Genomic DNA, 127,721 nt, shown 5'->3' on the forward strand with positions numbered 1-127,721 from the left:
TCCCCCAAGTCTGAAATATGCTCCTCACTAAGCCAAGTCTATAACATCTTCTCATGACCCCTCTCAAAACGTGCCCCTCCTGACCACACCTTCATTTTCAATGTTCTTGAAAGAAACTCACCCTGTAGGATAGCATACCAGCTGCTCCATGAGGATTTATGGATGTTTTCCCTCTCCACAGGAGCAGAAGCATAATCAGTTTTTTTAAAATCTGTATCTCTTCATAATCTCCAATTCTGGTAGGTATTCAATAAATGCATGGAAAAAGCAAACTAATGGGGCTGTGGTTCTTTTCTACTTGACCTGACTGAAGTCACAACTGCACTTCCTATAGTACCCAGACTTATACACACAGAAATCTGTGAGCCGTGCAGGACTCGGTATACAGCTGCGTGCACTCTGTATGGCCATCATACCTTCATGCCAGCTGCGGACATGAAAACTCCACCTGCCAGCTGCACTTGGACAAGCCTAGCTCCCAAACAACAGCAACACAAGACTTAGCATCAGACCAGCCTGGCTTTGGATTCTGACACATTCAGAAAATAATGCATATCAGGTTTGAAGAGGACTTTTATCATTTTCTTGTAGCTGATAACAAACTGTGAGAGCCAGAAAGGATTTTTAAGATTATATTTCAGGCCCAAGTTCTCATTCGACAGCTGAGGACAAGCCCCAGGGAAGCTAGGTGACCTGGAGAAGGTCACAGCTATTGGCACAGCTGAGCACGGAAACTGCTCTCCTTATCTTCCAGTCCAACAATCCTTTCCAGCAATATGCTCTTCTTCTGCCTTTCTAGTGATGTTTATCTTAAGCTGCTATTTTAAAAAGCTCCCCTCTTACAGTTTTTAGTTTGCTAAAAAGCTTCTGCACAGCAAAGGAAACAACAGTGGAGACACAACCTACAAAATAGGAGAAAATATTTGCAAACCATACATTTGATAAGGGGTTAATCTCCACAATGCATAAGGAGCTCATACAAGTCAACAGTAAGAAAACAACTGGAGTGAAAAATGGGCAAAGGACCTAAAGAGACATTTCTCAAAAGAAGCTATACGAATGGCCAATAGGTATATAAAAAAAAAAAGGTCAACATCACTAATCATCAGGGAAAAACAAATGCCACCTCACACCTGTTACAAACGTTACTATCAAAACAAAAACAAATAAAATTTTTAAAAAGGCTACTTTCAAAAAAGCAAAAGATAACAAGTATTGACGAGGATATGGAGAAAAGGGAAATCTGGTTCGCTGTTGGTTGAAATGTAAATTAATACGGCTATTACTGAAACAGTATGGAGGTTTCTCAAAAAATTAAAAATAGAATTGCCATACAATCCAGCAATCCCACTACTAGGTACATACACAAAAGATATGAAATCAGTATGTCTAAGAGATATCTGCACTCCCATGTACATTGCAGCATTATTTACAATAACCAAGATATAGAATCAATGTAGGAGTCCATCAATGGATGAATGGATAAAGAAAATCTGGTACATATACACAATGGCATACTATTCAGAACTTAAAAAGAAGGAAATCCTATCATTTGCAACAAAATGGATGAACCTGGAGGACATTATGTTAAGTAAAACATGCCAAGCGCAGAAAGACATTTATATGTGAAATCTAAAAAAGATGAAGTCATAGAAGCAGAGAGTAGAATGGTGGTTATCAGAGCCTAGAGAAATAGGGGAGAAATTGGGGAGATGTTAGTCAAAGGATAGAAAATTTCAGTTAGGCAAACTAAGTTCAAGACATCTATTGTACATAGAACTTGGTGACTGTAGTTAACAATAATGTATGTGTACTGGAAAACTGCTAAGAAAGTAAGTAGATTTTAAGTGTTCTCACCACACACAAAAAAATTAAATGTGTGAGATAATGCATACTTTAATTAGCTTGATTTAGCCATTCCACAATGTGTACGTATATAAAAATATCATGTTGTATACCATAAATATATGTAATTGTTATTTGTCAATCTAAAAAACTAGATAAAAATAATAAGCTCTCCTTTTCAAAACATTAAAATGGTACAGGAAGAGAGCTGGGGGGCAAACATATAGTGTAGTAGAGGGAGATAACAGTAGATGGTTTTTAAGAGCTACACAAAGGAATTAAGCACTCGGAGGCAAAATATAAACACAGACACCTAAACACACCTGCAATTTCAGATGCATTATACTTTAATACAACAAGGTCATCTCCAAAACCATGCAGTTGTGTGAAGTGAGGCTCCTCCTGACTTTGGACAAGACTCGAGCTACTTTTGACCCATTTCCCCAAAAGCTTAAGTAGGGTATTATTTTTTTTAATGCTTTTTTTTTTTAAGTTTGTTCTTTTTTTTTTTTTCCCCTCTCCCAGAACCTGTGAATATATAAAGTTTGTCCTTTTCATGTGGAATATACCAATATTTATAAAGCAAATGTATTTCACAGGGCTTCCAAAACCCTGCAGTTTCAGGTTTAGCCTAACTTCTTAAAATTACATATAGAAATGTTAACTTTGCAAAAGATAGGAAATTTTCCTCAGGCTAGGGTCTCTGATGTGGATGGAGAGTTGTGGCACAGCAAAGTTGCTGGCTCAAGGACAGACAAGTTGCTTGACTGATATGTAAAATACAAGAGAGGTTGCTGTGGGGAAGGACGTTTGCTAAGATCAAGGTTTTGTTGGTGGATTGACTTAAAAACTTTTGCAAATTGCATTATGGAATGTCCCTTTGTTGTTTCACTGATGTTACCCGTCTCCCTTGTTAAATTATAATTGGCCATAACCACCTTTGTTCTTTTCCTGTAACTTCCTGGTCTGTAGAATAAATGCAGGGCAAGAACCCCAGTTCGTGGTTAATTTCCAAAGGAAGGAATGCCTCACTCTTGAGGGTTCTGGAAAATTAACTCCTTTGGGGTCTCTCACTGCTTGGAAGAAATGGGCTTTGAGTAATCTTTTTGTGGCTCTGTCACCCAGGGGAAGAAAGGTGACAAATCTGTGTGAAGCAAAGCAACATTTTCAGTCATCTGGAAAATCCACTTGTGAGCAATGGTACTCGCTTGATAATACTGGATAAACAATTTCTTAGAGGGGTTGACTGGAAGGCAGAGTTAGAGGTGGGGAAAAGGGTGGGGATGAGAGAGTCAATAAGAAAACCATTCCCATGGTTGACCTTCACCCTGCTGTCCTCCAGGATTTACACTTCCTTAATAATTACCCCCTTTCTTTATATTGTACTCACTAACCCCTTACCACTCATGCATGTACCCAGACACTCTCACACACACTTTTTCTGAAAAGATGAAGGGAGGATCACCCTGCCCCTGAGGGCTCAGCCCAAGGCCTGTCTCTCCCAGAAGGCCCTCCCATCTCCTCCTCCACTGAATTCCTGCAGCTGTTGTATAATGTGAACAACACACTTCAGAGCTTAATGTTCCACTCCTGTACTAGTCTAGATTTGCTATGCATGTGAGAAATTTCTCCTCAACAACATGACAAGTGTCTTGCAATCAAGAAACAGATCTCATACTTGTGGGTTTTTCTTTCCTAAAGACCATGCAGTTAATAACTCGAAGATAAACAGGGGGAAGATATCCTGAAAAGTGACAAATATACTATTTCTCCATTTCTTATTTCACCTAGACAGAATAACCTTGAATGCATTAATGGCACCTGTTAATAAATTTTTTTCCTATACTAAATATGTCTCTGATTGGATTTCTCCTGGAGTCCTTTTAGAGGTAGACTAGTCTTTCGTTCTGTTCCAAATCATCCAAGGAGAAAAACAAAGTATTGGAAATAGGAGGTGGAAGTTCCTGGCAATTTTCAGTAGGACTTTGAAGTTGAATGAAACATTAATAACTTGGGACCCTATTCATATTTCTTAGGATGCTTATTTGATCTCTCTCAATGTGAATGTTTTTGAACTTTGTTCAAGAGGCAATGCTTCATATGCTAAACTCAACACCCTGATGATAATGACCACTTAAATGTTTACTAAGAATTTTCATTTTCTTCCTAGTGTAGCCTACTCAGCACTCATTAAAAATGTGTCCCCAGGGCACTTCTACCTTGACAAAGATGCCTTCAGTTGCAAACAAGATTTAAGAGGTGGGAGATGGTATACTCATTGTACCCTTTCAAAGTTTACCACCAACAAAGTTCAGGCATTGATCTGAGAGACAGACCTGCTTTCTTATATATTCAAGTCTCCCTCTTCCCCTTTGTTTTTTGCGAAGATTGTTGACGTAGATTAGATTACCTGAATTCTTAAGGTATTAAAATCATGAAACCAAAGAGACTCTGAAAGCCAGGACTCTTGTTATGTAGTAGACTTAGAACTAAGGATATGACTGCTTAGTAAAGAAACTGAAGGTAAGTACTTGTTTATGCAATAAAAGAAAAAAGTTCTATTCACTGAGTTTTGAATCACGTGTTTTTAAAAGATTTGATATTACTGTAACCCTTATTTTTTTCCATCTCCCCAATATTTGCAGGCTGTGATACTTTGTTTCTTTTTTTAATCTGTTCAAATAAATTTCTCAGGAAAAAAAAATACTTATGGACCATTTTGAAGGTGTTTTTATTCGTTTTTTCCTACTTTTTAAAAAAGTAACGCTAGCTAATATTTATGGAATGTGTTCCAGGTGCCAGGCCCTGCACTGACAGAACTGGATGATCTCATCCAGTGCTCAGGTAACCTCGTGGAGAGGGACAAGCAAAGTCTGCAAGACCACAGGGCTCAGGCACAGGGGCCCGGGGAGGTGCCTCGCCACATTCTCCTCTTCACCACATGGCACCATCCTGTGGAAGTAAGTAGGTGGAGGCTTCATGAGAAGCTGCAGCAAGACACCCTATGTGTCCGTTGCATAGGGAACCCACAGCAAAACACGTACACAACAGACACATCTCTTCTGACAGCAGAGTCTGTCACCAGATGGAATGCTGGCACTTCTTGTCAAAAAAATATTTTATTCAAGTCTCTTGTAGCTTCACCTGCATAATGGAAATTTCTTGCCCTGATTTTGGGGGAGGGCAGGGACAGGGGGGAAGAACTGGGGGGTGTCCTGCAGACACTGCCACTAGGAGCAAAACAATTCAGTGATCACCTGAACTTGATACCAGATTTGTCAGGTCCTTTCTGACATTTTCAGGGACATGACTTTGTAATCTTGGTGGAACATTCAGCTGTCAACTGAATCCAGAGGGAGGCCAACCCCAAATGATGTGACAAACATGTCTGTATTTTAATTGTTCAGTCCTGTGAAGCAACAAGAAATATTATTTTCCCTCCTTACCAAAAGTCCCTTTTCAGAGTCTCCAAAGTGAGAAAGATGAATCACTTTGTTTTCCCTCAGCTATTCTCGATTCTCACACAGAAAGGTACAGTCAGGAGTCCTAGAAGTCCGGCCAAGAGCCCAAGCTAGGTCAGTAGGTAGGTAGATAGACAGACAGAAAGCATGTGTGTGTTTATATGTGTACGTGTGTGTGTGTGTGTGTGTGTGTGTGCGTGTGCGCGCGCGTTTTAACGGGGCCTCTTCTGCTTCCGTCTCAATTCCAGATACACCCAAGCCTAAGAAGTTTCAAAGCACAGGGAAAAACAAAACAGAGTTTTGCTGAAGAAGTAACATCAATGACAATATTTTTAAAAGTCATTTTTCATGTAATTTAAAATAAATTACATGCAAATAGGAAAAACCAAAGTGCCTAAAAGAATACACAATGACAGCTGGCCGGTGAGCTCAGTTGGTTAGAGTGTGGTGTTGTAACACCAAGGTCAAGGGTTCGGATCCCTGTACCGACCAGCCACAAAAAAAACCAAAAAAAAAACTAAAAGAATGCACGATTGAAAAGCGAATCTCTTTACCACATCAGATGCCTAGAGGCCTTCCCAGAAACAATCACCTTCTATATCCTTCTGGAAGTGTTCAGTTTATATATAGGCAAATCTGTCTCCTTATTTTACACAAGGAGAATTAATGTGCGAGATCTAAATGTACAAATTACACCCCACCTGATTACAAAAGGAAAACTCGGGAGGGGCTGGGGAAACCCTGATGTCTTGCTCCCAAGCTCTCTATAAGGCCATAGACAGGGGCAATGACTTCAGCAGAAGCACCAACCTGAAACCAAATGCTGGGAAATGGATATGGCTTCTGAACTCTGCCCAGTGAGAACTGGCTCAGGAAGTGGCCAAGGGCTGGAGGAATGGCCCCACTTCCTCAGAGCAAGAAGGGCTGGGGGTGGCAGGCCCTAAAGTAGCCCTCTAGGCCAACCCTGCTCCCAACTCCAAGTGCTGGGACTGAGTCCCCATACTGCCCACCTCAGAAACATCTACAACTTCCCATGTAGTAAAAGCAAGATAATGTTCTGACATACCAGCACTTAATGGTAAATTCCTCTTCTGAGTGACTGATCCAAAATATTTAGAGTTTAGAGAACTTCCCACCAAGAATGTGAACCCCATGACAGCAAGGGGATTTTGGCTTGTTCGACACAAACTCTGAAGCCTAGACCCAGGGCTGGTTTCTGTGGACACAGTGTCACTGCACAGAGCTGTCTTCAGAAGGACCCAGCACTTGCTTTAATGTTCTGCTATCATTGTCTTGAGATTCTCAATTATTTTTGAACAAGGATCTGCATTTTCATTTCGAACTGCGAGCCACAAATCACATAGCCAGTTCTGTCTGTCATAGAGTAGGTACCAACTGATTTGTCCAATAAACATATGAATGAATTCATGAAAGTTGCCTTAGAATATAGGTCAACAAATTACAACCTATGGGCCAAATCTGGCCCTCCATCTCTTGTTGAACATAAAGTTTTATTAAAACTCCATCCATCTGCACCTTGTCCATGGCTGTGTTCACTCTACAACAGAAGAGTTGAGTAATAGAGACAGAGACTGTAGAGTCTGCAAAGCCTAGAATATTTACTCCCTGTCCAGAGAAAGTTTGATATCCCCTGTCTTAGAAAACTGTCTCTCAAGTTTTTCTATACTAATAACTGTAACAACAGGAAAGGCAGGTAGCCTCATGAGACCTGAAGGGTCTTCAGCAGCTAGCCATAAGCAAGATATGTCTTAGGATTTTATCCTTAAAGTGTGTATGAATTTTTCATCTTGGACCCAAATATATTTGTGTTTTAATTCAAAAATATTTTCTTCCAAATCTAAACAATGTTCCAGGGATGAATCATGGTTATCTCTTGATGTCTTTTCTCTGCAAGAATGAGTATACAAAGGGTATGGGCACTCCAGTTTACAAACCATGGCTGTAGTTTCTCCTCTTCAATATACCCAGCGTGGAAGGAAGCCTCCTGCAGCATTTAAGTGTCCACTGAACTTCAACACACACCAATCATTTCTTACCAGCCCAGAAACTCTGCTAGAGAAGTTCCAACAAGAACATTAAAACATAGGACCTCTAATGCTCTTATGGTCAACTGAATGTACTTTAGGTCTATGCATCATTGCACTGAAAGACTAATACACGATCATATTATTTTTCCCCAGGCAGTTTTCAGAAACTATTTAGAGAAAGCTATTTTAGAACCCAGCTCTACCTGTTGGAAAGTTTTCAGACTTGGGACTTTGGCAGGGATTTTTCAAAGGCCAGCTTCCTTATACTGGTCAATGGCGCTCCATTTCTAACTTGAACAATTACAGTACTCACTTTCCACAGTTAACATTCTTAATTTACCCTGCTACGAGCAGCCACACAGTAAGTACATTTCTTTCTCTAGGCAGGGTGCTGGCTGGACAGTTCAGTGCACCACTGAGAGAATCTCAGGGCTGCTTTCCCCTAATATCTTGTGTATATTCTTTCACGCCACAGGATCTGGGGGCTTCATATGGCTTAACGGGAGTTTTCCTGGATAAATAGCTAGGATAGTTCAGGAAAAAAAAAACAAAAAAACCCCCCCAGAATTTATCAAGAAGAAGTGTCAGGGAGAGCAAGATATACCAGAAAGGCAGACTCTATAACAGTGGCAAGGACAGGCCCCAGGGAAGAAGTAAACCACAGTGAAGTCTTGAATCTCTGGAAGAACCTCTGGCTATAGTAGCAACAAAATAAACTGAAGGAACAACTCGTGGAGATATCAAGAAGTGCTTATGTCTGGGGACTATTAAAGGAGATGTGTGTGTGTGTGTGTGTGTGTGTGTGTGTGTGTGTGTGTGTGTGTGTGTGTGTGTGTGTGTGTGTGTGTGTGTGTGTGTGTGTGTGTGTGTGTGTGTGTCGGGGAGGAAGGAAGAGTAGTTTTATATCTGTTATGTCTTAGTCCATAATGAAACAATTCATGGGACCCCAAAGAACAGACATTGACAACACAATGCATCAAATACACAGTGTGCTGTTTCCTTTCAGCTGTTGTTAATAAAACATCATGCAAAAGTTGTAAGTAGTTCACAGAATTCTCCACAAAAAAAAATGAGTAATGGGAACTCAGAAGTAACAATCCTGGCTGGGGGTAAACACAAGTGTCAAAACACAAGTGTCACCTGTGGGAAGGGCCTTTTGTAGGTGAGCCCTCTTGGGACAACTGAACACCACGAAGGGTCATTTCTCTCCTGTGTTCCCAACCCCCTCTACCCCACACTAACTTCTGGCCAGCAGCCCAAACCAAGCCTCAGAGCAGGAAAGCACTCATTACTGCAATAGACCACTTTACCCTCAAACTGGAGTTTAAACTGTCAAAACAGCTACATACTTCTTACCATTCATTTAAGCCTCAGACAATAAAATTGATATATTTGGGGGAAGGGGGCGTGGCAGGATCTATAGGTTCATACTATGGTTTCTCTTTGCAACTTTCCTATTTCTGTGTAAGGCAGTGAGGTTACAATGAATACAGGAAACTTTTTTTTTAACCTGATTTAGGAGAAGGGTACACTCATGCTGTTTCATACTAATATGAATTCTGATAAGGAAATGGCCTCACAGTTCAGTTTGGTAAGTTCTCGCTCTCTAAAGTCACAATTTAAAATCATACAAAAACCTTCGATTTTTTCAGCATAAGTCTATCTCACTTTACACAAATAACATACATCATTCAAACTGGATTTGCAACACAGAAAGATGATTGTTCATATTTCCAAAGGAGTCACCATTTGGGTTTCTTTCAATGGGTGAATCCCCTATTTTTTTTCACAATGTGGTTTTAAAGGTCACTTCAACTTTTCAGAAGCACGTGGACTGAGTAAACCAAAGCCTGCTTGCATTTTTATTAAAGGTGTCCCCAAAGCCTTTCACGTGTGATCCTATAAATCCTCACAGTTATCTTCTTAAAGGAAAAATAAAGGAACAACAACAAAATCCTCCTTCATCCATCAACATTGTCAACCATTCAACAGTAAATTCTTCCCAGTAAGACTGTAAGCCCACTGGGCTCAGCGCCCATAGGATTCCTGGAGCACAATAACCCTAGAATTGTTTTCTCCAAGGTAGAGATTTCTAAAACAAAGGCCAGATGGAGAAGTACAAAGTCGATTCAAACAGTGGGATCCAGATAAAAACACAGCCCCAACATTCACGAGATAATAAAATCTCTATGCTAGAAACCAGCATCACTGGCACAACGGAATCAAGAGCCACTTTCTGTGGGTAGAGTACCAGGGGGCATGCTGTAATCATCTTAGAGTAGAGTGAGCGAGAGTCGGGAACAGTGCAAGGGGAAAGACAGGGAGTCACAAACTGGCCCTCGGTGAAGATCTTCAAGCTGCTGGGTGCTAGGGAGGGCGGCTTATTCTTTCCTAGCACATGACAGTAATAAAGAGTGAGAAGTGATGGTCACTGAGCACTTACAATGGGCAAAGCTGCTCCAAGCACTTTCACACACATTCACTCATGGTACCTGTCACAACTCTGTGACACTGATTATGAAACGTTTTGGACACCTTTACATTTTTAAAAATTGAGAATCCCAAGGGACTTTTTGTTTACATAGTTATATCCATTGATATTGACTGTACAGAAATTAAAATGAAAAATTACATTAATTCATTAAAAAATAATAATAAACCTATTGCACATGAACATAAATAACATTTTATAGCCAATAACAATATTTTCATTTCCCAAAGGAAAAATAAATTAGTGAAAAGAGCACCATTGTTTTACATTTTTGCAAATCTTCTTAATATCTGGCCTGACAGAAGACAGCTGGACTATCCTGTCTACTTCTGCATAGAACCTGTTGTGCTATCTCAGGTGATGTAGGCACAAGAAACCTTCACTGTAGACTTAGGAGAATGAGAGTGAAAAGGGCAAATTAATATCTCAGTGTTATTATGAAAACAGTCTGATCTTGTGACCACCAGAAAAGGTCTTGGGGACTCCTAAGGGTACCCAGGCCACACTTTGAGAAACCCTGCCATATGAGTTACGAGTAGTTATTGTCTCCACTTTAGGAATGATCAAACTAAAACAGAGAGAGGTCAAGGAATTGTCAGAGGACCCTGCTAGAATAGCTCACAGCAGGCAAAATGCAAAGAGCACAATACTTAACCTCACTTGGTTGTTGCAAGAATTGAGATCATGAATATGAAGTTGGAAATCATGCTTGGCTTATCACAAGTGCTCGATAACATTATTTCCCATTGGGAAAGACCTGGTGGAAAAGCTGGAGAAACTTCCCACATTTCTAGTTAACTTACTATTTCATGCCAGCAAGAAAAAATAAAACTCGGCAGCAAGTACTGCCCTTTTCTCACGGACCCTGCCCTAGCCCACCGGATGGAAGCAGCCTGACCCCTCAGAAACTCGGGCCTTGCTTACTGCACCCTCCATTAGGTAAACGACGTTGGTGGGCTGGGCACACCATCACCTTGTTCCTTGGGAAAGTCGAGCAAGCCAAGAGAGCTGCTCCATTATTTACAACACCCTCTTTGCATCATGCTGTATTTGCAAGGAACCTTCAACAAACAGAAAGGACCTCTAGTGCGTGCGGCCAAACCTCTCTTAGGCAGCAGCATCTGTTATCTTCCTGCCCAGGTGCTGCTCTCCCTGTCAAACAACTTTCTTAATCCACACCGTCCCCGCCTGCTCCTGGCTGCGGTGGGCCACTGAGCCCACAGATTGCAGGTCACTTCTCGGATTTGGGAAGTGTACTCACTTGAGGAAGTGGGACTGCTGGAGTTCAGACCACTACACTCTTCCAACGCTGCCTCTACACAGAAGCTCCTCCAAGAGCGAGAGGAGCAGCAGGAGCCTGAGCTACTGGTTCTACCCAAGTGCAGGCCTCAGCATCTCTCACCTGCAGCTCTGCAACTGGTCTCCCAGCTTCCTCCTTGACCCTCCCCACACACACATACACCCCAGCTCGCTCTCCACCAACAGCCAAAGGGATCTTTTAAGAGTACAGAACGGATGTCAGTCTTCTTGGTTAAAAACGCTCCCAAGATTTCCCCGCTCAGAACAAAACCCAAACTCCTCATTGTGACTTTTAAGAACCTGCCCCACCTGACCCCCGCCCACCTCTCCTGCTACAAGCAAGGATTTCTTCTCTCCCCTGGGCTGCCCCTGGTCCTCTGCCTGCTGCGCCCCTGCAGGACCTCCAGCGGCTCAAACGTCGCCTCCTTAAAGAGCCCATCGCCGAATCATCAGTTGCCTCTCCACCAGGTCGTGTTTGAGACTTCAGAGCACTCCCTACTCTCGGAAGTTATCTTTATTTTACTTGCATATTGCACGTCTCCCTCCGGCCGCCTCCTCCTAGACTGTAAGTTCCCGGAGAGCAGGGGTCCCCCCCCCCCCCCCCCGGTCCCCAGCGACAGCCCCAGCGCTTGGCACCGTGCCTGGCACAGAAGAAGCGCTCGGCAAACGGGGATGGAATGAATGAAGCCGCGGCTCCGGGTGGCCGCGGGAATCCCAGGCAGGCGTCCCTGGCGCCCCCGCAGCGTCCGGGGCGGCGGGACCACAAGGGGCGCGCAGTTCCCGGGTCCGAGAGCCCGGGCTGGGCTCGGCCCGCACCCGGCCCCGGCGCCGCAGGTGCCTCCAGGGAGCGCGCACGCCCTGGGCCGGCGCCACCGCGCGGCTCGCCCGCACTCACCATGGTGGCCGGGCCGCCGTCGCCCCTGCCTGCGAGCGGCGAGCGCGGGGGACGCGAGGGGGCCGGAGCCGAGCGCGGGAGCCGGCGCGGCTGACAGGTGAGGCGCCCGCCTCAGACCATAGCTGCTTCCCACAATGCCCTGGACCTGGAAGTTTGCAGACTCCTCCCCCTCCCTCCTCTCCCTCCTCCCCTTCCTCCTCCCCCCTCCCCCCGCCCCGCCCCGCCCCGCGCCGCGCCGCAGCAGGTGTGCGGACGCACCTGCACGCGTCTCTACCAGGTGGGCCCGAGCGGGCGGCTTTCCCACTGGGAACTCCTCGAGCTGGGAGCTCAGGGGGGGCCTTCCTTGCTGATTCTGCCGCGCAAATGTGTCCTTCATTCATTCGACAAACGTTGATCCCCCCTGGCAAAGATATTTCCCGATACACTTGCGTTAAGTGTAGGAAGCTGGCTTATCCTAAACGCTTGGGGAGAAAGCGGTTGGCAGAGCCGGAACTAGAAGCGATTTCTTACCCCCCTCCCAACCCCCTACTTCGTTTTTTACAATAAACTCTGCAATCCAAGGACATAGATTATTTTAAGCACGCCCCCTTTTAAGAGTTGTCTCCTTAAGACGTTGTGGTGTCAAGGCTGGGTTTTTCAGTTTCTCTCCTCTCCTTGATTTTTCTTAAGTCCAGAGTTTTTACAGGAGGTGTTAGGAGTCTCCAAACCCCCAAGTTGTAAGCAAAGTTTTGAATGCATATTTATGTTCTTTTAGAAAAGAGAGTTGATGGGTTTGACCAAATACATAAAAAGGTTAAGAACAGTGGCCTGGGCGGGCCCTGGAACCCCGGAACGGTGAAAAGTTCTTCCGAGGATCTGTTGAGTACCGTCAGCGGGATGTGGGCCAGCGGGGGTGACAGGGAAGTGAAGGTAGTTTCGTCCAGCCAGGCATGCATGCCACAAGTATTTATCAGCGTTTACTCAGTGCCAGGACCTACAGGAGGAGCCTTGAGATCCAGCTGGGGACAGACAGGTCGTCTTTCTGCTGGAGCTTATAGTCTTTTGTGGGACAGCATGTAACAAACAAGTGAATAAGTTATGACAAAGTAAATTGAATGCTAAGAAAGAGACGTGCGGGTTGCTGGCATAGGCACAGGGAAGCTACGTTAATTCAGCTGGGTGGCCAGAGAAGGCTGCCCCTAGGAGGTGACAGGAGTCCTGGACTGAGAAGCCAGTGCTCTGAAGTAAAAACAAAAAAACAAAAAACAGAGTTGTCGTTCTGGAAAGACCCAAAGAAAACCTCTGAAGCTGGAGTTGAGAGGAAGTCGGTGGTGAGCAGGAGCCAGAGGCAATAGTCTTTTCTACATTAAGGCATTACCTGCACTAAAAGCCTGCAACAGCCTCAAAGTTCGCAAAAATCCCGACTGCCTCCTTGACCTCAACGGTCAGCTGTACACACTGACAGTTGCACTAGCTGCTGGTGTTGTGGCATCTGCCAGGGGCATTGGAAGAGGATTATCTGACAACAGTTAGACCCCAGGCTATGGGGTGATTTTGACTCCCGAAAGAGGGGTACATTTAGGAGAGCTGCTTTCTAAACACTACATTCTCCCCCAGGTTGTGTTTCCCTATCTCAGGCCTTTTTTGTGTCTCTCCTTTCTGTCTGACTTCAAGGTAGGGCCCAGCTCCGGACACCCACCTTGCTGATCCTACGAAAAGCACCCAGAGACTTCTGCTTCAAGGATTTTAATCACTGGTGGGAAAGAGGTGTGTTTTAAAGGTAAAGAAATCCCAGTGTTCTTGCCATGACAGTTAAGTCAAAGATTGAAGCAGGAGAAAGTTTCCTTATCACGTGGTCCATGTGAGAGAGCATGTGATTAGAGAAGGAGGGGGTTCACTTAAAAACTGTTAGCACCCTTTGCCTTCCCTCCAACCTTGCTGAGATGGGCAGTGAACGCTGTCCTGGGCTTCTTGCCATCTAGTGTTCTTCCCTCCACATTCTCACACTACACCCAAAATCACCCAGAGAAAGGCCTGCAGTGGGCTGGACCTGCATCCATTATACAGAAGTGGGGGGGCCGGCCCGTGGCTCACTCGGGAGAGTGTGGTGCTGATAACACCAAGGCCCCGGGTTCGGATCCCATATAGGGATGGCCGGTTTGCTCACTGGCTGAGGCTGGTGCTGACAACACCAAGTCAAGGGTTAAGATCCCCTTACCGGTCATCTTTTAAAGAAAAAAAAAAAAATACAGAAGTGGGGTGTTGCTTTATAACCAATACTTGAAAATGTGGGAACGGCTTTGCATCGGGGTCTTGAGAAGAGGCTGGAGGAATGTGGAGGAGGAACCAGCTAGGAAAGAGCTGGTGAAGAAAGTTTGGAATGTTTTAGAGACTGGTTAAGTGGTGGTGGCAAGAATCCTATTAGAACCATGGACAGTCAAGACCATTCTAAGGAAGTCTCAGGTAAAAATGAAAAGGAGCTTATTGGGAACTGGGGCAAAGATCACCCTTGCTATGAGCTGGCAAGGAACTTGGCTGCATTCTGTTCATGCCCCAAAATTTTATGGAATGGAGAACCACAAGGTGCTGACTCAGGGTATTTGGTGGAAGAAATTTCTATACAACAAAACATTCAGGAAGCTGCATGGCTACTTGCAACAGCTTATGCTGAGTTGTGGTGGCAAAGGCATGACATAAAGCCAGAATTTATAATTAAAAGGAAAGCAGAGTGAGAGCATTTTTAGGAGAAAAATACAAGGGTGCAGCCCAGCAACCATTTGCTAAGGAGGTGAGTACAGAAGAAAGGGATTATGAAGAGAAGGGAAAAAAGACCTTGAAGGCATTTGAGAGGCGACATCTTCCATTACAGACCCCAGACCTATGGAGCTACCAAGGTGCAACGCCAACCTGAGAGAACTGAAGTGTGGTCTCAGACCGGGAAAACCAGGGAAGCAGAGCTGCCTGGGAGTTGGGGACCCAACCCCCACAGCAGAAGGCAGAAGACATGGAACATGGAGTCCAGGTACATAATTTAGCAGCTTTGAGATTTGATGCCTGCCCTGCTGGGTTTCGGACTTCTTTGGGACCTGTTACCCCTTTCCTTTGGTCTATTTCTCCCTTTTTGAAAGGGAATACATACCCTATGCTTGTCCCACCATTGTGTCTTAGAAGTAGATAACTTCTTCTGATTTCGTAGATGAAACTTTGGACTTTTCAAATTGAAACAAGTCAAGACTTTGGGGATGAAATGAATTTATTTGTATGTGAAAAAGACATGAATTTGGGGGGACATTAAGCCCCTAGACCTCCAAAACGCATGTCTTTTTCACATAAAATACATTGATTTCATCCCCAAAGTCTTGGCTTGTTTCACCTGAAAAAATCCAAAGTCCCATCTGTGAAATCAGAGGTGGCAAGGCCAGCACAGGCTCAGATAGCTCATAAGAGACAGAGATAAGCCTGGGATCAAAGAACTAGGACTCAAGCTGATTTCCCCTGAAGCCCTGCACCTGACAGACCACTGATCACACAACAGTGGGAGTTAAGCAATGTCTATTTGGACACCCATTTGTCTCAGAAGAATAACTTGCATTTATAAGTCTCGCTTTCCTGGTCCCATCTTTGATTCCTTTCAGACTCCTGACTCCACATCAGCTCTACCAGCGGTCAGGCCAACCCTGGGGAGGACCCAGAGGCCCGATAGCTCAAAATGCTCCACTGCAAAGAGGAGTTCCCTGGTCAGATCCTCAAGGGGGTTAAGACTCAAAATCTACTGTCACAAGCAGAAGCCGGGTGCACAGTGCGTTATGTGTTTCAGGTTAGGTTGTCGCAGAGTGAGTGCATGTGATTCTCTGTGCACATTTACTCACTATACAATGCCCTGGCATTTGGTCAACTCAATTTAGAAGTTTCACTTCTCAGATCATTAACAGAAGATACACAGAGGATGCAGTAAAGACCACCACTGAGTTCACAGCAGGGGAGAAGAGTGAATTAAAGGAAAATGGTGATAGTCCATGAACCAAAACCTTAACTTTCTAGAAATTGAGAGAGATCAAGCTATGAGTTTAAAAAAAATAAAAGGAGCAAAGGAGAGGCCAACTTCAAAGTGAGCTCATGCAACGCCTTCAGAGCAACACACATATTTAATTGAAACCTGGCCCTGCTGCTCTTCAGTGCTCTCCTATTAATGTCTTAAGTAATCACCATCTCCAGTAATCCCTTCTGCAGTGTTCAGGAATTCATCTTGCCATGGTAAAACTTTTTGTGTGAAGCCTTATGTTTTTTAGAAACTCCCTTTACTTTCCAAAACAGGGCATTTTTCTTCCAAATGGAAGAGCCCAACCCAATGTATATTTCTAAATAATAATTCCAGAAAATTTGCAGTTACAAAATAATATAGGTTCATTGTAGATTTGGAAAATACAGAAAAGTGTTATTTTAAAATTTCTTTCTTAATTCTACCATCAAGAAATAACCACTGTTATATTTGGTATATTTCCTTTCAGATTTGTATCCTATAGAGATAGAGGAGGAGAGAAAAACAGATTTAGTTTTTAAAATGAAAATTGGAATCCTACTGCTGTGGTTTAAATGTGTCTTCTCCAAACATAACGTTGAAACTTAATTCCCATTGTGGGAGTATTAAGAGCTGGGGCCTTTGGGGTATGATTAAGTCTGGAGGGCTCTGCCCTCATGAATGGATTAGTGCCTCATAAAAGAGCTGGAGGGAACTAGCTTAGCCCCTTTTTCGCCTTCCATCCCTTCCACCAAGTGATGACACAATATTTATCTCCTCTAGAGGACGCAGCAACAAGGCACCATCTTGGAAGCAAAGACTATGTCTTCACGAGATGTTGAACTTGCTGGGGCCTTGATCTTGAACTTCCAACTCCCAGACTATGAGAAATAAATTTCTGTTCTTTATAAATTACCCAATCTCATGTATTTTGTTATAGCAGCACAAATGGACCAAGACACCTACCATATGTACTGTTTTGCATCCTATTGTTTTTATTGTTTTTAGTAACATAATTTTTGAACAAATATTTATTGAACATCTACTAGTGCTAAGAACTGTGCTAGGCACTGGAAGTAGAACAGTGAAAGGAGGAGACATGGTCCCTCTCGAGGTGAGTGTACAGTGTTGTAGGAAAGACATACATTACACAAACAATACCATACACAAATGTATAATTATCACAAATGCTGTGAAAGGAAAGGATGCAAACATGTAATAAAGAAATTCCTGGCAGACATTTATTGTTTGCTTCTCCAGGATCCATTCCCCCTGCTTCCTATAATCCCCAGTTTTGGTTTGGTGACCCAACCATGAACTTTAGAGGTAGCACATAACCCAGTCCTGGCCAATCAGGATATAGCTTTCCCAAAACAATTCTTGGTTCTAAAATAGGCATATTCACAGAGTCAAGTAACCCAAACCAGTAAAACTAAATCCTGAGACATTTTTTGGAACCCTCTTGGAGAAGTATATCCACTCTTCTACTAGGTTTGAGTGCGGAAGAGGAAGCTGGAGCTCCTGCAGCCATTTTAGCACCATGAAGGATAAGCTTCTCTGGGGAGCCAACATCAAGGAAATCAGACCAAGAGGTGTAGAGATGAGCAAGTCCTGGTGCCACTTTTTGAGGCTTGGAACAAACCTGAAGCTAACCCTGGACTTTGCAGTTACCTGAACCAGTTGGGGTTGTCACTTGTGACCAAGATGATTTGGGACATAAACAAGTTGGGGAAGGTTTCCCTGATGAAGGGATGTATAAACTGAGACTTGAGGGATGCATAAGAGTTAAGCTGGCCTGGAGCAGGAGGAAAGTGTGGAGAACAATAGAAGCAGAGGAAATAGCACGTGCATGAGCAAGGGACCCAGAGCAGAAGTAGCCCCAGAATAATGGAGCAAGAAAGCCAGAGTCAAGGGAAGTGGTAGATCACAAGTCCCTGGAGGCCTCGTTAAGAATTCAGAATATGAGATCATGAAATGGGAGACCGTTTAAGGCTTACACAAGCAGAGAAGAGGCAAGACCAAGTTTCAGTGACATTTATTAATAATCCCATTTGCTATGTTGTGGAGAACAGAACTAGGGCACAGAAGAGAGGATGCGGGAGACTTGTTAAGAGGCCCAAAATATTTCTAATGAGAGCTGACACAGTGGCTCCAACCAGGATGGTTATAATGGATTTTTCATTTAAAATTATACAAGTATTGTGAGAATTTTCCAATATTACTTCTAGGTTTAAAAAAAAAAAAAGATACGTAAAAGACATGTATTAGTCCATTCTTGGGCTATTCATATTTTATTTTGTTATAATTGAATACATAATATAATTCCTAGAGTCTATGTTCTTATAACTAAATACAGAAATTGCTTCTAGTTGTTATTTTACAAATACTGCAACAAAAATTCTGCACATAAAATTTGTGTCCAAGCTTCTTTCCGGTTACACCAGGATAAATTCGTAAAATTGAAATTACTGGTTTAAAGAGTAAACCTCTTAAGGCCTCAATATCTATCTATCTACCTTTCTTTCTTTGTCAGGAAAGACCATAGCAGTTTACACTGATAAGAGAGTCCTTAATTCACCAGTTCTCACTAGTAATGAACAACCCATGTAACTCTTGAGTTAAGAATAAATTTCAACATAAAAAAGTTCCAGTTGAATTTAGCTGGAGAAAACTCTCAACAGTGCTGCTGGTCTCATTTTAAATTCCTGTCCACAAATTTAAATGGCCCTTAGGGCTGACAGGCAATCTCCCCATTTCCATAGTCAACTTTCTTCCCCCTCCTAAAGGGCAGCTTTCCACCTCCTCCCCTTTCCTCCCTCTCAGATTTTTACTGAGAAAATAGAAGCAATCAAAAGAGAACTTCCCCATCGTGAATACCCCAAATGTCCCAGCCTCCCCACATTCTCCCATTCCTCCCATTTGCTCGTTACTGCAGTGGATGGCCTGTCTGTGCTGACGCTGCTGGCCTGAGCAGGACTGAAGCCATGTTGGGACCTAAAACTGCATGGGCTGTAGGCACATTTTAAAAGGACAGTTTTTTGTTTTTTTTGTTTTTTCCTTGGCATGCAGTTCTTTGAGTTCCCTCTTTTCCCATGGTTAGTTGATGTTTTGGACCTTGGTTATGGGGCAAGATGACAGTATTTACGTGGATATAAAGTTGTTTTCCAGACAGCCTGAAGCTGCAAACTTGCAGATTCTGGGAAACCAAGGAAGACATCAATAAAGCTGTGCTGACTGCACCCTCCAGCAGGACCCTGAGATAAGCAAGGATGGGAGCAGAAACCAGACGGAGTCTTGGAGAGACCTTGCACCTGGCTCCTTGCATGGAGCCCCAGTGGCTCATGACCCCCTCCTTCCTGCTTTTCATTTCCCACGTTCTGTTCCTTCACCCCCTCTTTAAAAACCCCTCAGTAAATCTGAGTCTTGGAGATGGCTTTAGTCTGCCCTTTCTCTTTCAAGTTTACCAAAGAGATGGGTTAGCCTAACATCTCTCCTCAGGTCACTGATATTCCTGAGTAAAAGCTGACTTCCGTTTTCACCAACATTTGACTTTTGAGTGGTTTGTTTTTGAAAGGCGGCAGGCAGCCGGACCTTGTCCCTGGTAACAACCCTTCCACTTGCCACAAGGTCTACAGGATCATTCCCATGCAATGTTTAAAGACAGTGATATCCTCTATCTATTAAAAATAAAATAAAACTTCCTTGGCTTCTGCTCTGGTTTCATTATGTCCCCTCCAAAATCCAGGTGTTGCCAATGTGATAGTGTTAAGAGGTGCGGCCACTAAGATGTGAGTAGGCCATGAGGGCTGCTCCCTCCCCAGTGGGACTAGGTGCCCTTATAAAGGTGCTTGACAAGGGAGTTCATTCCTTTTTTGCCCTTCCACCTTCTGCCATGTGAAGATAGGACATTCGTCCCCTCAGGAAGACACAGTGTTCAAGGCACCCTCTTGGAAGCAGAGACCAACCCCTCAGCAGACAATGAACCTGCTGGCACCCTGATCTTGGACTTCCTGGCCTCCAGAACTGTGAAAAACACCCAGTCTGTGGTATTCTATTGTAGTAGCACAAAATAGACTAAGACAGCCTCATTTTCCCCTCTAGCAGCCACCCTACTTCTCTGCTTCCCTTTATAGTAATGTCTCAGATGGTTACCTGGGACGTCCATCTTTGTACGCTCTCCTCCCACACTCTTTTGAAGACACCCCCCACTAGGCTTCTGTCCCCACCACTCCACCAAGCTGCTTTTCCAAGATCAGCAATGAGCTCATATTGCCCAATCCAATGAGTACCACTCCATTTTCATCTCACTCCATCCCTCAGCAGCGTTTGACCAAATTGCTCCCAGCCCCCTCCAGGAAATACTGTTGATTTGGCCTCCAGGACACCCCTCCCTTGGCTCTCTCTCTACTTCCTTGTCATTGTCCTTTTGCCTTTGCTGAATCCCCCTCACCTTTCAAACCTCCACCCATTGCCATTCCCGGGCTCAGTCTTTGGAAGCTTTTGTTACACTCCCTAGTTTATCTGGAATAAGTTAGGATAGTGGGTGTTTTAGAAGCGCTAGCCTAGGTTGGGATCAATCTTTGAAGGGCACTTACACCAGTCAAATAACTTAGACCATGAGGATCTACTGAAGGGTTTTGAGTCAAGATAAAGATGGAGGACAGAGTACAGGCCAAGAGGTCTGTGTGTAGCTGGAGCAAAACTGTGCTTGAAGGAGATTAACTTGAGAAGGCATTTGGCTGCAGGACAGAGGACATAATGCCAGAAGGAATTGTGCAAACAAGTGGGTGCCCAATCGGGCAGGACTTTGAACGTATTTTTGAGATTTGAGAAGAAACTGGTAACGTGGCCAAGAAATTCAGAGTGTGTGTATGTGACTTAACTCATAGACATGCCTGTGCACACACATACACACACACGCATATCCCCAGTGGGAGCAAAAATTTCACAAAGATTCAGTTCCTTTAGGTTAGGATTTCTATTGTTTATTGAAATTAATCACCAGGGGAGGCAGTACATGAACTTTTGAATTGTTCCCATTTTTACGAGCATGTTTACAGTATGTTTTTCATGCAGTTGGGATTCATGGGAAGAGGGATATGAGCCCCAAAGCCAGAGCCATGATGGGAGCCAGACAGATCCTTGAGGAAGGTATAAACACTAGCAAGTCAGATGCCACAGGTTCAGAGTCACCTGGGGATGTTCTCTGTGGTGGAATCATTAAGAAGGTGTCTCTCTTCAGAAAGAGGCCTGGACTGCCAAGTCCTATTGGTCCATCCATAAATTAATCTTGTCCATGATTTCTAGAGACCATAAATTTGCTTAAAAAAAAAAAGCTACATACATATCACCAAGAGTGGTCTGCTCTACCATCTCTTTTTGACATCCTTAAGGATTTGTTGCAGGCATAACAGACACATGGGAATATGAAATTATTAAAGAATGAGGCAAATATCCCTACAGTTACCTTCATCTCTGCTTTAGAGGTCTGATGGTATCCTAATCCAGATGATCTATATGTTCTCATTAATACTATTCAAATGCTAGGTTGTCTTTAGAAAAGGAAAAGGGTGCCCAGTCAAAGGCAGAGAGGACATTTTTGTCTGTCAGCACCACGCTCAGCCAGTGAGCGAACCGGCCATCCGAGGACATTTTTGTCTGTGATGATGCAAAGCCCTTCCTATTCTTAACAATAATCTTTGGAATCTGCAAACAGACCTGACTTACTCAGCAACACCAAACATGATTTTTCAGGAAAGAAACAAGGTCCTTCTTTTAAAACAGAGCCCAGTCATAACAGTAATCTGGTTAAAGGCTAACTAAACTAAAGATAAGTGAACGAGGGAGGAGCAGATCCTAGGTTTCTCATCTCGTTTTTCTTGTTGAATACAAGGTACTTCAACAAAGCACTGATGATTATCACAGCTAAGCCAGACAGACACAAGAAGCGGCATGCAGATACACCTTAGATATTGGCTGGCAATTTTACAGCCACAATTAAGTATATGTCAGGGGAATGGGTGCTGAGTGAGATTTAGAGCCTGTGAAGCAATCAGAATGCGTTCACATGTGAGGACCGACCTTTGATTTGGTCCTACAGTCAGTGCTGTAGACTTGCCTTCCCCACTCCGGGTCCTGGTTGCAAAGGACCGGCATCATTTCTGACTGCTGCAATCCACTCTTGTCTGACTCTTTTACCATTTCCTCACTACCGACATCCATCCTACTTAGGGATTGTGAATGCTCAGACGGTCGCCACACTCCAGGAAGCTCTTGGGGCTGCTCGGCATATCCAGTGGTTACAGCTGCAAAAGTTGTAGGTGATGTTGATAAATTGCCCAAGACATAGAAGTGGTGCTTGGGGCCAGGTTTAGGGCTGTGTAGGAGGAGAGAGCTTCATATGGAAAAGGCCTTCAGTTGGTCTGTAGCTCGATGCCACAGTGGTATCACATATTGCCAGCCCCCTATCAAGCATACTGAACTCCTTGGTTGATATTTAAATTTTAACATCAACCAGAGAATCATTAGCCCTGGTGCTCCTGGTGAGTAATAGTCTTTGATTCTGTAGCTTTTAGATGAACTCTCTGTGTAATCCTGTGGCCATGTGTGCAGAATCACAGCATAGGGAGTAAAATGGGGAACAGTCAGTCATCTGGCCCTCAGGTGAGCTAGGACAGAAAATACATTTAGAGCTAATCCCTGCCCAGGGTAATGTGGCTCCATAGACCTGTGCTGAGCCCTGGGATTGTTTTACAGGAGGAGACGGGTGTCTGCAGGCAGATGCCCTATGTGCCTGTACAGCCTCTTCTCCTACCAGCCAGGTGACTGAGCAAGATACTGCACCTCATTGTGCCTCAGTATCTTCATTTGTAAAATGGAAATGATAATTCCTATCCCTCCTAAAGATGCTGGTAGGATTAGTCAGTACTCAGTAATTATAGCTGTTATTACTACTAGTAGTAAATTTTAATTAGTATTACCTTTTGAAAAAGCTGCCTTGCATACTCACTGATCAAAGGACCTTTTCCAAAGCACATTATAATATGCCTTCTTAAAAGCACGTTTAACAGCAGTGGCAAGAGCTGAGCAGGATGGCGTAGGATGTCCCGAGCAGTGCAAGCCACTCTCGCATTTCACATGAAACTCAGAAATCGGCAGAACAGTGATCTGCACATATGAGCAGGGTTCAGCCAGCCACACAATTTAAGATTCGGTAAATACTATGAATGCATGTTGGTGCTAGGTGGATCTGCAAAGATGGAGATTGTTACCTGAGAAATGTCAACCAGCTGTCACTCACACACAGAAATTTTGGTGAGAAAATACGTTCCCTTCTGTTTAAAGTGATCAGGTACTTTGCCTTCTAATTCCTGTCCTTTCGCTATTATGCCACCATAAGTATCTAGTTAAAGACTGGCTTTTTCTAGTCTGAGTCTAAAAACAGTGTTACTAGGTAGTAAAAACTGGCTGTTAGTCTTATATTTAAAACATTCTGCCCTTTGACCTAATGTTGGCAAAGATGGGCAAAGCAAGCAGTGCCAGGAATTCCTTCAGCAATGGAGCTTTTCTCTGCAGACTGACACCCCTTATCCATGTTCTGAAATCCCATTCTTTTCTTCCACATTGTTTCTTCTCTTGTCACACATTTTAGAAAGTACTGAGATTGTTCCATATATTCTGTGTAAGTTGTTGTCTCTCTTTTATAGATGAGGAAGCTGAGACACAGAATGTTAAACAACTTAAGTCCTCTCACTAGTGAAATGCAGACTGCACTGGGTTTACATTTTGCTTCAAGAACCACTGTCTTTCTACAACTATTATCTTGCAGCCTCCAGCCTGAGTTTTATCCAGACATCGAGTTTCCTTTGTGCCGTCTTCTTCAGTCCCAGCTCCTTTGGCTGTTCATATTCGAACCAAATCTTTCCATGTGTGTGGGCAAGATTCTGAAGAGGGTCCCCTGCCATGCACACAAGGTTCACACTTCTTCCTCCAGCCTGAGGCATTGAGTTGCCCCCTGCACACAGGCCAGGGTCACACTGACTAGAAGACAGAAGAATGGCCATGGGACAAGTCCTGCTGAGGCTTGGGGGAGCCATGAGAACTAGGAACCTCTCATTAGAGCCACTGGACCTCAAGGTTTGGTGTGCACAGAACCAGTGAGGGGACATGCTAAAGCCACACATGCCCAGCCCTACCTACCCAGAGAAATGCCAATTCAGGAGATCTACTCAAAGGCAAGCTTTGGTTTTAGTCCTGCCTCACCATTTATTACCTGTTCGACCTTGCACTATTGACCTAACCACTTTGTGCCTCAGTTTCCCCATCTGTAAATGGAGATGATATTAGTACCTAATTCATAGCTGTGAGAATCAACCTCATTATTAATACCTGAAAAGTGTTTAGCACGGTGCCTGTTAGTAAGCACTTAATGAAAGTTGACTGTTCTTGCTGATGTGCTTTGTGAACCACTGTCCGAGGCAAAGACAAAGATCTCTCTCATTCCACACACACACACACACACACACACACACCCAACTCCTTTCTCTTTGAATCCTTTTCAAATGATGTCACCTATCCCAAGCCTTAGCAGCAGGGTATTTGCTTACCCAAGCCTCCCTACACAAAACAGGAAATCATTTTTCTTGGGAGGTGGTTACTGGGAGTGGCCCACATTTTTCATTCCTCCCATTCAGCAATGATTGAACATTTGCCCAGTTTTCTCATATTGAACTTACTCTTCCAGTCAAAATGAGAGTCTGAATAGTAGCTCAAAGTTTGATTTCTGGTAAAATGAAGCTCTCAGAGCAGTGAATAAACACTTTCTATCCCTGTTCTGGGCTTTAAAGACTAGATTCAGTCTTTAAAGTTATGAGAGTTAGGAGCAAGGCTTTCCAGGAAGACCAGGTCATTTTAGGCCAAGACATGGCAGTGGAGACCTCCTGTGTTCATTTTGAGTAATAGCTACCAGTAAGAACCTTTTTTTCTCTCTGATCTACAGAAAATTAAAGGCATTACTTGGGAAAATGTTCTTTATGCACCAGGGCCATTCATTCATTCATTCTATGAATACATTTGGTTGACGCCTTCCCAAATGGAATTTAAGAAAGAGAGTCTTCTCACCAGGCTTCTGTGTTATCATCTGTAAAATCAGTAAGTTTTGGATCATGTGCAGTTCAAGAGCCCTTCTAATCCTAAAGTCCCAGGAATCTGTGATGAGAATTGGAGATCTGGGTTCTAGTCTTGCCTTCACCTTACCTTTTACTTGGGTAGTCAAGTCACTGACCCTCACCAGCCCTCAGTCTTCAAATAGAAGAAGTAGGGGACTAGATTAAGAGTTCTTCTGGGAACTTTTGCAGCTACTTAAAATGTGAAACTTTCAAAATTTCTGCCCAACTTCACAGGCTTGAGGAAGTTACTGCCCCGGCTTGTTGAAGTCCACAGCACTGCCCAAGCTTGGCTCAGGCTGAGATCGCTCCATTACACTGTGGTCTCTGTCCCCTAAAGAAAAGGCTTAATTACAAAGGCCAGTCATGAACCAGAGAAGAAAGATTCACACATGAAACCATGGGTGTAACTTGGGCTTTCCAGACACCACCCCGTCGGGGCAGGGTTGGAACCGGGTCTGGGATCTGCTCCATACTACCCTTGTCTTGACAAGGATACCCAGACTCCACCAGCAGCCAGAGATAGGGCCTCTGAGACTTACTGATGCTTAAATTTCTATCTTCTGGCCCAGACTGGGACTTAAAAATAGCTAAAATTTCCTGGGCATTATATATGTAACAGGTACTATTCAAAACACTTTGTACATATTAATGCATTCATTCTTCACTACCACAGCAGTCTCTGGAGGTAATTATTGTCCCCACCACACAAACAAGGACATCAGAGGACAGAGGTTAAGGAATTGGCCTGAGAGCACACTGCAGTCCAGACAGTCAGCTCCACAGCCCGTGTTCTTAGAGCCCTCCAACCCCCGCTGCTTGAGAGTGCATTCTCAAAGAATCCACATTGAGTTCATCAAAGTAGAACTCCCTTCAAGACCCCACTGAGGAATGTTGCTCAGCTCCGGATTCTCCCAGAGCCTTCCCTTCCTTTCTGGGCCCTGAGGGGTTCTCAGCCCCATAGCCCTATGCCCTGCCCTCGGAGGGTTTCTCCCCTGCTGGGCAGACATGGCCACCCTTGGCCACCCTTGGACAGGAGGCCTCAATCACACCCTCAGCCCTGCTCTTGCAGTTTTTATAGGTTCCCTCTGTCAAGAAACTTGGTAACAAGCACACCAGGAGCAGAATCAGAGAACACTTGGCTGGTACCGTCAAGGACTGGCCTCTTGTAAAAGTACCTCATGTTCTTTTCAGGCCATGAACCAGGAACTGAGGATGGGATCATGCCACACAGCTCCACTCTCCATGGCAGAGCCAGCTCTGCCTCCCAGGGCTCTGCCCACATAGCACTCTCCTCTTCTCCCTCTCTTTCCCCAGGATCAAGCTACAATTCACCTCTATCATTTCTAATTGAAAGGAGGGAGAAGAAAGGAACAAATATGTATTATCTACTACGGATACTAAGCTAGCTACTTTACGTGCCTTAATCTTTACATACATGCTATTATTGTACACATTTTACAGGTAGTGAAACCAGTGAATGCCCACAGTGTTTGCATAACTTGCAAGCGTGAAAATAGCTGGTGAGTAGCAACACTGGAATTCAAACGCAGAAAAGTCAGGGGCCAAAGTCCAAGCTCTTTCTACCTACGCTGTCTTGAAGGAGTTCATTAGCACCTTCTGCTGGCCTCCTCTGGAATCCCTGTTGGGGCAGATAGTTATGAGAATGTGCTTTGGAAGCAGAAACACCAGAATTTGAGGATGATTTTTCACCTGTAAAATGGGAATAAAAATAATCCCGACCTTGGGGGATCCTTAAAAGGATTAAACACAATAACCCAGGTAAAAAAAAAATGTAGCACTGTGATTGCAAGAGAATAACAATGCATATTAGCAATCCTTCTCCTCCTCTTCTTCCTCCAATTTTACCTGCGTCTCTGGACTCCCGCAATCGCTCACCGGGCCTCACACAGCCGCCACAGCGATGCCAGGCCACTTGGAAGACCGGGTGGCAGCAGCGACAGCAGCAGGGTGGTGAAGAAAGGTATGTCACTCTGCACTCAGCCAGGCTTGGCCTCAAATGAACATAATCCAAGTCACAGGCCGACAGCAAATATTTTTTGAAGAGATTCGTTCAGTTCTGATTCAGATTTTTCAATGAACTGCCTAAAATCAAATACAGAAATTGCACAAATGCAAAAAGGAAGCCACAAACAGAAGAAGACAGCACTGAACACACTGCATGCCAGAGCAGCGGGCTGGCTCCTCTCCTGCTGAACTGTAAGCGCTGGATTAACACACAAAACACTATGAAATATATATTCTGTGCCTTTTTCTTTTCTTTTTTTCATACAACAAGCTATTCTAGAGGGCAGACATATTTAAATTTCATTTTATAAAAACATGATAAATTGAAAAGAAACATTCTTTGAAGATTTTTAAGATTACATTTAGCAGGACTCAATGTGGGGAAAGTTACAAACTAAAGATAAAGGGAGGAAATTGCATTTACCTATGAATTTCTGAAAAATTTTTTAGAATGCAGTTTCTTGTGCACAATAACTTTCTACTCATAGTCTTTGATCTGTGTGGCTTTCATAAAGTGGTCTGTGTGCGTGTGCATGTGCACGTGCCCGTACGTGTGTGTGTGTGTGTGTGTGTGTGTGTGTGTAAAGAGTGGAGAGTCTTCTAGTTGAATATAATGAAGAAATCATTTTCCTTTACTTCCTCTTGAAAATTTTCCTAAAATTTCAAAAAAGGGCTTTTTCTTTTTTTCTAAAAAAATAAATAAATAAGGCTTAAATCCACAAGAATGAAAAGGAAGGGAGAGCTGATGACAACACAGAACGGGGATGCTGAAAGGCAGCGGACCAGAGAAGCTGAAACCTCAGCCTGCAGTGGGGGAAGACAGAGCGACTCCATCTGTACCACAGAACCCTGAAAGGTTCGGGGAACTACAGGTGCAGGTATCTATGAAGGTTGGGGACAGGGGAGACTAACTACAGTAGGGTTGATTGGGGGTTTAGATGAGAAGCAATTGCCCCCTGACCCCAAGCCCAATCTTCTCCCTGCCTCAGGAGCCTGAAAATGGGGAGTCGGTGAAATTCTACATCCTGAAAGGTGAGACACCACCCTGCCCACTCCCTTCCCCAACTCAGCACCCAGAAATCTGGGTCTTAACCCCCCTGAAAGAGATTGGCAACCCCAGAGTAGAGACCCACAGATCATGACTGCTGGGGGTTCCCCAGGGAAGCAGTCTGGCTGGGTCTTTCCAGAGAGACCCAGAGGCTGACAAGCCCCACCTGTGCCCTTAAGGCAGTGACACTGGCTTCTCAGTGCTTCGTTCTTAATTATGTACAGACAGCAGAGGGTCCCCAGACACTCCTAGAAAGCTTCTACCATGAGTGAGAGACTGGAACAAACAGGAATAAACAGGGGAGGGGGACTAAAGAGAGGTAAAGATAACACAGTGAGAAACGGTCATCCAAATCTGCAGAAAAATAACGGAAGATTTTGCATTCATTAAATTGGAACAGTTCCTATACCCACCAGCCTCCAAATCTCTAAATAAATTAATTAATTAAATATAATAAACTGGAACAGGATGGCATCTTAAAAATTCAGAAAACAGCATAGAGCTCTTGGAAATTTACATCTAAAAGTCCAAATGAAATATTCAATAGAAAAGTTGTAAGATAAAATTGTGGAAATCATCCAGAAAACAGAACCAAGGACAAAGAGATGGAAAATGAGAGAGAAAAGATAGGAAAGCTAAAGGAGTAGTCCAAGATATCCTACATCCAAACAACAGAAGTTCCAGAAAGAACAGAGAACATGTCAAGGAGGAAATTATGAAAAAAATAATGTAGGAAAAATACCCCAGAATTGAAAGACACGAGTTGTCAGGTTATAGGGGCCTGCTGAGTATGCCTAATGAGGAAAAGAAGAGCCACATTAAGTCATTTCATTTGGAAATTTCAGAATATTGAGGATAAAGAAAAGATCTTAAAAACTTTAAGAGAATAAAACAACTTAATCTACCAGAAAAAAAAAAGGGAATCAGAATGGATTAAGTTTCTTATCACAACATGAGAACCTAGAAGACAATGTGGAAATCCCTTCAGCGTTTTGAAAAAGAAATTTCCATTTTAAAGTGATATACTCAACCAAACCATCACTCAAATACTAGGGAAGAATAAAGACATTTTCAGATGTTCTAAGAATAACAGATGCTACCCTTTGCCTCCTCAAAACTCATATCACTCCTCTCTTTCTGCTAATAGGACCCCAGTTTTCTGTTCACGTGGTGGGTGAAGATCCCTCAATTTCAGGGAAGGCAGGTGCCCCCAGCCTTGCTGCAGCTGGGACTGGGTTTGTAACCCAATTCAGGCCAATGAGTTGTGAGCAGAAAGCTATTTGGGCAATTCTAGGAATGCATCTTTTCTTTGGGGGGTAAAAAATAAGGTAGAGATGTATGAAGAGAAAGCTTTTGGTATCTGTGGCTTTTCCTCCATGTTAGAATGCTAGAATATCAAAGCGGGGGGGGAGGGGGCTGAAAGAAAGAAAGAAACTACATTTGGACTGGTCTGTTAGTAGCGAGGTTGGTTAGAGCATGGCATGTGGCACCAGTAATACCAAGGCCCAGGGTTTGATCCCTGTACTGGCCATCTGCCAAAAAAAAAAAAAAAAAAGAATGTCAGAATGTCATGTAAGGATATGATAGGTCTCCTGCAACCGTGAGCTGACAAGCCAGAGGACAAAAGACCCAAGACGTTGAAGATGGCAAAGGACAAGGACAGAGAGCCTGGGTCCGTCATCACCCTGTTGAACAGGTGAACTGCCCACCGCAGGGCTCCAGGCACTGTGAAAAGAGATGCATCTCTATTTAAGTTGCTGTTAGTCAGGGATTCTGTAATACGCAATGGGGAATATTCCTAACTGACAAAAAACTAAAAAACACTAGCCTCCCATGCATTTTCTTAAAAAGCTCAGAAAAGGTGTTCTTCCAAAATGAGGAAGGAAATGAAAAAGAACGAAAGAAAGAAATATGATTCAGGAAACAGACAAGCCAACCTAAGTGAGACCACAGGCAGCTGATCTCAGCGTCCTCTGCACTTAGGACAGTCACTACTTCCTCTTCAATCACGTTGTCTCTTTAACCAAAAGGCCTCTAGGGCACAGCAAAAAAGTTTCAACCTCTTCCCTCCAAATATTTATTCTCCTCTAGAACCATAAGGACCCCACCTCAACAGCTGGTCTTTCTACCACTTCATTGGGTCCCTCTTGAATAGCTCTTGCAACTACTGACACAACCCCAGGGCTTCTACACCCATCAGTCTAACTAGTCCTTCACTAATCATCCTCACGTCCCATTCAGTGCTCCCTGCTCAACCCCTTCTTAGTAAACCCTGTATTTTGCTCAAAAGACCCTGGCATTTTCATTAAAGTCCAGATTATCAATAGTCACTGGATGCCAAAGTATCAGCAACCGTTCTCTGATTCATTCATTCTTTTAGAGTGTAATGCAATGTCCAGGAGGACAGGGATTCATCTTGTTTTGTTCACTGCTACTCGTATATCTCTAGAGTTTTGCTTAAACCAGTGCCAACATCTAGAAATGTGAAGAGGAATAAATGAATGAAAAAATGAACAAATATTTACTCTCTTTGATGTTCTGTCTTCAGTGCCCTATCTTTTAATTTGACTGTGTTGAAACCACCAATTGGCTCTAAGTAATAATGAATTTTCCTTTACTTCACCAGAGATGCTTAGAAGAATATATTGACACTTTTTTTTTTCATTGAATTAACTCTAATAAGGTCCCTGGTGCCAGAAAGAAAGGAAAAAAAAGTAACCAGGCTTCAAGATTTACTCAAAACATGCACACTTACTTTTACCTCTCTTTCAATATTTGATTTCTAGACACCAAGTGCAAACACTGAGATACACTCTGTAATGCTATTTTACTCTATGAGATGTGACTGCCCCCTGGATCCTGCTGAGACTTGGTTTTGAGACTTAGGCAAAAAGTGTACATAAATCCAGCACTATGCACTTAATTAGAAGCCTCCACTGCATTCATTAGGATGCAGACAAATAGTTTAAATAGGGAGATTAAAGAGCAATTGAAATGATTATAGGAACACAAACAACTTCGCAACTAGGGAAAATTTTCCCAAATGTTCAATTGCATTTTCAACACAATTAGGTAATTGTATACTATCCCCAGTTAAAACATTCTAACACATAAAACATTTTTTAAAAAATTACCTTTGTCTACTGCCTTTTGGAAATCTGAAATTTAAAAAATACTTCAAAGTTTCTCCTTACCCTCTACCTAATATGTTACTAAAGCTTTAAATGGTTTAAATTCACACAAGTGTAAACTGCTTAATATTTCTAAACAATATTTAAATTTTTTTCTAGAAAATTTTAAGGAGCTATGTGAAAGATATATATCTCATTTTCAGATACCAGGCACAAATTTAACTTCATTGCATAATCAGGACTTTTAATTTTTTATCATAATATGACAATTTAAAATAGCATTGTGTTGGGCTGAGCCCGTGGCGCACTCGGGAGAGTGCGGTGCTGGGAGTGCAGCGACGCTCCCACCCCGGGTTCAGATCCTATATAGGAATGGCTGGTGCACTCACTGGCTGAGTACTGGTCACGAAAAAGATTTAAAAAATAAATAAATAAAATAGCATTGTGTTATGTACATTTCTTAATTTTCATTTGTACATTTTCACAAGTAGTGGTTGAAATGTGGCAGAAAAAAATCTTTGAAAAATTCATTACCACTCTGCCACTGATGTCCAGGTTTTCTGAAGACCAACAGGTTTTCCTGCGGTGAGGGGAACACAAAAGCACTCAGCACTCAATAAAAGAATTCAGTCAGAAAGCAAGGTATAAGTATTAATAGATAAAAAAAAAAAAACCCTTCATATACACAAACAATTACCAGTTAGAGAATATAATAGCAGAGAACCCTCATTTACTTATCAACAAAGATGACAAAAAAAAAAAAAAAAAACACTTGCGAATAAATTAAACTCAAAATGTACAAAACTTTATTTGAGGAAAATCAAAGTATTCCTGAAAGATTTCTTTTTGTTCAAAGTAGATTTGAGCAAAAGGAAACAAATTCTTTGTTTTGAATAGAATTGCTCAGCATTTTAAAGATGTTATTCCTCCCTATGTTAGCTTACAAATTTAATGTAATTCCAATAAAAATACCAAGACATTTGTATATGGAGCAAGACGAATAGAAACGAAGTTCATATGGAAAAACAAATATGCAAGAACAGTCTCGGGAAACATTTAAGAAGAGCTGCAATATAGCATCAGCCTTTCTAGACATTAAAACATACTATAAATAGTGTTTATAACTAAAGCAGTGTAGCACTATTGCAGGAGTAGATAGATTCATGTAACATAAATATATAAAATCATATCTAGCATATGAAGTCTAGAAATAGACCCAAGTACATTTGGAACTTTTTTTTTTTTAAAAGATGACCGGTAAGGGGATCTCAACCCTTGGCTTGTCGTTGTCAGCACCACGCTCAGCCAGTGAGCAAACCGGCCATCCCTATATAGGATCCGAACCTGTGGCCTAGGTGTTATCAGCACCGCACTCTCCCGAGTGAGCCACGGGCTGGCCCTCATTTGGAACTTTATAACAAAGGTGACATCTCAAATTACTGAGACAAAGATGGGCTATTTAATAAATGGTGCCGGGACACTGATTTACCATTTGGAAAAAGATAAAATTAGATCCATTTCTCATACCACATCTGAGAATAAACCCCACATGAATCAGGGATCTAAATGTAAAAGAAAAAGAAAAAAAGAAACCATACAAGTACTAAAACAAAACACATAAAACTCTCTTTAATTTGTGCATAAGGAAGGTTTTTCTAACAAGAGCCAAAATTAAGAAAAGATTGATAAATTTGACTTCATAGAAATAAAAAAGATTCACAGCAGGCAGGAAAAAAATACCATGAGACAAAGTCAAAAGACAAAGGACAGACTGTAAAACCATATTTGCAACATATGTCACCAATAAAGGGCTATATCCATAATCTAGAAAGAATTCCTCATAACTGAGGGGGAAAGGATCAAAACACCTTATTGAAAATTGGGCAAAAGGCATAAACAATCAAATTCTCTCTCTCTCACACACACACACACTTTAAATGGGCCTTAAACATAAGAAAAGGTTTTTCAACTTCATTCATAATACAAGAAATGCAAACTAAAACTACAGAGATACCATTTCTCACCTTTTTGGCTAACAAAATTAAAAAGTGTAACAACATACTCTGTTGGCAGGTTGTGGGGAACAGGCTCTCTCATGCATTGTTGGTGGAATGCAAACCAGTTCAACCCTTATACAGGGTAATTTAGCAACATCTAACAAAACTATATATGTGTTTATCTTTTGACACAGCAATTCCATTTCTAAAAACATCCATGAAGATATACCGCCAATGGTACAAGAATATACATGCACAAAACTAATCACTGCAGCATTACTGGTAATTGCAAAATCCTGGAAACCACTTATGAACCCATGCATAGGAGGTGGTTAAGTAAAATACAGTACAGTCACACTATGTATGCAGCAGTACAAATTAATGAGAAGGACCTCTCTGAACTGATGTGGAGTGGTTTCCAGAATGTACTATTAAATAAAAAAAGCAAAGTACAAAAGAGTATCTACAGTATGCTTCCTTTGTGTAAGAAAAGAGAGGAAACAAGAAAATGCATGTGTATCTGCTAACTGTGCAAAAACGGCATAAACCAGGCACTATGAGATCATTTACCTACAGAGGATAGGTAGAACGGGAGTGGATAGGACAGAGGGAATAGTGTTGGAGGAATGTCACTTCTCTTGTATAGCTCTTGGTATCGTTTTAGCATTCAGATTCAGGATAATGTTTCACATTTGTATTAGATAGGATTCTCTAGAGAAACAAAACCAATAAAATGTGTGTGTCTGTATGTATATGTGTGTGTATATATGTATATAAATATGTGTGTGTATATTCGAGGGGACTTCAAAAAGTTCATGGAAAATGGAATTAAAAGGTAAAATGTTAAAAAATATATAAACTTAATTTCTCAACATAACCTCCTTTAAGTTCAAGACACTTTCATAAGAGATGTTACTGGCCATTTAGTCCATTCCTAAAGATCTGAGGGTCCTAGGAATTTAACCATGTCAATGTTAATCTTTTTTTATATTTTATTTTACATTATAATGTTTGTCTATTTTACATTATTAGCTAAAGAAAAATAGGTGCCCTTTAAAAAATTTTTTAAGATTAGGAAACAAAAAGAAGTCAGAAGGAGCCAAATCAGAACTATAAGGTGGATGCGAAGCGATTTCCCATTAAAACTCTCACAAAATTACCCTTGTTTCGTGAGGAGCACTGTGGTGGTGGAGAAGGGCTCTCTGATGAAAATTTCCCAGGTGTTTTTCTGCTAAAGCTTTGGCTTTCTCAAAACACTCTCCTAATAAGCAGATGGTATCATACTTTGGCCTTCTGGAAAGTCAGCAAGCAAAATGCCTTGAGCATCCCAAAAAACTGCTGCCATGAACTTTTCTCTTGACCAGTCTGCTTTTGCTTTAACTGGACCACTTCCACCTTTAGTAGCCATTGCTTTGATTATGCTTTGTTTTCAAGATCACACTGGTAAAGCCATGTTTCATCTCCTGTTACAGATCTTCAAAGAAATGCTTCAAGATCTTGATCCTACTTGTTTAAATTTCCATTAAAAACTCTGCTCTTGCCTGCAGCTGATCTGAGTGCAAGTGTTGGCATCCATTGAGCAGAAACTTTGCTCTACTGTAATTTCTCAGTCAGAATTGTGTAAGCTGCACAGTTGAGATATCTATGGTGTTGACTATTGCTTCTGCCATTAATCATCAATCCTCTTCAATTAGGTCATAAACAAGGTTAACTTTTTCCTTGCAAATTGATAAGGATGGTCTTCTGCTGCGGGCTTCCTCTTCAACTTCATCTCATCCCTTCTTAAAATGAGTTATCCATTTGTAAACTGTCAATTTATCTGGGGCATTGTCCACATAAACTCTTTGTAAAGCATCAGTGACTTCATCATTCTTCCACCCAAGCTTCACCATAAATTCGATGTTTGTTCTTGCTTCAATTTTAGCAGCATTCATTTGCTCTTATAGGGCCTCTTTTCAAACTGATATTTTATCCTTCTTAGTGCCTCAAACTAGATCTTGTTCAGACATGTTATAACAAGTTAATACGAGTTTATTTTGGTGCAAAAAAAAAAAAAATGAAATCCATGCATGGTTCTTTCATAATATGACTCATCATATATATCAATCTCTATTTCTCTCTCTCACCAGAGAGAGATCTACTTTAAGATATTAACTCCTGCAATTACAGAGGCTGGCAAGTCCAAAATCTGCAGGATGGGGCCAACAGGCTAGAGACAGAGGGAAGAGCTGAGGTTGCAGTTCTGTCCCCTGGCAGAAGTCCTTCATGCTTGGGGAGCTCAGTCTTTGTTTTATTATGGCTTTGAACTGATTGGATGAGGCCTACCCATGTTATGGAAGGCAATCTGCTTTATTCAAAGTCCACTGATTTAAATGTTATTCTTATCCAAAAAAAAAATCTTCACAAAAACATTCAGAGTAATGTTTGACCAAATATCTGGGCACTGTGGCTCAGCCAAATTGACACATAAAATTAACTATTACAACATTCTTCAAAAAGGAAAGAATCAAAATTAAGGAATGTGGGGTGGGAGAGGGGTTGGGAGGAGAACTAATCTAAGCAACTTTGAATAGTTTTTGAACTATATTCCTTCAGGTTATGAATAAAGAACTCATATATTGAATTCTAATCAAGAAACAACTTCTTCCCCTCTCCTCTTCTACTCCTTCTTCCTTCTCTTTCCCCTCTTCCTCCTCTTCTTGGAGGTATGGGTTAGAAATTCTGAAACTACTTTCTGTATATTCTACGGTTCAACCAACAAGTAAATCTATTATGAATAATGGGAGAGATGTTTCTCACTGTTGCAGAAGAGAGTTAGGAATCTGGAAAGGGTGGATGATAGAGTAAACCCTGTGGTATTGGATCGAAATTGGAGTTATCAATAAGAATGCAAGATAGAGGTATAGAAATAGACATCAGTGTGTGTAGGTATAGTGTGCGTGTGTGTGTGTGTGCGCCCATATATGTATGCACAGACATACCTCTATTTCCTAAGCTCTCTCCACTGAGAAGGCCTAGAAGCAGAGACACCACGGAAGCAGTGAGCACACCTAGCACCCAGATCTGATTTCTAAATACCAGGAAAGGAACCAGAGATTTTTGAAGAAATGGCAGGTATCAGGGCTGATGCAGGGAAAGGACAAGAGAAGCCTAGAATGTCATACTGTGCCAGAAAGTAAGGAAGTGCTCAAAAAGATAACTTGTCAAGAGGACACAGGAGCCAACTTGAAGGGGCTCCCACTAGCAAAATCTGCAATAATTTGAGCAATAAAATAATGATAGTACAGGATTATCACCTATTGGATAAAATAAAAATTCATGAGTCTATATGGGTTTATTTATTTATAAGCAAATAAGCAAACAGCAAGCACACAGGGGAGAAGGAAAAGCTCTTACAGAAGAAGGCAGCTAATAAATAAAGAAGGAATGCTGGAATTAGAAAATCACCAAGCCAGCTTGGTGAGTACCAAGAAAATCATAAAGCAAGAATCATCAATGGATGCTAAAACTGGTGGGTGAAAATCGGAAGAGTAATAGGGTATTTATAGAGTCTCAAAGTATTACATGTGGTAAAATATTAACATTTGGAGGATCTGGGAGGGTCCACAAGAATTTTTTTTTACTATTCTTGTAACTTTTTTTAAGTCTGAGATGAGGGTTCTTCTTAAAAGTTAAGAAACAAAGACCACAGTGGTGTGTTGGACTTGAAGAGGGAGAGAACATATCTAGGGTTGCAGAGACGGGTGGGGGGAGTGGGAGAGGGGAGGGGAAGGGAGGTCAGAGTTAATTGGGTGGGGGACATGGGGAATAATCACAATTTGTGGTAATGGGCACACTGCCAGTATTGATCTGGCCATCACATCTTGGGCACAAGTGGTGATGGTCAGCTTTGCACCCCATGAATATTCATAACCAATAAAAAAATTAAAATGTAAAAAAAAGTAAAGAAAAAAAGCAGTTGACAGCATTCTCAATTAGAGATTATAATTGAGTCCCACAAAAATCCAATAGCCTCATGCATGTCCCAGATAATTGGAATTTCTAAAAAAGCTATTAAAATATTGACAAATACATGAAAAACATTTGTCTTAATGAACTTATTTCTGTAATAGATTTTCTATTTTGAAAAAAGATATCCAAATTATTTTACAGACATAGGAACACTGAAATAGTTTTCACCTGGGGTGAAGAATCACTGTCAAATCATTACAAACTGGAATATTGGTTGTTTTTTTCCTCTAATATTCAATTAGCAATATTGTACCAAACTATATAGGGTTTTTTATTGCGGGGGAGAAAAAGTCAGAAGTCAGCTTTTATATCATGGGAGAGAAGTGGTGGTTTTATTTAGTTTTTAATTTATCTGAAATAAAAATTGAAATTTTAAATATTTTAAAGTTGCATTTATGAATAAAATAATGTCATAATAGTTTCAAACCTTGAAGCTAAATTAGAAATCTAATTAAAACCAACATATATCATTCATACTGATAACTATTGAGCCATGTGAATGTATTACAAAACCCAAATATAAACTAAAAATGGAAAAAATGTACCAAACATACTCTGTAGAAGTAATTAATTATTCAAAATCTGCCTTTTAAATTTAAAAAAAAAAACGGGGAGGGGGGGCAGTTCAGGGATCCAAACCCTTGGCCTTGTGTTATCAGCACCACACTCTAACCACGGAGCTAACCAGCCAGCCCTCAATTTTCATTCTAATGAGAATAGATTCTGCCCTAACTCAGTCTTTTTCAGAGTCTGTTAGAAACCTTGACCTTAACTAATCTTTGCCTAACTAATATAACAAAGAAACTGAAGGAATTTAATAATGACAATGTTTATATTTTATGAGAACTTGAAAATGGAGGATGGTGTTGGTATTGAATAATCTAAACTTTGCTTCTCTGAGTAATATAAAGCCTGTCCATTTCTACACAGAAGAGGTATTTATTTTAGCATACTAAGGCTTGGTAAGCTGAATTTTGAATCTGCATAATGTACACAAACTGAGCACATGTGCTATGTGCCGGGCACTATTCTCAGCACTTTCATATGGATTAACCAATTTGGCCCTAACAACCTCCCAATGATGTAGGCAACATCATAACCTTCTCTTTAAAGATAAGGAAACAAAGGCTCAGAGAGGTGAAGTAACTAACCAAGCTCACACGGCTAGTTAGTGGGAGAGCTGGGATTAAGCCCAGGCATGTTGGCATCAGGCCTGCCCTCCTAACCCCTATACCACACTGCCCCTACTTCCCAAAACAAAGTCAAGGGTTCTTCTAAAAGAGTATCTTGTTTCTGTAACAACAAAAACTAAAATTTTTAATTTATCAACTGCATTTTTCATCAGTCCCGAGAGGTTATTCTTTGATACAAACTATGTGATTTTCTGCTAGCAGTGAGACTTAAAATGTGAAATACTGTGATCTGTTTAACACTTCTGCATGGTGTTCCAGAATTCACCAATATTTATCTATAACTCCTCCAGAAAAGTATAATAAATAAAAGGTTTATATTTAAATTTGGGGAACTTGAGTTGAAAAGAGAAGACAGTAGGCAATTTTTAGATATTCAAAAGGCCAGTGAAGGGAGAATTATTTTTACCAAGTTATTTTCTTATCTAACCAATTATTATTACTGAAAGCAGAATAAAATGGGCTTCCATTTCAGCAGGAAAGCGGGGCTGCTGTATTAAGGATGACTTGTAACCTCTGCAGTCTCTGTGAATCATGTAGACAGGTGGTTTTGTGAAGTCCATATAGAAACACGGGATGGATTAGAGTGTTTGGGCATTTCTTTAAACCAGATTAAAACTTGGAATTAGAAGCAATAATTATTAGAAATGGAAGACCTCCAGGGACAAAACTATTTGCCCAAAGTCTTCTGAGCTCTACTCCATCTCTCTGTTTTGGATGAATGTTTCTTTAAGTGGCTCATTCATGTGACAGCAATTCCCTGAGCACCGGCCATGTGCCAGGCATGGTTCCAAATACTATGACTTCTGGGGGCCTCAGGCCACTTTGCCTTCCTGGTCCTTTCCTTCAACAAAAAATATTAAAATTACATTTTATGATTGTGTTGGTATAAAGACAAATAAATTCAGGCTGGATCCATTATTATGTGTTTATTCTTAGTATATTTGTTTTTTCTGCTGCTTTTAAAAGAAATTAAAATTAAGACACTTTTGTGGACCCCGAAAAGTGTTATGGGCACTAGGCACTGTGTGCCCTATGCCAACTGGATACACAAAGACCCTGCTTGTGACAGAGAGTTTATACTTTCACGATGCTTACAGTTTATTAGTAGAGATAAATATTAATACTGACATTAGTAAATAAAAGGATAGCTTCAGATTGTGATAAATACTGTCAACCTAAATAACAAACAGAGAGAGGCTCTCTAAAAGAGAATGATATTTATTTAGGAATAGTGCATTGCAATGGGAATACATGTGCCATAGTAAACTATGTGCGTATGCAGGGAGGTAAAGAAAGACAAAGCATTTTAAAGAAAAGATGTGGATTACATAATTGTTTGGGGATTATTATCCTTGGCTACAAGGATCAATAACAGAGGTAATGTCAGTCTGAGACTGGACAAGCAGTTGCTGGGCAGATGTCATTGCAGAAGTATTTTTTAATTAAGGTTGCAATGGCCTCTGTGCAAGGTTGTGGCTTTGCAGAATCCTCTGTGATGATTTTTTTTATCGGGGATAAGTGCATAAGAGCCCCCACCTTCATGACCTTTCCCCGGCTCTATCTGTCAGGGGTTTTAACATGAGCAACTCCATTTTGATTCCGAAAACTTTCAAAATACTAAGCAGATCAGGGTAATGTGGCTCAGGGTTGGGACTAGGGTGAGGCCAGTGAAGTTCCTAGGGTGGAATGTTTTAGGAGACAAGGCTATGCAATATCGACCCTGCCCTTGCAGGAGCCTAAGAGTAAGAGCCTCCTTAAATTCTGCATCATTTGATAAAACCAGAGAATGATCGAAGGTGAACAAGATTCCATTTAAGTTATAATTGAAACTAAGAAGCCAAGATTGAAAAGCCTTCAGGCATTCTGAAGCAGTTGCAGTTTCTCATGCGGCCCATATACCAAATAGTGTGCTACTGGCTTTCATGATAACCATATCAGTGGACACCCTTCACCTTTCTAAAACTGTATACTTGGAAAGGCTATTCCACACTGGGATAATAAAATGTCTGCAGCCCTCTCTTCTCAATCAACAACATGGGCATCTAACCAAGTATTCCAGAATAGCCTCCCTGCCCCACATCCCCAGGGCTGAAGATGCCAGCAGGCATAGGCATTTATGTGGCAGTAACTAAGCTGTCAGCATTTCAACATTTCACCAATATCTTCCTTCTATTAAATATCTCCAGGTAATAGAAGTCTCCAAGATATAAAAACGTAGTTTATCTGTCATTCCTAATTAAAAGATCTTCTGGTACCATAGTAAACCCAAATGTCAGAAATGGTTCAGAAGTCAGTACAGCAAAAATACAGAGAAACTAAAGGTCACTCACATAGCAATACTTGGAAACTACAGATATTTAAACACTTATATTTAGAAATTATGTATCTACAATTAGAAAATTATAGTTAGCACCAAAAGCAACCTGGGTTCAACAGACTTTAGCAGCAACATGTTTAAGCTACACCAGATAATAAACAATAAAAAGAGAGACCATTCAAATAGAATTAATAGGGTAAATGAAACAAGTGGATGGTAGTTATCAAGATACTGATGTTATCTATTGACACAGGAGAGGGAAAATTTAGAAGGCAGTGACATCACTTAATCAATAACTAATTTTGTCCTGTATAGAGAGTAGTAAAGTAACATGTTATGAGAAAGAAGCAAATAATAAGAATGCCAGCTTATAAGCTTCCAGTCAAGAAAGAATGTTTCTACAATTCTGCAGCAGAAAGAATAAACACGCGTTAGAGCCAACAAGGGCTGCAACTGAATTCTCTCTCTCCACTTAGCAGGTTGGGCAAGTTCCTCAGCTTTACTGAACTTTAGTTTCCTTGTCTGTAAAACAGGGGTCCATCCTCATTCACAGATCTGTGAAATAAAGAAAAAAATGCATATGCAATATAGGCTTGGTATATGGTCAGTTCTAATATGCTGGGTTCTTTTTCTAGTACAAAATTAGATGAGGAACATCCAAAACATTTATTTTTCGGTGCAACAACTAATCATCATCATAATTCTGAGCTATATGGCAACTCTGCCCTTCCAGTTGCTCAGTCCAAAACTTGGAGTCTTCTTTGATTCAGTGATTTCTCCTGCACTTCACATCCAGGGCATCAGGCAACCATGCTAGTTCTTCCATCAAAGTATGTCCAGAACCCGACTCCCCATCACACCCACCACCACTACCCTTGGCACCCCCATCATCTCTCGCCTGGGTTACTCCACAGCCTCTTCAGTATCTTCTCCACATGTGCATTTGCCCCTAGAGACAGCAGTCAGGGGCCTTACTCATATGCAAACCACATCATGTCACTCCTCTACTCAAAGCTTTCTGATGGCTCTCACCTCACTCTTAGGAAAAGCCAACATCCTTGCAATGGTCTACCAGGCCCCACTGAGCTCGCACCTGCTCTGCTAAACACTCCCCTCCACAGGAGCTGCTCGCGTCTCCTTGCTCTTCCTGACACATCAAGCTCACCGCAGTCTTGGAACCCTTGTTCTAGATATTATCTCTGCCCGACACCTCTTTTCTTGATTTCAACTTAGCTATCTCCCTCAACTCCCCCAAATTCTTTGTATATGTATCACCCTGACCACTCAATTTAATTTGGCAAGTTGCCCTCCTGCCATCACCACCTTCATTCTCTATCTCCAGTAACCCACTTTTTTTCCTACACAGTATATATCACCTTCTGGCCTACTGTGTAATTTATCTATTTATTAGGTTTATTGTTTATTATCTATCACCCTCTTGTAAACGCCACAAGAGTAAGGATTTTTGTTTTGCCCATTGATGGTTTTTTCCCCCATGAATTTGGACTAGTACCTGTACATGGTAGGCACTCAATATTTTTTCAATGAATGAATGGTGCTGTGCCAACAAAAGCACAGTATAGAGTATAATACACATTGTATATAATATACTGTACAGTTAAGTTTCAGTGCATGTATTTGGCAAACTGAAAGTTTAGTTAACACAGAACTTTCCATGCCCTTATCATGTGCATAATTTTCACTATATAATGAACAAAAAACACTGAATATTCACTACCCTTAAATATAGCCAATATAGAAATCTGAATATGCTTAGTCCAGACTGGGTTAGTTCCAAACTGAATTCAATGTGGCCAAAAGAAAAACCTTAAAATTTTGTAGTTGGGGTAGGGGAATGGATTTGGTGGGCAGGAACATGGGAAAACTCTGAATAAAAATTTAAAGAGGATCATAACCTGTTAGCTACAGGCTTCTAGAGTGCCCTTAGGAAAAAATAACTCATTTCTGAAGAAGCACCTCACCTGCACTATATTTCCTTGTGCCAACATCACTTCCTTTGTTTGGGATACTGCTTTGCACTCTGGCCCCAGCTGAGGAATTAGAGACCAGTGGCCCATGGCTCAGGTCACTACTGTTGTGTAACAAATCACTCCAAAACTCAGCAGTTTAAAACAACCATTTTATTTTGTTCACAATTTTGTGGGTCAGGAACTCAAGAACTCACTTGGGCAGTCCTTGTCCGGGGCTTCTCATGCCTTTGCAGCCATTTGGCTGGATCTGCAACCACTTGAAAGCTCAACTGGGCTGGATGCCCAAAATGGTGCCCTCACATGGCTGGCGGTTGATGCTGGCAGCTGGGAACTCAGCTCAACTGTCGACCAGAACACCTGGTGGTGCTTACTTCCAGCACAGAACCAGGTGTAACCACATGGCATTTTCTGATCTAGCCTCAGATAATGCAGTCACTTCACTTCTGCCATATTCTATTACTGAGTCATTACGGTTGGCCCAGATTCAAGGGGATGAAACACAGATCCCACCACTCTACAGGGGGAAGGTTTAAAAATTTGCAGAAATATTTTAAAACCCCACACCACACACACAAACAGGAAGCTGCAAAGTGGAGTCATTAAAAGTCTCATGATGATCAGACACCCAGAACTAGAGTTTGACAGTTTAGAAAGACAAGAAACCCCTCATCATGTCCTTCATGTAGCTATCCTTCACAATCTCTCCACCACTTTCCTCTAACTGCTCTTTTCAGCCTTTGGAAATTGAAATAATAGCTCAACAGGTCAGATGGGATGGGTACAAATAATTGTGGTGGAGAACAGCCTTTCAAAAATGTTTCACCACAGGCTCACCAATGTTTCTCCTAAGAAAATGCACATAGCTTCATTTTTATTTACGCACATAGCACCTGAATTGTACACATGTGAGCATCATGATTTATTAAGTATGTGCCCGACGCTGTGCTCATTCTTTTGCATGCACAAAGTCCCTGTCCTCATAGAAGTGAGAGGGAGGCTGACAAGGAGAGCTGTCTGAGTAGGTAGAAGTTAGCAAGGAGATGTTGGGGAAATAATGAGGGACCATACAGTACTCGAACTTCTAGTGTGAATAGGATGGGAGCTGTGAGGGTTCTGTGTAGAGGAATGGCATGATCTGAGTCATGTTTTAACAACTGTGTTGAGAACAGAGCTGATGGGGCAGGAGCAGAAACAGGGAGACTGGTTAGAGGTCTGGTGGAATAATCCAGATGATGGTGGGCCAGACCACAGTAACAGCAGCTGAATGGTGAGAAGTGGCCCTTATCGGGCTGTCTTTTGAAGGCCAATAGGCTAGTGCTGAGGTTTCTGTCTGCAAGCTTGCTCGTGTTTTCAGTACACACTTGCAACTTGGGATTCATTGATAAATTAACAGCAGATATGACTCCTGCAGCAAAAGAGATTAGATGTCATATCTGACAATAAACTACAAGAACTATGAAAGTGCATGAATAACTTAGAATTAAAGTCCCAAATCCCTCGAGAACCCAGAAATGAGCCAATTTCTGCTTGACCATATGCTCTTCCCCTCTCCCTTTCTTTCTCTAATACTATGTTAATTCAACCAGATGACCCTACACATACAAGTTGCTCTTTAGTTAGTTTCTCAAACACTAACAGCTCAAGGAATATGTAGAACTATCTAGATATTCAACTGAATGTGGCATTTTTTAAAGAATGGAAAGAAACATACCTAGTTTTGCTCTCCAATCTAGTTTTAAATAAATGAATGGAACATATAAAAGATTTAGAAAATCAAAGGGCTAAAGACTTCAAGGACTTGAGGCACTTGGGGCCAAAAGCCTGGCACTCTACTTACGTTCTCCCCACTTCTCTCTCTCCGACTTCCCCTCCAGCTCTCATTGCCTCTGCACTGATTCTACGCTCTTCATTTCTTCCCACCTTCAGTGGGAGGTGGTGAGGCGGTGGGACAGGATGGGCAGGCGTTGTGGCCAAGACACTTATGCTCTGGCAATGTGAATGCCAGAGAAGGGTGTTGCTAGCCCACCAGTTTCTTGTCATTTTGAGGACAAATCCAGGTCCCACTTGGCTTGAAGTGACATTTTCAGAGTTTTCTTTCTGTCACTTGGGGTGTCTATGCCTCTCATATTTTCCTAATAAACTTAATTTTTTCTTTTTAAAGTTGAGCTCAATCCTTTTCCTTTTTCTGGAGGATTGAGCAGGTCTTGTATGATGGGCACTGAAGGTACAAACACAAAAACCCGTCCCTGTCTTCTAGAGGCTTCCAGGTGAGAGCAAGAGCACGTTACAGGCCATTACCACACGTAGGTCAAGTCTCATAACATGAAGTAAGGCATGAGGTAGTTCTAGAAGAATGATTTAAATAAGCTTGCAATTCTTCAAAAATAATGTTCCTTTCTGAGTTAAGGTATTTTAAATTCAACAAATATTGTAATCACGCAAATCTTGATATCACAGAATTAACTGAAAAAATCTACAGCTATTAAAATATTTGGTTGTTTACAATTATTTTGTCAAAACTTAATATCACATTTATTTAATAAGGGAATAATACCTGGAATTCTGAAATTCTAAAGTCATGTGACTGTTTTGTGACTTTATTAGTTGGGTTTGACTTCCATGGTAGAGTCTGCAAGCTATTGGCTATTTTCAAATATTCTAGGAACAAAAAATAATAACTCGTCATGAGGGCAGATATAAGTAAAAGTCGCTTAAAAGTGTCATGGGTTTATAGCCATATTCTGGAAGACTGATTCCCAAGTTCTTTCAACTTCATTAACTTGATTTTGGGACACCCCTATATTCTTTGTTGTGCATTAATGTTAGTATACTTCACATAAAAATAAAATTTACTTTCTAGAAGAAATTTTGTAACAGTTTCAAAATCATTTAAAAATAAAAGAGTATCAGGGAAGTGAATGATTGGTTTGTAATAAACTTGACATTATAACTGTCATCACAGAAGCCCCGATCAGTGCCATCACTGATTCTAGAAGAAAAAAATAAATGGTGAGTAGAATTCTAATGAGCCTCTTGACTCCAGGGGGGAAATATGATAAATATGCTGATGTGCAAAGCCACACTGCCCCAGAATGTCAACTGAGGATCCAAAATTTCTTCAAACATGAAGGAGCCAAAAAGGGTACTAGAAAAATGAGCATGGGCTTTGAGGTCGGACAGACCTCAGAATCTTCAGTTTTCCACTTAGGAAACTGACATAATTTTCATTGTAAACTAATTGCAATTCCATAAATTAAGACAATAAGATATACCTTTATATTGCCTAATCAAAGCAACAAATTCAAATGTTGGTGATAGTGTGAGGATATTAGCAATAAGAATAAAAACGTTAGATCAAGGGTTCGGATCCCTGTACAGGCCAGCCGCCAAAAGAAAAAAGAATAAAAAACTTACAAAATGCATATTCTTTGGCCTAGCAATTCCTACTTCTAGCAATTAGAAAAGTGGGCAAAACTGAACATATAAGCATGCTGAGCTTAGTATGTTTAAACATTTAATGTCTTAATTAAAATCAGAAATAATCTAAACATACAATCTAATTTCATTATGGGATTGGTAAAATAAATAATGGTTTAGCCACATAACAGAACAATGGAATCCTGCTGTACAGGCTAGATTATGGTGCAGTTAAAACACACACACTCCTACCTCAGTGGACTGAAACAATGAAGATTTATTTCTCACTCATGCAAAGCCCACTGCAGGTCCAGGGCAGCTGTGTGCCAGGGGATGGCTTGCGTCAGACTTCTCTATAATACACGCTTCCGTGACTGCCGTGCAAGAAACTATCGTGGTAGAGCCTCTCGCCCACAGGGAAGCTTCTGCCACATTTTATTTACTAAAGCAAGTCACAAGGCCTTACCTCACCTTGAAGGGATAGAAATGTGCCCATCCTAGCATGTGCCCAGATGATGGCACACAGTTTATGTCTACTGCAACCATGCAGCAATTAAAAATACTAGCATGGAGCTCTATCTTTTGATCTGGGCAAACTATCATAATGTATCAGGTGAGGGAAAAAAAGTATGGTCCCATTAAAAATATATAAGTGTGTGTGGCATATGTGTAGAGGCTTTCCAAAAAACTTTGGAAAGATACACAGAGCATAAGTTTAATGATTTTTTTCTCTGGGTGGTAGGATTAGAGGATTTTTATAAAATCTTGTTTTATACTTTTTCACAGTATCTTTTTATTTTTGTTTTTATAATAATAAAAATATTATTTTGATGATGAGAGAAAAGAACGCTATATCTGTTTTGAAAAACACAATAAATCACCATTCTGGTTTCTAAATCAATCTCTTACTGGTTTAGCTGAAGAATGAATTCTCTTGAGTCTGAACCATCATGTGTTTACTCACAAAACTGAGCAGCTGAGGTGGAGAAGCAGAACTCAGATCACGGTGTCTCAGCGTCGCTGTGTGCGGCCAGAGAGCTGAGCCACCCTGAGCTACGCAGACTGATGATTCAAGCAGACTGTCCCAAACGTCAGTAGAGGGAGCAATACCCACCTTCCTTACATACAACACTCATGACATGCTAGCACATTAAGGCAGCAGAAATGGAGAAGACATGTGCTTTCAAGTCAGACATCAGATAGACAGAATCTTCCTGGTTTCTCATCTGTAAAATGGGGAAAATAACATCTTGCAGAAGTGTTGCCAGGATTGAATATGACAATGTAGGTAAAGCACCCAGTACCCCAGGTGCTAAATAAATGGTCACTACTGTTCTTGCCCAACGTCCAGATCAAACATAACAAAAGCTAAATTAAACCATATAGTAACCAGCAAGGAATATTTTATTGTATGCATATTCTCCAAAAAACACAAAAACAGAACCCACAAATAGGAGCAAAGAACAACATTTTCTAGCCTCTCTGGGATACACAGTGTACCATATCTTATAGAAACACAGCTAGTATGAGAACAAAATGTACTAATTAACATTACCCTTTGCTTCCCCTGTCAAAAAAAGCTATAGAGAAAAACACTTTAAATTGTATTCTAATATAAATCTGTTGCACAATTAAATTTCAACTTACTCAAAGAGTTACTGTAAACTGCAGAAAATAGAGTAGGCATTCAATAACCTGCTCACAATTAACAATTAAGCAATAGACACTTGAATAAATATAGCATGTATTACTTATTTGTTAAACCTCACATTTATAATGAACAGATGGTTTATCACTAATAGTAACTGGTTTCTTACATTTTAAGAGATACCAGATCCAATAATGGAAGTGGAAAGTACTTCAATGAAAACTGATTCTAATTATTTATATATTTATTTGCTTTCCCTCCCCCCGAAAATTTTAGATTTTAGAAAATATCTCCTTGGGTCTCAGCTACTGTGGTATTTATTACATATCTGGGTCAGTTTCAACAGTGTAAAAATGTAGATATTAACAAACTGAATTTTTTAGGGGAGAACAAAGTGACACATTCTAGAGCAATATTTTTTGCTCATATCCTCTAGGTAGCAGGACAGAACTAGGACATAGTAAACAGAGATTTACAATATAATGAATAGTTTGTTTCTACCTAATGCTATGGGGTATTGCTATCACTTGGACTAATAAAGGGCAATTTAAAAACATGTTTATAACGAAGAATTGCCATTTCCTTATCACATACATACTAGATCTAAATATAAGGATCTTTTCTAATATTCTGTACTTCTTAATCACTATTTGTACAAATTAGATTGAGTATTTAGGAGTGGAAAGACCAGTAAACTGTTACTTGAAGAACTATTATAAATGACGCGCTTTAAGAGAAACGCAGTCAAGATAAGGCAATAACTATAAGCCTATTTGTATCTTCCTTCTGTGCCTAGTCAGCAAAAATTGAGAAAATAATTTCTGCCCACTTCTATAAAAAAATACTATCCCATTGACTACCTAGCGTATAATACAGACAAGACTAGCATGTATGTTTTCAAAAAGAAAATGATAGACTCAGGTGGAGAGCAAACTATACTGAAATATTCTCTTTTCCTTTTCTAAGATACCTCACTCCAAATCTTCCTTAAATACAAATTTCCTCCTCGATTTATATTTACTAAACCCCTTAGGAGGCACTATAACAACTTCTGCCCTCTATGGAACACAGGATTTTTCATCCAGAGTTTTAAAATAAAGTTTGAAAGGTACGGAGTATTCTCAGCAAGTATTCTCTCAGCAAGACTTAATAAAATCCCCAGGATAGCACCTTTACATGGGCTGAACCATTAACTAAACTAAAGTTAATATATGAAGCTTTTAACGTTGTGGTTTAAAAGTTATCATCACTCAATTCTTCTTCCAAACTAAATTAGTAATATACATTTTGCAAAGGGTCTGGGGAAAGTTTTTAAAAGAAACATCCTTACCAGGTGATACAACACAAAAAATTATAAGGAGCAACAAAATCCTTCAGACTTATTTCTGAAGACAAACTTTTAATGCAGATCATTCCAGAGCATGATGTTCCTGACCTCCTTTTCCTTTCCTTATTATTTGTGTCACACAACCACTAACACGTCTTAGTTTAACTGCCTGGCTTAAACTTTTTAGTCCTGCTAAGACATAGTCCTAACATAGATTTAGTCCCTTAGTTTTATCATACAGGATGACCATGTAATCTTGATATGATCCTAACACAGTGGTGCAGTACTGTTTTTTCTTTTAATCAATATCCATTTGTAAGGCTAACAAAGACACTGTTTCTACCTATTCTTACATTGTCCTTTTAAAAAGTAGACCCTTCTCCACTCAATTCCACAGCTCTTAAGTAATAGACATGTGTACTATTGTCCAAAAAACACACATAAATATTTGAATATTACAAAATAGGTTCCCCGTTCCCCATCTCTTCTTCATCCTCGTACTCAGGGGCCAAAGGCTTTAAAAATGCCATTATGGGGCTGGCCGGTTAGCTCAGTTGGTTAGAGGGCGGTGTTGGTAACACCAAGGTCAAGGGTTCGGATCCCTGTACCAGCCAGTCACCAAAAAAAAAGAAAAGAAAAATGCCAAAACAACGAATTTTGCTAGTTGTTAGGAAAGCAATTTATAAGCTGGGAATCACTGTGCAAGACCTGATTGACGATCACAGCTCCAGGTCACCAATTTCTTTCTATGAAATATGAATAATACTAGTTACAACTAAAAGTCAACACAGTTTAAAAGCTTTGGAGCACTTTTCTGAGGAGTGTATTAAATTTCCACACTATTGCAGGGGTTCATTTTGGAACTACAAATAGAATGTGTCCATTAGGAGGACTGAGCTGTTCCATGGAACAGACTTATCATTTCCCATCACGATCACGCTGGTAGCTGGATCTTCCATTAGTCATTACTAACTGCAGTGAGAGAAAGTCAGGCGGTCCGTGCAACTCCCATGTTAACAGCACCATAAAAAAGTTTTGTCCTCAGAGCACATTTGGGGGAAAGGGAAGACTGTGGGCTGCCTTGGTTATTATAGAAATTTCACGACTGACTTAAAAACAGCTGCAAAGGTCCACCAACAGCACACTGGCTGGGAAGAGAGACAGTGAAGCAAGCCAAACACTAAATGCAGATGACACACGACCTGAAGAGAGCAGGCGTCTTTAAGATGCTCATCAATAACTAAGTGCAGGGAATGTTCACATACCGCCAACGCTAAAGGAGAGATCTCTGGTTTCTTCAGTTCCTAGTGCCACCCCTCAAGAAAGAGAGGACAAGTCCTCCTTCCTCCCAAATCCTGCTCCAATGACAGAGAGCACAGGAGCCCTCAGAAAGCCCGCTCATCTGAGTGGAAGTGTGTTTGTACTTGGGACAGCTTTAAGAAAGTTCTAGGCATTAACATTTTTGTTCAATTTCTTCCCCTCTACAACTGTCATTTGCTAGATTACTCTTTCCTTCCACATTAGCTCGCTGTTCGTGAGGAAGTTTCACTGAAGTAATTCCGTTCCTCAGGAAACCACTATAGACCAACCTTTTCCCTATTCATCCCCATAGGGAAGTTCCACTAGTACCCCAAAATACACCTCTCCACTTTTTTCTTTTTAAAAATGTTGACTTGTTTTTAAGTGGCTACTGTCCATTCACGGGACAGTGACTGTGGCTCTACATGGGAAGGACTTCATTTGGTGGAGGTTGCTGCTCGTAAGGTGCAGACGTCGCCCAGCTCCCGGATCAATGTGGAGAAAACCCAGTTGCCAGACTGCAGCCCACCACAGGTGTCATGTCCCATATCTACAAGGGAAAGAAGAGACATGGAAAGGGCAGCACTGATCGCGTGGTCAACACAGACAAACAGACTGCTGTCAAACTCAAAGGGGTGTCAAAGTAAAAAATTCTCTATTCTTTCCCTACAAAACCTCCTGAGGATTTATAGAGATAAAACAACGTAGTTCACTAAAAAGTGAAAAAAGCTTATAAGTAGTATGTCAACACCTGATAATTACATAAGAATAATGTTTTACTATACATTTAATCTTTTTTTTAGAAAGCCACTGGGAATATAAATATTTCATAGTTTCACAACTCGAGGTACTAAGTATAAAACACTTACTTTCAATTCCTGCGTTACTGGCCCAAGAATTTAGTTAAAAAAAAAAAAGTGTGATTATTCAGTAGCCACAAACTTTTAAAACGGTAACTGAATTGGAAATGTCTCAAGCCCATTCATGGCATATGGATGGAGCAATCTAAACTGAGATGCTAAGTGAGACAATTAAGCCAGGTTACCTTTACAACACGATCGGTCCCACAGGTCACCATCAGTCCCCTAGCAATGTCCATAGACATGTGGGAAATGTTATGTTTTCCTTCATGAAAGGTTGCTAGAGAAGTCCGACTAACAAAGAGAAAAGAGATCATTTAATACTTGCCTGATTGCACCAAGAGATAAGGAATAAACATTTTTTTTTAGCAACATAAAAAAAGTAAATACAATAATAGTGTTAAAATTTGCCCCTAAAAATGTGGCTACAGTTTTGAAAACTAGTGTTATAATTAAAAGATGACAGAAAGCATGATAAATTGCAAGACTGTTTTTATAAAAGTTTCTTAAAACTCCCAAAGCTGTTGATTTTTATTCTTTTACTGGAAGCTGATACATCCCTAGACATAAAAACAAGAACTTTTTATATAGAAGAGGAGTTGCACAGGGTGACATCATACGGTGGGGGAAAGCATTCACAGCGAGGTTGCAGGATCCCGGAAATCTCTCTGCCGTCCACGGAGCAGCACTCTTTTACAGCGCTGGCTCTGACTCTGCTCTGAAGCCCAGCACCCCAACCCCCCATTCACTAGTCCATTTACCAACACCAGTGGTGACACACTAGCTTCCCAATTTGGGTTTCTGCCAAGTTCTGCCAGTCTGCTACTCAAAGGGAAGGAAAAATGGTGGTTCTGTGCTTATGGATCTGCCTGAGTCAGGGCGGAAGGGGCCATATAGACAGATGAATGTCACGCATAAGTAGTTAAGAACAGACCACTAATTCAGATTTTCATAGAAGCAAGAACATTGTTCTCTGGATTTTCCGCAGTAATTAAATTGGCATACATATGTGAGCAAGGGTTGGGGACTAGATGTTTCTGTAGAGCCAGCTCCACCACTGCCATCCATGTGCCTTGTCCCTGCCAGCACTCTACGGGGTGTGGGGGCTCAGGAATGTCCACTCAGTTGCTGGACTGATCTTGGCATTCCTCACCGGGTTCAGGAGAAATCTGTCCCAGCCAGAGGGGCAGCCTGAGATAACTAGTAGTAGTCTTAAGTCATAAAGCTAGAAGAGAATCTCTCTTTGGAAGTGGTTTATGAAATTCAGAAGAGATAAACACACAGGTAGAAATACGTCCATCTCATTTCTCAGGCTCTTCACATTTCAGATACTATCAAATGTAATAAGATACAATAAGACAAAGATATGCAAACACTCACTCTTCGTCTTTGATGGAGTCATAACAGGAATCACAAACCCGGACCTGGAACTCGAAGCCCATGACCGGGTAACTCGAGCGCTTGCTGCTGCACCTCCCACAGACAGCCTGCCCGCACTTCCTGCAGTGATGCTGCCAGAGTGGCCGGGAGGAGGAAAACAGGGTTTTAGCCTTTGCTTTAATGCACAAGGTTTCCCTTAAAGTAGGGGAACAGGAGTGGGGAAGATTTGCCTTGAATTATAATCACCCCAATTCAATGTATCAATTAACACTCAAAAGATAGATCATTTCCATACTAGTTGAGGATTTCCAAACAACCTTGCTTTATTGGTCAAATACTGCTTTCTATTCATTCATATTATCTGTCTACACATTAACAAACAACATTATTAAAACCAAGTTCAAGTTCATTTAGGAGACTAATCACTGGTGACTTCACAAAGAAAAAATCTATTCCTACACTACAGAAAAGTTTTAAAATAAGTTTTAAATACAATGTGCCCTCATTAAGAAAGTGATATCCATAATCATATGTTCTACTATTTCTTTTAATCTTTCAAACTGTGATTCTGGAAATAAGTCCCAAGAACATTCTAAAATAGTACAATTATTATTATTGATTTTAACATATTCTTTTACCACTAAAAGTTTAGTGACCAGTACCTCTTCTCTCTCTTCTATTAGTTGTTAACACATTAAGAGTAAAATTCATTTCTTTGTGTTTCCTTCAGAAGTTGGAATACTTGACCCACAGATGACAACACACTAGTTACCGCCAGACATACACTGTGAGAACTCGGCTGATGATAGAATGCAGGTGCTGTTTCAGAGCATTAGAATGTTATCAGTGCTAAATAACTCCTGCATTGTCTACCAGTCTCAAATTAGACTTTACTGTAGAGTAGCTATGTGAGCAAAATCAAAGAAAGTTTATTAATACATACAAACTTTGGGCTAATCCCTCATAGAAGTGCAACCAGTAATAAAAGGAATAAAATTAGTATTCTCTTTTACTTACCTGCACAAATTCATATTCACCCTGAGCGAGTGGCTACCTTCAAGGCTGCTGCAGAAATATATTTTCTTTTGCAGAACTTTAGTTTTACATGAATACCTGATGCTAAGAGCATCTTTGAAATCTATAGGCTATTTGCTATATGTTTCTTTAAAAAATAAAAATGGTACTCGAAACATGCTTAATAAAAATGTTCCAGGTATACTTACAATGGAACAATTTAGAACAATTTAAAATTTTTAGGGTCATAGTAATCCAGTGAGGACTAAATTGTTACATTTTATCTGTCTGTGACACATAAGGCATATAATTGTATGCCCTAAATATATATTCTAATTTTGTGCTTGGCTAGCATGAAACACTGACTTAAATAAGTATCAGTCCTAAGCTGAAAGATCTTTTATCCATGTAAAAACAGGCGGTCAGGATTTTCTAGCATCCCTGCTTTCCAATGCAGGACAAGCAATGGAATAGTCAGGTAAGAGTCTCACTTGCCTTAGGAAAGGTCTTGCTCTCTGTTAGTCACACGACAACAGTGATATTAAAAAAAATGTAGGAATTAACAGCATTTGCAGGAATAACGTGTGATTCAAAAAAAATGACAGACTAATCATACAAATAATGAAATACTCTATCAACCCAGTGATGAGCTGATGTTGGCTGCTCACCTGTCTCAATCCCAGTGTCTTTGTGTCCCACATCTGTTTTATATTCCAGAAGAAAGGCTGCTCACATTTCTGACAAGAATCACTTTCTAACCACTGTGGAGCCTGAGGGAGCAGAAAGTCAGAGCCAGTGTCAGTGCATCTGCATGTTCACACTGATGTTTCAGAGGTTAACTCACCAGTTCTAGACCTTTCTGGGGTTAGCCTTTCTTTTTAATTATGAAATATATTCTATCTGGTTGCCACATTCAATATTACGTTTAATGTGTTTTGAGTAATTGCTACAATTTTAGCAATGTTTACAGGATTGTTCAATTTTGTAATCTATAGGTAAGAGAATGCAATTCAATTTTTATAGTGAACTCTTAAGGGTTGTCTTTATATATTTCCTTCTTATTTTCTTTCTTTTTACATGTCTGGCTGGTACAGGTATTGAACCCTGGGCCTTGGTGTTGTCAGAACCAAGCCCTCACAACTGAGCTAACCAGCCAGTTGTATATATCTTTTTTATGCCAAAGTTGTTTGAAGTCTACATCCACTTGAGTAAAAACCCATTTTGTGTACAATCTGGTAAGAAGGCTTGCAGGTTCACAGGTGACCATTAGGAGAGATCTGATGAAATCCGATCACCTAGTTGTTCTGGGTGGGCATCGTGCCAGACCTGTCTGCCCCCTCCCTCCTGTGAGCCATCCTGCAGCTTGCACTGAGGAGCAAGCTCTGGCACTGTCAATCTTTGTGACCATTTCTACCCCCCCACCAACCAGTGGGTTACCTGTTGGTCTTATTCATCTCTATATGGCCACAGCCAGTCACAAAGTAGGTTCTCAATGCATTTTTGTTGAAGCAGAGGAGTCAAAGTCTCAAAATTTCTTTATGAAGAACTTAGAAAATATTTCTCTAAACAAAAATTACAAACTGTACTCGATTCCAAGACAAACCTGTTAAAAGCTTGTTTAACCTCAATTACTTAATGCTATATAGGTACAATAAAAATTTATATCTTCTATAAACTAATCCAAAGATTATGTCCCTGTACCAACCACCTGCCAATAAAAAAAAAAAAGATTATAGAGTAATAAATAATTTTTTCTTAATCCTGAAAGTTAACACTCAAGAAAAATATGTCTGATAAGAGGAAACAATGATGGAAGAATCGCAGAATTTCCCAATTACACTGACCCTTAGAAAATATGCAATGAAGATGGGGAGTTTTATGGAGACTGTAGAGGGAGTTTTGGTTGTTTAGAGGATGGGTGCCCCTAGTTCTTTGTTTTGTTTCCTATTGCATCAAACTTTTGCCCTTCCTATTTCGTATTTTGGATATGTCACTGGAAATATTTCTATACCTGACAGCAAGTAGAAAGATCTTTCTTTTCTATGGGGAAGGTAGGGGTGGGAAGGGAAGACACTCACAAATAGATTCAAGTGGGCTGAGACAGAAGAGAGGTTTCTTAAATAACCGGGGAAATGCTGAAAATGAGAAGAAAGAGTGAGAAAGAGATGTGTGCCTATGTGAGGAATATTACTATCTTAATGTAGAATTACTTTGTCTCTGTGATCAATAGAAGACAGATGGCGGTAGAGGCTGGTGATGTTTGGGAGTACTGCGTGGGAACCCCGTCCCTAAGGAAGACATAGCGGGCGGCGTGAGGATATTCAACTGCAGGGGAAAGGAAAGGAGGCAAGGAGGTAAGGAGGTATGGCTTCCTATATACCTTATGTTTGGGACACGCCCCAAGTGTAACTCCTGCAAAATCAAAGTCACGGGGAGCAAAAACCAGCACAAAGATGTATTCATTACGGCCACCTTCAAACAACTCTAGTAAGAGCTAATGCATTTAGGGAGGACACAATGAAAGCTTTAATGGAAATAGAATAATAATGAAAGTCTGTTCCACTTTCCACTTTCCACACTTAACAGCAGGGAACTCAGTGTTCAATTTATACCAAAATGTGAAATATAAAAAGTACTCTGATTTGCAGACTTGCCAATTATTCCTCAATGCTGCAGAAACTTTATTTTCTTTTGCACACAATTAAGATGCTAAATTTTCTATTTTCCTTGACCACTCTATGTCCATTATGTTTTACTTTATAACAAAAATCTTAACAAAAGTCTGGAATTCAGAAGTCTGGCCCTCAATAAAACCAGAAGGGAAATTAAACATTTCCTAATTTGATTTAAAAAAAAAAAAAAACAGAAAAGAAATCCCTGAATGAAAGGCCTGCATTTTCTTCCCCATAGTCTCTCATAAATGACATTATTGGCCTGTTTTGACCCACAAGTTTTAAAAATCTGTTTCCTCGTTCACAACAGATTAGAATCTGAACTGGAAGGGACTAAGGTAGTAGAATTAGAGACAAGAACATAGTTTTAGGAAAAACTTTGTTAGTCTTTCATGAAAGAGGAAAGAAACTAAAATATAGATAGAAAATTATATTACCATGCAACATACAATGATTCATGGTCAGAATGGTGAAACTGTATCATCAAGAAATGAGTACATTATATCAAAAAATTTAGACATTTGGATCAAAATGGTTTTTATAAGGGGTAGGCATTTGAAGAATTATATTTCAATTACCTAGAACACTCCCTTAACATCAAAAGCCTTTCTCCCCAGCAATGTCAATTAAGCAATACATAAATGGATTACCTAACATTTTAATATGTTTTCAAGTTACTCAATTTCAAACAGATAAGTGGTATTTATTTATCTATTTTTTGCGGCCGGCTGGTACGGGTACAGATAAGTCATCTCTAAATTCTCAACTCCTTCCTATAGTCACAGCAAGAGGTTATAACAGCCCAGACTCAGGATTGGATCTCTTGCGTGCACATCCTGGCTCTGCCACCTCCTAGCCCTGTGTCTTCAGGCACATTACTTGACTTCTCTGTGCCTAGGCTTCCTGTCAGTAAAATGGGATAACAGCAGTATACACCTCATAAAGCTGTGAGGTTTAAATGAGTTAATATTTGGAAAGTGTTTTGAACAGTGCCTGGTATACAGTAAGCGCCACATTAAGTACAGGCAGTGTGTCACGTGTGCTTTATTTCACTTAATTTTCATCATAGCCCTAAGACATATAAAGCCACGTTACTCCTATTTTACAGGCAAAGAAACGGGGGCTCAGAGACTGAGCAACCGCCCACGGTCAGTCAGCAGATGGAGATCCTGGAGACCCGGAAGCCCAGCCCGTGTCCCTCTGTCCACTACGCTCTGTCCAGCCTCGGTAAATGGACCCTATTCACTTCAACACAAAGGAGTCTCCAAACACAGTTCTGGGGTACGACACCAATCGAACTCAGCTCTTGCCTCAGGGAGCATAATTCTGTCTAAGGGTTTAGGAAAGAGTATTATTTTGCTGAGCTGCAGGGCAGAGGGGCACAAGGGAAGGAAAAATATGCTTAAAATAATTTCAGATAACAAACTAAAGTCAGTCAGAAATAAACAGGCTTTTTAGAACATATTTTAATATAAGAAATGCCCATAACTTTATTTCTTTTAATACTCAGAATTCAAATGAGCCATCCTGCTATATGCTCATTATCTAAGGAGAAAAAGTTTTGTTTTGTGCTGAGAAAAGCAAATGAGAATATTAATCAAGTATCATGATGGTTTCACTCTCTTTTCTACACCTTGTTCCGTCTGCCTAATCTGAACAAAGATGATATGACTAGAACAATTCCACTGCACTACAACCACTAACTGCTGCATTTACCTGCATTACAACGAACACGTAAAATATTACACAAGTATATTTTGGAATCTACAAGTTTAAAATAAGGTTCTCTTTTCAAGAGGATTCATTCTAATTACTGTTACTTATTCATTTACATTTTGTGACTACTAAAAAGGAGCCCCTCTACTTATGATTTGACAGGAAGACAGATTTGCTTCTAACCTGATATACAGTGGTGGTTGACAGCCACAATGGGTTGGAAATGCTCCAGTCAGTATTCATGGATGACTTAGAAAGAAATTCCAGGCAAGCATTGTGTACCTAGAGAATCTGGGATCAATCCTCTATGCCCTTGCCTAAGGAAGTCCTATAAATTGTACAAAACCCAAACTCAGGGTCAGAACCTTACAGATCACAGCCTGCTTATCTTTGTACTACATTTACTCAGCTAGCTTAAAAAAAAAAACTACTAAACATAATGCATCCTTTGGACACAATTTTCTTTCCACAGATGACTAAAAAGGAAGTGGGCTGCCCACTCAGGAAGCACCTTGACCGACATTGACTGTTTTTCTTTCCCTGGATGTACAAATACACTCCACCATGATGCAACCCTGAAAGTGGGAATCCTGCTCTCATTTACTAAGTGCTTTTTCTAAAAGAATTTGCAAAGGATAATAACAGTAGGTTGAAATTCAAGTTGTTACACCCTTAGGAGAGCCACCACTCCCACTGGGCCCCAGCAATCTCCTTCCCTCATTACTCAGGGAGCATATTGTCTCTCCCAGTTTGCTGCTTTTTCAAAATAAGACTGAAAAACAACCAGCCAAAAGCCCATGAAACAGAACAGTGGACTACCCAGATGTTCTTGGTATATATGACTAGTAGCTGATAAACACAAAACACAGTTCAAATAAATCTTTACAAAGGAAGTAGTATACATTCTATAATATTGACCCAATGTTATAAACGTTTAATAACAAGTTACTCTAAGCCTTACTAAAAGATTTTTAGAAAATTGAAAAGGAGAAATGAACCAGCAGACATGTCATCAGACTTTCCTCTATTTGATTTGTCTTACATGGTTACTAAAAAACCTAGCAATCAGTAGATCTCTGTATTGTGGACCGCATTTTATTATTTACAGGCATATCTATTTCCTTCACTAGATTGCAAGCCTCTTACAGGCAAGAATCTTTGTGTATAGAACATGGTAGCCATAAAGTCTGGAAATGAGTGATGTCACTATTTTTTTTAAATAGGTTAAACCCCCTTGATTTCTTTTTCTGGAGTATGCTAAAAAATTGAAGACTTATTCAGTGAGAATCAGACTCACAAATTATCAGAGGCAAGACAAAGCAGACACACACACAGAGGTTGATGGGAATTCTGCATTAAAGCATGGTGTCCATTGCAATGGCGCATAGTACATTTAACCATAGGTCACTATAAAAGACAGCACACTGAACAGATCGTGTGACATCAAGCAACACAGTATGTACTGCAATGCAATATCATAAACCATTTATTATGCACATTCATCTCTTTCCAGACTGAATGGCTTCCCTGTGGGTGCTCAACAAATGTTTCTGAAGTTAAACTATAAATCATTAACATCCCTCATACTCTAAGATCTTCTCAGAAATCAACTCTTTTGCTATTGACATCACAGGTTGTATACCACTTAGAAAAGACAAATGATGCCAGTGCTGGCAGGATGAGATTGAAAATCCTGCCTGGAAATCATGTGATTATATCTATAAAAAGCCTTAAGAGCCGGCCCGTGGCTTACTTGGGAGAATGTGGTGCCAATAACACCAAGGCCATGGGTTTGGATCCCTGTATAGGGATGGCCGGTTGGCTCACTTGGGAGAGTGTGGTGCTGACAACACCAAGTCAAGGGTTAAGATCCTCTTACCGGTCATCTTTTTTAAAAAAAAAAAAAAAGAATATACATATCCTTAGGCCCAGAAGATCTATTTTCAGAAATCTAAAATAAATAATTGAGCAATCAAGAATATTCACTGCAGCATTACTAAAAATAGAAAAATAAGGGTCATGGGTTCGGATCCCCATTCTGCCCAGCCGCCAAAAAAAAAGAAAGAAAGAAAAATAAGAGAAATTGTTTAGACAGAGTGTCTGTATAAAGAACTGAGAACTGGAAGAGACCTTAGAAGTCATCTCATTCAACAATTTCACTCTATGGAAGAGAAAATGGACACTCAGAAAAATTAGGGCACTTATCTAAACAAGGTCTCACAACTAGTTAGTGGCCCAAAGAAGTGAGAAATCAGGTCACCTGAAAAGAACACTATCTCGACATGAACTCACTGGAATAGAACTCAGTGGAAAATAAAAGCAGAGAAATAAAACATATTTTCCTGGAAAAACGTCAAGCACTGAGTTATGTCCCTGATGGGAATCAGTGGTGCACCTCTCAGGGTTTCCACACAGGCATGCTCTGGGACCACAATGGCACTCCACGGGGCCTCTGGGCAATCCAAATATCTGGGTATGCAGGAAGACTGCCTGTCTCAAAGTGTCCTTCAGTGTATGTCTCAAGGCCGAGAATCAGCCTAAATGCTGTCTGTATATATTGCTGCTCTTTGGTGGAAACTCTCAAATGAGTAGAGGATGCAGTGCAAAATATCATGCAGGACTTCATCACACAATGATCCGCAGGCAGAATTGTGAGGAGCTGGGACTGTCCACAGCTCGGCTGGCATTCATGGCCCACAGGATGGGAAACGCAGAAGACAATTTCTTGGGGACCTCCCCTTATCAGCCTTGATATGCTCTTGTCTCTTACCTCTTCTCTGCTAACATCCATGTTCCACACTGCAATTCCACCATCCGAGGAACAGGAGACGAGCTGCCTCGTGAGCTGCAAGTAACACAGCGACTGCACCCTGTCACTGCAAATGGCACAGACAACAGTCACTTGTCTCAGTGCAGAAAAACATATGAGAAATTGTCTTCATTTAGACTCAAATCTCTCCCCTCATTAGAATTAGCAAGTGGCAGTTTACACTGACTATTTGGTATGGTAATATGGGTTCTAGTATAAACTCTACTTGGCATTATATAACTTATTATAACAAATCATAGTGTCTATAAAGTAAATACTACTACTTTCAAATCAATCATTAGGAATTACACGTCAGAGATGAGGTGAGGACTATGGTTTTCTGGATTAATCACCATCATTTCTCTTTCAGATGCAACAAGATTTAGCTACTTGTGCAGAAACAAAGAAGAATAAAGGAAGTGTCACTCCCTCACTGGAACACAAGTCACACGAACAAGTAGTGAAGCACCACGGAGGTCACTAGAAGCATACACACACGCATGCGCACATGCACACGCACATGCATACACACGCACACACACAGATGGGGTGAAGAAATCTACCTCTTTCCTGCATGCTTGTCAGACTACTCCTCTGGATGCCTAAGGAAACAATCTCCTGGCCTGTTGACTTTTACAGAACATTGGCTGATTATCAACTTGACTGTAATTACAGTACACAGACTAACCAATAACAAGGAAGACAGGAAAAGGGGATGAAGCGGGGGTTCCTTTTCCTTTCAAGACCAGAAGGCAAGAGCCTATTACAATGTCATCGCTTAGGCAAATAAGACTGAGTCAAAACATACATTAGTTTTTAATGAAATACCTTTTAGAATTTAAAAAAACAAGTTAGGCTCCCAGTTTAAAAATCTCAGAGTATCGCATGACACGCAACTTTCCGTGGTCAAAGTCCTCACCTGCAGTTCCCAACCCACACCTGCCTTAAGTGCATGTCTCAATGGGGCGACTCTTGGGGAGAGAAAAGCAATAAGTGCTCTGAGGACTAAAAAGGAAGAAAACCCTGCCGAACACCAGACACTCAGGACTGACAGAAAACGGTTACACATGAACTGAACCCTATCAAACTGCTCTCTGAAAAGATAAGATTTGGAGAAAGTAGTATCAGAATACTAATGTTTTGCCCTGGGTCTCCGCAAACTCAGACTCTTTCCCCACCCCCACGAATGGTCACGCACTGATGGCCCTGAAGCAAGAGCGTCCGGCCTTTCCTTCCTCCAATGTCCCACATGATGATGCTGTTGTCAGATGCTCCAGAGAAGAGTAACCGTTGAATAGGGTCCCACCAGAGGCAGGTGACACCACCTAGGGATTTGAGATGGAGAGAGAGAGAGAGAGAGAAGGGGGCCAGGGAGCTAGAGGTTAAGTGTAGCTCTACATCAGGACTTACACATTTGACAGCTAAGACCAATTAGGACCAGCTGACTCTTAAGTAAAAACATTGTACAATGGGTCATTCACCCAGTGATCATGAATCAGAGAAAAGACATAGCACATCCATTATCCAAAGCCATAAAATTAGGATTTTTGGTTGTGCACCAAACTACTTTGAATACAAAGATTTTTGAAGTTTTTCCTTGTTCTGTACTAAAAAATAATAAAGTAGCTAAATATTAGTTTAGAAAAAGCTTTTGAAGAAAAAAATTGCTCTTAATATTTAATGAGAAAAACAGTAAAGTGGTTATCTTATATAAATTTTACATTATTCCAGGTTTCTGAGAACTTGCAAGCATTTTACCCCAAGACTCCTGTGTTTAAGAATTAAATGCCTCAGAAAAAAAGCTGTAGGTGTACCACAAAGTTATGCCAAAGAGTTTAGGTAAAAAATCTAAACCATATATTTTACACTCTGTATTGGCTAATTTATCAAATTTGATACCCTTGTGGAAATCTTTGTTTCTACAGATTTCTTTCAACATATCTCTTCACTGTTCATTGATTGCTCTTTGCCTAGAAGAAAATTATTATGCAACTTAATAAAACTGAAAACCAGTCACACAAGCTAATAATAATTTTGGTAGGTATACAGAAAACTAATGAAGCTATATACAAAAGCAAACAGCAGAAACCAGTCTCTCTCATAAACTTTTCAAAAAGAAAACAAAAGTGAAACACAGTATTCTGCAAAACTAGCTACAGAGGTAAATTTTGCACAAATTCTGACCCTGTCTAATCCTATGCCCCACGCACATCAACTAGAGGCCTAAGAGCAGATTAACATGGTCTTTCAATAGGAAAACTACTATGTAGCTGCCAGAACCCATTCTGCCCTTGGAAACCCAGAGAATACTTGAGAGCCTGGGAATCATGACAGAATTAGTCATAAGCAGAAAGAAGTTTCCTCAGGGGCGTCTGCTTTGCTGCCCAAACCTATTCTAACTTGCTGTTCTCCTTTCTTCCTTTTCCCCTACAAGGTCCCTGATCTAAGTACATCATTAATTCTTTCAACAAATCCCCAAGTCTTCATTCTAAACCAGATGGCCTCAAAGCTTGTAATTTATGACTCACACCAGAATATGATCCCGTGATCTGTATAAAAACTGCATTACATTATAGCTTAGTATCCAATGACACTTCTACATGATTATACATGTAGACATGGCAAGTTACTCAATACAGCTAATGGAATTTTAAGGCCCCTCCACAGAGGTTTGCCAACTCAAAGCACTATAGAAATAATGAAATTCCACCCAATAATTTTCTTCCTTCAGTCCCTATCCAGGGTATGTTTCCCAACTAAAGGCTGAACCAGCCCATACATTTCTTTTGGTTATCCTGATCTATCAGGTCTTGCTCAGTGTCCTAGAAACTGATAAATTAAAAATAGTATTAGTAATAATAATGATAATAATAACAATTCTTCCAAAGGCCTTACCATTTACAAGAAATTTTAAAGGTCTTCAGAAACAATATTTAATTTAACAAGATAAGCAACACAGAAAGTATTATCCATACAAGCAATCTGAAAGGAATTTTGACAACAAGAAACTGAACCCAACGCGCTATCTTCTTTTAGTTTTCACTCTAAATACCACCTCTGGCTAATCAAATTGAAATCTGACAGATAATGAGAAGTTGATCATTCATGAAACCACAAAGCTGAGAACAGAATTTGGATGTCCAAATTAGGTGAAAATCTGTTGGGTGATTACACAGCCTACCTTCATGTCCTTTGAGGGTTGTGATAACTGAACAGATGTTCTGTTCAAGCTTCAGCAGGGTGATCTGTCCAGAATAATCACCAACAAAAGCATACTGAGTATCAAAGTCATATCTGAGGAGAAACAGTCAAAGATATATAACAGAATCCATCTCAAAATCCTCCCATGCATTTGAAAGAGAATAAGCACAACCCTAAAACTATAACAAAAAGGAAATACTCAACTGACCATCACACTATATGTAAATATTGAAGGAAAAAAAATTAAGACAGCTAGAATTACTGGGAAAATTAGTATTTATGTATTCAACGATTATTCATTGAGTGCCTGTTACTATACCAAGCAATATCCTGAGAACTGGCAATAAAAAAGATAAGAGCTGGCCGAGAAGACAGACATGAAAACAGGTAGTTATGATCAAGTTATAATAAAGTTTAACAGAGTAAAATTGCTAGATAATGAAAAAAGCAAGGAAGTACTAGAACAAAGTGGCTATCTATGAAATACGTCTGAAAATAAAGTAAAACTGACAGTAAATACAGAAAATGAACCATCTTTCTTTCAGCCTAAATGATTTATCTTTAAATGAAGAGGATGATTTACTTTAAATTACTGTGGACAGCTTAATAATCCAAAAGGCAGTTATTTGTGATAGTAGTAAATTTAAATTAAAAATATATTAACTATGGGTAACAACTCAGTACTTTCTCAGTTTGTGGTCTGAGAAATTTGGGAAAACCAGTAATTTATACACAACAAGATAACTACTATTTACAATGGGATAACTACTATTATTCCAAAACACGGGCGAAAAGGAGCACCGCAAGCTGAGCCCTGACTACATGATTCCGTGCCATTTTCTATAAACCCATTGTGAGAGGCCTAGTGCTTAACAGAAACACTTATTCAGCACATAGTGTATCTCAGTATTTTCTCCTTGTTTGATCCTGAAGTGCATGATACTATTTTAAGTGCTTATTTTGAATATTCCATGCTGTGCATCCATTTATAGCAAACATTTTACAAAAAGGCTATCGATGGAAAAAAATAATTTTACAAGGCCGGACATTCAACTTTGACGGAGAAACTACTGTGGAGTACTTGCCTGTTGCTCACAGTCTTGATTTTGCCATCACTAAGATACACAGCAACCAGAGCTAGACTTAAGCAAGGGTGAGATTTATATGGTAACAAATTCCACGTAGTAGTAGGAAATTTTCAGGGCAGTAATTTTTAACATTTTTGGAGCTCCTGAGGCATCTTTGAGAGTATTATAAGGATTACGGGCCCTCACAACACACACAAAAAACATTAAACAGAAGTTTTGCATAAAACTCCTTATAGCTCATTTATGAACCCCAGGGCTTATTATATGGTATATTTTCTTACAGGGTCTGCAAGTAACCAATTACTAGATGATCAATGCCTGTTTTTTCTTTTTTCATGCAATAAAAAGCATTTCAATTTGAAATGCAAAGGAATGAGGAGAGGCGTATGCATTAATGAGGCTTGGGATTTCTACAATTTTGTATTAAAAACCTATAGTGGGCTGGCTGGTTAGTTCAGCTGGTTAGAGCATGGTACTGAAAACACCAAGGTCAAGGGTTCAGATCCCAGTACTGGCCAGCTGCCCAAAAAAAAGAAAACGACAAAAAAACAAAAACAAACCTATAGAAAGAACTTCCCAGCAGAGAACAGCAATTCATTTATTATTTTAATAAACCCATTTTTTACCAAAAAAGAGCAGATACAGAAATTCTTGGATTTTAGGTGAAATATGTAGAATTCATTCATTCTTCAGATCTCAATTAACAGTTTATGATCAGATTCTAAACTAAATATTGAGAGAAAGAGGTATTGGGAAGGGAGGCCCAGCACTTTGAAGGATACTGTAAGCACGAAGCCCAGGAAGTGAAGAAGCGCCGCCCGAGCATGTTCCCGCTGCGGGTGCACATCCAGCTGACACACTTGTCGTGGCCGGTGCTGATCACCCACTCTGTGGCCAGGCTGAAGATAATCGCAGACACCCGGTTCTGATGAGCTGCAGGAACAGAAAGGGACAGTCTGTGCCCTTCAGGAAGAAACATGATTTCCAGAAGCACAGAAACTCTCCCAAGACAGAAACTGAGGCTCAGCTTCGCAATCTAGTCGGCCTGTACTCTTGTGCACATCCAAACAGTCATATCATGGAAATACCTGCCCTCTGTGAGCAGACTGCCTGGTCCCTACACTCTGTCCAAGACCCTGCCTCTCCGCCTCCCCGTGCAAAAGGCTGTCAGAAGCTACAAACCATTAAAGAGCAATGCTCAGGAGGGATATGAATAACAATCAGAAATAGAATTTGTTTGTTTGTTTGTTTTTTGCTAGGCTTAGGAGAACATTTTTATTTTGCTCTGAAAAGCCTTAACTATTGATGAGTTCCATATGGGAAGCAGCAGAGCAGCAGTCTTTTCTTAACAGAGTAATTTTTTTTTTTTTTAAATCTAAAGCTTTTGTGGTTTGACCCTTTAGAAAACACTGGCATTGTAAATAAGAGAGACTGCAATTCTTTTTTATCTGGTTTTATTGCAATTCTAGAATTGGGCAACTCTTCATTCCATAAAATAGAGTAAGTGTTCCCAACTGTACTTTTCTAAAATTAAAAATAGTGTTAAGCATTTTGTTTCTGGAATAATTTTTGTTTGTGTATAACCATTTATTATTTATAAAAACAAAATATTTGTGAAGTTCTCGATTTCAAAATGATAGCTGATAATGAGGAAGGTATTCTATCACCTAACTTCTGAAATATTTCCAAGTCGACTATAAGCCACACCAGGGTGGTGACCTGCCTTCTACTTCATCTGGTACAGGACCTTGCATGCAGTAGGTGTTTAATAAATGCCCAATCTGAGGAATGAAGTCAGACGCTAGACAGAGAAACCACTGATGTTGCTCTTAGCTACTTCGGAAGAACTGAGGGACTCTCCGCAAAAGTCTCTGAAAAGGTCAGATTCATCCACTGCTAGGAGGTTACACTAATAATTAAATACTCATGAAGGATCCTGAAACTTAGAGGGTGCTCTAATAGCTATTAATCTTAAATTCAAGCAAACCAAGTCTCAGCTAACGAGAAGTACCATCAGCTAAGACCTGACTCGGTGACTAATGTGGGGCTTAGTGCTTTTTCTTCTTTAATAATATTTTTAATTTGGAACACTTACAGGTTGTGTATTATGCCCATTTTCAGATAATAAAACTCAGAAACAAACATTAAACACATTAAATACATGACCAAAGTCTAATAAGGTATAGATTAACTTGGTCTGTCTGAGCCCAAACGCTTTTCCCACTAAACCTGCAGCTGTCAAACTCAGGACAGAGACAAGATTTATACTAGTTGGTGGTAAAGATGCTGGACTAAGTAGTCAACTATCTTTTTTGCAGGGGGAAGAACTGTCCTCTTCCTAAGATTATATCCTTTCTGCTGTTTTGTTTTTCAGGTGTCCTTTCTTTTATAAAATTATGGTCCAATATGCTATTTTTTTTGCTTCATTTTTATTTTTTAAAATCTCTCACTTGGCAAAATAAAAAATTTGGCAATCCCTATATTAGTCCTCCAAACATTTTTAAAAATGTTATTAGTCAATGAAGTGCAAAGGTCTGGTAAACACTATAAGAACTATGCTATTCTATTGCCCATAAAAAATTTTGACAACCAAAATATAGGCGTAAACAACATAAGACATATAAATATGAAATAATTTAATAAAGAACTTAATGATAATACAATAATTTATTAAGGAATTTACTTTTTAACAAAAACAGTCATCGGGCATATAAGAAAAGGTCTCCAAATTCCTAGGTATATACTTCATAAATGAACTTACGAATTCTTGATTATTTTAAAGATAAGGCTGCGAGTGGTAGCTGAGAATTCAAAGTTGTTTCTGTTGCTGTAATAACACTGCAGTGTTTATACATTATTCAACAATGCAAAATTGCAAACTGTTATTATCATTCACTGTCACAAAACAGTTTCCCTGACCAACATAATCCAAGTTCAAATGTATGGTTATTGTCGCATCACTTTCTCCTATTTTAAATTTGGAACAGGTGAAACAATATCTAGGGAGAAGCAATTTGGCCTTCTTATTAAAGTTCAAAAATCTCTTTTCTGTATCCTACTATTACATCAAATTTCACCGAGATGAACTACATATACTGTAAACATCTAGGCTCTAATTTTCACCTTTATCCACATGCATGAAATATAAAATTTTAGAAATATAGGGTGAATAAAATGAGGCTAACTGTTATGCCTTCAGGCAAACTTTCTGAGAATCAGTTAAATGATCTGATGGGAATCCACAACTTAATGAAACCACTTCGGTTTTTACAATTTCAATCTAAAGTTAGCATTAGGAACTTGCTTTTGTTAAGTTTAAAAATATCTAAATTTGCAAGGTAATAATATCTAAGGCAAAGTAACAACTGGGAAAAATGTATACGCCACAGATGTTCCAAAGCACTGATAGCTTTGCAGTGAAAGCTTATAATTCAATTAGAAAACACTACAACTCCCTGGGAGTATGGGCAAAATTACAAGCAACATTCATAAAAGATGACAAATGATAGGCATTAAATAAAGCTTAAATAATTTTCAAATTGAGAACTTTTTTGACTATCAAGTTGGCAAAAAAAAAATTGTAAGGCAGCAATGTTTTGAAGACTTAATGAGCAGGCACTCTCAGCCACTACTCATGGTGCCGTAAAAGTTTACAGTATTTTTACACTATTGCTGTGAAGCAGTTTGCAAAACAAATCTAGAGCATTAAACAACTTTTTAAAATGTTTTACCTAGTCACTCCATTTGTGGAAATTTGTCTTAAATACAGGTGACCAGAATTACAGGATTAGTTAGTGTGTGTATATATATCTATAAATTATACACACACTCACAGATACATACATATGTATAAATAAAATAGTGTGTGTTAGCAAAAAATGGAAGCAGGGCTGGCCAGTTAGCTCAGCTGGTTACAGCACAGTGTTGTAACACCAAGGTCAAGGGATCAGATCATCATATCGGCCAGCCGTACACATATCCAATAACAGAAGAATGGTTAAATTAAATCTGATATACATATGCGAGATACAGAATTTTTAATGTTAATGAGTAGGAAAAGGATGTCAAATAACTCTGAAAAGTTAATTGTCTCTCTCATAGTTGATATAACAAAACTAAAAAGTTAATGTGAAAACCTAATTTTACTCATGAGAGATGATGTTCTAGTTTTTTATGTGTATACCTACATGTACACATGCAAGAGTGTGTGCATGTGTATTATAATTACCTGGGTAGGTCTTGATAAAGTTCATTTTATTAAAATCTTCAGAAATATGAAATTCCTAAAATATAAATGGATGCAGTAAGAAAACAGGTTTTAAAAACAACAGGAACTTAACTTTCGAAACAAAATAAAATCCACAATGGGTTATCACAAGACCTGGGACTTTGCTGAGCTGTTCAAAGATGGTATGAACTGCTTCTTTCATCAGACCTTTCCTCAGGCCATCATTTCTCTGGGGGACCAGACCGAATCGAATGAAGAAAGAGCTGCGACCAGCATGGCATTTTTGTCCAGTTCTTCTTCCACAAGTGAGTGCTTTATATTCCCTTCCCCCAGACTGCAAAATTTTGTTAATTCTGTTCTCTTGGCTACATAAAAAATCCTTTGAGATGATGTACATAAAGCAAAGACCCATTACTAACAGAGTCCATTCTCAGCTACTATAAAAAAAAGGCATTGGGTATTTCAACAAGTTAATGGGAAAATTATACATGTTTAATATACAAACACACACACAAAAGGAAATTTAGACATCGTGGGTGGCTTTTATCATCTTTTTATACTCCTGAATTTTCCAAATTTTCTATAGACTGTGTAATACTCTATAACTTGGAAAAAATTAAAAGTACATACATTTTTAGTGAAAAAATAAGCCTCAGCATAAAACCGAGACAATAAAACAAAACTCTAAAGAAAAAGCATTAATTAAGAATTCTATTAATCAATACTAAATTGATAAGTTCTTAAGGCTCTAGGTAACATGGACATTTTGAATTGTTGAATGACCAGAGAAAAGAAATATGCACACACAAAGGAATACAGATTTCTTGTTCTCCACCTTGTTTTTGCAAAGTACAAGAATGTAGCAGTATTATATATTAAACTGTGTTAGTTGGAAGATGAATAGATCAATTGTTAACTAATACTAAATTGGACTGGCATTGCACCTTTCCAGTGGAGAGCTACAAGAGTTTTTATGTGCCATCCTACAACCAGAGTCTACCCTTGAACCAAGAGCCACTGGAAGGATCTCCAGAGAGATGAACGCAGGAACACGGCCATCACTGGGGAAACTGAAGATGCACTTCATGGCTTCTTGTTATACATGTGTGTGCACATCATCATGACATTCCTATAAAATGTCCAGGAGAAGTAGAAAAAGGATCCACTACTCATTGTGTATTTAACAGCCGCCCTTGGTAGATACTACTGGGTGAGCTGCTTGGGCAGAAGCCTGTGCTTTCTCCTGCCTCTTTCTTCTCGGCCCTCAAACAAAATCAAGTCATTGTCTTTAATTTTAAAAACAAACCAAAACAACAAGGAAACTCTTTTAACTACAATACAACTTTCCTTTCCCCTTCTCAGCCAACACCTTCTCTAAAGATGAGCCCACACTGGCTACCCTCAGGCTCTCTGCTCCTCACCTCCTGGTCACCCCTTAGTCCACTGCACTCCACAGCTCACCACCTGGAAGGGCTCCCCCTGCCATCCCAAAGGTCATGTTCCAGTCCTGGTCTTGTCCTCTCTCTGCTGTTACTCACCCTCCCTGAAATTCACTGCCCCGGCTGGCTCTCCTTCCACTGTGCCCATTCTGTCTGTCTCACCTGTGGGCTTCTAGTCCTCTGACTTTCCCTTAAATGTTGATATTCCCCAGGGAATGTGACCTTGGCCCTCTGCCCTTCTCGATCTACCCACTATGCCCAGTTCATGTCAGCCACTGTTGTAGTTTCCACTGACAACAGTACTCAGAACTCCCAACCCCCAGCCCAGACCAAACCCTTGAGGTTCATGCTCATACACCCAACTGTCAAACTGAACTTGCTCTGCTTTCCTTGGCTGGCCCCAGCACCTTAGCCCCCAGCCAGTATGACTGTGTTGGGGGGAGTCAACATTCCCACCTAAAGCACAAGCACCTTTGTCGCACCTCCCGACCCTTCTGGCCCAACCCTCCTCCTGGCCCGATGTCCTACCCCAGCGTTGATCCCGAAGCACAATGTACTAGTCACTTGGCAAGCAACTGGGCCCAGCCGGCCAGACTCCAAAAAGGAAGCAGGAGCTCTCAGGCGCTCCCCTCCTTCCAGGCCTTGGAAGGGGGACCCAGCTCTCTGGGACAGGGGTCTTCTCCCCACCCCCTTGTCCTGGGCAAGCCCCTGCCCATCCCTCAATCTCTGATTTTTCCTTGGGTGGGGCTTGCCTCTGTCCCTCCTCCAAGCCCCTGCAGCGCTGGGTTGGATGACTGAGGCCACTTGTTTCAGGGACCCCAAAAGGTGTCTCTGGCTCCCAGGACTGTGCGTTGTAGGTCTTGGGGGAGGGGACACTGGGGGTGGGATGAGGGGCCAGGGAAGGGGTAGGGGTGCAGGGAAGGAAACTCCTCACCAGGAGAGCCAAAGACAGGGTTGTGCCTCACCCCAGGAGCCACCCCAGCCCCCTCCCGCTGTTGCCATGCCCCCCTCCCCCAGGCAGCCTGCTGCTTTCCCTTCCCTTCGTCCCCTGCCCTGCTCTGAGCTGCATGGTCCCCTCTCCCTGGGCAGCCAGGAACAAATCTGAATGGAGAATCATCAACCAATGAAAAACTAAAAATAAGGAACTGTGGGGCCCTCCCCCCAACTCCACTTCGACAGCCACCCACTCACTCACACCTGTTCCTGCCCTGGGCGAGTCCCCACCTGCTCCCCCAGGCCCATAAGTGAGACTGCACATCAACTACTGTCAGAAGAGGGGAACTACTAGCAAGTGTGCCCCATGGAGTATCAGTGATACTGACAAGGAGACTAACGCCTTTGTAAAAAACAAAACAAACCCAAAATACAAAACTGAACTCATCACCTTTCCCCTCTACTGCAGCATCTTGTCTAGAGGGCAGCTAACCTCCTGGCTAGAAATGTGAAAGTCATCTTAACATGATATTCTCTATCTCAACACACCCATCTCTGTTTTGACACTCACATTTAATCAAACATTGAGCCCTGCTTCCCAGACAGTTCTTGGAGCATCACCTCTTCTCCAGGGTTGTGCAGTCTCCTGCTGGGTTCCTGAAACAGCCTCCGAACTGGCATGCCCACTTTCAGCCTTGCCCCTTGAGCCCATCTCCCATGCACTGGCACATCGAGCTAACAAAATTCAGAAACCTGACCACTCCACCATCCCCTACTTCACGCTGGGCAGTGATGCCCTAGAGCACTTGTTCCTAAGGCTCACCTCAAGGACTTCCCGAAAATACAGATTCCCAGCTAACTCTGAAGCTGTGGGTCTGGCACGGAGCTAGGGAATCTATATTTCAGTAAATTCCCTAAATGATTTGCATGACTATGCAATCTTGGGAAACTCGACTAATGTGAGTCCTTAATGTCATACTCAGGGATCATCATTTCCCCTTTTTCCCTGGCTGGCTTCCCCTTCAACCCCACTCTTGAATATCAGAGTTATTTCAGGACTCAGGTCTGGGCACTGTCTTCTCTCATTCTCTCCCCAAGTGATCAGTCATTCCTATGGCTTGAAAATGGCCTGCATGCTGATGACTTCCCTGCCCAGGCCTCCCCCCAGGCTCCAGGTTTGCATATCCAGCCAACCTCGCATAGCCATTTGGATGTCTCACTAGTATATCAGACCAACATATGGTGATTCCTCCTTGTCCCTTTTCCCCACAACTGTCCACTCCCCACCCCAAGCCTTTCCCTTCCTAGTAAATGATACCACTATCTACCCAGGTGCTCAAGCCAAAACCCTGGTTGTCACCTGACTACTTCTTCTTCCTCCTCTCCACACTCAAGCTATCACAGTTGGATCCTGATGTAAATAAAATCCACCCACTTCTGCCCATCTTCACTACCCCTGTCCTCTCACCCAGATGGCTACAGCAGCCCACCTCTCACGCAGCCACTCCTGCTGCCCCTCAATCTACTCCCCACCAAGCAGCTAGAGGGATCTTTAAAAAATATAAATTATATCATGTCATTCTTCTGCTGGAACCCTTCAGTAGTGTCTAACCACATTTACAGTGGAATTTAAAACTTTACCCAGGCCTACAAGGCCCTGCAGAACCAGGCCACTGCCCACTTCTCCAATAGCCCCTGGCATCTCTCCCTGTTGCTCAGTATCATTAAGCCAGGATAACCCCCTACAAGTCCTTAAACACACATAGACCCTTCCCACCTCAAGTCTTCACAAAACATTCACTTCTGGAAGCTTCCCTGGCTCTCTGCCTGGCTGGCGTAGTGTCAACAGTGCCAAGAAAATTCAATGGAGAAAGAATAGTCTTTTCAACCAATGGTGCTGGGATAACTGGATATCCACATGCAAAAAAATGAAGACGGAACCCTCCCTCATATATAAAAATTAACTCACAATGGATCAAAGATCTAAATGTGAAAGCTAAACTATAAAATTCTTAAAAGAAAACATAGATATAAGCCTCGTTTATACCTATAAAGATTTATATAAATGACCTTGGATTAAACAATGGTTTCTTAGATATGATATCTAAAGCACAAGCAACCATAAAAGAAAAAACAGATAAGTTGGACTTCATCAAACTTAAATAAAGAGAAAAGACAACCCTTAAAATGGGAGAAAATATTTGAAAATCATGTATCTGATAAAAGTTTAGTATCTAGCATATGGAAAAAATTCTTAAAACTCAACAATAAAAAAACAAATAACCCAATTAAAAATGGACAAAGGACTTAAATAGATACTTCTCCCAAGAAAATACTCAAATGACCAACAAGCACATGAGAAGATGTTCAATGTCACCAGTCATTAGGGAAATGTAAATCAAAACCACAATGAGGTACCACTAGGATGGCCATAATAAAAACACAATAAAGAAAAACAAAACAAAAGATAACAAGTGTTGGCAATGATGTGAAAAACTAGAATTCTCATACATTGCTGGGTGGCAATATAAAACAGTATAGCCACTTTGGAAAACTGTTTGACGGTTCCTCAAAAGTTAAATATAGTTACCATATGACCCACCAATTCCACTTCTAGGTATATATACACAAGAAAATTGAAAACGTATGTTCACATAAAAGCTTATACCTGAATGTTCACAATAGCATTATTCACAATAGCCAAAAAATGGAGACAACCCAAATGTCCATCAACTAATGAATGGATAAACAAAGTGTGGTACATCTACATGATGGAATACTATTCCACCACAAAAAGAAATGAAGTAACTAATTCAAGCTACCACATGGATGAACCTTGAAAACACTATGCCAACTGATAGAATATATACATAAAAGAACACACATATTGCATGATTCTATTTACATAAAATGTCTAGAACAGGCAAATTCCTGGACTCGGAGAGTAGATTAGCGATTGCCAGGGGCTGGAGGAAGGGAGAAGGGAGAGGAAGGGGCAGTGACTACTGATGGGTATGGGGTTTTTCTGAAGAGTGATGAAAATGCTCCGAAATTAGAGAGTGGTAATGATTGCACAATCCTATGAATATATTACAGAACCACTGAATTATACACTTTACAATGGTGAATATCATGGTATATGAATTATATATCAATTGAGAAAATAAATAAATATATATACACAATAGGAACCATAAAGCATACCAGTCAATAACAGATTGAAAATTTTAATATTTGGTCCTTCATCAAAGATAGTTTGAGAAGCACTGCCCTAAAGAGTTATATGAGTTCGTGGCTGTATGGCTAGTCCCTAACCTTGGTCTCCCTCCCCCTCCTGTCTTTCACACACACACTCAGAATGATAGAGGCCCTCTACCATCACGGCTGAGGGATGGGGGCTCCTACAGCTCTCATACTTGCTGTATGAAGGCTGTGCTTTGCAGGCCAGCCCAAGCACCAAGCCATCAATCATGACAGCATTCTGAGCTCCATGGAACTAGTTTAAAATTAAGCACTAATTAAAATTAATCCATTTACAGGCTTAACATCTACACTGAATTAAAAGATTTTTTATGCCAAACAATCAGGCATCCATTAGCTTTATTTAAACTGTCCAACATAAGTGACCATGGGGGGATCTATATAAAGAATTTAATGAGTACCTTCTAGAAGATACCTACCATCACGGCTCCATTATCCTGCCCCACAAATATCCGTCTGCTATCGTGATGGTAGGCCATAGCAGAGCAGGGAGCTGCCAGAAAGACAAAGACCACATTATGAGCAAAGCTAAACACTTTAAGTCATTGTTCAAAGTACATTACTATTAAAAAGAGTGCTTACAGGGGGTGATCTGCTACCCACATGCTCAGTCGGTCACCCTGCCCCTACCACCCTTCCCCGTCAGAAGTCAACGAGTAGCTGGAATCTGTGGAAAGAGGGGTTCCCAGCACCGGAATTCCAATTTCATGGCATATGTGAGCAAGCTGGGAAAGCCACCATGGGATTACTTTTTTTCCCCAAAGATCAAAAAATGCTCCCTTTTGCAGTGACACACAGAACCGAGTTTGTAGTAACAAGAGCTGTGAAGTGTAGACAGGTTTCCTTGTCCACAGCAGCATGATGTGCTGGGACAGCATCTGCCTCTTCTCATGTACACACCCCTTCCGTGTCCTACCTACATTCTTCCAGAAATCATGGGCCAGAGAACAAGCTTCAGAAAGGAGAAACTCTAAACTGTCTCCTTCTGCTAAAAATCAGAATTGAAGTGATTTATAAAATGGAACACTTGGAAAAAGAAATTTGGGGGTTCATTTCAACTTACGGAATTTTAATTAACAATGAAAGAACGGCAACAAGGAAATGCATGCCAGGAAACAAAACCAAAACAAATGAACTTGAGTTTACTTTGAAATACAGCTTCTCATAAAAAAGTAAAAGAAAGAGGATGGCGGGCACAGGTTTGGTGGCCAGAGAGGCTGTGGTGGACGTGTGCTGTGTTTTGATCAAGGTTCTGAAGCTCCTGCTGTGCGGGAAGTAGCTGTGGCACTGGTGGAGGAAGAAACTTGCAGATACTGACCTACGAAGAATTACGTGAGCTACCTGACAGCCCCGGATTATTCTGCTTTTGAAAATGACATAAGGAGAAATGAATCTGAAAGACTGGCTGCTTGACAACCGATTGAATTACTCAGTTTGAAACCATATGAGCTTCCAGCCCCTTCCTCAGGTCAGAAAAAGGACATTACTGCATGGTGAGAATGTGTAAACAATTCTATGTCCAGTTACAACATCAAGCGGTTCAAAACGACAAACTGGAACTAATGTCACAGCATAGGCTTAATGCCTGCAAAGTACATAATGAAAATCTTGTTCATGTGATTAAACACACACAGAAAGAGCTTCAGAAGTTAAGGAAACATATTCAAGATTTAAACCAGCAGTGAAAGAACACGCAACTCACTGCTGGATCTATGCTGAGAGAAATGGAGTCAAATTGGATTCTCTGGTTAGTAAGAATTAGGAGACTAAGCAGACTATTGTCCAACTAGAAAATGAAATCTCTCTAATTAAGCAACAACATGGAGAGGCAGACAGACAAAGAAAACATCCAGCAAGACTTCTGAAAAGGCAAATTAATTTTGTGGGTAAAGAGGAAGAAAAGTCAGGCTTTCACAGAAAATCAGCCATCTGAACTTTCTATGAACTATGAAGGACAACAGCATCTCAGACCCCCTGATGGTTAAATGTTTAGAAATTACAGAAGGTGTGGACTATTCTATTAACTCTATTTGGATATCTTAGCAAAATAAAAATTTTCAACTTGGTGGTATTTTTATAGCCATAAGAAAACTTTAGGCTTTCAAAATAAGTATGATTGTAGAATAACACTATATCACAGAATTAATTTTGAGCCACTTGGACCATATTTTGGATCCCAGGATCTAAGCTGGCCAGTTAGCTCAGTTGGTTAGAGTGTAGTGTTACAGCACCTAGGCTAAGGGTTGGGATCCCCACTCTAGCTAGCCACCAAAGAACAAAAAAAAAAAAAAAAAAAAAAAAAATCAGTATCAGGATCTTTAAGCTTTCAACATGCACAAGAAGTTGGAAACTTTCGATTTATGCTTTAAACTTTGACTAATAAAGAGGTAGTTCTAAACACATTGTTAATTAGCAAACAAACAAAAAAGTAAAAGAAAAAGCATCTTCTAAATGAAGTCACCATTTGAAAATAGTTTAAAGTTCTCTCTCTACAATAGGCTGATATTCTTCACCAAAGGAAGAAAGTAAACTGTAATACTGGATTATACCAAAAGGCAAAAACACAGCTAACAACATAATCAGACCACAGAGAGACTGTTTCAGTTGCATTCAAGAACTATGTAGTTGAGAGGTAAGTACCAAAATTGTCTGAACACAAAACAACTAGAATTGACTACAAGCCTATACATCCTCATCCACCATACTGATCTTTGAGATTATAAAGGACAATCATGTCCAAGAATTATAACCACAAAGATACATATATATCTTCATACAATCAAAATGCTCTTTAATTATGCTTTGATGATTTCAAAGACTAATTGTCATCATTTTTGTTTGCTCTTCAGTTGGTACTAAATGTTTTTTTGATGGTTGGCCTGTAACGGGGATCTGAACCCTTGATCTTGGTGTTATAACACCGTGCTCTGAGCTAACCAGCCAGCCCCTTTAATGCACTAAGTTTTAAGCTTGTTTTCAATTCTTTTTATACCCAACCCTATAACAAACTACATAAATATGTAAAATCCCTCCTTTGTGTAAAAACTACAATATGCTAGGTAATTTTATGAGGCTGGAGAATTTTAACATTTAAAAAAAAAATCCCTAGTTTGTTTTGTATATAATGATTTCCTGGCTTTTTTCCTAGAAGGGAGGTTTCTATTGGGATAAATAGTATAAATTTTAAAAAGAAGGGGAGGGAATGTATTCGCAGTTTTATAAACAAGCAAAATACAAATCATCTTTTCAGATTCAATGGACTTTTAAAAAGGCATCACTGCAGTCCAAAATCATATGCTTAAAACTCTGGATCAGAACAGAGGGCCAAATCCAGCCTGGTGCATGTTTTGTTAATAAAGTCTTTTTGTTCTGGAACACAGCCAGACCGTTTCACTGACGTATCATTGATTACTGCTTTCATGCTACAATGGCAGAGTTGAATAGCTGCTACAGAGAGGTATGGCCCACAAAGTCTAAATATTTACTGTCTGGCCCTTTGCATAAAAAATGTGTGAACCCACCCCATAACTGTGGTGGGTAGCATAGTTTTGGAATCATAGACAGGCGTGGTTTGGAATTCTAACCAGAAGCAATCAATTAACCCCCGGGACCTCAGTTTCCTCATCCACAAAATGGTAAAAATATCATCTACTTTGCACAGCAGTTGCGGTACTTTCATAAAATTATATTACAAAAAAGGCATGAGGCACATAGTAGATACAGAAACTAAGAGTTGCCATTTCTCTTTGGCTAAAGCAGATTCTGAAAGTTATTTCTGTTAGGTGAGGTAATGTCAGGGAACATAATTGGACTACATATGGCAATATACTGAACGTTTGGCTTACTGGTCAGGTCACAGGAAAAAGTTTAAATTGGCAGATAACCACTAAAACATCCTAAGTTGGGTAATCTGCAGATAGTTTTTAGAACCAGTATGGCACTTTTCTTCCTGTACTTTGAATTTAATTTTGAAATAAAAGTCATTCTAAAACATACAGGCTGTTATTTCTCATAATCCATTCACTCTGTTTTCCTCTGTCAGTGTTCTTGCAGTTTTATCCATAGATACAGGTCCAGATGGAAGCAATAAAGAAGTATCTGGAAGCAACAAGCTGAACATGTGTAGATACAAACATGCAGCTGTTGGCCACCCACTGCAGAGACGCTGTGGCTGTTCTTTCCAGTCCTTCCTTCCTGAGCTGGGAACTACTTCAGGAAGGGACAGTTAACCCAAGTTAGAGAGGGATGGGAACAGAGAGAGCAACATCCACTTGCCCAAGATCAAAAAGCTCAGAGAGTGCACACAATTCTACTGCAAGGGTTTTGTTGTCCTGGGAGAGAAGTTAATTACAAAGTTGTACTAAATATTGGGGGAAATACAAGCTGAGGGGTAACTGAACTAAATATAGTACAAAATCCATCTCAGTCTTTGCCTCTATTTTAATGAGCATGAACTCCAAGGAGATTAAGCTATGACCAAAATATTAACTATGGAGGAAGGGAGAGGTGGGAGGAATAACAGCAACGGCATTAACAAGATTTTCCACAATGAGGACAAAACACTCCCCAGCACTGGTATGAGTTCTTCAGGCTGTTGCTACTTCTAGTTACCAGATCTATCACTTGGCCATGGGGAAATAAGGAGTTATCAGCCTAGCAAAAACCTTTTTTTTTTCTTTTTCTTTTTTTTGGTTAGGTAAAGGGTGGGCTCAGAGACCCAGGGTGTCCCACCCACTTCTGCCCTGCTTCAAAAATCTCCAAAGTAAATTTATCAAACAGGCTCCATATGTACATTAACATTGGTCAATTCATATTTCAAGGTAACACATTGCTAATACTTTGGTAATACATCAGTCAATTCATATTTCAAGGTAAGAATTCAGAATGAGAAATCAAGGTTATGCATTAACAGTACATGCAGACATGAGTAACAAGGAGATACTACTGCTTGGCACAATAAATTATGATCAGGTTTTCAAGCAGTCTTCTAATGGGCTATGTATTGTAAAGTTTTATCTTTCCTTTTATAATAGTGATCTTTACCAGTATTCCAAAAAGACTATTTCATTTTCACTGAATGATATCTTGACAGAATTGACCAGCCTGCCCAAGGTGTTGGAAGAAGGTAGAACTAATAAAAATCCTGATAAACTACTAACTTTTTGTTAAAAGTATTATTGAACCGAACTGCCACTAGTAGTCCCCCAGCCCTGCCACCCCCCCAACCCCCCCAGCTGGCGGGGGGGGGAGCGTCTGTGGGCCTAAGCCATGCCCCCCCACCACCAAATCCACATCCAGCCCATTGAAGGAGCCAGCATGGGTCCCCTCCCCCTCCCACTGCTCCACATATCTTAGAATGTAAAAAAAAAAAAAAAGTAATAAATAAATAAATTTTAAAAAAATAATTAGAAAAATAAAATCATTATTGAATCCAAACACTACATGCCACTGAAATACATGAACAAATAAGAACGTGCTAACCAAGAGGGGAGGTGTTTGGAAGGGTGACTCAAACAGTTTATATGTAATTTACAGAATAATTGGTTACTCTGTGTTTATAACAAACTCCATAACTCTGGGATACCTCTTAAGAAAGCTGTGAACAGTGCCAATAGAACCTCAAACAATTATTAAGACCTCTTCCCAAGGCTGTCTTAAAGTCTCAGTGTAGAAGCTTTATCTTCTAGATCTATTTTTAGAACATCCCTGACTACTAAGAAAATTCTGTTTAGACCACTTCTCTCAATAGTACCCAGAGTTTATGAGAAGGTTGGGCAAAGGCTGGGCATAAGAATATGGGAATATACCCAGTCCTTTCTTAGTGCCAATATCAGCTACCACTAAGTACAAAGTTACTATGAATATAAATTGGCCAAATTAATGAGGGGGAAAGGGGGCTCATACCTTTTTTCCTTTTTTTTTCACCCCAGTTTTGCTTAAGTTTGCTTCAGTTAAGCCAGTAGACCTAACTTCCTTTGCAAAAGAAATGTTTTCCTGTAGTTTATTACAACCTGTCTGAGGTATTAGGCAACTAAGAAACTTATTCTGAAATCTAATAACAATTTCTAATCAGACATTTTGAAATATAAGTCAAAGACATTAGAGACATTTTCCTCAAGTGGAACAGTTCAGCTACTTACAGGCCATAATTCTGAAATCTAATAACAATTTCTAATCAGACATTTTGAAATATAAGTCAAAGACATTAGAGACATTTTCCTCAAGTGGAACAGTTCAGCTACTTACAGGCCATTGTGTGGTAAATGCTGGGCCAATACTGACCACTGTCTCTTTTCAGCCATACTCGGATGGTTCTACAGAGAAAAGACAAGAAAAGAAAGAGTAGGCTTTAGTAATTTTATCTTCTTTGGTGTTCCAGGAAAACTTAACTCTTAATCTTTTCATTTTCAATGCTGTTTCCTAACTGACCTTATAAAGTTAGTCAATTGGACAAATTGGATATACATACACACACACAGAATATTATACATAGTATAGAATTTACATCTATTATACATAGTTACATATGACCATATATAGTAACTTATGCAATATCTAGGAGTCAGGATTTCAAATAATTTTGATAATATGAAAATGTTCAAAACAAAAGAAAATACAGAAAATGCAAAAAAAAAAAGAAATGTTCATTGTATAATGAAATACAAAGAAAACAAACTATTCACTGCTTTTCTTGGTAGAAACAAATTGTGTGAACTTGGCTGCTAGACTGTCTGAGCCTGCTGAGGACAGCAGTGGGCATAACTGGACAGAAAGCGGGAGCTGGACAGCAGGAGAGGCGTTGCGTGCACAGCTCGTCATTCCTCAACGGCTCTCAGCCTTCGTACCCAGAAGGAAATCATTCCACACCATGTCCCTGGGCCCCTCTTTCATCAGACACACACAGGGTGATGAGGAAATCCTGTACATATGCAGGAAGACGGCAAATGACCAGAACAGCCCAAGTTTACTATGTGGGTTTGTTACCTCCAAGGACAATGGGAACACTGTGACCCCCTCTTGTGCCCAGGGCCTCTTCCTCTTCTGCATCCCTGGGATGCTCTCAGGTTGTTCTGGTGCTTGCCCTGCTCTGACTTTGCAATTACTAATAACTAGCTTATCATCCCCATTGCCAACTCGGTACAGTCATTTTTATATTTCTAACAACAACATAGATTCACTGTTAACAGAAAGCACTGAATAAATGTTTACAACCTTAAACTAAAGTACATTCAGACTAAATGTTGGTACTGTACGTTTTCAAGACAAGTAAAAATAAAAAAAATTAGTAAGACAAGTAAAAAATAATTTATGGGAATAAAATCAGAATAGAGGTCACTTCTGCAGGAAGAGGAGGGCAGAATGCAAAGGAACATGAGGTAACTTTTTAGGGAGACAGCAAGGCTCTGGGGCTGGTTACCACAGGCTGTATGCATGCGTTAGAACTTGTCCAATTACTCTTAGGATCTATACAGGGTACTGTATATGACTAAAAGAAAATTAAAACTAGAAGTGAACCTTCATTCGTCCCAATAAATGAGATGACTTAGCACCACAGTGAGCATATGCTATTTTGTACATGAACTAGATATAAGCCTAGGGCTAATACCATCTGATCAAGCTTCTAGATCCAACTACCATGTTACAGAAAATACAGAGGACAGAGGAACATAACAGACATTACCAGAGGGGAGCATTCAGCAAGATCAAAACTGCAGGAAAGTCCGTAGATAAATGACCCAATTTCTTCTACAAAAAATTTGCAAGGGTAAAAAAAATAGAGGACGAGCCTACGATTAAAGGCATTTAAGAGATATATCAAGGAATTAAAATGTGTAGGCTTATTTGGATCCTGATTCGCACAAACTGTAAACTATTGGAAATATGAACACTGACTACATATCTGGTGATATTAAAAAATTATTGTTCATTTCTTTAGGTGCGATAATGGTGTCACTGTTTTGCTTTAAGAAGTAAACAATCATTCCTAAATCTCACCTTAACCCTCGTTTGTCATCCTCAGCATGACCACCACAGTCCAGGCTCTCATCACACATACCACAGGCCCCCTTTCACATTACCTGTAGACTCTCTCCTCCCTCTGGCCATTCTCCAGTGTACTGACTGCCAACTACCTCTCCCAAGGAACCACTTGCATCACACTGCACCTGTGCTCAGAATCCACCAGGGATATTTCAAATCCGGGGTTCAACTGACTCCCCAAGCCAGACCCAACAGCCCAGTGAGCTGTCATTCTCAAGTTCCCCAAACACGCCCTGCATCAGTTAAGCCCTAAGCCTGCCTCCCTCCCCACCCTACCAGCAACTCTTCTCTCCAGATAGTGGTTTTCTGGGAAGATCGCAGTATGGATACTCCAGCATAACTCCTTCATCTCAAAGAATCAATGGAAGCTTATAATGATAATCCTTAGGCCTGAACTACTAATACAATATTACATTCTGTTCACTATATCCCATGTTACTTAAATCAGAATGCTTATGGATATGTTTCACCATAGGGGTTGAAGCCAAAAGAGCTGTAATAGGTAAAAGGCCACCTCCCAGCTAAGCATTAATTCTGTTCAAGGATTCTTCTACACTTCCAAACACACTGTTAACAAAGGCCAAGGCACAGAAAGATCAAGGGCTCATGCACTGCCATTTCGAGCTTGCTGGCTTCATTTGTACAAGGATCAGAAAGGGATTAAGCATAACAGCTACCTATCTGTTAGGTTATTTTAGGTCTAAGGAAGAACAGAGGGCTGACATGTTCTAAAACGCTTCAAACCCATCCCCGAAGTCTTGGGTCCTGAATGTGCAGGTAGTTCAAAAGATCAAGTGTCACTCACTTTTCCCTCTGTACTCTTGGAAAGGAGGACAACATTCAGAAATCAGAGAACTCAGTTGTGAGGAGGAAATCTGAAAATGTTGTCTCTTTCAACCAATCATTTAACATGGAAAAGTCAAATTTTACTTTCATACAGCTTCAGAGTGATATTTAAACTAGCTTCAGTCAATATGGACTGCATCCAGACCCCAGCATTATTTCCTTTGGAGGACAAATATCAGCATACCATTTGGTCTGTACAAAAGGACCCATGCTTGGACCCAACTAACAAACTATGTAATTGGCAAGACTTACATGATCTTTTAGGATGCTTTATATGAAAGCTGTTTATCACATCCAGGCTGAGAGAAGGCCATCCTTGTTTGGGAAACAGGTTCCAAATTAGGCACTTGACCTCGATAGTCAGCTCTACCTCTGTATTCATACCTTCCATCTAGAATTCCCTTCCATCTCTTTTCCAACCAGACCCTTCCCATCTTCCTTAGACATGGCTAAACTTTTCTACTTCCAAGATTAAATCAAACCAATGTTGAGTTTAACTCATAACACTCTAGCACTTCCAAGAACTTATGCATTAAATAGAGTTGCCTAATTTCTATGAGTAAGAGAGGAATTTGTTTCATATTATGTTCAGAATGTTTCTCATTGATTTAACAAATGGTTATAAAAGTAGGTTTAAGTTGGGCTACTTATTAAAAAATCAACCAATTCCAGACTAAAAAGATTCACTAGTCAGTAAACTGGAAACAAAGTCTACTATTCGGTAAGTTGAAAGCAACACAATAATACAGTTTAGTAACATTTTACAGGAGCAAAGTATTAAAAACTCTAGGATGATATTAATAAACCAACTAATCACTAATGTGTCTAGATCAGATGGTTTTATTTTTATACAAACCACAATAACGTCTGCCAAGATGAATGCCTAAGCTACTTTTTCCACAAGATAAAATACAGCAGCTTAATTTTCCTTTAACATTTTGACAACTTTGCTCCTACACACCTAAATTCATTTTATGTTTTTCTTGCTACTTATTCTACCCATTTTTCTAGTGGCTGGATTTTCTTTGACATTCCAAGACCATGTCAACCTGAAAAAAAAAAATCTTTCCTTAAGACCACAACCTCAGAAATATGTGTATTATTTTCCTAGCTCTGTTTTTAAGTTGTTTTAAAACAATTGTCTGGTGTTTTTCCAAAAGGTACTTTGAAAGGAAATGTGTCATTTCTTTCAGAGCCTACATAAATGTTTTTCAAACTTCCCCATGCTACAGTCCCAATAGAGGGCTTCCACCATCAATCTTCTTTGCCCTTCCAGTTAGAGAAGCAGGGACTCACCTATAGCTGCAGTATCTTCCACAGACAGATCAGAGAAGTTACCTCTACGTAAGACTACAATGTAGTACATACATAACTACAGGATACTCACACCACTACCAGCATCGTATCTGTCTACCATTTATCAGGATTGCAGATAATCCATTTATTTTCCAGATAAATAAAATGCAAAAGTTGGGTCATATTTATTTTAAATATTTCAGATTCAAATGTTTTTCAAATATACTGCTGTGCAGGGATAAGCAAAGGAACAACTTAAAACAATAATGAAATGGCATTTCTAGGGCTCTCATAAGTTTCTGTAAGCACTGTAAGTTAGAACTAACTCCAGCAAGAATTTTGCTCCATATAGTGAGAAACACACACACTGCCTAATAATAACAACAACAGTAATGATGACAACAACAACGATAAACTTTGATTCTGAAATTCCAGGCTTGGCAAATTGGTTCTGAAATTATTTAACAGAAAATAAAAAGAACTACACATTTTAAAAAGTTCATATGAGCATTAATCAAAGAGTAAAAATTGGGGGAAAAATGTCAAATAATGAAATGGGTTAATAATATAGTGATTCAGTAGTTTATATAGTCATTAAAAATGGCTATGAAGGGCTGGCCAGTTAGCTCCCTTGTCTAGAGCACGGTGTTGATAACACCAAGGTCAAGGGTTCAGATCCCCTTACTAGTCAGCCGCCGCCCCCCAAAAAAGGAGGGGAGCTATGAAGACCCGGAGCTGTGAGAAAATGTTTATGAAATGTTCAGGGTTTTTTTAAGAATAATAATCACATAACCTGCACCAGGCTGGGCAGAGCAGGTGGCGAGGCTGATACAGGGTGAGCATTAGGTAAGGAAAGGGGAACACAGCTGCGAGGCAGACGATCACCCTGGCTCCTTGTGAGGACCCCCGAGAAAAGAGTGAAGGCTGAGGACTAGGAGAACAGCAGGGTCGGCCCACCTCCCCAGCAAGCCAGCAGTTAAACACCTCGCAATGAGCCCTGGGCCACTTACGGACTTATTTGGTCTACTTTACAAGTGTAGCGATCTAAAATTCTAAAAGTAAAAATGTCCCACTCCCTAACAGGGTGTATGTTAAATCACTGTCACCAGTGAGAGCAAATGAGGCTGAGGAGCGTAACAGGAATCAGTCTTAAGCTGTTGTGTGATAGAAGGCAGTAGAATCAGAGGCGATTCCAAAGACAGTGGAGTCTCTTTTGTTGATAAGGCAGACTGTAGAGGCTGCAGCATCCATCACTGAGGACTCTCCCTCTGTGATCTATGCTGGCCTTCAACGTGAACTCGTGCCTTGGGTCAGGCTTGGGAGTCTGGGGCACGTTCCACTCCCAGTGACACTATCAGGGGATCCGACACATCCGGGGAAGGGTGAGGGAGCCCTGGCACTGACAAGAAGCCACGAGCCTGGACACAAGCCTGGAGGTCTGGGTGGTCTGGGCCTTGATACTATCATTCCCAAAGGAACAGAAAGCAGAAGGCAGGGCCGAGAGCTGGGCAAGAAACCAGAGGCAGAAAGGCAGGCAAAGAGAAGGCACTCCCAAAAGGCACCAGGCTCTCTGGCCTGAAAGATACAAGGCAATGAACTGTGCCTCTTCATAAACATGTGACCCTGCCTAACTTCTTGTAAGTTCACAGCCATGAATGCAGTGGTACAGACAAGGCTACTTCCTACATTCTAGACATACATCAGGATTCATGAAAAGCTTGTAGTCCGTTGAGAACAAGATGCCACATCCTCATGGCAAAGAAGACAGGCACTTCTGCCTCCATTTTATACTTAAGGGGGCAGAAACAAAAAGTGATACAATCCAGTAATCACACAAGCCAGCATCAGTGCTGTCTCAGACTGTCTTGACTCCATCTGTTTTGTCCAGCTTCATTTCTCTCTTACCAGAAGATGATGAAAATTCACCTTTCAAAATATTACAAAAGCAAACAATTCAAAGCAAAGCAGCGTTATTTTTTAAACAATATAACAATATTTTGGGGAGCTGGCCAGTTAGCCCAGTTGGTTAGAGTGTGCTGCTGATGACACCAAAGTCTAGGATTTGATCTCTGTACCAGCCAGCCACCACAAAAAATAAAGAAATAAAACAAATATTTTTTAAAAAGACTTTTCAGAAAACACCACATTTTATCCTCCAAAGCAGTAACTCCTTAACAATAAGGGAACATGAAGTATTAAATTGCTTTTTTCTCCAAATAAATCCACAGTGTGGAAGAGTCTAGGTCTAACTTCTCTGCTGAAAGAAATCCTGACTTTTGTGCTGAATAGGAATGGTGATTCTAGCAAAATCTCTCACTACCTCAAGGTCTAGATTTAGTTGAATCTAGCTACAGCATATAATATAGAAGTGCTTGTGGCAGATAAATTGCAAAAAATGTGCCTAATTCATTACCTTCCCTGTATCGATGCCCTTTATGGTGCAACTTTGCAGCTCTTCCCGTCAAGAGATGGAATCTATTTCTCTGACCCTTGAATGTGGGCTGGCTGCTGGCACTCTGGCCAGCAGGATGTCTGAGGTGATAGGGCACCAGTTCTGGGTACGGGGGGCCTCGCCAGCTCTCACTCCCTCTCTCAGAAGCCGGCCACATCATGTGAACCAGAGGGGCAAACCTGCTGGAGGATGATCGAAGACATAGAAGAGAGCCCAAGTGTCCCAGGTGAAGCCATCCTCAGCCAGCCCATAGCTAGCTAACTCCCAAACATGAGAGACCAGCTAAGGTTAGCAGAGCTGACCCGCAGCTGGCCACAAGCATGAGTGAGCCTGGCTGAGGCTGGAAGGACTGCCAAGCAGCCAGCAGGCTCGTGAGCAGTGACAAATACCTGCTGTTTTAAGCCGCTGCATTTTGAGGTGGTTTGTTAAATAGCAAGAGCTAACTGATACAATGCTATCTGTTCCAAATAAATAGTATACCATTAAGAATACTGAGAAATCTCACCTTAAATTTAAAAATAAAAAGAACATTTGGCATTTACTAAGCATAAGGATTTCAAAGTACTTAGCAAACAAATAACTCTAACTCTTTTTTTTTTTTTTTGGTGGCTGGCAGGGACGGGAATTCGAACCCTTGACTTTGGTGTTACCAACACCATGTTCTAACCAACTGAGCTAACTGGCCAGCCCTCCAGTTTAACTCAATTGAAATATAGGATCCCCATTTTGCACAAATGTTAATCTGAATCCTTAGAAACTGAAGAAGTCACTGTAAAAGCATAGTTATTTCTCTTAAATGTGGTATAATAATATTTGTCAGCCTGAATCAATCAAGGATAATAATTCTGCATGTTCTTTTATATTCCCACAGTAGATATGACAAATAGACTTAAGACCACAGTTCTGATTAAGAATAAAGTATTTATTCCAGGGAGATTAATCTTTGATCTGCTGAAAGATATGTCTGATGATCAGAATAGGTAGAGGGACTCCATTTTATTTTTTCCAGTCCCCTTGTTGGACTCTCTCAAAAAGCTAATTAAAAGCAAGGTTAAAATAGACTTTAGGGAATCACCAAGTCTATAAAGCCTCATCTATTTAAGCTATAATACAGTAGAAACAAAGACAGATTCATAGCATGATTTTTCTTCTGAAAAGCACTGGTTCTCAAACCAGGAGGCATGTTGTAGGACTACTATTTTTGTGTGACTAATATTTTTAAAGCTGTAATTCCACAAGACATACATTTGGGTTCAATACATATTTTCCAGTATGTATGACCAGTATGAGTACCTCAAAATTCATGCCCACACACTGATAAACAGACTCAAATAGCATGCAGTATTTCTGTAATATCATAAGGCCAAGTTCTACCTCACCTGAAACAGTAACATTTCTAAAACTTAGTATCTTTTAAAAATTTTCTCAAGAAAACCCTAAACACCCCCAAACTAGGGGAATTAAAGTAATGCAACCATCTTTCAATTTTAAATGGATATACAAGGATTATTCAATTAATCAATTAAAAAGAGAATTTCAGAATATACTATATGTTACAAATTAAGCCCAAGGTCCTGATTTCTTTTAAACTCTGGGGAAATAGTAATTTTGAGGAAATCTGATTTTTTGGTCACTCTTAGGGATGATGATACTATTTCATATCTTGGTAAATCTCCAAGCATTTCTGTCACCTACAGCAAAGGATATTTTTTCCTAGTCTGACAGTACCTCTAGGGAATACAGACAAAAATATGTAATTCTGGTACCCTAAATGGTTTCTATAACATGAAGATGTTAGCCTGAAAGGAAGAGGAAATGATATGGTCATCAGTGCAGTCTGTTTTTATCAAATAAATAGCAATCTCCTTCCAATCAAGTCTCCGGAACTCTGCCCTCTTCATTCCCGCTGCAGAAAGAAGTCTTTCTCCCTTAGTAACAGAGAGGGAAAACACTAGACAGTATTGATTCTCTACACTAAAAGGCAGAGAAACCAGTTCTTTTTGTAGAAGGGAATTAGACTGGCTGAGAAAAATAAAAATTTCCATCCCCTCCTAGGATCTAGGGAAGGAATGCTGGACAGCTTCAAGGGTCTGTGACGATGAGTCAGAGTGCATCACAAGCATTTTTCTATGCAGGCAGGAAGGCCATAGGGTGACCCCAGCATGTGCACCACCCATAAATGAATACCACCTCTCCAGAAGCCAGTGGCTGATTCTCTACCTGCAGATGTTTCCTTTTTGACTCGAGAAACACTTCTGCTGTAATCTTTTCAACATTAGCATGAAAATGATTTTTTATGATCCCTGGGCTACCAAGGCTAAAAACCATGCCAACTGCTGAAGAGCAGGGGTAATCTAGGCAGACTGGAGTCATGTGACACTCTTTAAGTTTAAAAAAAAAAAGCCTCAAATTCAATTCATAGCCTATTCCCTAGAAGTCTTGAAACACAAGGTCAAGCTAAACCAAAAGAAGCACAGTTTTAGGTAGTAAGGAACAGTAGCCTATTTTAAATTCTGTTCCATGATTCTTTATTTCTAACAGATTTGCTTCCTGATTCAGTCAAACACTTGAGACACTACTACCAGCTTTATACTGCTTTAAGTGCTGGAAAATTTTTAAAAGTCATCATTTAATTAGTGAAAGACAAACATGTAGTAGTAATAATATAAAGTGGTAAGAGCTATGGGAACAGCAAGGGTGGATTAATGTTAGGAAGCAGTGATGGTGTGATATGGTGGGTTGGAGGATTTGGCAAAGATTGTGCGACAAGATATTTCAAGCAAGTCCCAATGGATGAGAAGGAAATAGAATATGAAATAGAGAAGAATGATCCAGGAGAAGAGAACAGCACAGCAGTAAGAAGCCTCTTTGAGGTACTACAGGTATCCCAGGAATTTCATCCTAAGCAGTATTTTCTACAAACCATAACCTCGAAACCAAAAATGCACCCATCAATACTGATTTCATTCTGAGCACCCCCAGCTCCCCATCAGCCTTTGCAATTGGACTCTATTGATAAAAAGTGGATAAAGCAAATATAAAGAGGATGAGAGGGAAAGAGGAAAAAAGCCAGACAGGAGAGTTTTCACCTAAAATTTCTTTAGAATGGTCTGCTGTGGATTCACATTGATCTTAAAGGGAACTGTTCTAAATAAAGTAGTATGTGATCAACAAAGAAAAATGAATAGTTAAAAAGATTATTTCACTATGAAGTATGACAAAAACACATCATTAAATGAGTAACATGTGTTCACCATATCTTAACAACAAATCTCAGAAACTCACAAATTTCAGAAATTCACAAATCTCAAAAAGATTTGCTAAGCAAACATTGTAGAAAGGAAAGATGAATACCTGAATTCTAGAAACAAATACCATTCATTATAATACAACTTGCTTCCTATGAAAGAACCAGCAGATTATTAAAGCTGCGCACAGGGGGAAAATGCCCACGGCACAGAAATGGTTGAGTCTGTATCACTCAGCCCTGCTATGTGGGAAGACAAGATGAATCAACACAAAGCAATAGTAACAATATCTGACTGTAATTAATTTGCATAATCAATAAGATACTATAAGTGCTAAAGGAAGCTCAGAAAGAACAGGCGATGTTGGGCTGGGAAGAACTGCACAATGGAAGCAGTAGAACTTGAGAAGGCGAAGTAGGGTTTGAATGTGGGAGAGAGTGGAAGGGAAGTGCCTTGTGGGGGGACAAAGGCATCCAGGTGGCAAGTGTACAAGATGCTAATGGGACAGAGTGCGTATTGGCTTTACTGGACATGAAAGAACCACTGAGAACTAAAGGTGGAAATAAAGCTGGGTGGGGACCAGTTTTAGGGTCCCCAAAGTCCTTTTACAGACGTGATGAAATAAGGAGTTAATGGGAGGTCACAAGCAAGGAAGAGACATAATAAAAGCCATGTCGAAGGTACAAGCTTGGCAGGACAGATTCAAGTAGGGCACAACTGAACTCAGGGAAGCCAACTAATATGCTGGTGTAGTAAAAGAGGTTTAAAGGATGATCAGCACAAGCATACAGTAATTATGGGCAGGTGTGCAGAAAAGAGTTAATGCAGCTGTCCTTAGAAAGGCCTGCTTGCAAGTTTGGCCCCTGGCTGGTGTCTGGGACCTTGGATATCCAGAGGGTTCTCACTATTCCCTAGCTCATAAGAGTGGCTCACTGTGCTTAATGTTTGTATAAAATGTGTGGTTTATGCTGATCACCCACTTTCCTTCTGGGAGTCTAGAATTTTGGTACTTACTAGGTCGAGGGTGTCTATATGACCAGCCCCCGATAAAAACTTTGGGTACTGAGTCTCAAAAGAGCTTCCTTGATAAACAATATTTCACACATATTGTCATAAATAATATTTCACACACGTTGTCAATACCAGAGAAATTAAATGGGTCCTGTGTGACTCCACAGGGAGAGGACTCTTGGAAGCTTGTGCTCAGTTTCCTCTAGATTTCACCCCATGAGCTGATTTTGTTTTGTGTCTTTCGGCTGTAATAAATCCTAGCCATGAGTATGACTCTATGGTGTCAGTCCTCATAGTGAACCAATAAACCTGGTCTTGAGGACCCCTAAAACAGCAGGGGAAAGATATATAAGGAAAACTAACATGACCAACAGGACTTGTAAGTGACCAAATATGGAAATAAAGAAGAGATGCGACTCAAGGCGGTTAAAGAATTTATGTTTATAAGTGACTCCCAAAATGGTATTGTCCTATTCAGACAGGAAAATTTTTATTTTACACACACAAACACACACACACACAAAGTAGAAAAAACTTTAGCTTTTGATGAGATTAAAATAATTAAATGGAAAAAAAATTAGAATGAAAATAATAATACCTAACACTTGTACGGGGCTTTCTCTGTGCCAATCACTGTTGTATGTGCTTTGCATCTATTAATTCACGTAATCTTCACCAAACCCTATGAGGTAGGTGTTATTATGATCTCCATTTGATACTTGAGAAAACTGTGATACAGAGAGGTTAAGTAACTTGTCCAAGGTCACATGGCTGGGATTCAAACTCAGGCATTCTGTCTCCCAAGTCTCTGGTCTTAACTACGCTACAAAAAGAAAATGATTGTAACAATAAAGGACCACCCTAACAATAGAGGAATAAATGCATTTCCACCTAGGCTTCCCGCCTTCCCATTTCTTCAGTTTATTTTATAAAACAAATTAAAGAGTCTACTACTTTAAGGAACTGCATGCAACTAAAATATAGCAGTTAACATCCTGATTTTCTGTATAAGCTAACAGCTTCCAGCTATGTCAGGTTTCCTCCTAAGCAAAACATTTAAAAATCAAGTTGTTTATTTAGGATTATATCCACATGAACAATTAGTAAATATGCAAATTTTCTCCAAACCATCTTAATATGCTTAGAAATGTCCAAGAGGAATCAAATATATTAAAGCAAATATCTGCTATAATAAAAAAAGAAAAATGCTAAAAAAAATTTTAAACTTGGCTTTCCTGTAATCTTTACTGTTGACCAGCCTAAGTACAACATCCTAAAACATTTTAAAAAACATGAGATATTTCTTTGTTTCACTCAGGCCAAACAAAATTGAGTTTCCTACCCAAACCAATCTTGGGCTACAAGCCCCTGAAACAATAGTATAAGTACGCTCATCTCCAAACTCTATTTTTCAAAAATGAAGACAGTAGGCCTATAGCCTTAACTTACTTATAAGTCTTTATAAAAAGGCAGGCCGGTTAGCTCAGTTGGTTAGAGCATGGTGCTGATAACACTAAAGTCTAGGGTTCAATCCCTGTACTGGCCAGCTGCCAAAGAAAAGAAAATTAAGACACAAGGCTTTGTAATAAACATTTTAACTTCTAAAAATCCTAACATTCAATCAACTAACTGTCTAAATTCTTGGTGCAGACCACAGCAAAGAAGTCCAAAAAGCAAACCTGAGGGTGAGAGAGGGAGAGGGGAAAAGGAGACATTGGTAAAAGGACGTGAAAATCAACTACATTGTATATTGGTAAATTAAAAAAAAAAAAAAAAAAAAAAAAACCTGTCTAGAAAATCAGTTCCTGCTGTCTCACCACATTTCAGTTCTGTTCTGAAAGCAGAGTCTCATTTTCTGTTTCCCCCACCAAAGTCACACTGTTGCAGTTCAAATTCTTAAACTTACTACTGAAGTTACTTTTGTTTTGTTTTATACAATTTCCTGAATAGACAGACCTTCTTTATTGATTCAAAAATTTTAAAGAATCCATGAATTTATCATTCTCATATTTTGCTCAAATTCCAAAGCTCAATTCTTAGCTCCGAAATTCAAGCAATTTAATCTAAAGTTAACAATACTAATTTAAGTTTAGGTTTATATACTAATTTAAGTTTAAATAAAAGAGTTTTAGGTTTTTATTACTCCAACAAAATGTAAATGACTTCATTCAGAGTCATACCATTCTCTGTCAAGCTTTCATGACACATTAACCCATGAAGGTTTCTAACCAGCAGCCAAAAAAAAAAAAAACTAGATGCCTAAGCTCACTGCCCAAATCACCTCCAGGTATGATGGAATTAAGTTTTAGTATTCCAAATTGGCTTAATAATCTTGGGGAGAGGGGGTTGATTGTATTTAGCTCTGTCATATGTTGTTTGGTTATATGGGGATAGGTAGGAATGTGTGAACGATTCCCGGCAAATATATCCCAGAAACTGACAAAAAAGAGGACAAAATATAAACAGTATTCTCCCCCAGTGGCTCTCCATAGGTAAGCACAGTGACAAATAACAGTTTTCTTACAGAGCAGTGGTTCTCAAAGTGTGGTCCCAGACCAGCAGCATTAGCATCAACATCACCTGGGGACTTGGCAGAAATACCAATTCTCAGGCCCCACCCAACTCTATCAATCAGAATCTCTAGGGGTGGGGCGCAGTAATCCATGTTTTAAACAGACTTCAGATGATTCTGATCCACGCTCAAGTTTGAGACCCACTCTTCTAGAAAGACGAGATAAATAAGTACATTATACCCAGACCAGGGTTTCTCAACCTCAGCACTATTGGCATTTGGGGCCGTTAATCCTTTGGTGAGGGAGCTATCCTATGCATTATAGGATATTGACATTCTCCTCTAGTTATGACAACCAAAAACATCTGCAGATTTATTCAAATGTCCCCTGGGAGACAATATCACTCCTAGGTGAGAACCACTAGCCAACACTTTAGAAAAGTGGACACTGAATTCAGAAAGACCCTCATATCTTTCACTTTTCCTCTCAAAATTCTCTCAGCTAGTTCTCACTGCCTTTAGTTTTTATAAAATGAATTAACTTCAGTTGGACCCTACTTTGTTAAAAGTTACTTTTCTGAGCATTAAAGCAAAAGTTGTATAGAAAAGGTGCATACCATTTTTTTAACCTTAAAAACTAGTAGAAAGGAGGGAAGGATAATTAAATCATGGCAAAAGAAAAAAAAGAATCCTAGCATTTCACACTTGTTACTGGAGTAACACTGACTGATACTGCCTGGACTCAGTCTCTCCAAATGTGTAGAAAAACTGGGTTCATGGCAGAAAGGACTACAGCCTCAGAGTCAGACCTGGGATCTAATCTCAGTCCCATATCTTAATAACTATGTGACACAGGCAGTTACTTCAATATCTTTTGTGCCTCAGTTTTCTGACCTGTCAAATGGCCATTACAATAGAATGCACAGACTACACATTCTATAATACTCCCAGCAAGGCCTGAGACTGCACCCGCAATTAAATGCATTGCTATTTCTGCAAAACAGAGGAATATTCACACTGCATGGGATAAATAAAGATCACAAATAGTCTCATCTGTTCAGGTCAAGTTTTAGTATAAAATGAGTTTTCAGGTCCAGCTTACACACACACGAACTTTTGAGTTTTAGAATGTATTGAATTTTGGAACTGCTGATACGGGAAGGTGACTGTACCTAACCTGGGGTGGAGGCGGGTGTTGAGGATTGGATAGAGTAACACGCATAAAGTTCAACTCTGTACTGATAAATCAAAAGGTTACCTATTGTTATTTCTAAAGTACAAATTCTGATCATGTCATTTGCTTGCTTTTAACTCTTTGATGGTTCCTCACTGCCTGTAAAATAAAGACCAAATTCCTAACAGCGGCACACAAGAAGGGCCTTCCATAACTGTACACTGGCCCTTCCAACTCTCGGTCCTCTTGCCTACTATGGCCACACAAACACCTTTCACTCTGATCACGTAGAAATAGCTATGATTCTTTATCTCTTAAAATTCCCTCTAATCTCTTCCTTCTGCCTAGAATGGGGAGGCACATCCCTCCTTTCTTCTACAGACCATTCCTCTATCCATGAAGACCAGCTCCTATGACTTCCTCTAGGAGACTATCCTTGAACCCCAGCCCTGGCTCAAGGAGCCTGCTCTTCCTCTGAGTATATAGGGCCATTTCTTCACTGAACTACCCAGCCCTTGAGCAATTTCAGTGTCAGCTGTCTTTCTAGCCCCCAAGTCTAGCTTGGGTCCAGCACATGGTGTCTGATAAATACTTGGATGAATAAGGGAGGTCAGTGTTCCACTTCCTCAGACATACATGCTGGTTTCATCAGGTCAAGGGCCATAAAAATCAATGTATCAGAAGTTATATGAGGGCAGATACTGTAATCTCTATTCTGTCCCTAGGGCCTGGCACTCAATAAATAAAGTATTTCTAAATGAATGAATGAATGAATGAATGAATAAATGATAAAGAGTACAACACATATCTATGAAATGTGAAAACCACCATGCCCAACAACAACAAAAACACTCCACAGTCATGTGCTTTCATTAAATCTCATAAAGTGTGGCACCCCCTAAAAGGACTGTCCTACCTTCAGGGAAGTTCATGGGCCTGAGGCACCAACCCTCACCCAGTCCCTTCATCTCCCAACGCTCTGCAGTAACAGTGGTGCCCCAGTGAAAACAGGGGCTGAGCCAAGGCTCCCCTAGAACATTTCAGTCCCAGAGCAGCTTAGTAATCACTTTCCATAAAACATTTATGAGCACTGCTCACGGCCTGTGATCTCAAATATTCAGCAATTTATTCAACATGCGTGAGTCATGAATAAAATATTTTACTGAATAAAGATTGCTAACTTTTACAGCATGTTGTCGACATCTATGTTTGCATCACGCAGATATCATTAGTCTGCCCTTTGCCTTTTTTACGCTCCCATCTTCTCCCTGTGTCTCATGCACCCCCACCTCTCCCACTCCCTTCCTGCTTCACACACTAGTTCCTACCAATCACTCCGCACCTGTTGGAGGTCAGCTACCTATAAACTGGCAGGGGAGGCCACTGCCTGCTTACAATAAGCTCACTATGTAGTGGAGGAAAAGACCATAAACTCACTCAAAAGCAAAATACAAAGGTCAAACAGGAGCTGGGGGCTTCAGGTTTTCTCTCTCCCCGTTCAAGGCTCAGGACGGGCCCTCCATGTCACTTACATCAAAGGGTCTGATTACAAAAGGCTGGACCATGCCTTCTGCTTTAAGAGAACAGCAGTACCTTCCATCCTCCGGAAGGCCTGTCGACTTTTGGAATTTCACTATTTAAGACCACTCATTTTACCAAGGAAACACTCAGTAAATATCAGGCACTTCCTTCAAATTCCCACTGGAAAGCCACTAAAATGTTAAACCTTTAGGATTTTTAAAGATGCTGAAGTTTTAAAACAATCTCTCTGTAATCCAATCATACAGCAGGGAAGACCAGAGAGCCACTGGGAATTCCTGGCTTGCATTTCCAGCTTCACCACTATCTGTAAGCTTCACCTCCACGGCCTCAGTTTCCTCTTGGGTAAAATGAGAAAATTGGACCAAATCAGTGTTTCCCAAAGTGTGGTGGGTATCCAATGCAAGATGTCTTAATGCAAGTAGGAAAGGACGTTGTGTACCCACAGATTAACATGTTTCAGTTATTAGTTTATTCCTTAGGCAAGTAATACTAGTTTTCCTTATGGTGGAGAGAGAGAGATATATATATACATATATATCTATCTATATAGAGAGATACATATATACATAAATTCCTTTTAAAAATAAATGCATCTAAGTCTTTTTAAAAATAAGTCGCATTTATAAATAACTATTCAGTAAATAAGAGTTCAGGTGGTTTTAGCAGCTGTGGCAAAAAATAACTGATCTAAAGGCCTGGCGTTGCGCAAAAGAGAGATGTAAAACCCAGAGTAGACTTAAAGAGTGAAAGCCCCTGGAGGATCCTTGCGAGGAGGAAATCCCGGGGAAGGAACCGGGGCCCGTGGTAACCAGCCCCCAATCCTCTAATGTTCCCATAGGAGGCGACTTGGAACTGACCAGGGATGGCCAAGAAACACCTTCTGAGCGCCAGGCGAAACCCAGAAAAGGAGAGGGAGACCTGGGTGAAGCTGGTGGAGGGGCGCGGTGAGGAGTGGGGTCCACGCCCGGAGCAGGGCAGGGATCCCGAGCAGAGCAGCACGGTAAGACTGGGGTCCTAGGCTAGAAGGACGCGGTGGGGACGAAGGTCCCGGACTGGAGGGGCGCGGCGGGAACAAGGATCCCGGACTGGAGGGGCGCGGCGGGGACGAAGGTCCCGGACTGGAGGGGCGCGGCGGGAACGAGGGGGTCCCGGACTGGAGGGGCGCGGCGGGGACGAAGGTCCCGGACTGGAGGGGCGCGGCGGGAACGAGGGGGTCCCGGACTGGAGGGGCGGCGTGGGGCGGGAACGAGGGGATCCCGGACTGGAGGGGCGGCGGGAACAAGGGTCCCGGACTGGAGGGGCGGCGTGGGGCGGGAACGAGGGGGTCCCGGACTGGAGGGGCGGCGTGCGGCGGGGGTACTAGTCTAGAGACGTACGAGTGGGGTCGAGACTGCAGGACCCGCGGAAGGGAACGGGGACCCCAGCGGACAGGAGGGGCGCGGTGACACCCCCGACGCGGCAGGCCGGGGCCGCGAACCCCACCGCCCCCACAGCCCGTCGCCGCCCCCGTCGCGCCTCGGCCCCGCGCACGGCCCGCCGGCCCTACCTGTCCTCACTGGCGGTGATGACGCCGTCCTCCTTGGGGATGAGCAGCGCGGCCGTGACGGCGTCCTGGTGGCCCTCGATCTTGCTCAGCAGCACCGGGCGGCTGCTCTGCGGCCTGGAGTGGATCTCGGCCGCCATGTCTCCCGGGCGGGCGGCCCATCAGCTGACGGCCGGGCGGGCGGGGACGCGCCGCTTTCCCTCAGGCTGCCGGGCCGCGTGGGCGCCGCCGCCGTAAACTCCCGAGTGCTGCCGCCGCCGGCCGTATGGCATAGAGAAGCCCCGCAGCTAAATCCTGGGGCGAGGAGGGGATCACGGAGAGCGCCTGCCCAGGAGTGGGGAAAGTAATGAAGGTTAGAAAATAGAGTCATTCACCCGGGAGTGAGCAGTTGGAGGGGACGAGGAACTGTCCCCCAAACCAGAGCCTTCGGAAAATAGTAATACTCCATTGCATCCATTCCAGGAAGCCATTGTTTAAACGACACACCCCAATTTCAGAAATATTAAAATGTGAAAAAATGTGGTTGCATCTTAGAATCTTTCAACTACAAGAGATGACTCTCACTGAGTGGTGACTATATTCCAGGCACTATCCGAGTTTGTTTACATAGATTATCTCATTTAATAGTGATAACCTTAAGAGATGAAGAAATAGGTGTTCTCGTACTCCCATTTTAGAAATGAGAAAATGACCACGGAGAAGTTCAGTCACTTGCTTAAGGTTGTATAGCTATGAGAAAGAGAAAAGCAGCCCTAGATCTCTGGGAGCTGGCCTGGTATTATCAGACAGGTTTTGAAGATGTTGTTATCAGGCCCAAGTCCAGCTGCCTGCCTAAAAAAAAAACCCTGTTTTGACTTGACAAAATCTGTTACCCCAGGGCATTCAGCTCCCGGCTCAGGTTTGCCAAAATCTTGTTACCGAATCCAGGTCTGGCTGCCTGCCCCCAAATAAAAACAAACAACCTAAAAATCAAATGTTGGTGAAAATGGAAGTCAATTTTTATTCAGGCATACCAGTGACCTGAGGAGAGATGTTAGTCTAACCCATCTCTCCCGTAAACCTAAAGGAGAATGTCCAGACTAAAGCCATCTCAAAAACTCGGATTTACTGAGGAATTTTTAAAGAGGAGGTTAAAGAAATGGAAGGTGGGAAATGAAAAGCAGGAGCTAGGGGGATGTGAGTTTCAGGGGTTCCATGCAAGGAGCCAAGTGCAAGTTCTTGCCAAGGCTCCGTCTGGTTTCTGTTCCCATCGTTGTTACCTCAGTGTCCTGTGGGACTTTGATTTACTTCAAGGTGGAGTCAGCATAGCTTTATTGATGTCTTCCTTGGTTTCTCAGCATCTGGATAGTATGTGCCTTGTGACAAATTTGCAACTCCAAGCTGACTGGAAAACAACTTTACATTTATGTTATTCATCTTGCCCCATAAGCAAGGTTCAAAGTATCAAATAACCATGGGAAAAGAGGGAACTTAGAAATGCGTGCTAAGAAAAAAGTGTCCTTCTAAAATTTCTTAAAGCCCATGTGGTTTTAGGTCCCAACATGGCTTCAGTCCTGCTCGCTCCCACATTGCCAGGAGGTGGCTGGGTGCTCACAGGTCCTTCCTATGGAACATAAACATTAAACGAGGCCACTCCATAATCATGTCACACAGCCAAAACATGAACATTGCACAAATCACAAAAATGACCAAACACCCACCTATCCTGGATAATATTAGTGACTACTATTTCTTTACCAATTACAGCTAGACTCTGTTAAATAAAAATTATAGGAGGCCATTGTTTTGTACCAAGTTCCTGCACTAGGCCCCAAAAGAGCAGACTAAAAGTCAAAATGGAGTCACCCCTGCTAAGTTTCATGTCACCAAACCTCAACTAAGTTGTGGTCTGACCTTCCCAGAAATCAGGAAACAGAGATAGCCAATTTCCCAGTGGTCTGACCTTCCCAGAAATCAGGAAACAGAGATAGCCAATTTCCCAAACAGGCTAGTTTATATCTTTAATAAGCAGGACAGTGAAATTCCCTTTGCTTTAAGTCTTACATAAAAAGGATTGCCTGAAGTAACCTAATGTTAAGTAATCATTTTTCTGTTGTTCTGTCTCTCTTTCCCCCCTTATAAGGAAACTAAGTTTGAAATGACCAGTCTGCCTTTTGTTTTTTGTTTCTGCTTTCTTCAGCCCCTTCTGTCTATAAAGTCAAACTCCTCTGCTCTGCTCATTAAAACACTTATTCTATTCTATGGAATGAATTGTTGCCCGATTCTAAAATTGCAAATAAAGCCAATTGAGATTTTTAAATATGTTGTAATTTTATCTTTTGACATGGGTCAGAGAATTTTAGAAATGATGGGGGGTTTAAGGAAAAGGAGCTTCCCTCTGGAATGGCAGTTGTCAGGAAGTGGGGGTAATTCTAAGATTGGTTATCTTAATAAATCTTATCCAGATGGAAGAAGACTAGATAGAGGTGTCAAACCAAAAAATCAAAATGCAGTCACTTATGCTGAGGTTTCCAAAGCAAATTTGAGTTGTTGATGGACCTTTTGAGAAATCAGGAGAGAGAGATAGTCTAATTTCCCAAACATGCCAGTATCAATCAGCCATCTGCCTAGTAGGGGCCTATTGTAGGAGCTTAGTCCAAAAACATGGCCTCCTATAATTTTTATTTAACACCCCAATGCCCCATGGTTTTCCATGATGTCTCTCCTCCTTCTAACATGCAACCAATCCCACTTGTTAACTCTAGGTACGTTTGGGCAGGAGGACATTGACAGCTAGTAAGTTAAAGAGTCATGACTGTGACCTAGGAAGTCAATAACTCCAAAGACCTCCCCTTTTCAGTCACCCCAGCCCCCCACGCACTATATTATTCTGACACTTGAATTACAGAATTGTACTAGAAGTGTACTGTTCACATGCTTACCAAGCTCTTGAAATGCGGCTAGTTCAAATTGAGATGTGATATAAGTATAAAACACTTACTGGATTTTAAAGACTTACTACACAACAAAAAGGATGAAAGATATCTCATTAATAATTTTTTATAGTGAGTACATGTTGAAATGATACTATTTTGGATATATTGAGTTAAAGAAGATACTATTTTTAAAAAATTTTTTTTCATTTGCAGCTGGCAGGTACAGGGATCCAAATGCTTGACCTTGGTGTTATAACACCACGCTCAAACCGAATGATACTATTAAAATTAGTAGGACCTGTTTCTTCTTATTTTTTAAATACAGCTAGTAAAAATTTTAAATTACAGATGGGGATCACATGATATTTCTTTTTTTCCCTTTTTTTCTTTTCTTTTTCTTTTTCTTTTTTTTTTTTTTTTTTTGCAGCTTGGCCAGTAAGGGGATCCGAATCCTTGACCTTGGTGTTATAATACCATGCTCTAACCAACTGACCTAATCGGCCAGCTCTCACATGGTATTTCTATTGGACAGTGCTTCACTAGTACTTTTTTAATGATTAAGTTAGTAACATACATTCATGGATTTTCATCTATTCACCAAACATGTATTATACACCTATTATGTGCCATGTGCTGACAAGATGAATAAGACACAGTTCTTGCAAGGCTCATACAGTTTAATGAACTAGACAGGCTACTGAACAACTTTGTTCAATCTACAAATATTTCGTGAGTGCCTGCTATGACCTAGGTGCCATTTTAAATGCAGCCAAGCTCAAGAGAAACAAATACCCCTCTACTGTTAGAACTTACATTCCAGTGAAGGAACCAGATAATAAACAAAGTAAATAACTAAATCGTATAGTATATTAGAAGATGTTAAATGCTATGGAGAAGTGGGGAAGGTGATAGGACTATGAGGGGTTGTGATTTTAAATAGGATGGAATGGTAGATACGGAGATAAACTGCACAGATCCGCCTTCATGCAAGAAGAGTGGTCAGCAGACAGTCTCTAGCCTTCTGCTCCTTAGAGTCTGTTCAGCTGCTGAGTGCCACGTGCCTCCGTCATGCCCTTCATGGGGAAGCCTGCATTCAGTAACTGAACAAGACAGGAATACAATGGTCTGACCAGCAGGACACAGGACAGGCAACATTTACTGCAGAACTCTCATGTGGATCGGATGAGGCTTTGTCAGGCCTGTATTGCAACTGACTTCTCCTGCCTAATACTATTACCTCCCACTCCCTTCACAGGTATTTATCCCTAATAAATACCCTGTGTGCTAACCTCTATTCCAGTATCTGCTTCTGGAAAATGCTGCCTGAGACAGTTGGCCAGTCAGGGCCTCACTGAAAAGTGACATTTGAGCCAAGAAGGAGAGGAGGTTGAGTAAGCTGTGTAGAAATATGGGCAAGGTGCTACTCTAGAACAGGAAACAGCATGTGCTATTAGGCCCTGCAGTGACAGCATCCCTTGGGGTTTGTAGGCAAGGCAACCAGTGAGGCTAGAACAGAATGAGAAAGTGCAGAGAGAGATGATGACAGGGAGGTCACCAGACAGATTGTGTCGACCCTGGAGGCCATTGTTCAACGTTGGTTTTTACTTTAAATGAGATGGGAAGCCATTGGAGGGTTTTGAGAAGACGACTGGCTTAATCTGCCTTCAGTTTTAAAAGGCAAGAGCGGAAGCAAGAGTGTGGGTCAGGAAGTCAATGAAATAAGGCAGTCAAAGATGATGGTGGCTTTCTAAGGGTGCTGGTGGTGAGAAGAGATCAGATTCTAGACCCATCTAGGAGGTAGAGCTGGTAAAATTTGTTGGACAAGGAATATGAAAGAAATATGAAAGAAACAAGAGTCAGGAATGACACCAAGATTTGTGGGCTGAGGAACGAGAAGAATGAAGCAGCCATTCACTGATCTGGGGGAGATGTGGGAGAGCCAGATTTGGGAGAGAATAAGGGGAGTTCAGTCTCGGACAGAGGAAGCTTGAGATGCCTGTCAGATCTGCAAGTATAGGTGTTGAGTAGACAGTTCTATTCAGGAGTTTTTTCTACTCTACTGAGCAGTGGAGAGGCCTGACTGTAGACATAACTTTTGGAGTCAAAGGCACACGGTTGGGGTGTACTGGGCAGCCCTCAGCGGGACCAGCAGAAGAGAGGAACCAAGTTTAAACTGGATATTAAGGTGGCAGGGTGATTGGAATTAGGTGAGGCCATCCACAAAGAATTGTTCAAAAATTTTAATCAGGTCTTTGGCCTGTTTGGTACATTAAAATGGAGACCAGCATGAAGAATCCCTGAGCAGACAAAGTCAGTTAGGCCTCATAAGTGACCTTAACTTTCCTTGATTTGCAAACATAAAGGGAAGCTTAACTTGAGCTATTTTTTGTAAATGCCAATATTAAAGAAAAACAGAACTTAAGCTCAACAACTCAGAAGCAGCCAACAAACTTATATAACTAGGGAATTTTCAGTGGGATAGGCCAAATAATGCCATTTTATAACTGTAGCCAATTTTATTTTATTTTATTTTATTGCAGCTAGCCAGTACAGGGATGGACCCCTGGACCTTGGCGTTATCAGCACCACACTCTAACCAACTGAGCTAATTGGCCATTAAGCCAATTATTTTCATTTCCACTTTCACTGTATAAAAGCTTGTCCCATATATTTCTACAACAGACCCCTGAACCACTTCTGGTTTGGTGCTGCCCAATTCGTGAATTGCTGTTTGTTCACATAAACTCTTTAAAAATTTTATTGTGCCTCGGTTTACCTTTTTAAGAGATCGCATGTCCCAAGTTGCCCTACAAGCAAAGAAAATGAATCATCACCCAAAATGGCTCAATGTGTACAACAAGGTCCAGATAAATTTCACCTCAAACAGCTGTGGTGGACTGACCCAAAAGATGTGAAACTGTCTTATGCTAGATTTCCTTGATGGGGAATTTGATAGTTTTATTATAATAATGATAATGATAATAAGTAGCATTATTATTTCTTTTAACAAAAAGTCCCTACCTTTAACATCTCGGTGAACTAAGGTATGTTAGTTTAATGGGGTCAGCATTCTAATTTGGCCTTGGCTTTCTACTCTTTACATTTCTGATACTTTAAGTGTAATTACCATGCTAGTCGTTTACCTGTTTGCTATCAGATCCATGGCCCTCTACCCTTATCCTGCTCATACTATATTGCAGGGGGATGGCTTCTGCCAACTATATTTCCCAAACTCCCTAACTAACTTGTTTCCTGATAAGTTTGTATAATGGAGGCAGTTGTGGGAGACTGGAGGGCAGGAAGAAAGGAGAAACCAGGCTATTTCTCCTCTCTCTGCTTAGGGAGCGTGTTTACTCTGCAGTGCCAGTTCCCACTGGATATAGCTTCCTTCTTTTGTCTCAGCCCTCGGCAGACAGTTCTCCTGGGGTTCTAGTCCCATTGGGTTCCCTTAGCTCCTGCACTCTGGTACCATCTCTTCCTTTGTCTTTCCAATCCTGCTGTTGCTAATCTCTAGGTTACCCATGGTCCCTCTTAGGCCTTTCAGTTCTTCCAACACCTTTAAAACTAGTGCCTGTATTCAGTTCCCTGCGTGGAACCATCTGGTGTGTATTCTGTTTTATTGATTGGACCTGACTGATACAATTACTGCAATACTGACATGTAACTAATAGTATAATGAGGACTATATGGCAGAACTCACTGAAAATATGACATTACATATGTAAATTATAATGCAATATTTAGCTAATTGAGTTTTTTTTAAAAAAATAGATATAATGTGACTAATATTTGTGTCTCTTATAAAGAAATTATTCACATGCATTATCCAGATTCTTTAATTTTCAACTTTTATGGTTGTAATCCGGTTAACTCTAATCAAGAGGAAATACTTTTAAAAAATCATCAGCATCTTTCAGCAGTTGTTGTTACATATACCTAATCAATATTTATCTGTTCGAAACATGTTAAGTCTGTGGAATAGACTGAAAATGGAACCTACAGTGATTTCTTGTTTTGGGACAAGCTTCATCTCCTTAGGCCTTGCCAAAAGCTCTGGAGAAATAGTTTCATTCCAGGAAGGAAGGAAGACTTGATCGTGTTCAATAGTGTTGCCAGGAGTTCTTTTAAACTGTTCTGAGTTTTACCCAAGGCTTACACTGCAGGCCGGCACAATAAATCACATTGCAAATAGCTCAGACCACTTCTACAATGGCTTATTTATTTAAAAAACAACAACAAAAAAACAGAGTTTGAAGTTTCGAGATTATAGCCACAGTGGTCTAATATCTTTACTTTTCCTCTCATTACCAGTTTATACTTATTTTTATAACCCTTTAAACTTTTCCTCTTCCCATAATAGATGCCCTCTCTCACTCAGATCCAAGCATTGCTCAGTGTAGCAGAAACATCATGAAACATTGGCAAAGTGGAGACACTACACTTGAGGGCCTCTACTCCAATGTTTCCTGATTTTGTTTCTCAAAAGTATCTTTAATGACAGGAAAGAGGATCTCTACTTTCAGGGGTTAAAGGAGGGAAATTTACTGAGTAAGACCCAATCATTCTTGCCTTGATGGCTTTGTATGTGCTATGGAATATTGTTCCTCCTCTCCATCCCTTCTGTATCTAGAAAAATTTTATGCATCCTTCCAGACCCAGCACTCCGAGGCCTTCCCCTAAGTCTCATAAATACAGACTTTTTTATTTTGCCATTTTTATCCAATTGACTTGCCCCTAAGTATATTAACTATCTGTTTCTGTGTAACAAATCACTCTAAAACTTAGCGGCTTTAGCAACAGATATTTATCATCTCACATAGTTCCTAAAGGTCAGGAGTTTGCAAGCAGCTTAGTTGGGTGATTCTGACTCAGGGCCTCTCATCAGGTGGCAGTCAAGGTGTCAGCCAGGCAGCAGTCCTCTGAAGTTTTGACTTGGGCTGGAGTATCCATTTCCAAGATGGCTCATTTACGTGGCTGCTGGCAGAAAGCCTCAGCTCCTCCCCGCATGAGCCTTTCTACAGGGTTTCTTGAGCATCATCACAACATGACAGCTAACTTCCCAATGGGAGAGTGATCTAAGAAATACAAGGCATGTGACCACAATGGAAGCTATATTTTATTATCTAACCTCAGGAGTAATATAACATTTACAGTCAATTGGTTGCATAGACCAATCCCCACACAATGTGGAAGGGGACTATATAAGGGCAAAATGTATTGCTTACAGCTTTGGAGACTGGGAAATTCAAAGTCTAGGGAACACCTCTGGTGAATGCCTTGTTGGTGGTGACAGTGATGCAGGGGTCTCACATGGCAGAATGGCAGAGCAGGGAGAGAGCTAACTTCTCACTCCTCCTTTTAAAGCCCTCAGAACCACACCCATGAGCACCATTAAACCATCAATTTACTAATCCATTTACTAGGGAATGGTCCTCACAATCTAATCACCTCTTTAAAGCTCCACCTTTCAATTACCATAAAATTTCCCACCCTCTTAACAGTGTCACAGTGGGGACCAAGTCTCCCATACATTAAACTTCAGGGTACACAATTCAATCCAAAGGCATAAGGATTATTAGGAGCTATCTTGGTGGCTGCTACCATACCAAGGGGGGTCTATGCTTCCATAATTATGAGCTGAAGTGTTTATATCAGAATTTAACTATTCATTTATTTTGGTAGCTGCTTGGTACAGGGATCCGAAACCTTGACCTTGGTGTTAGAACACTTCATTCTAACCAACTGAGCTAACTGGCCAGCTGTGCATTTTCATTTTTATATTGCTTATTTAATGTGTTTTCATGAATCTTTTTTCCACATTTATTTCAGAACTAAGATTTTATTCATTGCCCAGTTTTACCAAGGTTTTTTGCTTGTCAGTTTTACTATCAAGAGTTTTCCTTTGTGGGTATTATATCTACCAAGTCAAATTTTCCAAAGCTAAATTTTACAGATGTAGCTTTGGTGAAGAAGACTTAATTCTATGTAACCCAAATTTATCAATAACCCAAAATTCTTATTTTGAACAGTTTTGACTGTAGTGAGTTCTATTTTATGCTAATTATTTCTGTCTGCAATTTTCCTCTTGAGTTGGATTAAAGGCCACTACCGTGTAGTCTACTCCTTAGTTAATTTTTGAGATAGTTGTGAGTAACCTTAGATGGTTCAGAATTGCTCTATTGTACAGGAGAAGCCTATTATAGAGCTTGCTAACCGAGTTCTTCTTCATTTTTTCTGTACACACTGTTCTGTCCATACCATCAATGAAAGAATATACCCTGAGGTCAAAATATAAAGGGTTGAAGTGAACCCTTATAGAGCTGATGAGTGCATGGAGCAGGAGCCGGCAGAAGCCGCAGCTGTGCCCTTCAGATGGAGTTACTTGGAGGCGGCAGGAGAGAAGAGGGCCTTGGCGGCCCCCAGGACAGCAAGACCACTAATAGGGTTCACGTGGACCCATGCAGGAGTGAGCAGCCAGAACAACTGAAAAAAAGGGAGCCATTCAGAAGCCGGTGAGTCATCGCAAGGGACCAGCACATGGCCTGTCCCATGGGAAGTGTTTGCAGCACCGACAGTGGGGTAAACAGGCCCACCAGGGTAACACTGGGGCACAGGAAGGACAGCTGATCTGCCCCACAATCAGCGCAGGACCACTCAGAGGAGACTGGTCGGGAATACAGAATTGCATGGGGTGCAGTTTGATGAAAAAACTCAGGCCCAGATTCCAGGCAAACTACACCAGTGTGTCAGGGCCAGCCTAGGGACCTGAAGCATGGAGAAGGGGACTGGACCCCCCCCTCCCACAACCAGGCACACTGAGCCAGCACCTTGGGGCACACCCAGGGGCCCGGGGACCAGACCACCCTCCCACAACCAGGCACAACATGCCAGCACCTTGGAGCCCATCTGGGGACCCGAGGCATGGAGAAGGGGACTGGACTTCTCTCCCACAACCAGGCACACTTAGCCAGCGCCTCGGGGCCCATCCAGAGACCCAGGGTATGGAGTTGGGGACTGGAACTCTCTCCCACAACGAGGCACACTGAGCCAGCTTCAGGGCCCACCCAGGGACCTGAGGCATGGTGACGGGGACTGGACCTCTCTCCCACAACCAGGCACACCATGCCAGCACCTCAGGCACTGCCCAAGGACCAAGGGCATGGAGAAGGGGACCGGACCACCCTCCCACAACCAGGCACACCGAGCCAGTGCCTCGGGGCTCACCCATGGTCCTAGGGCATGGAGAAGGGGAATGGACCACCTTCTGACAACCAGGCACACTGCACCTGTACCTCGGGGCCCACCCAGGGACTCGGGACATGGAGAAGGGGACTGGACCCCTCTCCCACAACCAGGCACATGGTGCCAGTGCCTTGGGCTCTGCCCAGGAACCAGAGGCATGGAGAAGGGGACCAAACACACCCCACAACCAGGCATACCGCCAGTGCCAAGGAGCATGCCAAAAACAGCACTCCCACGTGGGTGGCCCACCACAGCCACCACAATAACCATGGCTGCTGCAAAAGCGGCTAGACCCCACAGCCACCATGCAGATGGTCTGCCAACCACTGGAGTGCATTCATACAAGAAGAGTCACCAAGCAGAGAAAAAGAAAAGAAGAGGATGTCTCTTTCCACAAAACCCATTCCAGAGTGACAGAAGAAGCATCTGCTCTATGATAATATTGGGGAACTTGAACACACCTCTCAGCATTGGACAGATCATCTAGGCAACAAGTTGACAGAGTAACCATTATTCTTTCAGGAGAGAAGAAATCTAGGGCAATTAAAGGGGGGAGGGGGAGGGAATGGGGGGAGGGGAGAGGTTGGACAAGGGGCATAAAGAATAATTATGATCTGTAACAATATGTATGCTAGTAATACTGATTTAATCAACATATCTCAATGTTCAACCCCCAAAATATGTATAATCGATTTTGATTCAATAAATAAACTATTTTTAAAAAGATAAAAAACAAACAAAAAAATAAAGTGAACCCTTATTACTTCATCTTCTCTTCTTCCTATGACTTTGTCTATTCTTCCACCTGACCTTGAGCCACTGAAAACCAGAAAGTTGCTGACACAAGCTTTGATCAAATTGGGACTCACAGCAGGTTAAAGGAAAATCAGGTTCTTGAGGGCAAAACAAAACAAAATAACACAACATCGGCCTTTTCTGCCTTTAAAGTTCTCTGGGCTTGGGTTCTGGAAAAAAGTAGTCCTCTTAATATGTGTTTATTGATTAAGTCAACAAATGTATGAATAGATTTTTTTTTAAAAAAAACAGTTAATTCCCGAACTCCATGAGGTACATTAGTGGAAAAAGTCTCTCACTACATTTTTGGTCTGCAAACAATGCTGTCATTGTTGTATTACTGAGAAATTCTCAACACAGAGGCACCTCATTTTAACTGTTAAACATTATTTCATTATTGTGTTCCAACTAGCTTTCAATTATTCCTTCCAACAAATGGAATATTGCAGAAATGACAGTTCCATATGCTCTCTTCTAATCCATTTATCCAACTGATGTTCCATCAATTTTCAATACTTTACACATAGTATAATACAAAGACCACTAAAAATCTCTTTTCGTCCCTTCTTAAGAATTTGCTTCAACAAGAAATCCATCAGCTTGATTTGAGATATGGGTCAAATGTCTCTTTTGCTCCGTCTCCCCAAAGGGAACTTTTTATAGGCTGAGATGAACCATTCAGATTCTCCCTCTTGAAAGGCTGAGCTGAGAAACCAAAACTGAGTTATATGATCCTGGCACTGAAGATTCTCGAGCTAATACTAACATGCTTTGGTCTGCATTTTAGAGAGGTGAATGTAGGTGAGGTGTGCCTGCGGAAGGGATGAAGGTACAAGGCCCATTGGAGACCAATTACAATAACCAGGGAAAGAGGTAAGGAGAGCCATCAGGTACCTGTTGTGGAAGTAAACTGAAAGAAGACTTGGCAAGTGAGCAGAACACAGTATTCGTGGAAACAGGAACAATCAAAGACATAGGAGTACATTCTGTGACTGCAGGGGACACTGATGCCTTTAACATGTACAGAGACCACAGAAAGAAGTGCTCCTTTGAGGGTCTAGATGTCTGGCAGTTGACTCAAAATTGGGAATTCGGACATACTTCCTTTGTGACTTAATATAGGATCTTTTAAAAATTGTGGACTGGTGGGTTATCTCAGTGGTTAGAGTGCAGCCTTATAACACCGAGGTCAAGGGTTTTGTTCCCTGTATTGGCCAGCTGCCAAAAAAAGAAAGAAAGAAATGATATTAACGCCAAAAAAATTTTTTTAATTGTATTAACGCCAGCCAGCCACCTAAAAAATAAAAAAGTGTATTTGCAGTTGGGTAGGAAAGCAATATAATGACATTGCTAGAGAGTGGCAGATGAACAAGGGGAAAAAACTACGTACAATTCTGCTGTTATCGTCTTGATGTGCAGTATTTTTTCTTCCCAGTCTTTTTTTCCGATTTTTGAAAAATGAACTGTTAGATTGTTTTTAAATAAAATTTTTAATTTGGGGCAAGCCAACACTTCTGAGTCTAGGGCTTCTGAAAGTAAGATTTTTGGAGGCATGCCGGGTAAACAAAAGTAGCTCAGTAAATATTTGCTCAATAGTGGCTGGATTGATGATTTTGGAACTACGAGACGAAATATAAACAAGAAATGTATTCTTTTTGAGACTTTAAATGTTTCCTTTAAACTGAAGGTGAAATAGGCTTTTTCCTTTTCCTTTTACGAGAAAAGAAGGAACAACAGAGCAACTTACAAGGTGAAGCAACTTCTCCCAGAAACTTCCGGACCCCAAAGCCCCTCTACCCCGGCTCATCTGAAAATAACCCTTATGTGGGCAAGAGCCAAAGTTTGAGCAAGCGCAGTGAAAACGCAGCCGGCCCCGCCTCTCGCCAACCCCCGTTTCCGGGGGGACTGTGTTCCCGAGACACTGGTCCGACTTTTTTCCTTCCGTCCTCCATTGCTGTCTCCTCTGCAATGGCGTCTGGGCTGGTGAGACTGCTCCAGCAGGGGCCTCGTTGCCTCCTGGCTCCGGCCGTCCCCACGCTCGTTTCTCCAGTTCGGGGAGTGAAGAAGGGGTTCCGCGCCGCCTTACGCTTCCAGAAGGAATTAGAACGGCGGCGCCTACTCCAGTGCCCTCCGCCGCCCGTGCGCCGGTAGGATCCGCCTCGTGAAGAGGTCGGGGTGGCGGTCGGGAACACTGGGCCTCCTCCCCGAGGTTTGGACCCGGCGGCGGATGCACGCCTGGCTTCAGCCTTGGAAGTTTCGATAAACACACCCATGGGCCGTGCATGCGTGACTTGAGGCAAAGGAGGTGGATTTGTGCCGCGGGCGCAATGGGCAGCTCCCACTTCGTCTCAGGGACTGAAAATTGTGAGGAATGGGGTGGGCTGGACGGCACTCTTTGTGGGGACTTGGGTGTTGTGGCCCCCGTTTGTAATGTCTGGGAATTCTTCGGGTACGGATAAGAGGGAAGAAACTTCACAGCATTGCGAGTTGGGGGCGGGGGGCGTGGATTAAGTATCCACAGCCGCAGTCCACTCTCCGAAGTTAAAGGAAAAAAGTTTAGCTTTAGGTTTTTGCCTCAATCTTGTTCCAGTAGTAAAAGATCTGGCAGAAGGAGACGCAGGTTTTTATAGCTCCAAATGAGATCATACCTTACGTGTGGTTCTGCATCTTGCTTGTTCCCTTTAATAATGTGTCTTTGACATGTTGTCATGGCATCACAGACAAATGCACCTCACTCTTTTTTATGGGTCCGTTTACAAGCATTTGGGCTCCATACTATGGCTATTACAGCCAATGTAACAGTAAATATCTTTGAAGTTATTTCACCTTTGGGAACACATTGTATGAAATTTTGATAACTAATATTGCTCGCCAAAAAAATGTGTATCCAGTTTATATTCTTACCAGTAGGACCACTCTTCTAACACAGAAGGTTATGTTCTTTTCCTAACAGGCAAAAAATAGAATTTCTTCTTAATTCACATTTCTTTGCTTATTATATGGTTAGGTTTTTTAGGCTTTTAAAGTTGGAAGAAACTTTATGGATTATGTAGATTATATAGGTCTATATATTATATCGATCTTACGACTTTCAGTCCAGATCTTTCTACTTTGATGCCCATTTTTACTTAAAAGGCTTTTATTTGGAGTTTATCTTTTTTTTAAAAAAGACGTTTTAGTTCATTCTTGGAAATGATTACAAACTTTGAAACTACTTATAATATTGATACTAGATTATTTAATAGCTAATTTAAATGGGTAGTTCAAAACTTAAGTCAAAATACAAAATAAATGTAATGTACTTAGTATTTATAACCTAAATTTTAAAGAAATTAAAACTTATGTTTCATCCTAGGTGTAAAGCCTAGTTCCATGGTTAAAGCAGAAATAAGGAACCTAAGTTAGGATAATGGCTTAGTTTCTGATGTTGAAGAACCACTTTAATGTGGCAGTTGGGTCAAAGGAAAAATTAATCCAGCTGCATGTAGTATATATTATTGTATAGCAAAGGACCGCCAGTATCATCTGACTTAAGAGAATATCAGAGCCTGGCGTTAAAAAGAAATGTAACCTTTTTTCATTTCTTTTATGTAATAAAATTATAGCACAGTGAAATAATTTTACATCATTGTAACATGTTATTCTCTTTACCGTCTCTTACTGTCTGTATGTTTTCAGTTCAGAGAAACCCAACTGGGATTACCATGCTGAAATACAAGCTTTTGGACATCGGTTACAGGAAACCTTTTCCTTAGATCTTCTCAAAACTGCATTTGTTAACAGCTGCTATATTGAAAGTGAGGAGGCCAAACGCCAAAAACTTGGAATAGAGAAAGAAGCTGTTCGTCTGAATCTTAAAGATAATCGAGAACTATCTGAAGAAGGGATATCTTTTGCACAAACTTGCCTCACACAATTTCTTGAAGATGAGTACCCAGACTTGCCCACTGAAGGCATCAAAAGTCTTGTTGACTTTCTCACTGGTGAGGAAGTTGTGTGTCACGTGGCTAGAAACTTGGCTGTGGAGCAGTTGACACTGAGTGCAGAATTTCCAGTGCCCCCAGCTGTATTAAAGCAGACTTTCTTTGCAGTAATTGGTGCCCTGCTACAGAGTAGTGGGCCTCAGAGGACTGCACTTTTCATCAGGGTAGGTAATCATTAATTGCACATGCTCAACATGCTTGAAGTGGGCAGAAAGAAAAATTTCTTTTTGTAATTCATTTCTTTAATCTATCATTTTGGAAGTGAATTTTTCTGCCAACAAAAACTGAGAAAGATTTAAAGCTTTTTTATGATAGGGCCTTAATTATTTGAGTTGTCAGTTGTTGAGGATATCATCAGAAGTGAATATTAAATTCTAGGTTGTACAAAACTATGCTATCTACCGTAAGTGAATTATTGTATTGAGATAATATACTGTACCCCGGAAATATGAACAAATAAATGTTAAAATATTTTGAATTAAAAAAAAAAACCTAAACATTTACTGATGAAATCACCAGATTTGGAGACTTTAGGAAAAGAAACTACTATACGTATATCTAAACTACAAAAAGAAATGGAGGGGTGGAGGCATGGTGGGAAGAGAGCAGATAAATGCACAGAGAGAAAAATGTTTAGAAACAGAAACAGAGATCTTCTCTGCAACACTAAATGCTTTTTATTTTTTTTAAAAAGATGACCGGTAAGGGGATCTTAACCCTTGACTTGGTGTTGTCAGCACCACGCTGTCCCAAGTGAGCTAACCAGACATCCCTATATAGGGATCCGAACCCATGGCCTTGGTGTTATCAGCACCACACTCTCCCAAGTGAGCCACGGGCCGGCCCGAACCCTAAATGCTTTTAAGGACAAAGATTTTGATCCAGGGATGTTGTCTTTATTTAAATTATCATTCACATCTAAGGGCAAAAGGATCTGCTAAAGATTCACAAAGTATGTTACTTCCATAAAATAATTGCTGTACACAGTACTCCAGCCAAGTGAGATTTGAACGAAAGAATAGAAAAAGCATAACAAAAAATGAGTGAAGAACCGTGAGAGATTTCCAAATATGAGTGCTACATTATGTCCCTTCTCACAAGACACTAAAATTTTGGGGTATTTTGTTATACAACAGTAGATCCCAAAGCAGCAATTAATGTAGTAAAATATAATGTACTAATTAATATTACTGAAAACTGTTCAAATGTTAAAAAACCCCAACAAATTATGGGTTGTGACTTCTGAAGGACTACAGGCTATGTCATCTTTAGTTTTACATCCTTAGAGCCAAGGATAATGCCTACATGGTAGGTACTCAGTAGAGGTTTGGTGAATGAATGAGGTCAAAGGTCAGTATCCAAGGGGTTAGCATGGTTAGGAACTTCATGCTTAACTACCAGCTGCTGTTCTCTTCTTAAATGATAGAATCTTGGACTTCTGAGTCCCCTGTGATGTACAACCAATTCTGTGTTAGCCAGTAGCTTAGCTAATTAAAATTCTATATAATTGGTACCACTTGACTCCTGCTGTCCTTTTAGAATTTATTAACTGTGAGAAGTTTTATCCTTTGGCATTAGATGAAAACATGAGTTTTTGTTCTCTCTTTGATAACAGAGGCAACACAATCACTTTTAAGTCATGAGAACAGTCTTGATTCACACATTTGAATGTCAGGTCCTTTAAACCAGCATTGCTTGCTGTTGGAATCCATTCATTTAGTTTTGGTACCAAGTTTGATAATTTTGTTAGAGAAGGATACCTGTATTAACTAACACTTCAGACCTTATTTGTAGGTAAAACCTGTCTTTCTCCTTCCCCGTAGGGCCTATATAATAGGTGGGCTACTCACTTTCCTCCCAATTAGATAGCTTTTTCTAAAGAAATTCTTACAAAGGCCTCCTTGATTTTCATTCTCTTAATCCCTATTGCCTCTGTGGAGTTTTAAAACTGTCTGAACAGTTTTTGTTCACCTCCATGAAATTTCCACAAGGTAGTCAGACTATTTTGGAAATATTTGTTTACCATATTCTAGTGCCTCTGTTAACAGTTCCAATTAAAGATTCTATTAAATATAGATAACTCAAATATCTGTTTCTAAGTCAAGAACTTTGGCTGGCTGGTTACTCAGAGTGTGGTGCCAATAACACCAAGTTCCAGGGTTTGACCCTTGTATCGTCCAGCCATCGAAAAAAAAGCTTTGATGTCTCCCATAGTACAAGTCGGGATTGTCTTTTTTTTTTTTTTAATTCATTCATTCGCCTAATATTGAGTGTCTTACTACATGCCAGACACTCTGCTGAGCTCTGGAGCCAGAAGCTAAGTAGGATGAGATCCTATTCAACAGTTCATTAGGCAGATGGAGCAGAATGTGGGAAGCGCTCTCATAGAGCTATTAAGGTGCAAAGGGAACTCAGAGGAGGCAACAACCAATTATGTCTAGTGGTAGGATTAGGGAAGGTTTTACAGAAGTGAAATTTGCTTCTAAAAAATATGCCTCAAGGATGAGCACGTGCTTGGAAAACTATGATTAATTTTGTGTGGCTGGATCATGTTGCATCTGGAGGAATGATCAGAGATGAGTCTGGACCTTTAAGAGCTAGTGTACAGAAGATCTAACAGTGTTACTGGGAAAGTGGTTTGGGCATCAGTATTATCAGCATCTCTGAGAACTTGTTCAAAATGCAAATTCTCTGGCACCACCTCAGACTATATCATCTCTGAGAGGGCGGCCTAGGAGTCTGTTTTAACTAGCTCTCCAGGTGATTCTTCTGCTCCTGGAGATTTGAGGAGTACTCTTCTTAGTCATGTAAAGAGTATGTATTTGATGATCCTTTGGAGAGAAAGCTGGAGGAGTTCTAAATGGGAGGTTTCCATGATCAAATGCACATTTTTAGAAACTCATTTTTTCATACTGCCTCCCTATTTCTGGGGAGATTCAGCCTCCCTATTTCTGAGGAGATTCAATTCACACCCTGCTGAAAGTTCTAATAACAAATCAGTAAGACTAGGAGTCAGTAGGAAAAAATAGGAGGAAACAGCTAATCACCCCAGAAAAACTGAGATTTCTATTATCCTATTGATATCTTAGGCATTTGGAAAAGAATTATTTTTCCTTACCCTACACTTGATTATTCTGTATGGCAAATAACAATCCAGTAATTCATACATACATGCATATAAATATATGTCTCCTAAGGCATCTCTACCTCTGGACATTAAAACATTAAAAGTCCCCTACTGAGATGGACTTATATTTTTTATTAATGAAGCTGAATGTTCTTTTGATGCTTATAGGAGTGTTGTAATGAAATTAACTGTTTATTTCATGAACAAAGGGATCTTTTTAAATTTCTCGCCTGCTGTCCCCATTCATCCATCCTGTTGTTATATTTCTGTTTGTTGATACTAGTTAATTGCAGTATATAAATTGTGAAAATTAATGTTTGTTTACATATTTTCTTTTTCCTTGTGGCAGGGATGTTTCCATATTTTTTGTATAACAATTTTTTTTTCCCAGCAAAGTGAATTCTTTGAATATTCATAATTTGTTTCTCAGTTTTCTTAGCCATATAAAGAAGTATTATTGAGTCACAAAGTTTTAAAAGGCAGTTTATGTGAAATTATTAAATTATTTTTATTTCTATTTTTTAATTATTTTGAGGGGGCACTGGTTGGTACAGGGATCAAACCCTGGACCCTGTTGTTATCAGGACCACACTATAACCCACTGAGGTAATCAGCCAGCCCCTATTTAAATTATTGCTAAAAAAAAAAAAAATCAGTAACTTAATGGAGTAAGTATTGTTATCTAAAGGCCCTGAGTACCATTTTACATGAGTTTCTGCCAGAAGTTATAACTTTATTCGTTGATTCAACTCTTTAAATATTTTTTTCTTATTCGTAGGAATATAATTCTAAATTATGATAGGATTCCTCCTTCTATGGAATTTTGGTAGATCATATTGCTTGAAATGGACAGTTTTCTCAGGCTTCCAAATATATTTTTTTTGGTCCAACTGTGATGTTTGTAATAAAATTTATATGGAAAAAACTGGGAGTGAAAAAGAGCAGGACATTTTATCTTTCATTTCCCATTAAGTTTTTAATTTCTGTACTTTGGATTATGGTCCTTATGTCCTTTGTACTAGTTTAAATGTATAAATTACATTTTTATATCCAGGACTTCTTAATTACTCAAATGACTGGAAAAGAGCTCTTTGAGATGTGGAAGATAATAAATCCCATGGGGCTACTGGTAGAAGAACTGAAGAAAAGGAATATTTCAGCTCCTGAATCGAGACTTACGAGGCAGTCTGGAAGCACCACAGCTTTGCCTTTGTATTTTGTTGGCTTATACAGGTTAGTGAAATTTAAATCTTAGCTTCATAACTTTGATTAGAAAACTTAAAAACAGACTCTTCACAATTCCTTAACATAACCTATAACTGTATTAAAGATTTTTTCAAAATCTCATCCCCACGATTATCCTTACCTACTAGTCATTCTTAGGAGAAGGCAAGTAATCTCTGTTTTGGAAGAGCTTTTGTTAGCCAACTATTTACTGTAGAATTTCGTGGGATATATGTTAACCTACATTTTTCTGCATAAAAATAAAAGTTTTGACTTACATGTGTTATAGATTTCATCTTAATCCATTCATCAGCAGTTTCAGCTGAGCCTAGACCTGGAAAAGGGAGGGCTTAGTTGTTCATCAAAATGTATAAATCAACACATGTTGAAAGCTTTGTGGTTTTGTTTAGTAAAAAGGTGACCTGCCCAAAATTGATTTTAGGAGTTAAGATAAAAATGTTAAACATAAACACTGAATATCTACGATAACTAGATGAAAATTAAGATAAATATTTTTCTAATCTTTGTATCATGAAGGACTTTATAGGTGTAAAAGCAGTGGAAGACATCACAAAGGAGAAAATGGATAGTGTCCTAAAAAGTTTGATCTTCAGTATTAATTGAAGTGAAAAGCAAAAAACAATGAGATACTCTTTTTTTGTTTATCAGCTTGGCAAACCTGAAGCTCATTCGTTATCAGCAGTTCATACACTGCTGGTAGAAGAAAAAAATGTACAATATTACTGTGAGTAATTTTAACAGAAGCTGAGAATCTTTAAAATTTTCACGTCCTTTGGTTTGGTATTTCTACTTGTGGTTGTCCTAATATCGTAGATGAAAATTTGTGAACAAGGATGTTCATTTGTTGTTCATCTCTTTATATTCCATACCTAGAGCAGTTCCTGGGACATGGTGGTTAGTAAATAGTTATTGAACTCATAAAAAATTAGAAGTAAATTTGGAATCCATCAAGAGGAAAATAGTATATGCACATGATGGAATATAGTGCAGCTACTACAGGTGACATTTTAAAACAATTTTTAGTGACATTGGGATGTTTGGGGGAATGATCTTTTATCTAAAAAAAATGTAAGAAGTAATTTGCCATATTACTAACAGTGATTGTTGTTGAGTAATATTTTTTCCTAAGTATTACATAATGACTTTTTAAAAGATAGTCAAGGATATACTATCAGCATCATTGGACTAAAAACTTGGTGATAAATCTTCTGTGTGTGAAATTCATTTTTAGATATTTTCTCTATTCCTCACTTTATGCAAATATGTATGTCTGTAATTATTATTGTTTGGGTTTTTTTTTTTTTTTTTTTTTTTAAATCACTGCCTTGCTCTTAATTAGTTTAACCAGGTGAGGGTGATAGGGGATATTTCCCAGCAATTCTTGTGTAAATTCAAGTGTTAGGCTCTTCTTTGGAGTAAAATAGGCTCTTCACTATTTTCCCAAGTTGCAAAAATTCTGTCTTCATCTTTCCCCCCTGTATTTCTCTATTTAATCTTGGCTGCCACCATCAGATAGATAGAAAGCTCAAGGACTTTTTTCTTGCATCTGTAGTGGAAACCTTAGCAGCAGACTGTATGTCTATAATTATAAAGTTTAACTTACATAATTAACCTTTGTTTCATTTCAAATTACAGTCATAGCAAATATTTCTTAGCAAATTCTTTTCACGTTGTAGTTCTTTTACTTAGGTAGCTTCACTTGTTTTTCTTTAACTTTCAAGTCAATTTACGTTGAATTTATGTTATTAAGTGGGGTCGTGCATGAAACTTTCAGAGACATGCTTCTTTAAATTGCATAAGTGAAATATTAGGTAAGGAAATTTCTAGGAAGTAGGTTAAATATAATTAGAAGTAGCAAAACAAATAGGGTTATGGTTATTTAATGTGCACATTCTTTGCTCTCTTGCAGGAACATTTTTATGCTTTTAAAGAAGGTGGTTATAATAGAAATATCAGTAAAGCAGAGGAATACCCATTTTAGTTTTATCAAATTTTAATAAAATTCTAATAGCCAACATTTACTGTTTACTGTGCCACCTTACTATCTTTTGGGAATACATTAGACAGGGTTATAAATGGATAAATAAGTTTTGAAAGTGAGCCAGTTTTGAAGATCTAAAGTTCTTGATTTAAAATACAAAACAGGGCTGGCTAGTTAGCTCAGTTGGTTAGACAGTGGTGTTAAAGCACCAACGTCAGGGGTTCAGATCCCTATACTGGCCAGCTGCCCCCTCAAAATAAAAGTAAAATATAGAACTGATTTCTCATTTGTGTTGAAGTTTAGATGACAGACTCAAAAGGTGCAATTTTTCAATAGTCTTTCCTTATGTTATATAGCAAATGAATTAAAATAATCTAGTCATAGTTCCCAAGAATATTTTTAATAGCTTTAGGTTTTTATAAGAAAATATTTATATATTCTTCCAATTTTCCCATCAACAATTTACAAAAACATAGATACGCTTTTTTTATTTGAAAAATACTGGGCCTAGGAGCTGTTTATATTTCTACAGAAATGTAAATGTTTCTTTGTTTAGCTACCACACATAATGAAGCTGCAACAAAATTAATTAAAATCCAAAAGATGATATATATAAAACTTGTGTTACTTCTGGTGGGTATTACTGTCAAAAATAAGATTTAGAAGGCATAACTGCTTTGTGAACTATATCTTATGATGCAGCATGTAATTTACTACTACTGTTTGTCTTCTTTCTAGTGATAAAAAGCTGATTGCAGAAGGACCTGGGGAAACAGTATTGGTTGCAGAAGAAGAAGCTGCTCGAGTGGCACTTAGAAAACTTTATGGATTCACAGAGAATAGACGGCCCTGGGACTATTCTAAGCCCAAAGAGAAAGTTTTGAGAGCAGAAAAGACCAAAGATGTGGCAACCTGAAATTTGTAAGCAAAACAAGATGAATGTCAAAGACATTTTTGAAATTGTAAAGAAGTACACCTTATTCTTCATACCGTGTTTCTAAAATTAAGTGTTTATCAGGTCACAGTATTTTTTAAAAAAATCTTCTGTTTTGTCAAAAGTCTTTTTTTTTGACATTTTTCCAATTAATTTTCCTTAAAATCCTTGATTTTATTATTGTATGTAATTTGTACAGTTAGGTGTATTTTATTCCCCTCTAGCTTTGAGATATCATAATTCAAATGTATGTCTTACGTGAACTTTGCTGTAATATCAATAAAAAAGTTATTCTTTCTCTAAATGTTACATTGCACTTTTATTTGATATACCCAGGAATGGTAGGAGGTTGATGAACTTTGCTTCCATAATATAATTTTAACTAAAATAGAACGTTATAACTTCTAGAAATGCAAGGTACAAGTTATAACTAGATAGCTGTTTACATGATCTCTAGATTCTGTATAAGTTTAAAATTCTGTGTACTTCCGATATGTTTTAGTTATTTAATTTCTATAAATAAATAAATGGCAGAAAAGGTAAATGTTATGCTTTTAAGAAATTGCCTTTTCTAAGAAAGTGAAACGCAAAAAAGCAGCTTAAAATATTGATGTTAATGGTAAAATAAAGTATGTACTTATCAATTCCACTTAGTATTCCATAATCAGAGTAATAGTTACTATGTACCAAGCACTGTACTAAGTATAAGAACACATTTAATTCAGTAGAGGTCAAATTTTAGAGTGTCCTTCTGGTTTTTTAATTCATTGTGTTCAGTTTAGTAATCCTCTAACTGCAAATTCCCTTTGATTGATTTCTTTTTAACTTTTTGGCAACAGTGATAATTTTTAGTTTCAGTCTGCCAGTAGTCACTCCCAGGCGTTAACAAGAGAGGTGGGACTTGGGAGTTGAGAATAGAAAAGAGGTAAAATGTTAAAATCAATAGCCCTTTTGTCATGAAGTCTTTTTATAAAAGAGGAAGGAACTTTGAAACTTTTTGAGACTGGCCAGAAAAGTGGAACTTGGTCATATCATATGTAAGAGGGTTTACAGCTATCACAGGCAAAGCAGGGACTGTTTTTGGAGAGGAAATTTTGAGAGGAACCTAGTTGGCTGAATTAGTTTGTTAAACTTGAGTTATTTCACCTTTTTTTTGAGTTAACTCCAACCCCTAATAATTAAACACAAGGATAAAGGACCGAACCCAGTAGTAAAAACACCACTTAGGTGGGTCATCCACAAGTAAACATGGTTTGATAAGCATTGTAGCAGGAAAGAGATTATGTAATGAAAATTTCTGGGAAGCAAAAGACAGTAAATGTCTTCTAACCACTGCTGAATGACAAAAATTACAGCACATTTAGTTAAAGGTCTCATTTGGCTTTATGGTGGTTCTAGAATCAGGCAATCATTCCATAAAGTAAAATTAAGTGTTCTAGTGAGCTAGAACAAAAGAGGCTAACTACAGACAGAAGAAGTTCTGAAGAAAGCAAAGGACAAAAAGCAGATTGTTCATTTCATAGTTACTTTCATTGTAAGGTAAGGATAGGGAGACAGAACAAAAATAACTGTTTACTTCAGGCTTTAATCCTTTGTAAGGATCAAAGCAGAGGGAGCTTCATGATCGTGCTTATTGAAGATTTGTTATATTTGTGTGTGTGTGTGTGTGTGTGTGTGTGTGTGTGTGTGTGTGTGTATATATATAATTTTTTTTTTTTTTTTTTTTGCAACTGGCCGATAAGGGGATCCAAACCCTTGACCTTGGCGTTACAACACCAACTCTTACTGAAGATTAAAACTGGCCTGTCTGGGAATTTTTCAGGTCAGACAGCAGCTTGGTTTGGGCTTGGTGATGTGGAACATTAGCTGGAGTGACTCCATTTTGTTTTTAGTCTGCTCTGTGAGGGCCTAGTGCAGGAACTTAGTCCAAAACAATAGCTTCCTATAATTTTTAACACCACGTACTCATCCTGCAAATGCAAAATGTCCCATTCTAGCTAAAGTATTATTCTAATTTTATTTTAGGTGAACATTTTTTTTAAAGGCTTTAGAGTTCAGTTGCAAACTCAAATAATCCTTTTTTCCCCTCATAAGTAGTGCTGTAATGCCATCCCAAATTTCTCCTGCCCAAGGCAGTTTGCAGGACCTTAACCTAAAAGCTTGGAGGGGAACTATGCTTACCCTTAGGTTTCCAAGCTTCCAAACCTTGAAAGCCTCTAGATTTACATATGAAACAAAGCTAACTCTAATTCATAAAACTACTTTGCAAGTAAGAGATCCCTTATAAAGAATGTGATTTCAACACATTTCTAACTAAAACTTTTAAACCTAAGTGGTACTTTTTAAAAGCTCTCATTAAATATGATGGGCTGGAATGTAGAAAAATTAACATACTTTTACAGTTCCATATGAAATAGTTTGAAACGTGGAACCAATCTCTGGAAAACTGTTTTACTTGTCCTGTGAGAATAAACATGTAAATTTGATATGTGGATAAGAGGAATGTGGGTACAGGGTGTTGTCAAATGGGGCATGTGACCAGGAACATTCAGTGACCATTTGGAGGACTAGCTTTTTGACTAATGCATAATTGATGTTGAGAAGATAGGCATAAGACCATAAGGAAGGGATATGAAAGTACTGATACTTGAACTTGGGTTGACACCAGAGGAAGATATTAGTCATTTACTTTAAAATTCTGACCCTCTTTCTTACCTTTTCCCGTTCTCCAGTTCTGTAAGCCCGAAGTATAATTGTACCAAAAGTCCCTTAGCTGTAGCAGTAATGTCTACAGACTCAATTACATAAGGTCTATTCTTTTTAATTCATACTATGTTTTTATTAATATGCATATACAAAATGGGGAATATCATTCTCAAAGTGTTTTATGTGGTCATGAGAAAGTGAACTGGAAAGTGTAACAACTCCAAGAAAGGATGGAATGAATTGGGGCTGTTTTTGTGTTCAGCACTGTGCTAATTTTGGCCACAAGATGGTGCTCTAATCCTACTGCACGGTTTAGTTTGCAAAGTGCCAGTATGGGGAACACTATTTTCTACCTATACAAGAAAGATTATATATGTATTTGGCACGTGATTACAGTGAAACATAACTTTTCAAGGCCCCTTACAGCTCTTAATATCCTATGAATATGTCTGCAGGAGCTAGCTCACCTCTCCTTCAGGATGTTGTAAGTTAAGAATTTGATGTTCGAATAATTCCCCTCTGATGCCAAGATATGGATGTTTGAGCTCTTTAATTTTTAAGATATTTTTCTGGGCTCCTTCTTTTACTTTCTCCCTACTTTTTTTTTTTTCTTTCTTTTTGGTATCTGGCTAGTAAGGGGATCCGAACCCTTGATCTTGATGTTAGCCTACTTTTTATGATGGGAGAAAATGCACTACAGAGGCAGGGGAATCCTAGTGTCCATCTTGATGCTTCCTAAACCCAGATTTGACATTCTTCCCGTCAGAGAGGCCAGCTCACAACACTCCCCTGCTGAGAGATGCCCACTTCAGGATGCGCAGCTGGCAGCCGGCTGCCCAAGTTCTGCATCTTTAAGCCTTTCCCCCCCCTCAGTTGATCCCTGTACTATGTCTCCAAACCTCAATTTGTAGATTTTCAACCATTGTCCTCTGGGACCTAGAGCTGTGACTCTTCCCTTTGGTTGGGTATCAGAGCACTTGAAAGCCATGGTTCTTTCTGTAGAACACCAGGGATGACTACCTAATCCCATCTGGCAAACTAAGAACAATTTTTCCAAGAGAAAATTCATGCAGTCAAAAATCATACCTATAAGCACACACATGCTCCTGAAAACAGCAAGCTCTTTTGACATTGGCAGTGTCTGTGCTTTCCGTTAATACTCATTTGTTCTTGTTCATTTATCTGGCTGCCTGTTAGTGGTCACTGACAACAGACTAATGGTTTAAGAAAAATTTCTCGGGGAAAACCAATTGAGAAAACTAAAAGCATTAACTTATTCTCCCTTCAAGTGAGGAAGAACTCCATTATTTGATTATTTGTAGAATGTCTTTTTACAAGAGATGTTATACATTGAAAGTGCAAAATGAACTGAGTTTGTTCTATTCTCTTTTTGCAAAAACAGCTAGAGAAGGATATTTGTAATTCGGAGAAGAGTTTGCCTGACTTTCTGATGATGCTTCTACATAAATTACAGATGTCAGCATCTTGACACCAAGACAACATGTCAGTAAGGGCCAAGAGACATTTAGCAATAGACTATATCAGGGTACTTTAAAAGGTTCATGGAAAAATTTGTATTCTTTCATTGTATTTTCCATGAACTTTTTGAAGTACCCTCGTACAGTCAATAAGACAAACATAGTAAAAAATCAGCTGACCACCATCAGATTACCTTGATAATGATGTTCATGGGCTCCTGACAATCTGCCACTAAGACTCAATTCCTGGTCCTAGGATTGTTTTCCTGTCTACGAAGAACAGGCCTGCCACACTTCTCTTTATCTTTGGTAACTGGAATTATAAACTTCAGATGAAGGAAGTATAGCATTAGGAAATTTAAAAATTCATTTCCGGGCCGGCCCCATGGCTTACTCGGGAGAGTGCAGCGCTGGTAACTCCGAGGCCGCGGGCCACGGGTTCGGATCCTATATAGGGATAGCTGGTGCGCTCACTGGCTGAGCGTGGTGCAGACCATACCATACGAAGGGTTGCAATCCCCTTACCAGTCAAAAAAAAAAAAATTTTTCATTTCCATTTTGCTACTTAACATTCAATCATTTAGCCTGCAAACACTAACAATGTATTTGGTATATGAAGAACAGTGATTTCTCATTTAGCAAATTTCTCATTTAAACCACATCTATCTCTTTCTTCAAGACTGGAGAGAGTCAAAGGTTCAGTTTGGTAATCTCCGAAGAGATGGGGCTTTAAAGCCAGTGGTAACACTCTTTAGCCTCTCAAAGCGGACTCTCAACAGGCAAAGGTCATAGTGTCTTTTAAAATTCGCAGGAAGTGGAGGATAGAAGTCATCTGCCAGCTTACATAGTCCTCACCTCTCTCCCAGCTGTCACCACTGATCAGTCCTAGGAAGTGGGCATTTGCTATTCTGCTGGCTCAGAGAAAATTTCTGCCATTTCTACTTCAGTTTCTTGGACCCCTTAATGTGGAGCTCGTGTTTTTCATTTTCAGAAAAACAAAGAGTTACCAGTACAAAAGCCACTCCCTTGTGCCTTTTTGTAGAGTTCTCTTATGATTGGGGTTTTTTTCAGGTCACCTGTCATTATCTCCTCTTTAGGACAAAGACTCAAAGGCCAATAAAAGCTTTCAGTGTATTTGGGTCAGCGCCTACTCCCTTTTCCACTGTGTCTCGGGCAGAATTGAAAGTACCCATCTCATTAAGTATCAAAAGACTGACTTCACTGGTTGTTGGCCTCAGTTTTCCAATAGGTCTACCATTGTGTTACTTTAGGAAAATTGCAGCCTGTCTCCTATTCAAACTCAGTGTGATGGCTAATCTTTGTGATAAGTAGTTTTGCTCAAACATGTCTACATAGCAAAAATGATCTACCACAGGCCTGTAATTTTTGTGGTGGTCTCAATATTTTAAATTTTTTCCAGTTTCCCTCAAGGAAAGGAATTTTCATAGTTAGGTCTTTTTGAGGTAAAATGGACTACAGACTCATCAATTTAGGAATATCAAATGGTGAAAGTTGAATTATACAAAAAAATAATTGGAGAGGAACTTTTCCCCCAGTACAGAGATTATAACAGATTTCAAAAAGTCTGCCAGAATTAGAATCTGGGTGTTGACTGGTGAGGAAGGGGTAAAGGTGAATAAGTTAGGAAAATCAGATGGAAATAGAGAAGATATATGGTCTGGGAACCTTGATACTATGACTTTCCAGGTATGTCATAAATTTGAAACTTTACTATCTAATAATCAAAGAGGTACTCAGAAATGGGACCAAATACTTCAAAATTTAATGTGTCCAGTAAAATGTGACCAATGTACTATTGGGGAACAGCCCATTTGTATCACATAACAGGGTCACTGTCACATGAGAAAGGGAAACTCTGTGGTCCTTTCTGGAGTGAGGATTGCTGGAGACAGGAGCTGGACACTTTTACATCCTCTCTCTCGTTCTCATACCCACTTTGACCTACTTCCATATCTTGTAAATATGAGGGTACTGCAAAAACTTCGTGGAAAGGTTTGTATTATCTTTTAATTCTATTTTTCCACACACTTTTTGAAGTACCCTCATACACTTGCAACAGTGAGGTATCTTGCTGTGCTAGGATCATCTCTTTCCCAAGATTAAATTACCTGGAGAAAAGATATACTTCTGTCTGTATCCTCTGGTATTTGGTACCCAATAGGCACTTGTGATGGTTAATTTTTGGTGTCAACTTGACTGGGATAAGGGATACCCAGATAGTTGGTAAAGCATTACTTCTGGGTACGTCTGAAGGTGTTTTTAGAAGGGATATGTACTTGAATCAGTGGATTAAGGAAGATCCATCCTTATCCAGTGTGTGCAGGCACCATCCAAGCAGTTGAGGGCTTGATTAGTACAAAAAGACAGAGGGAAGATGAATTTGCTCTCTCTTCTGGATTTTGGACTCCCATGTTCTCCTGCC

At 40.3% G+C, this 127,721-nt stretch overlaps 2 protein-coding genes and 1 pseudogene across 2 annotated transcripts; 2 read left to right on the forward strand and 1 right to left on the reverse strand.

Moving 5' to 3' along the window:
- Positions 1-47,719: 47,719 nt before the first annotated feature.
- On the reverse strand, positions 47,720-99,030 carry WDFY1 (WD repeat and FYVE domain containing 1). The gene is made up of 12 exons (XM_063112471.1): positions 98,876-99,030; positions 81,455-81,522; positions 75,628-75,701; positions 69,576-69,630; positions 66,130-66,280; positions 64,240-64,352; positions 62,257-62,383; positions 61,020-61,125; positions 54,530-54,631; positions 52,848-52,978; positions 51,653-51,761; positions 47,720-51,157 (listed from the first exon to the last, which is right to left on the reverse strand). The coding sequence occupies exons 1-12, from the start codon at positions 99,010-99,012 to the stop codon at positions 51,098-51,100; spliced, it is 1,233 nt and encodes a 410-aa protein (XP_062968541.1). The 5' UTR covers positions 99,013-99,030; the 3' UTR covers positions 47,720-51,097.
- On the forward strand, positions 76,395-77,073 carry LOC134364629 (pre-mRNA-splicing factor SPF27-like; annotated as a pseudogene).
- A 12,749-nt stretch (positions 99,031-111,779) lies between the features above and the next one.
- Positions 111,780-121,301, forward strand: MRPL44 (mitochondrial ribosomal protein L44). Its single transcript, XM_063113864.1, has 4 exons — positions 111,780-111,971; positions 113,503-113,971; positions 117,989-118,167; positions 120,899-121,301. Exons 1-4 carry the CDS (start codon positions 111,793-111,795, stop codon positions 121,074-121,076), a joined length of 1,005 nt encoding a protein of 334 aa, XP_062969934.1. The 5' UTR covers positions 111,780-111,792; the 3' UTR covers positions 121,077-121,301.
- The last annotated feature ends 6,420 nt before the right edge of the window (positions 121,302-127,721 follow it).

This window comes from Cynocephalus volans, chromosome 1, assembly GCF_027409185.1.
Source record: "Cynocephalus volans isolate mCynVol1 chromosome 1, mCynVol1.pri, whole genome shotgun sequence".
NCBI classification, from domain to species: Eukaryota; Metazoa; Chordata; class Mammalia; order Dermoptera; family Cynocephalidae; genus Cynocephalus; species Cynocephalus volans.

Excerpts from the sequence above, each read along its gene's own strand:
- WDFY1 (XM_063112471.1), bottom strand. The coding sequence starts at position 99,012 with ATGGCGGCCGAGATCCACTCCAGGCCGCAGAGCAGCCGCCCGGTGCTG. Across the intron at positions 64,353-66,129 it reads TCCTGGGCTTCGTGCTTACA|ATATGACTTTGATACTCAGT; the intron begins GTATCCTTCAAA and ends GTTTCTCCTCAG. Across the intron at positions 54,632-61,019 it reads TGGATGTTAGCAGAGAAGAG|GCTCCACAGTGGTTAGAAAG; the intron begins GTAAGAGACAAG and ends CTGCTCCCTCAG.
- MRPL44 (XM_063113864.1), top strand. The coding sequence starts at position 111,793 with ATGGCGTCTGGGCTGGTGAGACTGCTCCAGCAGGGGCCTCGTTGCCTC. Across the intron at positions 111,972-113,502 it reads CCTCCGCCGCCCGTGCGCCG|TTCAGAGAAACCCAACTGGG; the intron begins GTAGGATCCGCC and ends GTATGTTTTCAG. Across the intron at positions 113,972-117,988 it reads GGACTGCACTTTTCATCAGG|GACTTCTTAATTACTCAAAT; the intron begins GTAGGTAATCAT and ends TTTTATATCCAG.